The 144,179-nt window shown below is 39.6% G+C and overlaps 2 long non-coding RNA genes across 3 annotated transcripts; both read right to left on the bottom strand.

The window, feature by feature from the left end:
- Positions 1–21,559: 21,559 nt before the first annotated feature.
- On the bottom strand, positions 21,560–28,938 carry LOC137472622 (uncharacterized). The gene is made up of 2 exons (XR_010998313.1): positions 28,896–28,938; positions 21,560–21,853 (listed from the first exon to the last, which is right to left on the bottom strand). It is a non-coding gene; the product is annotated as an uncharacterized lncRNA (long non-coding RNA).
- Positions 28,939–78,379: 49,441 nt separating this feature from the next.
- LOC137473408 (uncharacterized) lies at positions 78,380–140,759 on the bottom strand. Of its 2 annotated transcripts, none has more exons than XR_010998775.1 (3): positions 140,540–140,759; positions 137,204–137,335; positions 78,380–78,499 (listed from the first exon to the last, which is right to left on the bottom strand). It is a non-coding gene; the product is annotated as an uncharacterized lncRNA (long non-coding RNA). The 2 variants fall into 2 exon arrangements; XR_010998774.1 differs by lacking the exon at positions 78,380–78,499 and adding an exon at positions 83,436–84,242.
- Between the last annotated feature and the right edge of the window lie 3,420 nt (positions 140,760–144,179).

The following is a 144,179-nucleotide window of genomic DNA, read 5'->3' as shown; positions in this document are numbered from 1 at the left end:
GGACAATATTCTGACACAAGTGTCCTTACTGTTTTTAACATAAGCACAGAGAAACAAAACAGTAACAATTGGTAATCATTAGGCCCATTTTTCCTTAATCCTGAGCAGAAAAAGAACATTCCCTCAAGTATTATTTGGGTGGGTACTGAACAAGTGCTAAAACCACCCACTCCCTTTTCTCCCTACAGGCTGTTTGGTGCTGCTCAGCATTAAATGGTAAAGCACTAGCATTTATAGAGTTTGATATCTTCAAGCATTGGTATGAATTGAAGGGATTTTTTTCAGCCTTTTGTAGGTGTGTGATAGATACACAATGCAGAAATACAGGCTGCTGAACACTAATTAAAAACAAACCCTTAAAATACGTATTCCATTTGCTTTAGAGCATCAATTATAAAACCAGATGTTAGAGCCAGATGTCAAAGAATTATTTTTCATAAGCCACAGCTTATAGCCATGTAGCCTCCATTTATCATCTCAGATGGGAACATTTAATTTGACAGCACACATTTTGGTTAATAGCCAGTTTCAACATTAGCACTTGTTTTTGCAATTTTATGTAAAGTGATGCGATAAAACTGTCTATAATGAAAATACTGTTATTTCAGTACCTCAGCATTTACAAATCATGTCTATCTGTGCACAAGCTGAAAATGTTTTACACACTTGTGAATGTCTGCAGTATGTCTCAGAGGCATAGTCCTTTCCACATGCCAGCTTATTTAATATATATCTACAGATAGTTTGCTCCTAGGAGCTGTGCTTCTCTTTCAAGACATTTATCTTAAGAGAACAGAAAACAAAACATCTTTGCCTCTGTGTTTCTTGAACATTACAAAACTTCACTGATTGCAGTGGATAATTTTGGTAAAAAAATATTACATTCTGTTACTTTTGGTAGATAGTCTTAACAGAAATTTGGGCCTTGAGCTCTCAGGGCAGCCTATATTTAGCAATACAAGTCCTGTCTTTTTGTGTATTTCTTGCATTTCTAGGTAAAATCTATGCCAGGTTTTCAGCTGCTGTCAGGCTGGCACAGATCCCGTGACTTCAGCACTGTATTTAAATTTTTTTTACATTTGACAGGAGAAAAAAAAAACTATCTGTTCTGAAGCCAGAAATAGTAAGGAAGGGATAACTGGCATACCTCAAAAATCTGCCAATAGATATCAGTCTGCTCTGATTTTAGCCCTAAAGGTGAACAGTCCCACTGCAAGTCTTCTACTGAGAAAAACTGGGTAATCATATCAAATTATGTGACAAATTTGTAAAAAGAGTAAATTAATTTTCATTCTGCCTAAAGCCAGGATTTGACTCTCCAGATAGTAAGGAGACAGAAGTACACTATTTCAACTGTGATATTTCAGGTTTGAATTATTTTGTCCAGACAGCAAAACAGATTTTTTGGCTGCCGATCACACGCTTTCAAACCCAGACGTTAATTTTAGAATAAAACCCTCAAGAAGTAAAATCAAGATGTTTAATGAAGCTCTATCAGAAAGACATATGATATGTGCTGCCTATACTTGTGAAAAATTAGGGAATGGGCATTTTGATTGCTCCTGTTCATAAACCAAAGAATGTAAGGAACTAATACATGAAGGGACTAAGGAGGAACATAGAGTATCATCTATCAAGAAACTCCTACGAAAGGGAAATGGAGTTGAGTCATAACATACCTTTAATTCTTCAGTGGGAGGCATGGCCAGATCACAGACTCCAACTGCTAATAAGAAAAACCCAGTCTCTTAACTGCAGATTAATCTAGAAATCACATCCAACATCTTTTCATGCTGACACAGAAGAAACCATACCAGCTAGCTTTATTTTTCTATTAAGAAGGATTTCAAAAAGTGCCCTAAACCAGGACACAGGGGTGCTGAACACCTGTGTTAACTCCTCCATACACTTGAGAGGCAGAACATACACTTGAGAGGCAGAAATGCAGAAGGCCTGGGTGTAACCATGCTCAAAGAGCCTCCCAGATTCTGAGCTGATGAGGATAGGAGGGTGAAGATTCCTCCTGTGAAATAATTTTTTTCATTGGGGATTTTTTGTTTGTCCTGATTTTATTTTTCCTGTCTCAGAGATTGGCAGTTCCACCTATTAGAATTGGTAGATCAGTATTACTCCTTCTGGTCAGTATGCAAGCACAACAAAAACATATTAATAAATTAGTAGATCAGAACATACTAATGACTTCTCTTTAAGTTTCTGAAAATAAAACAATATTAAAACATCAGAGTTATTCACACACTGAAAATTCTGATTTTTCAATACCCTGTAGCAGTAAAGTCAGTTCAAGGCTTTTGAGCAAATCACAGTTTCTTTCATGATTTTGGATATTTGTATATGAATACAACATAAAGAGACTGAATTAACTACTGATTCACACAAAATATCACTTCTGATACACACAAAATAATGTTCTGACACAGGAAAAGGCCTGTATACAGTGATTGTAACGATTGATTTCAGTTGTTATGGTCTGGCAAAAGGCTTTCAACTGCTCTCATATCTGCTACCATCACAGAAGAAGGGCATTGCAGCTTAATTAACTTTTCAACAATGCAGAGGCAATGAGAAATTAACATTCCACCTTTTCACATAGATCATGCATGTTGAACAGCTCTAGCCTTCAAATCATTACCACAAAAAAAGTTGTTTTTCCAGTCACTAACATCCATGTTTTTATTTCAGCAGCCATAACACTCTAATGGCTAAATGGGTTTGTTTTCCCAGAGTGTCTGGGAAATTATTTTGCTAATCTCGGTTCACAAACTCATTACCAAACTGAATTCCAGCATCTTTTCCAGTGCCTACCCTGAATATCAAGTTTCAGGCACCTTTCACTACTCCTTATTTATGTAATTCTTTATTAAGCCTGAATTTTACAGCCTTTTTTTACAACTTGGGTGCTTTAAGTAACAAGGTTCTGGATAACTGGAAAAAATTCAGCAGCAGCTCAGGAGGTATGGCAGATTTGGGATGGAGGTGTAAAATAATTTACAGAGCAGCAATGTACACAACGCTGATGCAATTCATGTGGCTGCTGCTGCATGCATTCCATCATACACAGGAAAGCGTGCTACCTTCCTTCCCATCTCACCTTAGCCCAGGAAGTCTTTTCTGAGGAATAACAGTTCAAGAGCAATATCAAATTTCCACAGCAAGGCAACTGGCACAGCAGATAAACAATCTGCACTCATGAAGCGCTGCAGATGTTCAAAACACTGTGCAGACAATTTAGGGACTTTTGGGAGACACAACTCCCTAAACCTTCAGCATCCTTTCAGCATCCTTTCCCAGGCAGGCAGAAGGGAATGCACTACAAGCACAGTCACATGGCAGCCAAAGGAGTGCACCAGGCACGATGAAACAGGGACAAACTCCCCTCAGAGGACAAGGGACAAAAGCACAATTAGCACAAGAGGTAAATGGAAAATTGCCATTAGGGACTGGGGGAATAAAACCAGCTCTTACAGAAAGGGTGGTCACACCCTGGAACAAGTTGCTTTGCTATGGGATCACCATCCTTGGAGTGATTCAAGAATTGCTTGGGAAAGGCCCTAGAAACCTCAACTGACTTCTAAGTTGCATTTACAGCAAAGAAAACTCTGCTGTGACTAGCTTGGACCAGCCAGCTTCCCCTCCCAGCCTAATTTGTTCCTTGATTTGATCTCACTTTGCATCCCACGTTCAGGATTCCACAATTTGGGAACAGAAAAGGGAAGCCTCCACTGTGGAAAGGGGAGGCACATTTTTCTGCCACAGAGGCTGAGCAAGGCAGAAGCAGCTTCAGCAGCACACCCAAAATTCTTTTTCCTTTTAAATGTTTGCTCTATCCTCTACCCCTTTAGAAAAAGTCAGCACATACTGAAATCATAAACTTTATCACTAATTTCATCTCCTCAAAGAGTATTTTTCTCAAAGGGGCTACGACATGCTCAGTTTTCCAAGGAATTTTGAAGGGCAATGACCTCCCTCCCTGCAAACTTGAAGAATGTCTACAGCTGGAGGTATGCTGGATCCAGGAAGCCTTTCATATTCTACCCTAAATCCATCACAGTGGATATAGCATTTTAGAAAATTGCTAACTTTTGAAAATAGACTTTTGCCAATTAAATGTCTGGTCTGTGCAACAGCTATTAGCTGAAGACTTCTGCATTTTCTCTTTGCTCCTTAAATATCTGAGTTTGATAAATTCTTTCTTAAAATTTCAAATTATCTACTGGAATAATAAAAATTTTCAAGTGTCCTAAAGAACTATCTAATTTCAATTTCACTGCTGCAGTAAAATTAACAATTCCAATCAAGCATTTTCCCTACAGTTCACAAGAAAGTTAGAATTGCATCTAAACTAAATGCAAAAATAGTTTTCATCTTAACTAATCTTATTAAACAAAGTAGCAAAGTTTTCTATCACATCAATGTCTATTTAAGTCGCACAAAGAAGGAGAACTCCTAAATATTTAAAAATTGAAAAAAAAATAGGACTTTGTTTCATCCTTTCTAGCTTCTAGAAGAAACTGCACAATGAACTCCAAGATACTTCAGGTTGTTTCATTTTGGTTCTAACAATATTTCATGAGTTGGTGGTGTGCTTGCTCAAGTGTAACTTCAAGAAAATTAAATCAAATACAGTAATGCAAACTGATAACCTGCAGAATGAAAATAAAAGTTCATAAATTCTCACTTGCACACAGACATGGTATTCAGAAAGTTATTGCCACTTCTAATTATCACAAGCAAACAGCTGGCATGGAAATTGTTAGTTAGTGACCAAAAGTATACACAGATCTGTTATTTAAATTTATTTCAGACTGGAAATGGGCTTTTGGAATGAAGAAAACCTATAACTAATCGATTTATACACTCCAATTTGTTTATTTCAGTTAGAAACATTTTGTACATTCCTGAAAGACCTGGCAAGGAAAGTAACTGAGAAATAATGATGTTTCTTGCTGGAGTATTTTATCACTGCTCATTTTATTACTGGTTTTTTTTTTTTCCTAGTGGATATATGAAATATGCAAAAGTTCCTGTTATTGTAATACAGATACATAAACAGAGGAATTTGGCTTTTCTCCGACTCCATTGCAAAGGAAAATAAAATAGAATTTTACCTATTGTCAGAGTTAGGCATGATTGTATTTTTTTCAAAACTACATTAACTGCAGACCATATATGTGGGAATTCAGGTCAAATCTAATTCTGCCCATCCACTTTTCTTTCTGTCACATAGGCTCCCTTTATTTCCTCCTGCCATTTCCCAGGCTTTCTTGACACTTGGAGTAGCACCACTGAGGGGCTGGGAGGGATTATCCCAACCTATAACAGTGCTCCATCACAAAAATGGGCATTGCTCTAAGAACCACTTAATGAGTAATTAACAGCATATAACATGCAACTTGAAATAATTATATCCCAACATTTTAAGTTGAATTAAAAAAATATTTAGGTTTCTTAATACCAAGAGGACTCATTTTGAATAAATACCACTCTCTTTACTCCCATTTTAGTTCATTTTTATTTAAGTTTTTTGCTTTCATTTTGCTGGTACTTGGAAAAAATCCCAACATTTTAAAGCTTATAAAGCAAAAGGTAATGGTATGTCAACATTATTCACAAATCAACCCTACTGCAAGGCTGGTCTCGCTGTCTAAGGGTTAGAGAGCAAATAAACATTTTAAACTGCAATCCAACTGTAAATACATCTTTCTCAGTGCAGCCTGACAGTAGGTTTTGCTCCTTATGTATATATGCATGAACATTCATATAAAACTCAGAGGAAAAAGCACTAAAAACAGCACTGAGAAGATTCAGCAAGCCTAGACAGAATCACAAAAATCTTTTTTTAATGTCTTCAAATTCAGAAGTCAGACAAAACTGGAAGCGGCCATGTTCGATTTTTGCATAATCCTTATTTCATGTTAAGAGTATAAATTAGAGTCTAATCATTAATATAGATCTCTCAAGAACACACCAAGGCTAAACACAGAAACAAAACCATGCTGAGGGAATGGCCTGAAGTTATGTCAGGGCAGGTTTAGGGTGGATTTCAAGGAAAGGTTCTTCCCCCAGAGGGTGGCTGGGTACTGAACAGGCTCCCCAGGGCAGTGTCACAGCACCAGCCTGATAGATCTTGAGGAATGTTTGGACAATGCTCTCAGGCATGTGGTGGGATTCTTGGGGTGTCCTGCACAGGGCCAGGAGCTGCACTCGATGATCCCTGTGGGTCTCTTCCGACTCTGGATATTCCATGATTCTGTGCAGCCCCTGGGATGCACGGCTTCAGCAAGTTCCCGCATCCCTCTGTGGGGCATTGTGACTGAACCCAAAATCTGAGGGCATTGCACCTATTCCACAGGCCAGAAGGGACAGTCCAACCCCCCTGGATTATAAGGAGTTCAGCCCTTGTGCCACCAGATCCTGACTTTCACCCTGGTACACAAACACTGAATCCTGCACCTTGATACCCACAACAGGGAAGGCTGGTGGTGGTGGTGTGTGTAATGCCAGATGCTGCCAGCAAAAGAATGATGCTGGTAAGTTCAATAGGGAGTGAAAATCTTTATCTTTCAGGAAAAACACAATCCTGAATACTTAAAATTGGTTTGGAAGTTTCATTTGAGACTGTAGGTAGTACTCTGATTTTCCTTTAAGGAGGCTGACCCAAGCAATATGCCCAATGTGTCACAGAACAACTCTTAATTATTTTAAAGAATAAATGAATCAATTACCTGGACTCTTAGAGCTGGCAAAAGAATGAATTAGGACTGGCTAGTATGACTTAATGCTCAGTTGTTTAATGATTTTAATAAAATATATTACAACTGTGCTTAAACCTTTAGATCTAGAGGTTTTTGATTTCCCAAAAGTAGAAAAAGAGAAATTAAAATTCTGCCTTAAAATAATATTTTTTTCAGGCAGGCAACAACCAAAGCAAACATCCAGACTCAGCCTCGAGTGCCCCCAGCTTTAAGAGATCAAAGGCACACCCTGAATCCTGGTGGTCCTATGACAATTCCAATTCAGACCTCCCCAAGGAGCAAAGTGAGGCACTTGAAGCCCCCAGTCTCCAGCAATCCCTTTCACACACTGCAGCTTCACTTTCTGATGATTCTGAGCAAACACGTCCCTAAACCACAACCTCTTCCACAACTTCAGAGCACTTCTAGAAAAACAGACCAATTTTCCTTCAGCACTGGGCTCGTATCATCTACCTGTGACCTGTTCCTGACTTGCACACAAAGTTTGGTTCTGTCTCCTTGCACGTGAAGAGACCCACCCTCATTCTGATGGGGATGCATTTCAAATGCTGGCATGAAGAGAATGTCGGGAGCTGCTGGCTGAGAGAAGCTTGGAAGCAAATATGGAGAGAGCTGGTGAAAGGGAGCTGAGCTCGTGCATGGCTTTTCCACACACTTTTGTAAGAATTTTAGGCTAGTCCAAACAGTTGGGAACTCCCAAATGACAGATGATCCATTTTTATTACCCTTACATTTCCATTGTGGATATAACTCATACTGGACTTGTTGCAAAAAAGCACCATGCTGAAAGCCAAAGAAGATGTAACACATTTCAAAACAGTCTTTTTCACATCTCTATGGTTATTCTAAGAGGAGTTAATGTAAAAAGTAGCCAGGATGACATCTGCATTAATATATACATGCAGCACCTATGGGTTTACTCGTTAATTAAAGCAAGAGCCTTTATGTCATTTGTACAGCGTGAGGTAAAGGACATTTTTCCTGTCTGTATAAGTTTTGGTACACCAGTTTCCTCCCTAAAGAGCACATAATAGCTACATTTAAGTAAATCAGGTCAACATGTCCTCCTTTATTTTATGTTAAGGTAAACTAGCCTTCCTGTCCCACTGCAGCCTAATTTTTCTTTATAGCTATTTAAAACCTATTATAGGTTAACATTAACATTCAGACTGCTTCCTGCACTGTCTGATTTTGCTAGATGATAAACTTAATAGCACTTAGTGACAGACAGCAACTGAGAAGCTGGGGGAAGGGGGGATTTCATCTCCAACAGCAGCCTACAACACTCGTAGCAGTTTAATAATGACACCAATAAAAAGGCAGATCTACCGTAAAATGCCTGCGGTGGCAATTACTCTGCTTTGTTTACTTTGGCTGCAGCCAGCAGAGAGCAGGATCCATTCTGCTCACCACACACCACCTCTACCCTTCCAGTCACTCCTATCCCACATCTGGACAGGAAGAAGCTGCAACTCGGGGTGGGGATGAGGAAAGTTTAGAGGGTGGATACCATAATGCACCTGGCACAGACCACGTTTCTCCAGCACACAGACGCTCACCCCGCTGCTGTGGCAGGACACGTTAGCGTTCAGTGGTCCGCACACAAGCCGTAACCTTGGAAAAGACATTACCTCACAAGAAAAAAATCCTGCTCTGTGTTCATTTTTCAAGATTGAATTGAGCCTGTTTTGGTTAAATGTGAATATCAGTAGTTTGGAAACCCAAATCTGATGCATATGTCTCTGTATACTGCCTCAGAGGTTCAATCAGGGGATGTTTAAAAGCTTTCTGCTGGTAGCAGGCAGCAAAAGTCACTCAAGAGGCAAGAGGAATGATTTGTCAAGAGGTTTCTGATTCCCAAAGCTGGTATTCAGGAGCGGTTCTATTTTCAGGATCGGGGTGGCTTCTAGAGACAGCAACTCTGCAGTTATGCTCTGAGGCTGCTTTGGAAATATCATCATCTGCCAAAAGCAATATTTATAGTATGAAAGACCATGTAAGTTACTTTGGCAACACTCAGTTTCTAAAGACATTCACACTTTGCTGATACCTGACTCTTATCTTTCAGGAAAAAAAAATACATAGAAAGGAAAACCTTTGTGTCAACAAGGACAACTGAAAAACTGGCTGTTCTCTTAAAACAATACTTTTGGTGCTAAAATGATGCTAAGCTGAGCCTTCCTGTCCTCAGACCTACTTGGTACAGAGTAAAATGCATGGAATAAAGAGAAGTTTCAACAGCATAAGAAGTTATGGACTCTGGGATTTTGCTCTGGTTGACAGTTTCCATATGGCCATGGAAAAGAAGGAGAATTTTTAAAAGATATCTATGTGCCTCCTTGCACAGATTTAGCTACTTTGGTAGTGCACATAAGGAGATGTCACAGAAGACATTGCTATCTCCTCGCCAAGGAAACCAGACAGGTATCCATCTGTACACTCTATAATGAGCAGCACAAAGCAACCAGTCCTCTAATCAACTTCCTCCTAGAATTGGACTCAATTATTCTTATGGGTCCCCTCCAACCTCAGATATTCTATTGCATGATAATGCAATCAGCTACAAGTATTGACTCTTCCCCGTGTGAAAACAAAATTTCTTGCATTTGTCCCAAAGTGTCCAAAAACATCTCTAGCAAAATAAATGCCCAGAACACCTCCGGATATCTGCTTATCTTTTCAGCATATCATGACTATTTTTTTTCATCCCAAAGTATGAGACCTCAAGATGGACCCATGAGATAGGGAAGGAGGAAGCTGGGCACCTCCCTTTAAAGAGAGAGATGCTAAACTGTACATCCAGGAGAGAGCACATTTGACCACAACATTTCTAGTTCACCTGTGTCCCATGACATGGGAAAAAAAATCAAACAGTGGCAGGAAAGGAGGCAGAAGTCAACGGTGAGACGTTAATTCTCAACACATGATACTCAAAAGTCAGAATAAAGGAGTTAGCAAGGAACATAGACAGCCATGAGAATTTATGTAAGCAGCAAAGACAGGTGCTACTTATGCCCCTTCTGCTTCCATCCTCAACGCACACTCAGTTGCAGGATACAGTGGCATCCCAGGAAGCTGCAAATGCTCAGGAGTGCAGTGGCTCCTGCCTGTCTGATAACCCCTTGGAAAAACATACTGCTTCATATAAATTAGAGGAAACCTAGGAATCACATCTAAATTAAGATCTAGGTAAGACCTCAGCCAACCTAAAACATGGAGAGGCACAAAAGTGCTGCAAAAGCACCTTTCCACTCCACCGCCCTTGATCTCAGCAAGAACGAAGCCCCACACCTCACAGCTGGAGGCAAATGCAGTTGCTTAGGAGAAGAAAACTAGTCTCATTGCAAGGCAGCTCTCCAAGGCTGAGCCCCAGGAGAGGCAGTTCCTGCAGGATGTGTGCAGGTGGCACCAAGAGAGCCTGCATGCCATGGCCAGCAGGACAGTGACAGCAAAGGGCTGCCTGAGGACAGCCACCAATGGTTTCACTGCCAGCCCTGGCTGAGGGGAAACCTGGACACAGGACAAGGCAGAGAGGGGGCAAATGTTCTACTCCTTCTCAAAACAAGTTGCTGTTTTCATTTCCAAGCTTCAGACTCTTTGGATCTAATTAAATTTGAAGAAGGAAATGAGGAGTAAGCAAAATTCTTGGACAGCAGGCTGGTTTGTTCAGCTAGCTGGGGCTGCAAGCAATGCTTGAAAGGCAGTGTCAGGTGCTAAAGCAAATCTGTGTCCTTTAACAGCAACAAGAAAAGTGTGAACAAGAGAGAGGATATACCTAGTTTAGGAATGTAATTGTTTTATAAGAAACACACCAACCCCAGTGTTCTTCTAATATTGTTTTTTTAATACTCAGCACTTGTAAATTCCTTCAATCCAGGAAGTCAAAGATTTCATCTGATAGCATAAATATTTGTTCCACACCAATTTGGGGTTTTTTTTTTAGTTCTTAATGTTTATATAAGTATCACTTCCTGAACACTGGACCAGTGAAGAATTAAGGAAATATGCCCTTAACTTACCCTGTGCAGGTCATCTGCAACAAATCTCACAGCAGAGCAGAGGAGCTTCTGCAAGCCCCTGATTTACCACCACCTCCAATACTTGGTAGTGATCTTCCAGAGACCCGCCATGGAGAGGCCAAACAACTGTTACTGGTCTTAAAATGAAAAGAACAATTGCTCCATGGAGCTTAAGAGACCATGCTGTCTTGGCATAAATTCCTACCAAGTCTGCTGACAGTACAGAGCAGTAAATAATGCAGATTTGTAATTTATACCTCTTAAAAGCACAGCCTAAAAATAGGAAAGCCTCCTATAACAAAGAATCCTCCACTGAGTGCTCAAGAAAGAAATTCTTACAACTTCTAGACCACACATAAACCAGGTGGAATCAACTCTGAAGTCAGATTTTAATAGCTTTGAGTAAGATTTTCTTTCACAGTTGCATTATTGAAGCCATGTAAACTCTTGGAATCCATATAATCTTCTACCTATAAGCTGCAGAATTTAAATTTCTTGCTGTGTGGAGAAATACCTGATTCACTTTGTTTTGAATCTGCTGCCGGTCAACTTTTTTTGATCTTGTCAAAGGCTGTCTGGGGAGAACACTGTCAATGGAATTTTTGTGAAACCTACATAAGAATCTGAGGAGATTACCACATAGCTTGGATGTTAGAGGAACTTCTGCAAAAAAAATGCAAATTTTTCAGGTTATTTAACTGACTCAGAACTTTGCTTCAGCTGACAATAGTTCAGGAATTTTATTTTCTAGTGTCCCACATGACATTTTATTTTCTAGTGGCCCACATGAAACAAAAAAAATCAGCTTGTGTCCTTTTCCAAGTTCAAACAGATTTTTTTTTCTGTAACCCTGCATTATGACAAAGTAAGTGACATTCAAAGTCAGCATTCAGAAAGAGCCCTGAGAAAAGGCTAGATGTTATATGTAAAATCCCTCATTTTATATACTAGCTTTCTGTGTCTCTAGCTGCTTATATGATCTCTGTTACTACAGCCACTTCCAAATCTTTGTAAAAGTTAGTCATGTCTCCACCTTCACTTCATGGGAAATTGTGGGGGCAAAAAAATAATGTTGCTTAGTCCAAGTTCAAGCAGAAACACAGAAATTAAAAAATAAATTCTGAACATTGGCCTGCTTAAATTTTTATTTAACACATTCCAGTGGTCTCCTCCCCTCTCCTGGTGTAAAAGAAGAGCAGATTATCAGATGACCACAGATGTGCACAGTGACTTACCCAGGGACAGGCCAGGAGACCTGAAAATGTTCTCCCAAATTCCACAACAGTCCACCTGCTGTAGAACTGTTTTCCCCAACAGCTCCAAGACATCTAGGACACTGCAGGTTGGTAAATTACTGCAGTTAAAGGAGAACAGAGTTGATTCCCAGAGCTGTAACATTTTCCTAGAAGGAGCAGATTTTTAAGAGCCACCCGCATCACAAGTGGGAAGCTTAGTTAAATGCCTTGCAGTGTTGAAAGACCACATCAGATTCTACCTCTTACCAGCAGATTTCTACTCACTCCCTTACTACTTAGGCTTCATTCCCTGCTAGATTTTGGGTAACTATATAAAGAACAGAAGAAAGTGTCCTCTTCTTTCAACAAGTTTTCTTAACCCCACAAAAAGGTGAGAGAACGTGCAATAAATGCCTAATGTTCTTTTTACACACCACCTTTCAAAGATGATTGAGTAGTACAGGTATGCTACTGCTGTACTGCATATCCATCTGTTACTTATCACCTGAAAACAAAGAGAAATTTAAATGTGAAGTATGTCTAGCTTTGGTGAAAATAAATTGGCTTTTATATGGTATGAGAGACACAGGTAAAAGCTAACAATCAATGTATTACAGTATTTAGTAGCTGAGCAGTTTATTAATAATTCCTTTAAAAGTTGCAGGAATCTTTGCTACAATTAACCTTAAGCAATTTTCTCAGGGCATAAATATTAACATATAATATTTGAAGGCAACAAAAAGCAATATGCAACATCACATATGAAAGGACATTTGGCGACCACTACTAAAAAAGTGAACTACTTCATTTTCTGACTAAAAAGTTTTAAAAATTTAAAAATGTTTTAAAAATTCTTCCACACCACTTCTGGTTTCTCCAAAAGTTGCCTAAGCAATTTCACCTTTCTCAAGCTGCAAACCCATCTAAGAAGGGACTCGCCAGGCAGCAGGAAAAGAGGAACTATGGCAATGGCTAGGTCAGCAACTACAGGAATGATGTCGCTTCTCAGACTTTCCATGGAAAGTAATGGTTTCTCTTTTGCAGCAAAAAAAGGACACTCTAATAGTTCCAAACAAAACAGGGCTCAGCTCAACTACAGCACTCAGGTTTTGCTTAGAGGATCTATTAAAAAAGCAGTGAAACATCATCCCAGCTGTAACTTGCTGTTGTTAAGAGATACTTAAAAAAACATGCAGAGTGCACTTCAAAGTGCTTCTTAGATGAAAAATCACCCCATTTTGGAGCAAGTTTTAGATACTACAATGATGAATTTAATAACCTATCATTTACTAGTCAAAACAAGAATTTGTTATCAAGATTCCTGCACAATTACCTTAGTTTACAAAATTCAAGATCCTTTATGCTTCTGAGCACCATCACTGACATTATCCAGATAATAAAAACCATGCTGAAAACTCTCCAGTGGCTGGGATTTATGTGAACTATAAATAAAGAATATTAAAAGGAAAAAAAAAAAAAACTGAAGATGATATAAATTTGGAGAAACCTGCAGGATAATAGGGGCAATATCTACTGTTTTGACTACAAAATTCACTAAATAATACACATTGTATACAAACCTGGAGAGAGACATTAAATAAAAAGAAAGAAATTTTTTTCTTAAAAAAAGCACAGCTTAGTGTTGGTTCTCTTTTTCCAAAGAAAGCTTCACTTCTTGAAAGCTGTGAGAGATGTGTGAATTCTCACCCATTTATAGGGCTAGCTTTGAATTTTTATGTGTTAGACAGTTTCTTTGCTTTCTGTAATTCTTCTGTAACTTTCACACACACAGAAAAGTTAGTTCCCCAAAACAATGACTTCAAAGAAGTTTGCAACCACTCAATACACTCCACACAAAGTACAGGCATGGTCAGACTTTCATTTTTCCACAGTTCAGGTTCAGATCAGAAAACACATACGCTGAAGTCTCTCAAAGTTTCATCTGAGTCAAAGCACAATTGCAACAGCCATCAAATATTTAAAGATATTTAAAAGTCACATGCAGTACACAGCTACTTAAAAAACTCTTAAATTAATTATTGTGTGGAAGATTGCTGATATATTCACTTGATCTTATTTAAGTTAATCAAAACCCCAATGCACAGATTGTATGCTATAATGTGTATCATTAAAAATATTTCTGAAAAACCTCTGAAATAATAACAGTTTCACCTGGTTTTAAAATGCTTTCACCAAAATGTACATCATGTCCTTGGCTAACCACAACAGTGAAAAGTCATAAAGCAACAGAGAACTTTATTATGACCCATGTGCCCATGAAACAAAAGTGCAGGGCATCTGGAACAAGCTGGATACTATCTGAACCTGGGGTTTGGACAAACCCCTTTCAGCAAGTGAAGGCACATGAAAACCATGGGCCTAAATACAGTCCATACTCTGAAACGTTCCAAACTTTTGACATTGAGAGCTGCATTCCAGCTACATACACTTCTTGAAATTCAGCAATCTGCAATAACAAGATGATTTTACACTAAGAAAATTTACTCTTCATCACAAAACCACAAGTGTTTCACTCCTTAAATCACAGACATGTATCACCATATTCTTTGGCTATGGGTGCCTGCCCTTTAGCTCTCCTAATGCTTTTCCCAGCCACCTTCCACATACTCTAGCCCATCATCCCCATCACACAGAGACAGCCCAGTTGCCCACTGGCAAATAGATATTTATACATACTTAGACATCATGAGGTGAAAGGCCAGTCCACATGCTGGGGCTCTTGTTTCCTATCTTCCCACTTCCATGTGAAGTTTAATATGATAATGGTTTCCATTTTTAGAAGGCAATTTTCTGAACTACTGTACAGCTCTGAATCGTCTGTAAATAACCATGTCTTTAGCTTGGCATCAGCTCTCTTCTCTGCAGCACTAAACTTCTTTATTGCCCTAATGATTTCTCAGCCATAGTTTTCCCCAGACTCTGATAATACTAAATTTAGATCATCACAGATTTTTTTTTTTTATTATATTCTCTGGTATCTTTGCACTACAACCATTGCCTTATATTAGCTGCACTCCATTATTCCCATAACCCTTTTTCCAAGAGAGCTCTGACATCTAATTATGTGAGTTAATAGATAAGAAAAAAACCTTTTTTTTTCAGATGCTCACACGAATATAGTCATATTGTTAAATAGATTTTATCTACTTTCATCCACATATGTTTTTTCAAAAAGTAACTGAAATGGGATAGTTTAGTCTTCATTATCGTTCAGGATTACAAACTTAAATACAACAGATCTTTATTTTAGACAGGAAAAGAAAAAAAAAAAATCAAAAATACTCCACAGGTAAATGCAGTGATCCTCAGGAGTTTTTGACACATATTAAATTGTTAAAAAATTAACAAAATCTTGACCAAAACATTGTTTCCTATTTGTGGAATTAAGTCAGATACAAAGAGCACTGAAGACAAAGCTTCTTTTTAACATATTTCAAAGGACTCTGAATTAGACTATAACTAACAACCTGCTTTGACTTTAGTTTCATATTCTTTTGCACATTTAAGCTATTCAACAACTACAATTCTTTGATAATGACAGAAATAATAATTAAAATAATAATAACCCTTTGTTAGGAATGACTGATTTTTAGTCTACATCTCTGTCCCTTTCTAAACGTACCACAGTAAAAACTACTTTTCGGCTTGGTCTAACTGGACAATTTTTCTAAGATTCAGACTTGAGAAAACTATGTAACAAAGGACCAACATCAAATTCTCTTAACATGAGAGGCTTAAAAAGAAGGAAATACTTCAGACTTGACAAGTGGCCCCAGGTCTTATGGGGAAAAATCATCACTGATGACCTGTAATAAGAACCTAAGCCTACTCAAAGCTCATCAACCTGCTGATGAACCTGTTCCCATTTCTGCTCTTCCCACTATAGCCGTGCCTGACATCGACAAAGTCCCTGTCAGCACCCACAAGGACACCCTCCCCAAATCCGGAGAACGGTTCACGCACAGATCAGTGATTGTGAGGTCACAGGGACTGGTGCAATATCATCACCCGGGCCTAAGGTGTTAAAGGTTGCTGTGCATCAACACACCTTGCAGAGTCAAGGAGAGGATCGCTGAGAAGGAGCGCGCCCAAGGCTACTGAGCGAGTTTTGGTGCCTCCGAGGCAGTTCATACCCATCTTCTTCACTCAAGGAAGGATTGGTACACTTTGTCAGGAGGAGAAAGGCCAACAGTACTGTGGCCCAGGCCCTCCAGGCATTCCTCCATACCCACAATGGTGCAGCAGAACACTGCTGAGAAGTGTCCTCCTGGGAAGGAGCAAGGTGAGAGCCAAGTCTCCCTCCCCACAGCTCCTCATGGGTGGCAGAGGGGGAGCAGGCAAGAGCAGCAGAAAGGGGAAGCAGGAGCTCCACAGAATGACCCCAGAGTAGGGTAGGGTCCCTCCTCTCACGGGCCAGTGGAGCCAGGCTGGGCTGTGTGCACTGGCGCTTCCCCTGCCCTTTAGCCAGCCCAGCAGGGACACAACAGGGCCTTGGGGACAGTCCCGCAGGGACATTTCCTGAGCCTGCAGAGGTGCTTACACCACCTGCCCTCTCTCTCTCTCCAATGGGCACACTGTGTCACCGGGCAGAGGCAGATGCAAAGAGCTGCAGCCGCCTCTCTGGACAGCCAAGGCCAGACCAGACTCGTCGCCGTTCATGGAGACAGCAAGCGCAAGGCTCGGGCAGCCAGACAGGAAAACCCATACGGCTCAACCGCGTGCCACTGCTGCGGGCCGAGACCAGCAGCTCCAGCACCGCCACTCAGGAGGTGTCAGGGCTGTCCCAGGGCGTGGTGTCGGTCAGCAGCAGCTGCAGCTTGCCCTGCCGAAAGCAGGGCTTGAAGCAAGGCCACCCACAGGGAGCCAGAGAGCCACAGACACCCGAGAGCCCGCTGGCAAAGCATGGCAGGATGGACGATGCGCCAGCCCAGAGCGCCGAGACCAGCAGCTCCAGCACCGCCACTCAGGAGGTGTCAGGGCTGTCCCAGGGCGTGGTGTCGGTCAGCAGCAGCTGCAGCTTGCCCTGCCGAAAGCAGGGCTTGAAGCGAAGCCACCCACAGGGAGCCAGAGAGCCACAGACACCCGAGAGCCCGCTGGCAAAGCGTCGCAGGATGGACGATGCGCCAGCCCAGAGCGCCGAGACCAGCAGCTCCAGCACCGCCACTCAGGAGGTGTCAGGGCTGTCCCAGGGCGTGGTGTCGGTCAGCAGCAGCTGCAGCTTGCCCTGCCGAAAGCGGGGCTTGAAGCGAAGCCACCCACAGGGAGCCAGAGAGCCACAGGCACCCGAGAGCCCGCTGGCAAAGCGTCGCAGGATGGACGATGTGCCAGCCCAGAGCGCCGAGACCAGCAGCTCCAGCACCGCCACTCAGGAGGTGTCAGGGCTGTCCCAGGGCGTGGTGTCGGTCAGCAGCAGCTGCAGCTTGCCCTGCCGAAAGCGGGGCTTGAAGCGAGGCCACCCACAGGGAGCCAGAGAGCCACAGACACCCGAGAGCCCGCTGGCAAAGCGTCGCAGGATGGACGATGTGCCAGCCCAGAGCGCCGAGACCAGCGGCTTCCGCACTGCCAGCCAGGCGTCATCAAGCCTGTCCCAGGATTCTCAGTCATCCAGGAAACAAACAGCCCCATACAGACCACCCTGGCTCCTCCCCCACTCCCAGCCTGGGCCAATTCGTATGAGGCACGTCTGGCGTCAGCAGCGAAAGAAAAAGCCCTACAGTCGGCCTCAAAACCAGAGCAGGACCAGATGAGCATCAGTCCCTTGTTGTCACCCCCCCCTCACCCCTCAAAATAAAGTTTTGTTTGTTTGTTTTGTTTGAACTGAAAAAAAAAAAGTTTGTTTGTTTGAACTGGGAGATGGCACATTCCTTTTTTCACTCATCTCGAAGCCTCCTGCGACTGATCTCTATATAGGGGCCCCAAGTTCAGTGAGACACTCCAGCACGTGTGTGCCCTCAAGGACTCAACCTGTCCCGTGGCAACATCCAGTGTCATGATGTCCTATGGCCTGGAGATACCAGCCCTGCTTCTCCCAGGGAAAAACCAGAATGGTGCAAAAGAGGAGTGGAGATTTTGCAAGCATTCCTGGCTCAGACAGCCTCAGTGGGAGGGCACTGCTCTGCCGGCTGCAGGTGCCCAGGAGGGAAAATCATGGATGCATACGGATTATTCCCCTCCCAACCCAGCCCAGGCACAGTTCAATCTATCATTGCTGCCACTGGGGTAGCACATACCAGCCTGGAGAGTAGCTGGGATAAGAGTAACTTCCCAGCATCAGTGCAGCTGATGCTAGGAAAACAAAACTAAACCCAGTTCCCCCCTCCCCCCCCCCCCCCCCCCCCAGTAAAAATACACCGCACTTCTGCACAAAAATAGCCAACATCCTCCTGTTCTCTGCAAATGGGACAAAAAAGTTGAAAAAGTATAAAAAAATGAAACAGGTTTTGGAGAAGATACAGACCAGACTACGTGAGGCTGGAAAAGACTGTACAAGTTCTCAGAGGAAAATTAGTAGGAAATCCCTTCTTTCTGCTATTAAAATCTCAGGCTGTTGCCATCAGACACTCAAGCCACAAGAAAAGTGCTTCAGCACCTGCATCCAACTGAGCACATGTTTGATCCACCTCAGAGGAAAATCATCACTTTGCAAGCACAATTCTTCCTCTGAGTTACACACAACATATTTTTTTCCAACTGGAAGTGCTACTGGGTTTTGTTACCCAGCATTTATATTAAATTGTGGAAGTATTTTAAATGAAAAGGGAATGAAAATTCACAGTATTTAAAGAAAATTGTCTGGAAAACTCTAAGATTTGCTCCATTCTGAAAGGAAACCAAGGTACCACAAGCCCTAAAAGACTCACTAGCTCTCTCAAACAAACAAGGAATAAAGTCTAAGAAGAAAATGAAAAGATAGACTTAATTTGACATTAATACAGATTTAAAGAGGATTAGGTTAAATTTGCAAGACACCTTTACTTTGATTCAAAGATTTGTTTGGGTTTTCCTTCAAACTCCAGAGAGTTGGCAGGAGATCTCTGTGTGGTGTGTACAGGCTGGGCCAGCAGTCAGGGCAGGGCAAGAGCCAACAGCTCACGGGAAGCAGCAGAAAAAAGTACCATGGGATGGGCTGAAGGTGGGATGGGAACAGGATGGGTGGGGCGGAGGGAGCTCTGCTCCCACCTGGGCTGGCTTGTGGGAGTAACTGGGATGAATAAACACATAGCTGAACCCAAAAGTAATTCTGCACCCAGATCTGGTGTCCCCAGCATAGGAACATGGACCTGCTGGAGTGACTCCAGAGGAAGGTCACAGCAATGATCCAAGGGCTGGATCTTCAGCTATGGAGACAGGCTGAGAGCTGGGGTTGTTCAGCCTGGAGAAGAGAAGGCTCCAGAGAGACTTCAGAGCCCCTCCCAGTGCCTAAAGTGCACCAATCTTTTCAAATTCCTACTGTGGTTGCCCACCCCAATCCTGAATTCTCCACTGCCTCAGAAACTAGACATGGTTGCTTGTCACAGCACACATCACAGTTGAGATGGCCACAACACACAGAGTGTCACCACAGAATTTCAGAAAGCTTTAAACATTCTCCCATAGAGAGTCACACCATACCTCATCAGAAGGCCTCATGCATGTACCCATACAGAGCAACATCCAGTCACTCCAGAAGGCTGCAAGCATCTGCCCTTCTTGTCCTTCAGCCCAGCCTTTTATACCCTGATGTTGATGGATTACACCTGTGTGCCCTCAGTTCCCTTTGGAGGTTGGTCAGTGCACCTGGGCACTCCATGGCTCATTGCTGTCAATGCTGCTCACCTGCTTCTCACAGCTGTGCCCACTGGGGATGAGGCTCAGCCGCAGCCCTACCCCAATTACCACACACTGTGTGCCTACAACTGCTATCCCGCCAAAATCCTGCCAAGTTCCCATATTACTTTGCTCCTCATGCTCTCAGTATTTTTTTTCCCTTTCAATACCCTTTTACTACATTGTTTTGGCCTTTAGGATGCCCTTCAGTCATAATAGAATTCAAGGGTTTTGTGACTTTTAACAAAGGGAAAATTTGGACCTGGAACATTTGCACACTAAAGGATGTGTTCTATAGCATTATGGATTAAGAGCTTTCTTATAACACCTGTCCACTGTCTAACTATGTTTCTGGAATCCAGTATTGTAACCATGAACACACATGGGGAAAAGCCTAAATTCCAGTGTTACCCCAATTACTTGTGGTTATTAATCACAGATCAGCTTTTGAGCTTCAGCTTCACCCAGAGCTACAAACAAGTTATCTTGGTTTGAAACAGTTTAAAGAGGTGGGAACTCTGAAATGAGTAACTTCTCCTTGATTCCTACTAATCCCTTTCTACCAATAAGGAACAAGTGAAGAGATATATAAGATATAAGTGAAAAAAATACCAGTTTAATAACAAACAGAATGCCAAAAGGCAAGGGGAAAAAAAGTAAATATGTGTTAGATACCAAACTGCTAAATCTCACAATGCCACAGGAACAAAGACAGACACAAAGTGCCAGAAATACCCATTCCCAGGGCTTAGCTCATCTCTCAGCCTGAGAAAGTGTCTCAGTCCTCTGATGCTTTTTGCCAAATGTCACATCAGACTGCTGAAAAACTCTACTTAAAAGTTTTATTTAGTGGTACTTTTACTACCTTAAAACTGGCACAACCTTTTATTAACCTGGTGTGATGTTTACAAGACTGTTCTGCCAATTAGTTAACTCTGTGGAGATACATTACAGCCATATTTTCCCAAATACATCTTATTTAAACCTTAGGCTATAATTCTAGCTTTATTATCAAGATATTCCACTTCAAAATAAAAATTATCAAAACTCTATATCAATCTTTAAGCTGTTCCAGTACTTAAACCACAGATTTGAACTGAAAGACAGATGTAATGATATTAAGGAGCTCAGTCCCTCAAAAAACAAAACACAGTCTACAGGATACTGTGAATTAGAAGCCATCCATTGCATGGGAATAGGAGTTGAAAATAAAATGCAGACTACCCGTGACTTTCTGCATCTTTTAAATAGTGTGAACAGGAGATTGTTATCTCCACCACCTTCAGAGACTGAGGGACCCAAATTTGCATCTATACAAGCCTCCAAACTGGGCTGTTGTGTCAGATTCAGGATTTGACTAGGAACTATACCGGGAGCCAAAAGAACTTTTCCAGCTATAAGAGTTGTTGAAACTGGTACACCTCCATCAAAATTTTAAGTTTTGACCAATTGGCAAAATTTGATATTAAAGTGACTTTCTCAGAAAAATTCCCAGTAAACTAAAACTCTAATCCCAAACAAACCAGCCAAACTTTCCAAAAGACCATGAGGATCAAAACCCCAATGCACAGATTGTATGCTATAATGTGTATCATTAAAAATATTTCTGAAAAACCTCTGAAATAATAACAGTTTCACCTGGTTTTAAAATGCTTTCACCAAAATGTACATCATGTCCTTGGCTAACCACAACAGTGAAAAGTCATAAAGCAACAGAGAACTTTATTATGACCCATGTGCCCATGAAACAAAAGTGCAGGGCATCTGGAACAAGCTGGATACTATCTGAACCTGGGGTTTGGACAAACCCCTTTCAGCAAGTGAAGGCACATGAAAACCATGGGCCTAAATACAGTCCATACTCTGAAACGTTCCAAACTTTTGACATTGAGAGCTGCATTCCAGCTACATACACTTCTTGAAATTCAGCAATCTGCAATAACAAGATGATTTTACACTAAGAAAATTTACTCTTCATCACAAAACCACAAGTGTTTCACTCCTTAAATCACAGACATGTATCACCATATTCTTTGGCTATGGGTGCCTGCCCTTTAGCTCTCCTAATGCTTTTCCCAGCCACCTTCCACATACTCTAGCCCATCATCCCCATCACACAGAGACAGCCCAGTTGCCCACTGGCAAATAGATATTTATACATACTTAGACATCATGAGGTGAAAGGCCAGTCCACATGCTGGGGCTCTTGTTTCCTATCTTCCCACTTCCATGTGAAGTTTAATATGATAATGGTTTCCATTTTTAGAAGGCAATTTTCTGAACTACTGTACAGATCTGAATCGTCTGTAAATAACCATGTCTTTAGCTTGGCATCAGCTCTCTTCTCTGCAGCACTAAACTTCTTTATTGCCCTAATGATTTCTCAGCCATAGTTTTCCCCAGACTCTGATAATACTAAATTTAGATCATCACAGATTTTTTTTTTTATTATATTCTCTGGTATCTTTGCACTACAACCATTGCCTTATATTAGCTGCACTCCATTATTCCCATAACCCTTTTTCCAAGAGAGCTCTGACATCTAATTATGTGAGTTAATAGATAAGAAAAAAACCTTTTTTTTTCAGATGCTCACACGAATATAGTCATATTGTTAAATAGATTTTATCTACTTTCATCCACATATGTTTTTTCAAAAAGTAACTGAAATGGGATAGTTTAGTCTTCATTATCGTTCAGGATTACAAACTTAAATACAACAGATCTTTATTTTAGACAGGAAAAGAAAAAAAAAAAATCAAAAATACTCCACAGGTAAATGCAGTGATCCTCAGGAGTTTTTGACACATATTAAATTGTTAAAAAATTAACAAAATCTTGACCAAAACATTGTTTCCTATTTGTGGAATTAAGTCAGATACAAAGAGCACTGAAGACAAAGCTTCTTTTTAACATATTTCAAAGGACTCTGAATTAGACTATAACTAACAACCTGCTTTGACTTTAGTTTCATATTCTTTTGCACATTTAAGCTATTCAACAACTACAATTCTTTGATAATGACAGAAATAATAATTAAAATAATAATAACCCTTTGTTAGGAATGACTGATTTTTAGTCTACATCTCTGTCCCTTTCTAAACGTACCACAGTAAAAACTACTTTTCGGCTTGGTCTAACTGGACAATTTTTCTAAGATTCAGACTTGAGAAAACTATGTAACAAAGGACCAACATCAAATTCTCTTAACATGAGAGGCTTAAAAAGAAGGAAATACTTCAGACTTGACAAGTGGCCCCAGGTCTTATGGGGAAAAATCATCACTGATGACCTGTAATAAGAACCTAAGCCTACTCAAAGCTCATCAACCTGCTGATGAACCTGTTCCCATTTCTGCTCTTCCCACTATAGCCGTGCCTGACATCGACAAAGTCCCTGTCAGCACCCACAAGGACACCCTCCCCAAATCCGGAGAACGGTTCACGCACAGATCAGTGATTGTGAGGTCACAGGGACTGGTGCAATATCATCACCCGGGCCTAAGGTGTTAAAGGTTGCTGTGCATCAACACACCTTGCAGAGTCAAGGAGAGGATCGCTGAGAAGGAGCGCGCCCAAGGCTACTGAGCGAGTTTTGGTGCCTCCGAGGCAGTTCATACCCATCTTCTTCACTCAAGGAAGGATTGGTACACTTTGTCAGGAGGAGAAAGGCCAACAGTACTGTGGCCCAGGCCCTCCAGGCATTCCTCCATACCCACAATGGTGCAGCAGAACACTGCTGAGAAGTGTCCTCCTGGGAAGGAGCAAGGTGAGAGCCAAGTCTCCCTCCCCACAGCTCCTCATGGGTGGCAGAGGGGGAGCAGGCAAGAGCAGCAGAAAGGGGAAGCAGGAGCTCCACAGAATGACCCCAGAGTAGGGTAGGGTCCCTCCTCTCACGGGCCAGTGGAGCCAGGCTGGGCTGTGTGCACTGGCGCTTCCCCTGCCCTTTAGCCAGCCCAGCAGGGACACAACAGGGCCTTGGGGACAGTCCCGCAGGGACATTTCCTGAGCCTGCAGAGGTGCTTACACCACCTGCCCTCTCTCTCTCTCCAATGGGCACACTGTGTCACCGGGCAGAGGCAGATGCAAAGAGCTGCAGCCGCCTCTCTGGACAGCCAAGGCCAGACCAGACTCGTCGCCGTTCATGGAGACAGCAAGCGCAAGGCTCGGGCAGCCAGACAGGAAAACCCATACGGCTCAACCGCGTGCCACTGCTGCGGGCCGAGACCAGCAGCTCCAGCACCGCCACTCAGGAGGTGTCAGGGCTGTCCCAGGGCGTGGTGTCGGTCAGCAGCAGCTGCAGCTTGCCCTGCCGAAAGCAGGGCTTGAAGCAAGGCCACCCACAGGGAGCCAGAGAGCCACAGACACCCGAGAGCCCGCTGGCAAAGCATGGCAGGATGGACGATGCGCCAGCCCAGAGCGCCGAGACCAGCAGCTCCAGCACCGCCACTCAGGAGGTGTCAGGGCTGTCCCAGGGCGTGGTGTCGGTCAGCAGCAGCTGCAGCTTGCCCTGCCGAAAGCGGGGCTTGAAGCGAAGCCACCCACAGGGAGCCAGAGAGCCACAGACACCCGAGAGCCCGCTGGCAAAGCGTCGCAGGATGGACGATGCGCCAGCCCAGAGCGCCGAGACCAGCAGCTCCAGCACCGCCACTCAGGAGGTGTCAGGGCTGTCCCAGGGCGTGGTGTCGGTCAGCAGCAGCTGCAGCTTGCCCTGCCGAAAGCGGGGCTTGAAGCGAAGCCACCCACAGGGAGCCAGAGAGCCACAGACACCCGAGAGCCCGCTGGCAAAGCGTCGCAGGATGGACGATGTGCCAGCCCAGAGCGCCGAGACCAGCGGCTTCCGCACTGCCAGCCAGGCGTCATCAAGCCTGTCCCAGGATTCTCAGTCATCCAGGAAACAAACAGCCCCATACAGACCACCCTGGCTCCTCCCCCACTCCCAGCCTGGGCCAATTCGTATGAGGCACGTCTGGCGTCAGCAGCGAAAGAAAAAGCCCTACAGTCGGCCTCAAAACCAGAGCAGGACCAGATGAGCATCAGTCCCTTGTTGTCACCCCCCCCTCACCCCTCAAAATAAAGTTTTGTTTGTTTGTTTTGTTTGAACTGAAAAAAAAAAGTTTGTTTGTTTGAACTGGGAGATGGCACATTCCTTTTTTCACTCATCTCGAAGCCTCCTGCGACTGATCTCTATATAGGGGCCCCAAGTTCAGTGAGACACTCCAGCACGTGTGTGCCCTCAAGGACTCAACCTGTCCCGTGGCAACATCCAGTGTCATGATGTCCTATGGCCTGGAGATACCAGCCCTGCTTCTCCCAGGGAAAAACCAGAATGGTGCAAAAGAGGAGTGGAGATTTTGCAAGCATTCCTGGCTCAGACAGCCTCAGTGGGAGGGCACTGCTCTGCCGGCTGCAGGTGCCCAGGAGGGAAAATCATGGATGCATACGGATTATTCCCCTCCCAACCCAGCCCAGGCACAGTTCAATCTATCATTGCTGCCACTGGGGTAGCACATACCAGCCTGGAGAGTAGCTGGGATAAGAGTAACTTCCCAGCATCAGTGCAGCTGATGCTAGGAAAACAAAACTAAACCCAGTTCCCCCCTCCCCCCCCCCCCCCCCCCAGTAAAAATACACCGCACTTCTGCACAAAAATAGCCAACATCCTCCTGTTCTCTGCAAATGGGACAAAAAAGTTGAAAAAGTATAAAAAAATGAAACAGGTTTTGGAGAAGATACAGACCAGACTACGTGAGGCTGGAAAAGACTGTACAAGTTCTCAGAGGAAAATTAGTAGGAAATCCCTTCTTTCTGCTATTAAAATCTCAGGCTGTTGCCATCAGACACTCAAGCCACAAGAAAAGTGCTTCAGCACCTGCATCCAACTGAGCACATGTTTGATCCACCTCAGAGGAAAATCATCACTTTGCAAGCACAATTCTTCCTCTGAGTTACACACAACATATTTTTTTCCAACTGGAAGTGCTACTGGGTTTTGTTACCCAGCATTTATATTAAATTGTGGAAGTATTTTAAATGAAAAGGGAATGAAAATTCACAGTATTTAAAGAAAATTGTCTGGAAAACTCTAAGATTTGCTCAATTCTGAAAGGAAACCAAGGTACCACAAGCCCTAAAAGACTCACTAGCTCTCTCAAACAAACAAGGAATAAAGTCTAAGAAGAAAATGAAAAGATAGACTTAATTTGACATTAATACAGATTTAAAGAGGATTAGGTTAAATTTGCAAGACACCTTTACTTTGATTCAAAGATTTGTTTGGGTTTTCCTTCAAACTCCAGAGAGTTGGCAGGAGATCTCTGTGTGGTGTGTACAGGCTGGGCCAGCAGTCAGGGCAGGGCAAGAGCCAACAGCTCACGGGAAGCAGCAGAAAAAAGTACCATGGGATGGGCTGAAGGTGGGATGGGAACAGGATGGGTGGGGCGGAGGGAGCTCTGCTCCCACCTGGGCTGGCTTGTGGGAGTAACTGGGATGAATAAACACATAGCTGAACCCAAAAGTAATTCTGCACCCAGATCTGGTGTCCCCAGCATAGGAACATGGACCTGCTGGAGTGACTCCAGAGGAAGGTCACAGCAATGATCCAAGGGCTGGATCTTCAGCTATGGAGACAGGCTGAGAGCTGGGGTTGTTCAGCCTGGAGAAGAGAAGGCTCCAGAGAGACTTCAGAGCCCCTCCCAGTGCCTAAAGTGCACCAATCTTTTCAAATTCCTACTGTGGTTGCCCACCCCAATCCTGAATTCTCCACTGCCTCAGAAACTAGACATGGTTGCTTGTCACAGCACACATCACAGTTGAGATGGCCACAACACACAGAGTGTCACCACAGAATTTCAGAAAGCTTTAAACATTCTCCCATAGAGAGTCACACCATACCTCATCAGAAGGCCTCATGCATGTACCCATACAGAGCAACATCCAGTCACTCCAGAAGGCTGCAAGCATCTGCCCTTCTTGTCCTTCAGCCCAGCCTTTTATACCCTGATGTTGATGGATTACACCTGTGTGCCCTCAGTTCCCTTTGGAGGTTGGTCAGTGCACCTGGGCACTCCATGGCTCATTGCTGTCAATGCTGCTCACCTGCTTCTCACAGCTGTGCCCACTGGGGATGAGGCTCAGCCGCAGCCCTACCCCAATTACCACACACTGTGTGCCTACAACTGCTATCCCGCCAAAATCCTGCCAAGTTCCCATATTACTTTGCTCCTCATGCTCTCAGTATTTTTTTTTCCTTTCAATACCCTTTTACTACATTGTTTTGGCCTTTAGGATGCCCTTCAGTCATAATAGAATTCAAGGGTTTTGTGACTTTTAACAAAGGGAAAATTTGGACCTGGAACATTTGCACACTAAAGGATGTGTTCTATAGCATTATGGATTAAGAGCTTTCTTATAACACCTGTCCACTGTCTAACTATGTTTCTGGAATCCAGTATTGTAACCATGAACACACATGGGGAAAAGCCTAAATTCCAGTGTTACCCCAATTACTTGTGGTTATTAATCACAGATCAGCTTTTGAGCTTCAGCTTCACCCAGAGCTACAAACAAGTTATCTTGGTTTGAAACAGTTTAAAGAGGTGGGAACTCTGAAATGAGTAACTTCTCCTTGATTCCTACTAATCCCTTTCTACCAATAAGGAACAAGTGAAGAGATATATAAGATATAAGTGAAAAAAATACCAGTTTAATAACAAACAGAATGCCAAAAGGCAAGGGGAAAAAAAGTAAATATGTGTTAGATACCAAACTGCTAAATCTCACAATGCCACAGGAACAAAGACAGACACAAAGTGCCAGAAATACCCATTCCCAGGGCTTAGCTCATCTCTCAGCCTGAGAAAGTGTCTCAGTCCTCTGATGCTTTTTGCCAAATGTCACATCAGACTGCTGAAAAATTCTACTTAAAAGTTTTATTTAGTGGTACTTTTACTACCTTAAAACTGGCACAACCTTTTATTAACCTGGTGTGATGTTTACAAGACTGTTCTGCCAATTAGTTAACTCTGTGGAGATACATTACAGCCATATTTTCCCAAATACATCTTATTTAAACCTTAGGCTATAATTCTAGCTTTATTATCAAGATATTCCACTTCAAAATAAAAATTATCAAAACTCTATATCAATCTTTAAGCTGTTCCAGTACTTAAACCACAGATTTGAACTGAAAGACAGATGTAATGATATTAAGGAGCTCAGTCCCTCAAAAAACAAAACACAGTCTACAGGATACTGTGAATTAGAAGCCATCCATTGCATGGGAATAGGAGTTGAAAATAAAATGCAGACTACCCGTGACTTTCTGCATCTTTTAAATAGTGTGAACAGGAGATTGTTATCTCCACCACCTTCAGAGACTGAGGGACCCAAATTTGCATCTATACAAGCCTCCAAACTGGGCTGTTGTGTCAGATTCAGGATTTGACTAGGAACTATACCGGGAGCCAAAAGAACTTTTCCAGCTATAAGAGTTGTTGAAACTGGTACACCTCCATCAAAATTTTAAGTTTTGACCAATTGGCAAAATTTGATATTAAAGTGACTTTCTCAGAAAAATTCCCAGTAAACTAAAACTCTAATCCCAAACAAACCAGCCAAACTTTCCAAAAGACCATGAGGATCAAAACCCCAATGCACAGATTGTATGCTATAATGTGTATCATTAAAAATATTTCTGAAAAACCTCTGAAATAATAACAGTTTCACCTGGTTTTAAAATGCTTTCACCAAAATGTACATCATGTCCTTGGCTAACCACAACAGTGAAAAGTCATAAAGCAACAGAGAACTTTATTATGACCCATGTGCCCATGAAACAAAAGTGCAGGGCATCTGGAACAAGCTGGATACTATCTGAACCTGGGGTTTGGACAAACCCCTTTCAGCAAGTGAAGGCACATGAAAACCATGGGCCTAAATACAGTCCATACTCTGAAACGTTCCAAACTTTTGACATTGAGAGCTGCATTCCAGCTACATACACTTCTTGAAATTCAGCAATCTGCAATAACATGATTTTACACTAAGAAAATTTACTCTTCATCACAAAACCACAAGTGTTTCACTCCTTAAATCACAGACATGTATCACCATATTCTTTGGCTATGGGTGCCTGCCCTTTAGCTCTCCTAATGCTTTTCCCAGCCACCTTCCACATACTCTAGCCCATCATCCCCATCACACAGAGACAGCCCAGTTGCCCACTGGCAAATAGATATTTATACATACTTAGACATCATGAGGTGAAAGGCCAGTCCACATGCTGGGGCTCTTGTTTCCTATCTTCCCACTTCCATGTGAAGTTTAATATGATAATGGTTTCCATTTTTAGAAGGCAATTTTCTGAACTACTGTACAGCTCTGAATCGTCTGTAAATAACCATGTCTTTAGCTTGGCATCAGCTCTCTTCTCTGCAGCACTAAACTTCTTTATTGCCCTAATGATTTCTCAGCCATAGTTTTCCCCAGACTCTGATAATACTAAATTTAGATCATCACAGATTTTTTTTTTTTATTATATTCTCTGGTATCTTTGCACTACAACCATTGCCTTATATTAGCTGCACTCCATTATTCCCATAACCCTTTTTCCAAGAGAGCTCTGACATCTAATTATGTGAGTTAATAGATAAGAAAAAAACCTTTTTTTTTCAGATGCTCACACGAATATAGTCATATTGTTAAATAGATTTTATCTACTTTCATCCACATATGTTTTTTCAAAAAGTAACTGAAATGGGATAGTTTAGTCTTCATTATCGTTCAGGATTACAAACTTAAATACAACAGATCTTTATTTCAGACAGGAAAAGAAAAAAAAAAAATCAAAAATACTCCACAGGTAAATGCAGTGATCCTCAGGAGTTTTTGACACATATTAAATTGTTAAAAAATTAACAAAATCTTGACCAAAACATTGTTTCCTATTTGTGGAATTAAGTCAGATACAAAGAGCACTGAAGACAAAGCTTCTTTTTAACATATTTCAAAGGACTCTGAATTAGACTATAACTAACAACCTGCTTTGACTTTAGTTTCATATTCTTTTGCACATTTAAGCTATTCAACAACTACAATTCTTTGATAATGACAGAAATAATAATTAAAATAATAATAACCCTTTGTTAGGAATGACTGATTTTTAGTCTACATCTCTGTCCCTTTCTAAACGTACCACAGTAAAAACTACTTTTCGGCTTGGTCTAACTGGACAATTTTTCTAAGATTCAGACTTGAGAAAACTATGTAACAAAGGACCAACATCAAATTCTCTTAACATGAGAGGCTTAAAAAGAAGGAAATACTTCAGACTTGACAAGTGGCCCCAGGTCTTATGGGGAAAAATCATCACTGATGACCTGTAATAAGAACCTAAGCCTACTCAAAGCTCATCAACCTGCTGATGAACCTGTTCCCATTTCTGCTCTTCCCACTATAGCCGTGCCTGACATCGACAAAGTCCCTGTCAGCACCCACAAGGACACCCTCCCCAAATCCGGAGAACGGTTCACGCACAGATCAGTGATTGTGAGGTCACAGGGACTGGTGCAATATCATCACCCGGGCCTAAGGTGTTAAAGGTTGCTGTGCATCAACACACCTTGCAGAGTCAAGGAGAGGATCGCTGAGAAGGAGCGCGCCCAAGGCTACTGAGCGAGTTTTGGTGCCTCCGAGGCAGTTCATACCCATCTTCTTCACTCAAGGAAGGATTGGTACACTTTGTCAGGAGGAGAAAGGCCAACAGTACTGTGGCCCAGGCCCTCCAGGCATTCCTCCATACCCACAATGGTGCAGCAGAACACTGCTGAGAAGTGTCCTCCTGGGAAGGAGCAAGGTGAGAGCCAAGTCTCCCTCCCCACAGCTCCTCATGGGTGGCAGAGGGGGAGCAGGCAAGAGCAGCAGAAAGGGGAAGCAGGAGCTCCACAGAATGACCCCAGAGTAGGGTAGGGTCCCTCCTCTCACGGGCCAGTGGAGCCAGGCTGGGCTGTGTGCACTGGCGCTTCCCCTGCCCTTTAGCCAGCCCAGCAGGGACACAACAGGGCCTTGGGGACAGTCCCGCAGGGACATTTCCTGAGCCTGCAGAGGTGCTTACACCACCTGCCCTCTCTCTCTCTCCAATGGGCACACTGTGTCACCGGGCAGAGGCAGATGCAAAGAGCTGCAGCCGCCTCTCTGGACAGCCAAGGCCAGACCAGACTCGTCGCCGTTCATGGAGACAGCAAGCGCAAGGCTCGGGCAGCCAGACAGGAAAACCCATACGGCTCAACCGCGTGCCACTGCTGCGGGCCGAGACCAGCAGCTCCAGCACCGCCACTCAGGAGGTGTCAGGGCTGTCCCAGGGCGTGGTGTCGGTCAGCAGCAGCTGCAGCTTGCCCTGCCGAAAGCAGGGCTTGAAGCAAGGCCACCCACAGGGAGCCAGAGAGCCACAGACACCCGAGAGCCCGCTGGCAAAGCATGGCAGGATGGACGATGCGCCAGCCCAGAGCGCCGAGACCAGCAGCTCCAGCACCGCCACTCAGGAGGTGTCAGGGCTGTCCCAGGGCGTGGTGTCGGTCAGCAGCAGCTGCAGCTTGCCCTGCCGAAAGCAGGGCTTGAAGCGAAGCCACCCACAGGGAGCCAGAGAGCCACAGACACCCGAGAGCCCGCTGGCAAAGCGTCGCAGGATGGACGATGCGCCAGCCCAGAGCGCCGAGACCAGCAGCTCCAGCACCGCCACTCAGGAGGTGTCAGGGCTGTCCCAGGGCGTGGTGTCGGTCAGCAGCAGCTGCAGCTTGCCCTGCCGAAAGCGGGGCTTGAAGCGAAGCCACCCACAGGGAGCCAGAGAGCCACAGGCACCCGAGAGCCCGCTGGCAAAGCGTCGCAGGATGGACGATGTGCCAGCCCAGAGCGCCGAGACCAGCAGCTCCAGCACCGCCACTCAGGAGGTGTCAGGGCTGTCCCAGGGCGTGGTGTCGGTCAGCAGCAGCTGCAGCTTGCCCTGCCGAAAGCGGGGCTTGAAGCGAGGCCACCCACAGGGAGCCAGAGAGCCACAGACACCCGAGAGCCCGCTGGCAAAGCGTCGCAGGATGGACGATGTGCCAGCCCAGAGCGCCGAGACCAGCGGCTTCCGCACTGCCAGCCAGGCGTCATCAAGCCTGTCCCAGGATTCTCAGTCATCCAGGAAACAAACAGCCCCATACAGACCACCCTGGCTCCTCCCCCACTCCCAGCCTGGGCCAATTCGTATGAGGCACGTCTGGCGTCAGCAGCGAAAGAAAAAGCCCTACAGTCGGCCTCAAAACCAGAGCAGGACCAGATGAGCATCAGTCCCTTGTTGTCACCCCCCCTCACCCCTCAAAATAAAGTTTTGTTTGTTTGTTTTGTTTGAACTGAAAAAAAATAGTTTGTTTGTTTGAACTGGGAGATGGCACATTCCTTTTTTCACTCATCTCGAAGCCTCCTGCGACTGATCTCTATATAGGGGCCCCAAGTTCAGTGAGACACTCCAGCACGTGTGTGCCCTCAAGGACTCAACCTGTCCCGTGGCAACATCCAGTGTCATGATGTCCTATGGCCTGGAGATACCAGCCCTGCTTCTCCCAGGGAAAAACCAGAATGGTGCAAAAGAGGAGTGGAGATTTTGCAAGCATTCCTGGCTCAGACAGCCTCAGTGGGAGGGCACTGCTCTGCCGGCTGCAGGTGCCCAGGAGGGAAAATCATGGATGCATACGGATTATTCCCCTCCCAACCCAGCCCAGGCACAGTTCAATCTATCATTGCTGCCACTGGGGTAGCACATACCAGCCTGGAGAGTAGCTGGGATAAGAGTAACTTCCCAGCATCAGTGCAGCTGATGCTAGGAAAACAAAACTAAACCCAGTTCCCCCCTCCCCCAGTAAAAATACACCGCACTTCTGCACAAAAATAGCCAACATCCTCCTGTTCTCTGCAAATGGGACAAAAAAGTTGAAAAAGTATAAAAAAATGAAACAGGTTTTGGAGAAGATACAGACCAGACTACGTGAGGCTGGAAAAGACTGTACAAGTTCTCAGAGGAAAATTAGTAGGAAATCCCTTCTTTCTGCTATTAAAATCTCAGGCTGTTGCCATCAGACACTCAAGCCACAAGAAAAGTGCTTCAGCACCTGCATCCAACTGAGCACATGTTTGATCCACCTCAGAGGAAAATCATCACTTTGCAAGCACAATTCTTCCTCTGAGTTACACACAACATATTTTTTTCCAACTGGAAGTGCTACTGGGTTTTGTTACCCAGCATTTATATTAAATTGTGGAAGTATTTTAAATGAAAAGGGAATGAAAATTCACAGTATTTAAAGAAAATTGTCTGGAAAACTCTAAGATTTGCTCCATTCTGAAAGGAAACCAAGGTACCACAAGCCCTAAAAGACTCACTAGCTCTCTCAAACAAACAAGGAATAAAGTCTAAGAAGAAAATGAAAAGATAGACTTAATTTGACATTAATACAGATTTAAAGAGGATTAGGTTAAATTTGCAAGACACCTTTACTTTGATTCAAAGATTTGTTTGGGTTTTCCTTCAAACTCCAGAGAGTTGGCAGGAGATCTCTGTGTGGTGTGTACAGGCTGGGCCAGCAGTCAGGGCAGGGCAAGAGCCAACAGCTCACGGGAAGCAGCAGAAAAAAGTACCATGGGATGGGCTGAAGGTGGGATGGGAACAGGATGGGTGGGGCGGAGGGAGCTCTGCTCCCACCTGGGCTGGCTTGTGGGAGTAACTGGGATGAATAAACACATAGCTGAACCCAAAAGTAATTCTGCACCCAGATCTGGTGTCCCCAGCATAGGAACATGGACCTGCTGGAGTGACTCCAGAGGAAGGTCACAGCAATGATCCAAGGGCTGGATCTTCAGCTATGGAGACAGGCTGAGAGCTGGGGTTGTTCAGCCTGGAGAAGAGAAGGCTCCAGAGAGACTTCAGAGCCCCTCCCAGTGCCTAAAGTGCACCAATCTTTTCAAATTCCTACTGTGGTTGCCCACCCCAATCCTGAATTCTCCACTGCCTCAGAAACTAGACATGGTTGCTTGTCACAGCACACATCACAGTTGAGATGGCCACAACACACAGAGTGTCACCACAGAATTTCAGAAAGCTTTAAACATTCTCCCATAGAGAGTCACACCATACCTCATCAGAAGGCCTCATGCATGTACCCATACAGAGCAACATCCAGTCACTCCAGAAGGCTGCAAGCATCTGCCCTTCTTGTCCTTCAGCCCAGCCTTTTATACCCTGATGTTGATGGATTACACCTGTGTGCCCTCAGTTCCCTTTGGAGGTTGGTCAGTGCACCTGGGCACTCCATGGCTCATTGCTGTCAATGCTGCTCACCTGCTTCTCACAGCTGTGCCCACTGGGGATGAGGCTCAGCCGCAGCCCTACCCCAATTACCACACACTGTGTGCCTACAACTGCTATCCCGCCAAAATCCTGCCAAGTTCCCATATTACTTTGCTCCTCATGCTCTCAGTATTTTTTTTCCCTTTCAATACCCTTTTACTACATTGTTTTGGCCTTTAGGATGCCCTTCAGTCATAATAGAATTCAAGGGTTTTGTGACTTTTAACAAAGGGAAAATTTGGACCTGGAACATTTGCACACTAAAGGATGTGTTCTATAGCATTATGGATTAAGAGCTTTCTTATAACACCTGTCCACTGTCTAACTATGTTTCTGGAATCCAGTATTGTAACCATGAACACACATGGGGAAAAGCCTAAATTCCAGTGTTACCCCAATTACTTGTGGTTATTAATCACAGATCAGCTTTTGAGCTTCAGCTTCACCCAGAGCTACAAACAAGTTATCTTGGTTTGAAACAGTTTAAAGAGGTGGGAACTCTGAAATGAGTAACTTCTCCTTGATTCCTACTAATCCCTTTCTACCAATAAGGAACAAGTGAAGAGATATATAAGATATAAGTGAAAAAAATACCAGTTTAATAACAAACAGAATGCCAAAAGGCAAGGGGAAAAAAAGTAAATATGTGTTAGATACCAAACTGCTAAATCTCACAATGCCACAGGAACAAAGACAGACACAAAGTGCCAGAAATACCCATTCCCAGGGCTTAGCTCATCTCTCAGCCTGAGAAAGTGTCTCAGTCCTCTGATGCTTTTTGCCAAATGTCACATCAGACTGCTGAAAAACTCTACTTAAAAGTTTTATTTAGTGGTACTTTTACTACCTTAAAACTGGCACAACCTTTTATTAACCTGGTGTGATGTTTACAAGACTGTTCTGCCAATTAGTTAACTCTGTGGAGATACATTACAGCCATATTTTCCCAAATACATCTTATTTAAACCTTAGGCTATAATTCTAGCTTTATTATCAAGATATTCCACTTCAAAATAAAAATTATCAAAACTCTATATCAATCTTTAAGCTGTTCCAGTACTTAAACCACAGATTTGAACTGAAAGACAGATGTAATGATATTAAGGAGCTCAGTCCCTCAAAAAACAAAACACAGTCTACAGGATACTGTGAATTAGAAGCCATCCATTGCATGGGAATAGGAGTTGAAAATAAAATGCAGACTACCCGTGACTTTCTGCATCTTTTAAATAGTGTGAACAGGAGATTGTTATCTCCACCACCTTCAGAGACTGAGGGACCCAAATTTGCATCTATACAAGCCTCCAAACTGGGCTGTTGTGTCAGATTCAGGATTTGACTAGGAACTATACCGGGAGCCAAAAGAACTTTTCCAGCTATAAGAGTTGTTGAAACTGGTACACCTCCATCAAAATTTTAAGTTTTGACCAATTGGCAAAATTTGATATTAAAGTGACTTTCTCAGAAAAATTCCCAGTAAACTAAAACTCTAATCCCAAACAAACCAGCCAAACTTTCCAAAAGACCATGAGGATTCTTCTGGTTAACAACTGCTAATTGCCATTTAAAAGGAAGATACACTCTTGAAATCAAGAACTTAACAAAAATATTGGAACAGTGTAGATGGAGCTGACATGCCTCAAAATTATGAGATCCTGACAATGCTCTCAGCACAGGAGTAAGTAAGACTGCACTAAAACACTAGAGAGTACACAGAATCACAGAATAGGCTGAGTTGGAAGAGACCCACAAGCATAATCAAGTCCTGCACAGCACCATCCCTAGGAGTCACACCTTGTGCCTGAGAGCATTGTCCAAACACTTCTTGAACTGTCAGGATTAGTGCTGTGACACTACCCTGGGGAGCCTGTTCCAGTGCCCAACCACTCTCTGGGTGAAAAACCTTTTGCCAATATCTGCCCTAAACATCCCCTGACACAACCTCAGGCATGAACATCTGAATATTCTTTTGCTATGCTGATTCTGTGTCCAAAAAAAAAAAGTCACAAACACATAATTATTATTTTTAACTCTTTTCAGATACCTCAAGAGGAGAGGAAATGGTAATGTGACAAACCTGCATCCTAAACTAAGTTTCCATGGCCTAGAGACAGACATATACGAGATAATATTTTGGTTAATTGAAAGAGCTCATTCTATTTTGTTTTCCTATCCATAAACTCCCTGATCTCTCCTAAATGATGAAGGATAGCAAGTGAAATGTCTGTTGTATACCATACACATCTAATGTCAGATTCTTAAGGCACCCCAACTGGACCAGAGTTTTATGGGTACTGCACACCTTGTATTAGTTGCCCTGTGAGGTGGGTGTAGGCTCCCCATTAGGGTAAACCCCTGCTCACCATTTTACCTACTGCATTTCTAGGATCAAAATCTCCAGACCTCCAGAGTCCCTCCCCAGAACGTCACCAAGAGTATGTTGTATTTTCCTGTGAAAAGCTTCAGGTGCCAAACACAACCTAAGGAGCAGTTTGAGCAAACTGTCTCGGAGGGAATGTTGAATGTGCACAAACACGTGCTCTGTTTTTGCAAGGGAACCAGCCAGATCCCTGCTGATGCATCAAGTGCAGGAAAATATTTGGCACCAGCCCTCAGCCCCAGAATTTATCCCCTTGTAGGCAGTGGAAAAACATTCCATTTTTAGTTGTTCAAGCATGTTTGGTCTATACATAAGCAAAGCTTTCTGTCTATCTTGTTATGCAAAGACAGTAACCCTGTCCACTTCTCTGGTGCTTCTAGGCATGGCAAGGCCCAGAGGACTGAACCTTTCCTTATCATATTTTAGCCCCTCTTTAACCTGAGCTGTATTTGCTGACAAGAAAGAATCTCAGGACAGATGGGGTCCCTGCACTCCAAGGGCAGGCCCTGATTGCCACTGAGCAGATCTGGGACTACGACTGGACCCAGCCATACCTGGACTCCATCAGGAATTTAGAAAGCCAAGGGGTCCTCTCATAACCTCGTGACTCAATGGAGGGATCTCTCATACCCTTTGCATGCCTGGCCTTCATGCAAATCATTCCAATCAAATTTTCCTCTGTGTGTTTCTTTTGTGTACTAAGCAACAGAGTGACCCTTACCAAACTCTGTTAGGTCTTGCTTTCAGAAATTTATATTTAAACCCAGTTTTGTTACTATCTTTGACGGTGGTTCTTTAAGTGGCCAAACCCACTCATTTGCAATGGGCTCCCACAATGGAAACTGAAATGAAGTGGGGAAAGGCTGGGAAATGCCTGAATTTTGTCTTGATGTAAAGTCATGGGAGCTGGGAAGCACTGCAAGTTCATTACCATAAAAGATGAATAGAAAATAGTTTGCTTTAATTAGTTGGGGAGGAGGTCCCCCAGAAATGTGTGAAACTGAAGGATGCGGGAAATAAAAAAAAAATTGAAATGCCAGCAAAACCAGCCAGGAACAAAGACAGCAAAGAGCACCATGAGAGAAATAATGAAGCCCTCAAGGCAGAAAAAGAATAGAAAATAGGGCCTGAAAACCTGAGCTTCTGATAAAAGAGAGAGGCAAGAGCACAGTTCAACCAAAGCTAACAGGAAAGACTAAGAGTGCTCAGACAGGAGGAAGAGCCAGCGAGGTTAAAGAAAGAAATGTGCCATGGCCAGACCTCAGTGCTCTATTCCAGCTTTAACACTCTCATTGGTATCTTTGGCAGCACTGGCAACTTTATTTTAGTCATGCTGCACAGCCCCAACCTTCTGTACTCATCCAATACACATCAGGAAAATCTTTCTATGTGTATTTGTACTTTATAACTTTAATCTAATTAGACTAAACATGCGTCATATAAGTAATTTCCAGTAAAAAATGAAATATATATGCCTCAACACACTGTGTTTTTGCCTATCATGAATCTCCTAGCATTCAAACATCCCTACAATGAACCTTTAACAAAAGATTCAAAGGGTACTTTGTAAATGCTTGGAACAAATATAAGCAGAAGGGAGACAATTTCCTTCTTCTATTAAACAACGCAGCAAAGTGTGAGACCTTCCAAATAATAAAACAAATGTTTATGGCCTCCCTTCTTCTTCCCATAACAATCTCAACGTTAAGTAAGAAAAACTTTAGTTTGTCACAGGCACATTTCTTTTCAACATCTCATGCAGTACAGCCAAAAAAGCACAGAAGTACTGGTTTGATGGGGGCCTTCTGACAGAAAGGTTGAAACAGCTGCTGTATTGGATAACACAGCGAATCAAGATTTAAGGTATTTGGAAATATACTGTAATGCAAATAACAAATGAGGGAAACAAAAATTTTACCTTGCTCAGCTCCCTTCAAGTCATGCTGAAGTTTTCACTCGCACAGAACAAGCTGCTTTAGCAGACACAACCAGGTTTCCATCAAAAGCTGGTTTAATAGAAGACCAAAAAAAATATGAAGTGGAAGCATGTCCCATCTTCACAAACAGCATCTACACTTACAGTGCACAGAGTGGCTGCCACATGTTCTTAGCATCAGAATAATACAAATCTTTCTATTTAAGATGAGAAGTCTAAAACCCACCCTTTCCTTCACCTAGCCACTATGGAGTGAAGACAATCACACACAAAATCTGGATTTTCCTGTCCCCACAACATAAGACAGGTCAGCTGTAGCCTTCAAACTAAAAACAATTAATTAAATTGCCTAAAATAGGGAAGATTACAAAGGAAAAAAATTCTGGAATTATGTATCTCCAGTCTCTTTCTACAGTTTGAGACACATTGGCAAGCAGATTGTTATTTTGGCAAATCTATTCTAAATTATCATCCCATGCTTACAAAAGATAACTCTGGACATGCCTGAGCTACAGATAATTATTTAAGCATTCATCTGCTACTTCAAGTTAAATTGCATCCAATGAAGTTTTAAAAGATCAGTTGCCAAACCACCTCTTTTCTCACTTTCGTCTGTTTTCAAGGTCTTCTAACTATGTTCAAATGAAATTAGTTGGTAGCAGTCTGAGGAACATCACAGTAGTATTTTTCCCTCTTTTCAGCTAGGGTAGGTAGGTTTTTTAAGCAGTTTCTATTTTATAGATTTAAAAAATAGTCAAAAATATATAATTGACGTCAGGGAATGAAAATATAATATGAATAACTTTTGGCCTCTGATATATTTCAGATTTAAAAACACTAAGCATATGTCATTTCAATGTAACTAGTATTCTTGAGGTTGGAAACAAGTTTCCCTAGGAATGGCCAATGGGAGAGGGGAAAAATGAATCCTAGCCAAAAAAAAAAAAAAAAAAAAAAAAAAAAAGGCTTTCTAAAGAACTATTAATAAGAAATCTTAAAGAAGGGCATTTTTCTGCCCAACTGAGTAAATATGAAGTATTTCCACCATTAATTTTCTCATACAGCAAATCACTAATACATAGACCAGTATCAAGAAAATACCCTGGAATCAACACATCTCTGGTCCAAAGTTAGTTGGTAAAAACAATTCAGTGATTATTCCTCTTACAAATAGGGTTATGTCTTAGTTCAGAACAAATTTTTAAATGTTCCAGAAAGGCAAACAGCCATACAAACAGCTTGTTGAATGACATGCCAACTGAAACAAGCTCGTAATAATGTTGTGAAATTACATTATCTGACACGTTTCAAAAGCTTATTCAGGTGCTTATTTAAGCCCATAAAACCTGTAGGGAAATACAGACAGGATGACATTTCAGTCAGCTTACCATAACATTTTTCTAGTGAAATTGCATAGCAACATATTAATGCTGAAAAAAAGTGTCAGCAGTAAAAACAAATGCCAATAACCTACACACTTCCGTGAAAAAAAAAAAAAGCTACCAGTAACATACATCAGCACATTACAAAGGCACTACAGTCTTAACAGCAGTTTAGAGCATCAAATATATGCTCTAAAAATATCATACAGCCTCTTAACTGCATTCTTAAATGAGAGAACAAGGCAGTTTATACCACACGCCGTGTGAAATCTGCATCTCACATCGTTCTGCCAATACGCACAATTTGGAGGAAACTATCAAACTTTTCATTCCTCTATGAACAAGTAGACAGCAAGAATGGCTGCCAGTGTAAGAGCTTTTCATAGGTCATGAAACTCAACACAACTCAGTCATCAATTCACACACTGCAATGAGAGACACCATTCTGCCCAGTACGTTTCTGGTCTGAAAACCAAGATAGAAAGTGACAATCAGTTGCTAAAAAAGGTCCTCCTTGTACCTAACAAATTATTTCAGTGACAGAAATATCATGACAAAGTATCCCTTTCCCCACAATTCAATTAATCTGCCAGTCAATTCAATACTTGGAAAGTGCTTAAGGTGAAATCGGACAGGTGATAAGCCTGTAAGAGAATTTAAATCAATGTCATGTGAATTGAAATGGAAAAAGGTGGTACAATTCTTAATAGCACAAGTGACACAAAAGACAATGCCATTCAAGATGCGTGAAGTACCAAATCATCAATCATTTTAGTCATCTGCTTCCCATAGCTTAGTAACAGTCATCCATATATTATTTTCACACCCAAAAATGCCACTGAAGTTGCACCAAAAGGACTGTCAGATCAAGATCTAGATGGTCAATGAATCACAACTGGGAAAATGCAGGCAGAATAAGTACTTAACCATCTGAAATTTTATTCTTCCAAGCTCTCTCAAACATGCAATGCACTTTTCCAAATCTACTTCCCAACCCATTCTTTACCCATTATACAACCTCCCAGGAGAGGAGTCTGTTGCCTTGACTAGGAAAAAGACATATGACTTCAAGAACCCAGCCAGAGATGAAAGTTAACCATATTTTATAGTTACATCCCTTGGACACTTACAAACAGCAATACGATCTCCTTGCTGCAGTTGTTCTCTCTGTGGTCTTTATAGTGCCTTTTGTTCATTTTTAGATCTCACTTGCATTATTTTCTAGCAGAGTCTGATCCTTACACTCAGCACAAACAGATTAACGCCACTTAGACAGCAGTACTGATATCTTGGGTTGCAAGCTGCCTAGCCCTGAAGGAAACTCTTTATGTGAAAAACATAGCACATTTCTGAATTCATAATAATTCCTTCAAGGGATACAACCAAACCAGTGGAAAACATTTTCCTATATTCTAATAAACACCTGTTTGTTTTTAGTCAAGAGTTTCAAATATCTTCCCTTTAGAGCAAAGGAGGACCTTACTTGATAACAGCAAAGGAAACACAGCATGATCACAACACCATCCAGCAACAAACTAAAACAGGTAAGGTTTGAAGGCCCACAAACCAGTTTGAATCCTGTCTGGATATAAACCTGTGCCCATAAAAGGCAGTGGGCAACAGACTGAACCCAGTGTGGGGATCAAAACACCAGAGTCTGTGAGTCCCCAGCCAACATAATTTTTTTGCCTTGGCCTTGATACAGCAGAGGTTACCAGAGACAGAAATGAGGAGAACAGAGGAAAGAGAATATCTGAACAAAGAACAACGGGGAAAAAAGAACTTCCAGCTCTAGAGGGATATAGAGAAGAATTTGCCTTTGGACATCAGTGGTAGCCATCAAATAGGTAATTGTGATAATTATATTCTTAGGCATAAACACAGATGCCTCGTACAGGTAGCAGAACTAAGCCCCAAATATTCTGCCTACAACATTTCTGAGGACCTGAAGATCTTAATTACAATGCACCTGAAAAGATATGCAGCCCCAGGAGAAAAAGTCACACCTCTTAATGGAAAAAAAACCCTTCACTTTCTGCCAGCATTCATGACATCAGTGCTAAAATGAACAAGCACCAGGCTGTGCCACCTCTGCTTGGCTGCCACTTGTGTTCTCACACTCCCTCAGATAGAAGTGATGACATGAAGACTAAATCTGAATTACGGGGCAATTCAGCAAGAATACCAGGTTCTTTGAAAAGAGCATGTAATGTGGCAAGTAGATCTGGATTTTCTTCAAGCCCCCATCTCAAGCTAACTAACTTAGGTTAATTTGGTTTAATTCCAATAAATAAGAACTCTGAAAATGGGGATATTTAGTAAAAGCTCCAAAGGTTTCTTATATAATATTAGTTTTCTAAAGTAGATATTCAACATTCCTTCAAAAGGAAAACAGAGGATTTAAATACTATATAAAAATCTTTGTGAACACAGTTAACACTCAACAGAGATCACTTATTCTTGTACCTTTCATAAGATATCAGTAGTGAACAAATGTCATGAATCTCAAAATATTCTCTGACTACTAATAAATCTCTAAATGGCCATGATCATTCCTTAGCCAAATGAACTTTAGCAAATAGATTGTAGAATTCTATAAAAACTGGAATAAAATATTAATTACAAATTTAGGAAGGTCTTTAGTTAAAGAAGAACAGATGTACAGCTAAATGGAATTACAGATCTAATACTGACAGAAATTCCCTAACTCTCATCCACTCCTCTACCCACATGAAAATGTATCAAGTTTATAAAGGAAAAGAAATTACAGATATTATCAGATTTCTTTTTAATTTTTTTTTTTTATGTGGAAGGAAGGATTCCAGCCTGCACCTATACTACTGATTTGGCTTGCAGCAGTATCATAGTTTGCAAGTGAATCCTCTCATTCTTCACACTCACATCCATTGGCTCATTTCTCAGAGCACTTTAATGCAGACATGGCTGGACTCACTCTTATCTGTAGAGAGCTAGCGAGGCTATGAAGCTTCTCAGCCTCTGGTGTTAGATCCCACAACCAGCAAAAGAGTTGTCAGAACTGCTGTCAGTTTATCTGGGCTTTTAGTGGAGGAGGAGAGGGAGTTTGCAAAGGAAAAGAAAGGAAAACAAAGCAACAAAACATCCAGAAAATGGTTGTACCAATTTAACTGGACACATGATTAGGTGTTGCAAGTTAATGTTCTAACGCTCTCTGAGAAAAGTGTCCAGTTAGGACACAGGAAGCACAAGAAAAAGTTTGATTTCTACCCCCTTATTGTTTCACACAACTTCTTTGGGAAACGATTTAGCATAGTTTAGAGATTGACTAAATCCCCACTGGAGCAGTAAGGCTGTTTCAAGGTGCAAGGAACATTTCTTTCCTAGCAAAGTGAAAATAAAATATGTACATATATATTTAACTTTCACGTACTTTGGCTGTCTTGAATCTTCATGACAGTTGCAGACCACTTGAACCATGTCAAGTCTTGGTCCTTTGCAGAATATATAGCAGTGAACGTGGAAACTTATTTTCTTTTCCTCTAATCATATAGCCAACATTTGTCTTCTTACAAAAGTAACCTGTTTTAATTGCTAAATTCTATTTTCAAGAGTTATTTCAGTATTTGAGAGTTTTGAGTTTTGTGCAATAGCACAAAGGACTTAATCTGGAATTTCCCACAAGTGATTCAAGCACAATTTACCCTTAGGAAACCAAAGTGGAGAAAGGAGAAACAGTAATTAAATGCCAAGCATCATAGATAAATATTTGCTAAAGACAAGGACAGGCAACTCCATGGCAACAAAATTTATTGCACAAAAAAAAAAAATCACTAAAGGCTTCAGTGATACCCTTGTTCAAAAAAAAATAATTCTCCCAACATAAAGCCACCAGATTAAGAAGAAATTTCTCAAAGTTATTCATTGCTCAAACTACAATGAGATCCAAATCTGATAAATGTAACATGGAGATTTACGTAAATGCTTAGTTCTGCACTGGAGAAACACAAATCAGACAGCTAGTCATATTCCTTTTCATCAGCAAAATCCAGGTTTTCATCTCTACTCTTTCCCCAGCAGGGTATAATAATTACAGAACCATAGAATGGTTTGGAATGGAAAGACCTTCCAGATCATCCTATTCCAACTCCCCTGCCACAGGCAGGGACACCTTTTGCTAGACCAGAATGCTCAGAGCTCCATCCAACCTGGCCTTGAACACTGCCAGGGATGGGGCAGCCACAGCTTCTCTGGCCAACCTGAGCCGGGGCCTCACTACCTTCACAGCAAAGTCAAGATTACTGGATTGTGGCTAAAAGTTGGAAATAGAAAATCATGGAAATAAACCTCAAAGGTTTTCTAAGAACACACCCCTAGTATTTTAATTATTAAAAAAAAAAAAGAAAGGCAAAAACTGACATCTCCATTACTCTCTTAAGCCCATAGATTTGTCAAAGTATCCAAGCAAAACATGCCCATGTAAAGCTTTAAGCAATGGTAAAACCCTTAGTAGAATTCCTATTAATTTCTAGAGCATATAAGCATCCCATTAATAAGCTCAATTTTCTCATTTAACAAATTCATTTCCTTTCTACAGATACCAAGACTATCTAAAATGAGCTTAGTTAAAGCATTCCAGTGGTAGACATATTAAAACCTTCAAAACTTCAGCCAAAAGCCAACTGGCAGGAAAACTTTAAATGAAAACATTTACCTCACATCATAATCTGAAGTGCGCTCTTTGAAGCAATATTTTTAGATCAAATCTATGGTAAAGTAGGACTTAAGGAGATTTGTTCATAGCATGCTAATGTATAATGTCCTAATCTTATTTATTCCAAAACTTGGAGCTTCCAGTAAAATTCCAGTTTTTCCCCAGCAGTACTTTCTTTGGTTGTCTTCTGAAGATTCCTTGTTGCTGCATATCTGTTTGCTATTACCTTTCAGACATGAACATATTTATCATGATTTAAGGGTGATTCTCCATCTCTGTTTCCCTCTCCTCCCACCTAAAATTTCAGGTTGAAGTTTTGGCTACTTCACCCTCTCGCCACCGAGTGCATATTTACTGAGACATGCATGCTTTAGAGACAACTGGATCATTTGTGCACTGGTATAAAAACATAGCAAAACCAAGGCCACCCTTCATGGTCTTTGAATTGTGTACTCTAAAAATCCTGTGTTTTTAACAACAGACTATATCATTCATATATGTATATATATATATATATATATATATATATATATATCACAGACCTTTAAATTCCAATACTGCTATGTAGAGGAAAAATTCAGTGTTTTCTTATTATATTTCCAGTCATAGAAAACCTACATTTTAATTCCAAGCTAAGAACCCAAAACAAACTCCTGACTGGCAATAAGCCTTTTTCTCTTAGCCAACAATATCTTAATCAAACTTTCCATTTCCTTTGTTTACAAAGTTTCTTCTAGCTCCCATGTTACATTCAGCACAGATCCTGAGAGCACCATTCACCTAAGAAATTGGTGCTAAATGGGGCAGAAAAATGTTATGTGCAAGAGCACTGTCACTGCCTATAGGTCCCCCAGGCTTTCTTCTACATCATTTGTATACAAGTGACAGAACTGAAGATATCAAACCCCACCTCATTTTGACCTTGTCTTTGTTGCTTTTCTCTGCAAACACCTACATTTTCTCCTCCTTGAGGCATGCTAGAAAGCAGTCTTTAAAAACAAAAAATTTAAAACTACATTTGTGGAAAATGCAACAACAGTGGAAAAAGCCAAAAGACAACAAGAGTATCTTTGGAGAAGGTTCTGCAGTGAACTGCCTCAACTGCTGATAAATCTCAGTCCTTATCTGAAGGAGTTGCCTTGAAGTCAATTGTGGATAGTTGTCTCCTTGCCCATTCATTCCTTGTTAAAGCTGCCAATTTTGCCTCTTTACACAAAAGACCACAAATCCAGTATTTGCTTTTTCTTTTGAAATTCAGCTATGCAAAGCAGCAGAAAAAGTCAATGTGCATTCCAGATTAAGAACGTAAAACCAGAAGTTAAATCCAAACCAGTTTCTTTCTGTGGAGTACAGGACAGGTATGGTGTGTGTTCATTCTCTCCAATCCAAACAATACATGCTGGAAGGCATCTAGTGGTGTTCACTGCCTGCTCTGGGGAGGCTCCTGCTCTCTCCCAGCCTGCTACCAGGGAACACCATAATCACCCCTATTAAAGCTGTCCTTATCAAGTGTTAGGACAAGCACAGAGGCAAATCATGCAGCCTGGATCTGCTAGCACAGCTTTTACATAAATGTCAAATCTGCCCAGTTGTAACAGGCACAAGACATTAAGTGAAATAAATGCCACAGAGCGATTTGGCTTCTCATGCGCTGCAACAGACACGACAGATTTCAAATATAGAACTTGCTGATTGGAAGACTTTTTTAATTGCCAAAATGCTACCATCTGTTCTTTTAGGTTTACTGAGAAATACGGGAAGGGTTGCTGCAGCCAGTGTTTGATAAATTGGTGCTAAATGACAGGTAATGGCTTTAAACTGACAGAAGCCAAGTTTAGATTAAATATTAGGAAGAAATTCTTCAATACGAGGCTGATGAGACACTGGCACAGGTTGCCCAGAGAAGCTATGGTTGCCCCATCCCTGGAAGTGTTTCAGGCGAGATTAGATGGGGCCCTGAGCATTCTGGTCTGTTAGGTGGCATCCCTGCCCAGAGCAGGGAAGTTGGAACAAAATGGCCTTTAAAGCCCCTTCCAACTCAAACCATTCTTTGAAACCTTTAATTGTACATCTGAGGCCTTTCCCACCTGCCTTAGATTTGTCCCCCTGCTCTGCATGTCCGATCATTTATGCCAGACCTGTGCATGAGACTCTTTGTGGAACTTTGATCACAAGTTTCTTCTCAGTGCAAGGAAGCTCCACTTCTCACATGGTCTACAGGGCTTCTTGCAGGTTTAAAGCCTGCTGCAAAAATCTGAGGGTTGTTAGAAATCATTAGAAATTGAAAGCTGTAAGGAAAAAAAAACCAAAAACAATAGCTCCAAATCCCTGACCTGGTCACACAGCTAGAAGTCCTAAAATCTTGAAGGAAAATCAAGGTCATGACAGCAATCCTTTTAGGAGAGGCTTGCAGCAAAACCAGCCTGTACTTAAAACACTCCAGCCAGCCCTACTAAAGACAGAACTGAAGTTAATCCACTTCACATAAAAAGAGAAACAGGAAAAGCCATAGGTGTCCTGGGAGGCAATGCCTCTTCAAGCTCAGAAACACTTCTTTGACACAATTTGACCTGCTGTATCCTATTTTGGAGCTGTGGCACAAGGTACAATCTAGCTCTCCGTGGGAGAAGTATAAATGTGGTTATAAAAATCAGACAGATCTAGAGACCTAAGCAAGGAGACAGCTGAATAAAACTGAATTCTTGCAGTTTGAATAGTTGAGGCTGGTAGTTGTCAAGAATGGGATACCGAACTAGGTGGAATTAGCCTGCCATCATGGCAGTCCTAACTTTCTTATATTTCTAAAAGGAAAGGCATGCTGTATTTCTTTCCATAAATCCTAAACACAATTCAAATGCTAGACTGTAGATAAGAGAATAAGTGTTAAAAAGCATAGCTGTCTCCTAAACAAAAAGCTAAATTTGAAGGAAATATCTTTGCCAAAATATAATAGCAACCTCTCTTTAATTCCATATCTGGCTTCTGTTTAATCAAAGCAATCCCCTCCTCCCATTAAAAGCCACTTTGGCTTAGATCTCCAGAAAACCCAAAGTGCAAGGTCGGCGCTGGAGCTGTTACTTGAAAGAAGTGCCATTTCACCAACACAGGGGCCATGCTGTCACCACAGCGTGGCATTCATCATACCCCATTCCATTAATCTGTGAAGCAATAAAACTCTGCATGCTGCCTTTTGCTCAGGAATTAAGAGTCCCCATGCCAAACCATGGAGCCTTTTCCATCTTTCAAAAAGTAGTAACCCAGCAGCACAATTGTCTCTTTGCTATGAGCAACAAACTAATAGCAGTAATGGTTCTAACCACAGCCTATTTTCAAAGGTTTTTTACAGGTATCACTTAATGATGCTTCAGAGTGAGATTATCAAGTAATCCCTCAAAAAAAGCAAAACATTTTAATTCCTTCCACATGGGCAATACACTCCAAAATTACAGATCTGATTAGTACTGCTTGGTGTTCCTATAGTTTCAGGGCTACATTACGATAATGTAAAATTTTACCCTCAGAGAAATGCCAGATTTTCATTCCTTTTTCATAACAGATTATCACACTTTGTTTAAGGTTAGGGTGAATTAACATTTCTGACTTTGGAGATGAACAAAGTTCCCATATTTTTAAAGGATATAATTAAGAAACATCCTGGGGTCTCCACTGTGCAAGCAAGAAGCTTCAATTTAGCTTCTCTAAAATTCAGACGTTTTAATGAAGCTCTCTAAAGCAGCTGAAGTCTGATCCTGCTTTGTATGTTAAAGGACCTATCATTCATACTTGAAAAAAAACCACTCCTTATGGGTGTATACACTGTAGAACATCAAAATACTTTTTTTTTTAAGAGAACTCCACAAGCAGAGCACTGAGCTGAGTTACACAGCAGCTTAAGGCTACAATAATCTTTTGCTTTAATAGGATCAGTAACCAAAACCAAGTATTAAACACTGTGCTTGAAAAATAAGTGTCCATTTCAGGAGTCATTTTTACGGCCCAAGGCAATATTTCAACATATTTGTATTCTGCTATAGAATTTCTGTTTCAGCTTTCCTTTCTCTTGTTTCATTCACGGAGCAAAATTACATGTGGATGAACTCTGCTCTTTCTTGAGAGAAGGAAATACATTTTTAATTAATTTAACAAATTAGTCCCACTGCAGAGGCATAAATAACCTCTGTACTAATACCAAGTTCAGTAGCCCTTTCACAGCAGCTGTTAGCACCTCTTCTCACTGCCAGAAACTTCCGGATGGCAACTTGGAACAGTCTTTCCATTTCACAGCAAGATAAGCCATTTTAATTCTTTCTCTGTTGGAGCAGGACAACAGTATTTTAGCACTTTAGTATTTAGAAGAAAAAAAAAAAGAAAAAATACAAAGATCAAAATTATGAAGTGAAAAATGTGTAACTGAAAACCAATACATTCCTTTTCTAAAACCAAATAAGAGAGTTAAGTTGAATGAGAGCCCAAAAAGTAAAAGGAAACAGGCAAAACCATGGAAGAAAGTCAGAGTGGAGAAGTAGCAAGAGTGTGTGAGTAAGCACCAGGAGCTGAGGGAATCAATAAGAAGGTTATGAGGGAGAGATACAAATCTACACAAATCATATGCCATAATTCAACTCCAGCTCCAGATGAGCAGAAATGAAAGACAGGAAAATATCAAAGTAGAAAGAGGAGGAGGAGAGAGAGAAACAGAGAACCACAGAGATTATTTTACTTTAAATAATGTATGGTTTATTAGAAAAGCTCAGTGATAGTCTGCAGTCAGCTGCAAATTTCATCTGCAACGGCTCAGCTTTGCCCTTGTGTATTTAGAAATTTTAATTAAAATCTCACATATTTCTAAGCAATTTTTGCTAATATGTTTCTGTTCCAATTTCAGGCAATGAAATGGGGTCTTACTCAGACCTCTAAAACAATCAGTAAGTTCCATAGAGTGTGTGCTGTCAAAAGGCCAAAGCCATAAAACTCATGATTCTCTTACACAATATGAACCAAGCATTAGAAAATATCCTGCAGGGAATGATCCTATGCTGGCAAGCAGACAGACAGAATGGCTTAACAAGCCTTTTCCATCAATTTATATGATGTTATCAGTGCTTTATCATTATAACTATATATATTTTATATATATATATATATATATATATATATATATATATATAATTATATATTATATATATATATATATATATATATATATAATTATATATTTTATATATATATATATAATATATATATGATAACTACCTTATCATTAGGGTAGTTTAAATAAATTGCCATATTTTAAAACATCCAAGGAGGTTAAAGCTTGGTGATCATTAGACCATCTGACCCTATCACTTGCTGCTGGACATAAAGCATCTCCTCCCATTCCTTCCATGTTTCTGAAATTAAAATTAAGAATTATACCTAGACCACCTAAATCTCCCTGCTCAAGTATGCCTCCCCTTCTACAAAGCAGGAAGAAACTGGGGCAAAAATCATTCCCCTATCCCAGCCAGCACTGCCAACCACAAAGTGAACACCTGAACTGATTTGCTCCTGATGGAATTTTCTCAGGTGGAAACATTTCACTGTTGAGATTATGTTTACCTGTCTGTAGTAGCACCCATCTGGAATAAATCAATGGGAATGAAACTTGTGTCTCTTCACTGGGGTCATACAAATGCAGCAAAGAAGAAAATTTGTCAAATTATCATCTTTGATAGCTCACCTAAAGCCATAACCACTCGCTTCTCCATTCAGCTTGGAACTGTTTCCTTTCATTAAGATAAATTTTCCCAAACAGCCTCTATCATGGAATTATTTTGCCCTCACACTCAATGATTCAACTCCTCCACATCCTGAAAGGAAAACAGCTGTCTAAGCCCAAACTGCTTTACTGATCCAGCAGAACTACTGTAAGCAAGTCAGAAATTCTTGTTGTTCTTTTATTTGGAGACTTAGGGAAGATTATGGAGTAAAGCATCCTCAGCTTGAGCCTCCTGGGGCACAATATTGATTCCTTCCAACCACAGCCAGTTGCAAAATATCTGACTTGTGCAGTTCTTGGTGGATAGGCTGCCTTGCCAAGCAAGCAAGAAGATTAAATTAAATAATAAAACTCAAAATATGAAATATATTCCACTGTTCCAGGGTCTTTTTCCTCACTGGTTGCAAGTGAAGGCAGAAAGATGATCCTGCCACAGACTGCTCTGAGGACTGGGTGTGCAGCTGGCAGGTACTCAAGCCTATATTTAAAAGTATAGTGGGGATGAGGGAGAACTGAGATGAGGGGGAAAGGGAGGGTTGCTGAGAAGGGTGGGCTATTTTGGGCTTAAAAAAAAAAACAAAAACCTTTGTAATCAAATCAAGTTTGTTTTTGTTTTTTTTCCTGGGGAAATGGGAGGTGGGGGAAGAGAGAAGGAGAAGGAGAAATGTTTTACAGTTCCTTCCAAATAGTTGAACAAAACAAAATCCTTCCAAACTTAAAATATGTGAAATCTAAATGCAAGTGTGTTTAAAAAACAAAGTACTGATAATTTCTCCATCAGAGTGCATAGAGAAGCTCTGTCACTGAGAAGATAAACACTAAGTGTACAGAAAGAACATGAGTAAAAAAATCTTTCACCCTTAGAAACTGTATCTGCTCTATATGCATTTTAAGCACATTCATAACAGATTTACTGAGGGTCTTCTAGTGGTCTGACAGGTAATTAATTAGAACAAAAACTACTCTACCTAAAAGAGCACTGCATCAGACTTCTATGACCTGATAAATCCGTAGAAAATATGTTAATTTAAAAGGACCAAGCCAACTGAAACTGAAGATGGTATTTCACTTTTCAATATATTGCTAGGGTAGGAATATTTTCTTTGTAACTGAAGTTCCTCAGAGATACCTTCTCATTTTTTTAATATATTTTAAAAATACACTTTATTTCCTGACCAGCAGACCATACTGCTTTTATTAAAGATTATTCCTCTGACAATACCTTTTTTTTTCCACTTTTTTAACCTCTTTTTTGGGAAGTTACTTAAAACACATAAAGATTACTTAAGATATGGGTCAACAGATATTGCTCTTATAGCAGTTACTGTATTGCCCCAAGAGACAAGCATGAGGAATAGTTACATAGTATAAACTGCATGGCAAAATGAACAGTATAATCAAAAAAGCCTTTACATTGTGAGAGAATCTTAAAATGGTTCTAAAAGGACTGGAAGAATGCCAGGAAACCTTGTAGTGAATAAGGTTGCCTTGAATAAAATGTTGCCTAAAATTAGTAATAGGCCCATCCTGCTTCTTTTAAACCAAATGAGAATTAAAAACTGGGAAATAGACATTACATTTAGGAGCAGAAAGGATGAGAATAACTTTTGAGCATGAGAAATACGCTACAATTACCTATGTGCAGTAGTGCACATAGCAGTGGTTTCCATTTCCAACTGTGCTGTCTTTCTAACCCATTTCTTCACTCTCCTTCCCCTGATTTCTCATCCATAAATAATATCATGGAATTCTTTTACCTCCTCGACATGGAGGAGGTAAATGGTGTCTTAGAAAATAGTGAAAAGTATTAAAAAAATAAAAAGCATCATAAAAGCAGCAGCTAGCATCTGAGAGCTACAGACAGGTAGGAGACCCTTGCTATCATCAAACTAAGAGTCAGAGCAGTAATGCCGTAAAAAACATGTTGGAGTTTCAAGGAGAAGAATGATCAAGAACAGAGAAGGGAGACCCTGCAAAAGATTGATACTTAGTTTAAAGAGACTCTGGGCATTGGCTTATGTTCTCATTAAATCTAGAAGAATCAGAAGGTCTGCCAGATACATAATGTAATAGAGAAAGTATTTTAAAATAGAAGCCTTCCTTCCCACAAAATGCATTTTCCAAGCCTCCTATTGTGCTCTTCTCATGTCATGATTACAGCTCTCTGTCCTACTTGTTTATAAAAATATACTCTCACTGGCTTTCTTTTTACGTTGCTTCTCAGTCTGTCCCTCATGATTCATTCTTATCTCTTGTAATACTGCGTCCTGTATCAAGATTAAATCCAGATAAGAGTTCCTGACAAAACAGAAATTAATTCATTCATTGAATCCATCTGCCAACAGATGTAATGGGATTGAAAATAAGAATCCTTTAATTTCACTATTGCTCTGTAAAATATATACTTTTCTTTCAGGAAGTTTTGTTTTTTTTATCATCTTCAAACTGGAGTCCAAAGAATAGGAAATTCACACTTCAACTTTATTCACCACAACCACATCATTTGAAGGGGAGATAATCTCAAAGATGAAGACTGAGGGCGGGCCTCAGGTTACAAGTTAAGTGTGAGACCAGGTACCAGTTGCAGGACTGTACCACCACCATAACAGGGGCTGATGCTCCAGGGGCTCTGCCTTTCAATGATCTGATGGCAGATGTACCAGCACAGTCACACAGCATTGCAAATTTCGCAAGATCATTGCCAGTCTTGCAGCTTTTTGGGGGTTTCCTTACTTTTCCAATAGGTTTATTGCACTCTCAGACACATGTACCTGTGCTCAAACCTGTGCTCAAATCAGCATTCAGGTAAAGGAGACTTCCTTTTGTTTCCCAAGTACTTCTGTATGAAATAACAGAACAGTCAAGAAACATCATCTACTTTTTCACTGCAGCCTCGGTCTAGTATAATGGAACAGAAATGTTGGATACTCCCAGATTGCACATCCTTTTAGTAATTAGTAGGCAGAAAAATGCATTTCAGGGAAATGAAGGAAAAGAGAGATAGAAATCAATCCCATAACAATCAGCCAGTGCATCTGGATGTTTTGCCACCTCATCAAAGAAGAAGGGTTGTGGATGTTTTATGTAAAGAAATGAAAAAGCAATAGGAAAGTTCTGGGAAATTTGTCCCAGAAATATTCAATCATATTGGTTTGGTTTTTTTGTTTTGTTTTTTTTTTTTTTCCTAATGCCTTAAGGAGAAAACAGCTGGCCTTTTGTGGCTATAGACTCAAATTTCCAACAGTAAAAAGGCACTGGTAAATGAAAAGCATCTTTTGCACAACTTGACTGTTTAACACTTTCAAGGGGTATCCTTTGATTTTTCCCACTAGTTAAGGGTACCAGCAGAAATATGCCTGTCTGCACTTTATATATAAGAATTTTTCTCAAGGACACTTTAAATGCACTTACAATACACATAATTTACTGTATACTGGTGATAAATGAAACAAAAATTTGTGTATTGATAATTCCAGACTTTATCAACAAGTATTATAACAACACATATTTTGTTGCCAGCAAAATATACTATCTGACCAAAAGTGGAGTTCTTTAAAAACCTTTCATTTCCTTGAGCTTGTTGGCACCTGCAAGCCAATGCAGAATACATTTCTGACTATATTTCAGAATATAGTTCTTCTCATTCAGAAAAGATGAGTTATTCCACCTCTGAGCAAACCAACAATGTTCTGTTTTTTTCCCACCAAGGTATCTATGGTAGAAGTAAAGAAAAAGCTGTGCTCTTCAAGGAGAATGCAACAAATATGACTAAGGGGCAGCCTCCCAGCACTAGCTCCAGGAGCAAACTTAACCCAAAGGAGAAAAATCTGGAATTCATAAAAGACATTAGCTACCAAATATATGACTACAGAAATTGCCAACACCAACTAAACGACCACAGAGTCCGAGTATTTTAATCACAGCCTTTCTCAATTTAAAGCCAGAAGCACTAATGTAATATATCTAAACCAGTCCAATATATCACACGGCAAATCCCAGCAAGGAAAGGAGCACTTTGCTTGCCTTCCCCCACCTGGCAGTGGTGGGGGCTGGGCAAGGTTGCTGCCTGCCAGCACGTTCAGGAGGACTGGCAACATGGGCTGTCTCGCTGGGGCTGAGCTCTGGCCAGCTGGCATGAGCTGGGGCCACTTTCTGCTTCCCTCTCTCTGATGAGCTCCTTCAGCTTTTTAGGAAATTATTCTACATTTCTTCCCCCTGCCCCAATTAGTCTTTGGCAGCCAGGAAAATAAATACAGCAGGAGGAATATAGAAGGGCTGCTTTTATGACATGGCATTTTTAGACATTTATAGCAACAGATTGAGAAATCTGCTTTCACAGAACAAACAAACATCAGATGACAACATCTATCGCTTCTTAGGCAGTGGTTGAGGTAATGGGACAAAACTATCTCCTTTTAAATTCCACAGAGCAGCATATTTTGGTCACCCATCTCGCTGTTCTTAAACATGCATGTATTTTTTAATAAAATCAAAAAGAACCTGTGTGGCGCCAGCCACCTCCAGCTACAGGCAACCATGTGAGAGCCTAGAGAAGACTGATCACCTCCTCCCCTCACCACACACTAGGAGCCGGAGACAGGAGCTCACAGCAAGCCAACACAAACATGGGAATTACCAACATCAAGCGTCATGGCAGGATCAAAAAAAACAAGGAACAGGAAAGCCCTCTGGGGGTGGGCTAGTCTGGGTGCAAAATTCAGCTGTGTCTGGCTTTCAAAGGGTACGTGCCAGAGCTGCTGATCCATCTTATTAATCAGGGAACAACCCAAGCCAAGGAATTGCCACAAGGCTGTCAGGACAGTCCCAGCACTCCTGTTCCCCCAAGGCCTTTATGTCACCAAACTGGGCACAGCACTCCCAAACTTTTTTCTGATCTCCAACGTTAGCATCTCCAACATTAGTTGAAGCAAATAAAACACACAGTGAGTACTATCAGCATGGCCCAATTTTAATCCTAGGTTAAAATTAATTAATTCTGGAATATCCATTTTGTACTTTAGTACAGACAAAAAAGATTTATCGCTTTTTCAGTAAAGCAAGTCTCCCTGCACAGCAGCTGATGATAAATTACTCCAGCTGAGAAAGTCTAAGAGGTGAGGCCAGCTTTACTGATCGCCATTCAATACCTGTGCATAATGCCAGCCTTGTCTTCACCACCTTGTGGCAGTTTAATTTTCTAAAAGTATCTATCTGCCCATACAGCCTAGCTGCTTATGTAAGAACATCTGCAAAAGTAACACTCACTGGCTCCCAATGCATTTGATGTTCTGCTCTTTTCCAGCTATGCAGTGAATTAGTTGCTGTTATATTCCTGTCTTGGCAGGCAAAACATTCCTTTTTAAGATGTGTTAGTTCAATTAAGTTAATATAAATTACCTGAAAAACACTATTAAGATGCTGACACATGAGAACTCCCCTTTACTGGCTGTTGCCATTAAAATGAATGAACAAGCAACTTTTTTTAATGCAGTCCCATTGAAAACTGAAAATACAGAATGACTTTTCATGGTGGTTTTTTATGAGTGAGTGGAGGGATGAGATAGATACTTATTGTTAAGCCCCATATCAGTAGTGAAAGAATAGTTTCTCTTTTCTCTCTCCAGCAGCCACCTCTGAAAGCAGCATCACAGGAGTCTATCAGAAGATGCCTGACACGAACATTTATTGAAGCACTTGAAAATCAGGGGAGGTTTCAGCTCATTCAGACAGAGGGAGCTGACTATGAAATGGCAAAACAGGAATCTGAGGGGAAATGCACTTCATGCAAGAAAAATGAGAGGCAAAAAGATATAGACTTCTCAGAATCCAGTAAGGCAATAACACAGAAGTGTGTGCTGCTAGTGTAAGCCTGCAGAGACAAGCACAGAAAAACTGACGCTGGTGACAGACCAGGCATTACAACTGGGATCAAAGCATTCTAGTACACACTATTAAATGACCCAGAGCTAGCCTTTGACAAGGCACACAGAACTTGCCATGCATAATGAGCTGCATAATGAGGTTTTTGAAAGAGGGATGTCCTCAGCCATTACAGACATTATCAAAAATCAAAAATTGTCTACTGAAGTCAAATGGGGTAAAAAAGAGCTACAGATTTCAAAGTAAGAATTACAAAATAAATACACTGTAGTCACCATCATCAATTGAAAAATGATCGGAGTTTGGGGAAAAAGATGCAATAACTATGAAGAGTTCCACCCCTTGGCTACAAAGTTACTGAGGGCCAGCTTAATACTTGGAGTTTACAAGCATGCCGATATCTGTTATCTCAAAATAATTATTCAGAGAAGAGAGTATCTCAGAGAAAGATTAATGACCAATCAGCTAGAAAACAATGCAGGCCATCTTTCCTTTTCATTTTGGCAACAAGCATAGAAGCTAACATGATAGTGTATAAAAAATGCTCTTACCTCTCTAAGAATATTCACAATCAGTAGATGAATGGGTAAAGACTTGCCAATCCTCTAAAAGAAGGAGTATGTGTATCAGTCAAAAAGAAATTGAAAAGATCCACTTCTGAACCATTTCAAATACTGAAGGAGCAACTGCTGTGACCCAAATTTGCTCTTATTGACAGGAAGAACTGCTAGAAAAGGACAGCAAAGAAATTCAGGAAAAAGCTAGTTACTTTTGCAGGCACTGAGGAAATCATTGAAATTAAAAATATAGAACAGAAAATCTTCCCTGTTCATATAACAGTGATCCCAATCTTAAGATATCATTCTGAGAATCACATAGTGAGCAGAAGCTTCAACAAAATGGGTAATATATAAGCAGGTCAGTGCCACAGAAAACCAGGCTTTTTTTCCTCAAAATATACAGAGGAGTCAAATAAGAAGGTGAAGGAATTTATGTTTTCTCATAGAGAAGAATCCCCAAGATAAGGGTGATGCAGAATTATTCCACAAAACTAGCATATCTGTATCTACTGCAAAAATCAAAACTCATTACCAGTGTTTTAGGAACACCTCTTTCCCACTCTGCCACTTGGGATCCATGCAGCTTCATCAAGAAATACAAGTTGCACAGGGAAATAATTGCTACACACAAAACACAATTATAATTTGAGAGAAAATTATGCAAAGGTACAAGTAAAAGTTGTATCAACACTGAGTTTCTGATTCTTCTTCCAGGACTACCTTTCTTCAAGCTCCCCTACTAATTTCTTACCACTACAACGTGATGGTAAGGAACCTTTATGGTACAAATAAGTTTACCCAAAATTACAAAAACACCCATCCCCAGGATTACTCAAAAGTTATGAAAGTGAATGCAGCAAAGGGATACAGGATGGTGATAGCAAACCTGAGGAGAAGATGAGTACACCTGCTCCTGATGGTCAAGGAAAAGACAAGACATGTCCCTAGAAGCACTTCTAGGGACTGCATAGGGACTTCTTTTTTCTCTTAATCCAGATCCAAATCTAGCAAGACTATCAGATTTGCAGTTGGAGGAAAGGCTGTGTTCTGGTAGATTGTATTTGCAGTAGTCACACAGTAAAATTTTCTACAATGCAAATAAAGGTAACACAGCTTGTCTTTAAAGTCTGCTCTCTGCTAAATGCTTGCAGCCAGAGCAGAGAATGCTTTTGTTTACATACTAAAAAAAAAAAAAAAAAAAAAAAAACCACGTAGCTCAGCCATTATAATAGAGGAGTTGGAGGAGGTGAAATTCCCTGCTACCTCTGAAACATAGCAGTCGTTCTAACTAAGGTTAATAAAAGCAAAATGCTTTTAAATATAAAACTTTAGGTTTACTGTCTTTGTGATATGTGCCAGCTAATTTTATTACATAGCCGTGTAAGTATAAAATAACAATTTGCAGTTGCACTTTCTCAGGTGATGAGGTAATGGACCATGACAAGGAACACAGGCAACTTTTGGTGAAAGCAGAAACTCTACCTGATTGGCAGAGGATGAGCTAAACCTCTATAATGGATTCATCCAAACAAAAGCTCTCACCATGAAAACAATAATGCAATGCATTAGTCTTTCTTCTGACAGCATTCCTATAAAATATAATATTAAAAAATCCACCTCAATTACTGAATAATAATTGATCCCAGAACCCATCAGACAAGAGTGCCAAAACTGCCTGAATTTTTCCTATCCAAAAATTATTTGCAGAACAAGCAGTGCTGAAGTCCGGTTGTCCAGAATTGTTTTTTTAATACTATATTGTTTAGTTCTTTTACTTTTTGAATAGCTGGCTGAGACAATGGAAATCCCCTATCATGTTTATCTATTCCTGGACCCCTGTTATTAGTCCTTGTAAATGCACACCAGCATTATCACATTCTAAACACACTGTCAGTGTTCCAGGGAATCAACACGATATACTACAGTCCACTGTGAAAATCAAAAAGACAGGAGTGTCTGGGTTTTCACTGTTTATTTCCAGATAGTCACTTTTAACAAAGAATCCTATGAAAAAGCCATTTTTGGATATAAATTAGCAAAAAAAAAAAAAAAAAAAGTAACACTGCTGAGTGGACATTTGGTTTCTCCATAGCTGGACAGAGGAAAACATTCACCAGTGCACAATCAAAAAATAAAAAGCATATGTGTTTTGGTATTTTTATGTTTGTAAAGGGAGTTCAAGGAGAAGAGCGTTTAGAAAGAGTACGTCTAAGAAAGAAAGCAAGAAGAGCAGTGGGTTTGGAATAGGAAAAAATTCTTTTTTCCTAGAAAAGAGAGACAACTCCCTATGAGTGCATATTGCACATATTCAGGCTGAGTTTATTCTGGAAGGTGTTAAGTGTTCTGGATTGGTTCCAGTGAAGCACTTAATCACGTACTTAACTTTAACTACACTCACAGTCCTGTAGGACATCAATTAGGCTGATTTTTAAAAGACTACTTGAAAACATTTGAAGTCACATATTTGTAAGTCCTGTTGGATTGGAGTGAATCGAAGCTTTTAAAGCCTCCTGTTCTTTGACAGGTAAAGGCAAAAGCTGTTAAAGCCAGAGCTGAGGGAAACTTGATTTGAAAATGGTCTGCCTTCAAAACCAGGTTTCATGGAAGTTGTGTATTTCTCATCAAGATTAAAAATTCCAAAAACGTTCATCCTTTTTGTTCTGTTACTAAGTACAACAGGAAGAAATAATAACCCTCTCTCTCCTCCCCCTCTCCTTGTACTCCAACTCTCCATTTTCCTTTTTTTCTTTTTTGATTCAGTAATTTTGGGGTTTATTACTTAATTTGGAGAAATTACAAAGTATTTTTCCCAGAAGGAAAAAGAGAAAATGAGCAAGGCATTAAAATGTCTACACTTTTTATTTAAAGGTCTGAAGTGTAACCTGACGAAAAGAAATATTTTTGTTTCAGGTGTGAGCATGTGTAGGATTGTAATTTTCTGATTTTTGAATTAGAAAGTTTTAAAGCCTTTGTAATCAAAACTGGCACTAGTTTACAATAAAATAGCATTCTGAAAGACTAGATGTCCAGGATAAATATCAGTAGCACAAGAACTGCAAACATAAGTGCAACAAGGGAGCCAAGTTTATCTGACTCTCAGCCCAGGGAATCCTGCTTCCCGCTAACCAGTGCCACTTTCTCCTCCAACTGTGTGCTTTACATTGCTGCAAGACAGCTGGCAAAGAAAGTAATCAGTAAAAGTCAACATGCTGCTTTGCCAGCTTCTGCTGCTACACATGGGTTAAGCAGGGGGGCTGCAGAGCTGTGATCCCACCTTCCACCCACAACACCTTGTGTGTTGGTGCACACACCCCTGTACCAGCCAAGGCCCCAGGGCCAACTGAGTCCTCAGAGCCCTCTAAATCTGTTCTCCATGCCTGAAAAAAAAAAAAAGCAACAAAAAAAACAAGCAAACAAAAAAAACCCATTGAGTAGGGCTAGAGAAGAGTTGAAGCTTTGAAGCTTAATCATTTAAGGGGTTTACCTAGGGGAAGTAGAACAGGAGAAGAAAAATTTCTTTCACTCGGTTCTACATCTCAGTTTCCACTTCCAGGTATTTCTCCTCTTCAGGAGTTGTGTGCATGATTAACATAAGCTAAAACAATTTGAGCACAGTGTTAAACACTGCAGCTCTCTATATATTTGAATCTTCTTCACCCAGACCTGGTTTCCTGGTATATACAAACAATTGTTGTGTAAACTTCCCTATAAAACCAGAAAAACTTAGTTTTTCTAAGCTCTATCTCTGAACCACTTACTCCCAGAAGAAATTCTGTGTCAGATGCAAAGAAACAATTTTCAGGGACCCAGGTAAGGCAAAAGAATTTTATACCTACTATCAACATATTGGCTGCAAATGTGTTCCAGCTGACACATTCTGTCAAGAAAGGTTTTGAGCAGACCAACTAAACCATCTTACACAACACAAAATGTTTGAGAAGTTCAGATACTTATATTAGTTATATTTACTTTCCATTATTTTGAAACCTATAGTTAGTTATAGCCACACTGTTTCCTCATATAAGTATCTATTTTAAAGACAACCTCAACTTACTACAACCCTGGGCTTCATTTTTTTTTCCTTCTCTTTCTAGTATTAATCCCTGATGTAAAATTTTACCTCTTCTTACTATTAAAAAAGCAACTAAAAATCCAATCATCTTAATGGCCGATGAAACCTTAAAAAAATATAATGTGATTGACACAAAACTTCTAATTCCAGTGGTAAAAGTCAACAGTTGTATCTCATTTATGACTATATAAACCTCAGCCATTCCATAATACAACAGCTAAATATTGGTGTGAAGACTTAGGTCATCACATTGCTTTTTTTAACCAAATGTCATTCCTTCTCTCACTGCTTGGTTGTTAATCCATATTAAGAAAGACAAGGCTAGAAAAGAATCCATGTTGAGAAATACAAGGCTAGAAAATACAAGGCTAGAAAAATATTGGTGGGAAGACCCAGTTCATAATTTTGCTTTTTTTAACCAAATGTCATTCCTTCTCTCACTGCTTGGTTGTTAATCCATGTTAAGAAATACAAGGCTAGAAAAGAAAAGCAAGGCTAGGATGTCTTCTGGAATATTGCCCTTTTTTCAAATTGGGTTACATCATTTACATGCCTAATCTCTTCCAGGCTGGAAGAAAGAGTTTACAGCTCGCTCTCAAGCTATTAAATATGCTACAGAACTGCACCGCTACTGCTCGTTAGCTCCCAAAACCAAAATCCTTGACCTGGGGGACATTGTGAGCAACAGACCAGGGGGCTGGAAGGAACAGTCCCCCTCATGCCCCAGCCTGTGGGCTGATCCCCACGCAGCACCACAGTCCCTGCCACTTCCCACTGCACTGGGGGGCAGCCAGAAAACACACATTGGCCTACTGCACAGGCCTGGCTCCTCCTCACCAACACCTCCTCTGGCCCCCCAGCTGTCTTAAATGATTTAATATAGGTAAACCCTGCAGAGAGAGAGATTGGTGCAGGCAGAGGATTGTTGAACCTGTGCACCGAGCAGCAAGTGTCTCCTGCATAACACACAGGCTGTAGTCAAAATCTTTCCAGCCTGAGTACATCTGTACCAACCCACACATGAAAAATAAAAGTTTAAATGGATGTATGCAGCAGCAAAACAAAAGCAACTACTGGACTTTCCCCTCTACCTTCCTGTCCTATCTAGATTACAGACACGTGCTGAAACTGCTCACTGTCTTCTTTCAAAGACTTGCATCTCCACAAGAAAAGTGAAGGTCATGCCCTTCCACAGAGCTCCTGCCTTATCTTTCTTGAATTATGCAGTTATGACAAGCCTACCACTTCTATGACTCCTTGTATTCACTGTCAGATACTTTCATCAGCTGACTGACTTGGTTAAGTGATTCCTGCTTATTTAAGATGCAAAACCTGCTTCTTTACCACCAATTAAAATGGCTGCCAAAGTTATTTCTTAAGCTACCAGTTCTCCATCAGAACCTACAAATGGGCCCTATTTAATTTCTTCCAGCGTGACAGAAGGCTGGCTTTGCTAATGGCGTGTTGAGCAGTCAGACCCCCAGCACCAAACCCAGACCCATGCACCTCCCCAGGCACAGGGAGTTCAGGCACAGCACTTCCAAAAGGCTCATTACCTAGGCTCAGGAGGCAAATGCCAGCTCCAAGTCCCAGAGCTAACGCACTAATAAAACATGACCTATACTCCAGCAGTTTTCCAAGGGCTCTTAAATCCACCCCCCTCCCCACAGTATTGTGAGAAAGGCTAGTGCACAGGACAAATAAACATCAGCCAGCCCAGGAATCAGTGTGGGATGGCTGACATATTTTCTATGTTGCTTGCAAAGCAGCAGGCATCTCCCTTTGTTGCTGATGCAGATTGTTTCCAAGCTCGCAGCACGTCTTTTTCAGCCACTTGCTCCTGAAACTTAAAAGGAAAACTGTGCAAAATTAATTTGAAAAATGCCTTGCAGATTCCATAGCAGAAGGGGTTGAGTAGGTTGGAGGGGGTAAAAGAAACTGTTTTACAGTGTTATTGAGGCCATGTGTGACAGGCTAAACAAAACCTTCAGGCAATTCTGTCACAAGTTATTTTCACTTCTTACAATTTGCACAACCAAGTGGGTGGCCATATGCCTATCCCTTCTCCTTCTTTTTCAACAAATGAAATGAGGAGGATTTTAATTTTTTTTAATAGTTTAGTTGGTAACAGTTCTGCCTTTATTGTTTTCAGTTTGAACATGTGCAACTGAACAAGTTTCCTCGTTAAATGCAAAAGCAGATGATGATCATGCTGATGAGGCTCCTTGCACTACGGGATTCCTTCTACATATCAGGCTATATTTATCTTTCATTCCTCTAAGAAAAAGGTCATGTAGTGTCTTACACACATCATGGAACTAGAGTGCAAATGCAGAGTCAAAACACTAGCCTAGTCCATGGTATTCAAGAAAAAATGATCAGAATCTGAAAAAAGTTTACAGTAAAATAATAAACCAGGCTCATTCCTCCTTCCTTTTCATACTCAAGCAAAGGTCCAGATTACAATAAACATAAATAGGGTTCTTTTCTCCCCATACTTGATGCCTTATAAAGGACAAGGCTACAGCTGTCCTCACAGTCTATGCAGAGTAAAGAGAAAAGCTATCCAGCAGAAGTCTTGGTCTTGAGCTTCATGTCTCCAGTCTGAGACATGATTGAGCTCTCTCAGAGCTCAATCTGTCAAAATGGGTTTTCCCTTTTGCCTGCTGATTAACATTACTAATTTTTTTCTTTTCCAAGCACACTGAAGGTGGACAAGCATGGATTTAACTCAACAATCAACTCTCCCTGAGAAACAGGAGTGGACCTTCATGATCATCTTACCTGATTTAAGCTACTCAGCATTTCTGATTGAGCAGTGGACACCACCTTCTCCACATTCCAGACCAGCTAGCCTGCACTGAAAAGCAGTTGTTTGGGAATAAAGCAATAAATTAATGTACATTTTTAATACCTGCTATAATGAATTTCCAACAATGTAAAGTGAAAAGATATTTCATTCAAAGTGTTCAGCTTATCTACAAGATATTAAACTGAAGTTCTGGTAAAACAATCATTTATCCTATTCCCCTTTTAACTAAAAGCCAGTCAATCTGTGCTTTGGGATAAGGATTGAGAATACCATTCTCCAGGAAGGGGTCATTTCATACAACACAGAGTTCAGTCCCAGCATATTAGAAAGGTTTTGGATTTAGTGTTGCTCACAGGGACTCTGCCTCCTGGAAATTGATATTCCAGCATGGCAATTGTCTTTACTGAATGAGCAATAAATATATACACATATGTAAGGAAAGAAAGAAGGAAGTCGGGCTATTTGCTTCTCTTCTCTACCCTGGTTCTACATTTTCCATCCATTCATGGAAACTTAAGCTTCTTTTTGTGCTTCTCAGTCCCCATCTCTTTTTAAGTTCTCTGCCAAGCCAACGCCACTCTTACTTTCCCTCCAGAACATAACTGCCACTCCAAGCCCCCATCCTCTACAGTATTCCTTTGGTGTGTCTTTTTCTTGTTCCTTACCTTAACACAATGTCTTCAACGCCCCATGTGTCCTCCACTTAAGCTTCATTTCCTAAATGCTAACCCATCCCATCAGCATCTCCACCTGTAACAGAATTTCCCAAGCCATTCCAAGCCCTTTATACTTCTTAAAATACTGTGACCAACCTCTAACAGTGATTATTTTCCCCCTCCCCAGTGGAGACTTTGTTTTCTCCCAACACCAGGATAGTTCCTGTTGCCCCAGGTCCGCACTTAGTGAAGCCAACCGTACTTCTACCGCTGCTTTCAGCAAGACCCAAACTGAGTCTTAACATTTCAACATAACCAGATGATGTCTACTTAGCATGAAATGTAGTTATTGTCCAAGATTTGTATGTGCCAAGCAACTTCTTAGCATAATAAATTTAAATCCGTTGGGTTTAAGTGTTTGGAAATCATCTGCTAGGGTATATAGCAAGTTCACCACATTCTTATTTTCATTATCTATGCAGAGCTAAGGAATTCCAATTATGAAAGGCTCTATTCTGTAAGCTCATTAAAAGTTAATATCCACCACGACACTGTCTCTATTTCACTGGTTCTTTGCAATCACTTAGCAAAGAAAATAAGCACCAGGCTTTTTAAGAGAGAGACATACTTTCTTACATAAGACAACTCAATGTTGTTCTCTCCAAAGGACTCTCACACTGGTGAAAGTCACAATTTTCCTGACTCTTCCTTTTTTTCCAAACCAATGCAGTGTGAGAGAAAGTAACTATTTCCCAAGGCAGATGGATCACAGACAGGTAATATGACATTAAGGCTTATTCCTCAGAGGCAGTCAGCAGGAAGCAGAGGATCATCTTAAGGATCTAAGTAACACCATCACCTTCTCAAGAGAAGAATCCTTTAAGCAAGCACATTGCTCATCACTTCCATCCTGCTTTGATTGAATGAACCAACTATTCCTGGCAATGAGCAGCAAGAGGATACAATTTGACTGTTACTATCCTTTTACATTTTATTCATTCATTACATCAGAACAGGCATTTTACTTTTGTTTCACATTACTCCAGAGGACCTTGGCACAAAGGAAAATGAAGCCAATTGAGAAATAACTAGTTTAAACTTATATACACCAACAAATCATGCATTTCAACAAGTGTAAGAGAGAGATGGGACTTTGCTTCCCTCTGAGCAGCTACAAGCATAAAAAAAGCAATGATGCAACATTCATAAATACAACTGTTTCTTAGAAATTTCTTCTTGTGGGCAGATTCAACATCTGCAAGAGATACCCAAAACATACTCTTTGTGTTGCACTTCCCTTTTTCTATTCACATGCTGTACATACTGAAAATGTTTTATGGAGTAGGTAGGAACACACCATGCTCCCAAATTTTCTTCTAACACATAGCTATGTATGTTATAAACAATCAAATACAAGGTAAAAGTATGGCACAGATACTGCAGCAAAGGAAATTCATCACATTACATATCTCCTCTGGAGAACTCCACCTAAAAGTAACTTGGGAAACAACAAATAATTGGCCAGGACTTCAGTCAGTTATGTGAAGGAATTTCTCATTGCCCCATTTACAGCATCTGAAGCAAGAAATAGCAGAGGGTCCTCTTTAAGGACCCAACACCTTGAGCAGTATCCAACATAGCACAGAAATTTAAACAGAGCAATTCACAACGGGCAGCAATTCATCTGGCCAGCTCACACCTCAGATAACTATCTGCAAAATCCAGACCAACATAGTACTCCAAGGGGCAGGGAGACAGCCAAAAGATTCTCAGCTAAAGAAAACCAGGAAAGAGCACGATGTTCCTTAGCCTGGCCAACCTAGACAACATGCCTCAGACATTAGCATGAAATTAAACAGTGTGAGAGGCTGAATTACTTCCAGTGTACAGATACTGCCCAAGTGAAATGTGACAGGTGACCCACAACACAAAAAAAAAAAATGCACTTAACTGTAAAAACTAGAAAGTGAAGCTAAAAATGTGAAAAAATAAAAGCTGTTCTTGGATATGCAGTAAAAGGCAGACTGACATAATAAATAGGAGAAGGAACACAACAGCACCCAGCTGTTCAAAAGCTGCACTGTTAAGGTACAAAGAAATCAACTTTTTTTTTAAAGAAAAAAATCCCTCACAACATGAATTAGCTCAGTAACACTCAAAACAATATTATTTATTAGAAAAATCATCTGCTCCAGTGCCTGAAGCAAAAGGTTTGCAGTTTATTTCATCATTCCTCCAAATCCAGGGATTAGTGAGAACTTCTTACAAAATACCTTCCTTGCCCTATGGTCCTTCAGCTTCACCAGGGCCAAAGCTTGCTGCTTACAGTCAGTACATGAATCCCTGCAGTGTAACCATCCACTCAGAGAGAAAAGGCCTCACAATGGTGAACCAAGGGTTGGGGCAGTTGTCTGATGTCTGAGCAGGATGTTTCCAACTCAGTGGCACCGACTCTGCTTTTGTTCAAGCAGGAATTAAGAGAAAAAATGGCAGAAATTAATAATAGGAGTGATGAGGAGAACTGTTGGGCTGTGCACACATTTGATCCAGGCAACATCAGCTCTAGGTGTGGTTTAAAATTCACATTTACTCTATATTAAAGCCATGCACTATATTTATGGCTTTCAATGAAATCTGTATCCAAAAGGGACACACTAGATGATTAAGAATTAGTTGGATTTCCTTTCTTCTCCTGTAGCAGTGCCAGTAGGAGAGGAAACAGAGGCAGTTCCCTGGCCTTCAGGCATTGCTCAGAAGTGGGATACACAGATACATACTCATGCAGTCAAACTGCAGTTATTTAATTCATAGCCTAAGACATGAAGCTAGGCTGCTTTCAATAAATCATGGACAGGGATGAGCTCGTAACATTAATAATCCACTCCTCCCTCCTTCTTCTGAGACAGACTGGACAACATGGATATCCCTAATACAGATTCAGGACTCAGGTACAACAGCCACCCCAAGAAGCCATTGTTCCAACTACCTTTCCTTTTCTGCATCACACCAGGAGGAATAAAAATAAGTAAAACATATTTCATTTATTATTATAGATGAAAACCACTCTGAGTCCGTAGAAGAAAAGTTGTATTTTATAACTTTGTTCTCCAGCTAGAGTAAAAGCAAGGTCTGGTGTGAGGCAGCAAGAGGAACAGAGAAAAAGCTGAAAAGAAACCAAGGAATGTGAAGCCAAATTTTCAAGCATTCCAGGCAATCATACCACTCAGGGACATTCTACAGCTCAGCAAATCACATGCTGGAATGCAATGGAGTAGGGAAATAGGGAACTGCTCAACAAAATAGGTGCTACAGCCTCCTATGCTCAGACTCTTAGCCCAAACTTCCAACTCCAACTGAATGGCACTGTAAACCAGAAGAGCACTGAGCTTTTTGACCTTCTCAGACATCAGTACTTATGCAGCTCCTCCCATTATTATTTTTGCCATAAAGTTTAGTGTAATAGCCACCCAAGAACCCAGGATCCCTACTATATTAGGAATACAGAAGGTAGCTCTCAGAGTACATTAATAAGGTACCAACAGAAAACTAAAATTATGATCTTCCTCACAGAAAAAGTAACAGACAAAAAATAGTGTGAAAAGACTGTTTTTAAGATGGCTGAAATTAATTTAATTCTTAAAATTAAGTAAATTTCTGAAATTAAATATAAGCAAATTGAACTGCTGGAAAGTATTCAGAATACACATACAATACAATAAATTAGAGTCCAAAATTTAAAAACTTGGTCATGGAAATATGGGGCACAGGATATGTTTATTTAGGAAAATCAGTTCAGTAGATATCTCTTTGCTACAAATATCTTGAATTTAATTCTTCTGCCTTGATACAACCTCCTGAGAAAATAAAAGAAATTAAATAAAAATCATACAGGAAAAACTAGAGTTGGATGCAATCTACTTACTCAGACCTGATACTAAAGTCTGATTTATTGTCTTAAGGAGAATGAATTAATTATTCTTCCACTCAGAGGTCTACAGCATTAATCCTTGAGCTGAATCAGAGAAAATTCATTCTCTCATGAGTTCCAACTCCATTTACTTTTCTTGTAGTATTGTCTTTCAGGGACAAGTTAATGAGAAAGTGATATACAAGCTCCTTCACTGTTTTTCACTTGGTACAAAACAGTGTATTTCAGCAAGAGAAAATTCCACTTCTACCTGCATGAATTTAATACTCTTCCTTCACTGCACTGAAATCAAAGTCAGTGATTCTAACCATTGCTAATTGTGCTGGAATAGAGTCCTAGAGACTTGTGAAGCAATCTCATAAAATGTAGTGATTGCCTCCATTTCAAACGCTAGAATCCCTTTGGAAGAAGCCCTAGAGAAGCTCATATCCTGAGGTTTATTTATTTAAACAAGATGCTGAATCACCTTTTAACTTGTATTAAATTTGTCTCTAAGTTTTAAGAGGAACTGTAAAATACATAAGAAAGAGTCGGGTCTGATGAAAAGAAATGCAAAAGAAAGACAACCCAGACAGAGGGACTTGAAGCTGAAGCTACTTCTCACATGCTTTAGAGCCCAGATAGGAACTCCTACCTTTTTGTCCTAGCAGATGACTCTTTTTCCTGACTGTGAGCAAAAGGAATCACCCTCAGTGGCACAGCCAGTGAAAACGAGTGCCTGTACAGTGCAGCTTTGACAAGGGTACCTCCTGAAGTCAGAGACCATCCACATCACACCCCCACAAACAGAAGCTTTGGCAAATCTTATATATCTGAGCTATAGGAGTCTCTTCCAGATCTAGGAAGATGCAATTTCTCTAGTCCTTACTCCATGAGCAAAGTCCACACTCACTCCCATCTTCTTGTGTTTAAGAACCATGAAGATGACAAAGACAATTTTTTTGGTCTTTAAATGAGAATTCCTTTTCTCTGTTGCTTCATGTCAATACAAAGAAGGTTTTTTCTCTCCTTCAATAAGCATTCAATATTCCATAACGTTGAAAGCTTTTGCACAGGATGAGCCAGACTTGAAAATGCATAGTTCTGAGAGCTTGCCTCAATATATTTTGGGACACACAAAAAAAACCCTGATTTTCAGTGGTGAGTATTGCTATTGATGAAGAAGCAATTTAGAAAAAGAACACTTAAAATGGAGGATAAGCAACTGTGTGCAAAACCACTTTGTCTCCTGTACCCTTTCTGAAAAGCAGTAGTGATCTACACATGGGAAAAATATTTGCATTGTTTTTAAAAATATTGTTTGAAGGTATCCCGTTCACATCTGTTAGTGACTGCAGAACTGATACACAGAAAGTGCTCTTAGACAGATCTTTTGCAGAAGTAGCACTCTGGAGAACATCTGGGGAAGACATATAGGGATGATATAAAAGTATATTTCATTTACTTTATTTTTTCCAGATGACCCAGTAGCAGAACCTCAGCATGTACCAGTCTGAGAATTTTGGAACAGTTTAGATGGTAACAGATCAGTGAATATTGCTGACAGTAAATGCTGATGGGGTGAACTGCCTTTGGTGCTATGTCTGAAAGAGGGAGGGCTTCACACTGCAATAAAAAAATAGGAAACTTAAACAATTAAAGGTACAGAAGAAGCTGACTTGGCTGTATGCTCTGTGGCAGCCCATTCCTGAACTGTTTGAACAGGCAGATCTAAGGCTATTTTACTGCCATTCTTGAGACCTTATTATGGCATTCAAACAGCTGCTATCTCTTAGCACAGCTCTATTAATATTAGTTCGATGACCATGGGTTTACTATTATGGTTATGTCAGCGAAACAGGCTTGGGTAAAGTCCTCTGACTTTACCATACAATTACCTTGCTTTGCTGTTTTGCCTCCAAGCTCCACTTTGCACATTTCTGTGTCCCCCTCACCCACATGGAACCATTTACTCATGGCAGAGTCAGGAGTGTCAATCTGTACACTAACCTTACACTGTGTTACACAATTGTACAACCATCAAGGCTGTGAAGTAATTTACCAAGTTATTCCTAAATTACACAAATAAAAGTGAAAATAGGATTGTGCCAAAGAGGACAGTAAATTCTTTTATTGAAGAGTAACATGAGAAGTTAAATAAAACCATCAAATTAAAAAGTTGCCTCATTTAAATTGTTATGGACACAAACACATCTAGACAAATGGGAAAAACATCCACCTTTACTATATCTAAATTAATCCCAGAATGCTTACAAATAAACTGGTGAGCAGTATTCCAGTAGCCCAATATCTGTTCTATTCTTACTCCTCCTTGCAGAGAAATCAAAATAATCCAAATTTAAGAATAAACATTTTTGCTAAAAATGTTAACATTATTCCAGTTGGCAAGTTCCAAAAAGGAGGATTAAGTACATAAATGAAAATCTAGCACTGCACATTCACACTTGAATGCTTGAGGGAAGACATATAATATCTAACAGATACAAGTGGTAATATCTGAGTTAGTTAAACTGAAGAATTTGGGTCCAAATTTTTCACACAAGATAGTGAAATATTTATACATATACTTGTGTCACTGACAACAAATATAAAAGAAAATCAGAAATATAGTGGAGCTAGAGCAAGGAATATCTGGAGAAATTCAGAACATCCTGAAGTCAAGATTATTCATTCTCCCAGAATTGCCCCAATGTCAATGACCTCCTGCTGATTTAGTAATAAGGATTCCCACAAACATACTCCCTGCATCTCAGCAGCCCGTGGGTATATCTGGGTCCTGCAGAAAGAAACCTATTCATTTCTTTCATTTTAGGAGAATCTATTAATTTCTTTCCCACCTGAACATATTTTCTTAGAAGGGTCAACAAAAATTAAACATTAAATGTTACCTGAAATTTGCAGCAGCTCATTCATACAAAGAAAACACATTGCTTTTAACTGGAGCTATAAAAGCACAAATGCTTCTTTTGCTCTTACATCAGCTATGCTTCAATTTGGCACAGGTTTTAGCTCAATCAGATCAAGGACATGAGGAACAAATATGTACTTCAGGTTCTGGCTTTATAAATTCTTTACCTCCAGCTCCTCATTACCACCCTCAGCAGACTCCTCCCTGGGATGGGAACAGACCCTCTGAGCTCCAGTGAAAAGTGAGACAGAGTACCTTAAACTGACAGGTGATTAGGCTGATAAATTAACACCTTTTACTCTGCACTGGACAAAAAAAGAATGTTTACACACACAATTCCAACATCTCAAGTGAGAAAGCCACAAGTCCCAGATGAGGAGCAATAACAAACAGCTGGATAGCATTTTAGATTATCTTCATTCCACATCTTTATGGTATTCACAGAAAGGCTTTCATTTGATAAACTAATTAAACATTAAGCTTCAATATATGTTACCTCAGTGGGTTTAGGATTTAGGGTGGGGTTTTTTTTCCCTTTCAGAACCTATATTAATTATAATGGCTGATTGTGACAGTGATCTTGTGTGGAAGAAAGAGCAATTAAAAAAAGGGTTTGGGATTTTTAAAAAAATATTTGAGCAGGTTTTTTTATAAGGCTAGTCTCCTGAAAGTCTTTATTTTATTTGTGTTAGATATTAGAAAGTATCATAATAAAATAATAAATGCTCTTTAATAAAAAGAGTATCCATCCAAAACTTAATGACAAGGTACCTTCAGCAGAAAGAACAAACTAATTCTCTACAGAGAAATTACTCACTTCAAAGGCAAAAAAATGACCCCAAATGTTTTGTGCAACTAGGAGGAAAGGGGCTTTCAGGAGTCCCCTGCAGCACACTAAGTAAAAATAATGGTGGGAGCCACTGCCTGTAAGACATCCCGAGAGCAGAAATCAATCATCTACAGAGCACACACTTAGATGTTCTCTGCCTTTATTTCTCTGACTTTGGCTGGAAGACTGATAAAGGCTCTGGAAACTCCAGACCCAAATCTATTTTTTATTAAAAGTTTTGGCAGCAGGGCTGGTGCGTGCTTTACAATAAGCAAAGGGTGGGGTGAGCGGAGTGCTGAAAAACCTCCAGTCACAGCACAGAGTTCCAGCACATCTGCTGGAGCAGCAAGGGCTGCGATTTCTGAGAGGCTTGTGGTTAACCTCATGGCAAGGAATGAATTATTATCCCCAGCCCTGGCCTTCATTAAACCACCCATCCTCTGAAATGCGTCGATGAAGCCGACACATGGCCGGCCACTCATCAGCACCATGACGGTCTGTCCCCAGGATGATTTCTTTTTTGTCCAGGACTGAACAGAGCTGTTCATCCTGTATAATTCTGAGCTGTTTACATTGTGTGCTGCCCAGAGGGATGAACAACTGTCATGATTTAATTCAAACAGCCTGAACATTCACACATTCATGTTGGATGTCGTGCAACACGCCTCGCGAGCGCAAACAGTTCTCAAACCCTTGTGACTTCATTTGCAAATATAAATCAGATACAAGGACTAAAGATGTGCTGTCTGAGATAGCCTAAAAAGGGTAAGGGCAAGGGCAGCTTACAATGAAATTCACAAAACAAAAAATTTCCACGAGAAAGTCTTAGGACACAAGTGACTGGAAAGTTGAAATCTTTAGATATAAAAGCTTTCATGCCTCCTGTGTGGTTTATCCCTCTTGTGAGGATCACTCAGTATATGAATGATCATTAAGTAATTGTTGCTATATGACACTTCAAATGGTAGAAAAGCAGAGAGAGAGAGAAAATAAAAAATCAAATTTTGTTGGGCTATATTTGACCCAAAAAAATTGTATGTGATTTTGGGCCACCATTTAAATTAAGGTTTTCCCAGATAAGATTATTTTAAAGTGTTCTTTTGGTGATATCTGATTTGCTGGAGCATTTTGTTATTATTTGTAACAGGTATGAAGAGGACCTAGGCTGAGGTGCTATAAAACACTAAGTTCTGGGAGATATCAGTGTACAGGTGACTAATCAGACTCCTTCAGTCAGACACTTCAGGCACCAGAATGATCACATCTCCTTTCTCCAGGTTTTCTCCATGTTTTCTCACAGGGAGAAAAGAACAGGAAAAAAAACACCATGGCAATGAGTGAGCTGGAAAACCTCACAAGGAAACTGCTTAAACTGTTCTCAGAGCAACACTTGGATGGTATTGAATAAATAAGGCATGTGAGCTACAAGAAATAAAAATAAGGCACTAGCTTACTTAGCAGCACATTCAGTGAGCACAGAGTCTCCTTGCAGTCTATTTGGAAACTGAGATAACACTTTAAAATCAAACCAGATAGCCCTATCACCAAATGGCGAGCTGGACAATCCAAGCAATCACCAGATCCAGATCTCCATTCTGGTTTAACATTTTGTGAAGTCTCAGCACTCTCTCTTTTCTCATATGGCATAATTTTACTCTTGATTCTGTCATGCTGTGTTCCTGCTGACTCTAAGGAAAATAATTACAATTGTCTGGCTGTTGGAGGAACCTTTTTTAGAGTCACAAAAACAACAAATATTTGGTAGGGGAGACAAAATTTTAAAAGAGAAAAAAATAATTATCTGTGGTAGAAGTTCAACAAGGATCAACAATTTCAGCATAGAGAGGAATATTTTTGCAAAATGCATTAAAGGCATTTGGTCAATACCTTTGTACAAGAGGTTGTTTCCCTCATCTTGCTGGCAGAGGAGAACTGAACACATTTGCAGAACTTGAAGATTTATGGTTTGTACAACGAGCGGGTGAGATGGAATACAAAAGATACAGTTGCTTAAAAAAACTTAGGTGCCTACTTCACATTTTTTTAAACAGAGCAATAGAAGTTTCAGTCCTTTCACAAGCCAACTATAAACTATCTTAATTTTTGGCAAGACCAATAAGCTCTTTACCCCCTGAGTTTGGAGTGGTGGATGGTGGTAGGTTTTTTTAAGCATAATTTACATTGTTGGTGGTAGGTTTTTTAAGCAGTATTTACATTGTCTTCCTTTGCTCTTCCCCTGACTCTTATCAAAACACCCCAAGGCTAAGAGAACAGTCCTTTAAATGTTGCATGCAAGGAATGTGTGTCACTAGAAGGAGCTGCTACAAGCTGACAAAATTTAAATATTAAATCAATTTATTAAAAAAGGAAGTTCCAAGCAACTTTAAATTCTGTCTACAACACTCAGGTCATCTGTCAGAAGGAGGAGATGCAGTCCTAGAGTTCAGCTTGGCTGAGCTCTCATTGGAGCTTTTGTCCAGCCTTCTCCTTTATGTGTCTTACCCACTTTTTATCAACCTGGGCTTAAATTACTGTACTATAACTAATGGGCTCAGTTTCCCCACTTTTTTTCAGTGTTAAACCTAATGCATTATAGATGGGTTGAAAAGGTGTTTCAAAGGGGCTGAACTTGACACCATTCTGAAACTCAAGCCTGGTCATATTTCCTTTAGATTTGCAAAGAAAAAAAAAACCCAAAACCACAAACATACATACATATATAGGTATATGTGTGTGTATATAAATATATATATATATTAAAAAAAAAAAATATATATATATGTATCTATTTCAGTCTCCACCAGTCTTGCATTGCCTCCCAGCTGCCTCAAATTTCAAGTTGCCAAAAAGAAGCTGTTTCTCCCTCCAGCTTCACAGATGCTAATCCTCAGGAATCACATCTCCTCTTCACTTGCTCCACATTTATTATAGAAGTCACTGGGGTAAAGGAGAGGCTGGTCAGGAAAAAACTGGGGCGGTATTATATTTAAATAAAGCAGTAATGAACTGAAGAAGTGCACCCAAATGATCCTGAACATCATTATTATTGTAAACCTGACCCTTCCTCTCCCTGCTCTTTCCTGCCCCCACACATATCCACATACACTTCCCCGCTTATTCACTGACTTCTGTCTGAAATAAGATCTTTTGCTTCTATGGGGTGGAGCACTTCTTTGACATAATCTGTAAAATCCTCAGTTCAAGTGCCTTTATACAAGTAAAGAATAAATCTGACAATCAGGCAGATACCTGGATAAAATTAGTCTAATTCCCAGTAGGAAAGGATTCGCCTTATCTAATACTTCAGTGAACATGGAATAAAGGCTTTTCTTGCTTATTTTGAGATGATCTTTCAAATAGAGGTAGAGGAAACAGACTGATAAAGTGGGAATAAAACTGTAATATTGCTTCTGCTTATTACATATCCAATTTATAATGTATCTATAAGACATTAAAATTAAAATTCATAATCTACAATGTGCTAAAGCTCTCAGCTTTCATAAGCACTATCAATCACATGAACAAAAACTTTCTTGATTGACTTCTCTAAGACATATCAAAATCATCCACTCATTTTCAAGAAAATAAAATATACAAATAAACATGTTATTGTTGGCAGCTGTTTCACAAAAAAATATAAGAAATTTGGTTCTTCCAATCCAACTGGTTCAAGGTAGTTATAAACTCAGTGAACTAACAAGTCCAATAAATAAAATTAAACCCAAAAGTGACAAATTAAAATTTCTTTTGCGTGTTATGAAATACATCATCCTTATTCTCATGTTTTTACTCAGAACACAACTCAGGACCATGCAGGGATGACTTTGCTACTGATAAACAAGCTACTGAATGAAAACAGACACAAATTGATAGCTCCCCTAGGAAAAAGAAAAAGACACATTTTTGCATAATTTTTCACTGGGTATTATTCAGTTGGAGCAGAGCTCTGTGTTGATGTACCTGGATCTGGTTCTCTGAGACCAAATAAAGGGAAGTGGAAATCATCTTCAAAATGAAGACTTCAGCTTCACTGTGTTTCTTAGGTACAGCCTTCTCAAACATTTTCAAAACTAAAGTATTCTTACACATTTTGCTTTATAACAGAATTACCTCAAAAGCTGAGGCTTTTTTGTATTCAGGTGGTATCACTGAGTTTCCTTCAGCAGGTTTAAAGTGAGTGGGCTGAGAGGGTGAAAGAATGAGACATAAAACAGTGGCCACAAAAGGATGATCTGGAATTGTCATATTTGTATTTTTGCATTCAGTAACTGTGAGAGACCCCACTCACCAGAAACAGTGCTAAAAGGGAAAGAGAACATGTGGAAAGAAATGTATTACATAAGACTCTCCACTGCACACAGAAATAGATGCTTTGGGCACAAACTATAAAACATTTCTCTCATGGAGTGAGAATTTCTTCAGGGAGATCTCACAATACCTCATCACACCAAAGGCTGAAAGAGCAACTTATTCCTTTCTGTAGTCTCCATCTCTCACATTTATAGGCACTGATGAGGCATCTGCCAATCTGTGAAGGGTACATCAAATCTGGTTGTGTATTATTTGGCATTATTTTTCCTGCATGCTAAATGGATACATCATGGACAAAAATGTGACAAGGGAGCACCAGCAGAAGAAAGAGGCAATAGCCTACGGCATATGGGTGATGACTGGAGCACTTCTTCATGGACCAGGGAACAAAATCCAGGCCCCAGGGAAGAGAGGAATTCAAGATTTTTATTTAACATCTTAGAAGGGATTGATTAGAGTTTATTATAACAGAGATAGCCATGAAAAATTGGTGGACAGAGAGCAAAGAGTGAACAATCCTCCTGCAAGGACAAGTGGGTAGAGAGGATATCTGTTCTCAGCCTTGTTTTACCTTTATTTTGCCCTACCCTATTGTCATGGTTTGACACTGGCGCAATGCCAGCATCCCCCATGAAAATGCACTTTCCCAACTGATTGCTGTGAGATGTGATCAGGAACAGAGCAGAGCAGGCCCAAGCTTAGTAATAAAGAAAAAAACTTTATTAAACTACTACTACCATAAAACACAGGCACTAAATCCTGGATGAAGACCTTCCAAAACACTCCTCCTCCCACCTAATTTCCAAACAAACCCACAGTGAGACACCACCCAGGATCCTGATCAAGTTGCCACCCTTCAGATAATCAATACTTAGTCCATCAAGGGAGAAAGGAGTCTCTCCTGTGCCACAGACTCCCCAGGAAACACAATTGCCACCCTTGTGTTTCCATGTCACACATGGCAACCGCCCAGAGAAAATCTGCCATGGTGACACTCTCCTTTCCATGTCACAGTGCTCTCACCACTGTGCATGGACAGACTGCTCATAGGGCTCCTTTAAGGACGCTTTGCCAAGGACCAAAAGAGACAACAGTTCAGTTTCTCATCTCGGGACTACAGTCCCCCCCATTTCCCCCTGAGGCCGAGGGTCCAACATCTTCTCCTTTTTGGGACTACAGTCCCCCCCATTTCCCCCTGGGGCTGAGGGTCCAAGAACAGAGATCTTCCCTTCTTCTTCTCTGAAGACAGAGGGCCTCTCCACACCCTCTTCATCTCTCCTCTGTTCTCTCCACTCCTCTGTTGGTAGTCACTGAAACAGGTCTCTTGGCCCACCACCACATCCCCCTAAATGCAGTCTCTGTTGCAGGAGAATTTGGTTCAGTTTATGGCTAACAAGAAAAGTCCAGCCACAAGCCACTCCATCATCTCCTCCCAACTCAAAAATTTCCTCTTCCAACATCTCGGATCCCAGACTGTCTCTCTTCTACTTCAAATCAAGGAGGAGTAATATTTTACAAAGCCCTCATTTCTCAGGAAAGGGTTGAAAGTTCAGACTCCCTGGACAGCTGAAATCTCTGCCCAGAAGCCAATTCCCAAGGCCAAGGCTGGGCACCTCCCCCCCACTTCTCCTTCTCCTCCACGCCAGCAAAGTTACAGGTGCCGTCCGGACTCTCTGTCTCTTCCCTCTGTGCGGGGGGACGACAAAGGCATCTCCACTTCTCTCCACCCTTCCGTCCACAGGAGCTGGCTCGGTTCCAGTCCTTCTACCCCTCGGCTCACCTCGACCAGGCCTCATGGCTTCCCCTCCCCCACCCAGCCCCATGGCTGGGCAGGGGAGGTCTGCACAGCACCCTGACCAGAACCAAAGAGAGCGAGCTCCTGGGAGTTCCTGCTTTTAACCCCCTGTGTTCTCAGAGTCGTATCCATACCTTCAGTGGTCACTCCAGGTGCCAATATCCAAACCTGACCACTGATTGGTTTGACCCAACTTCCTGAAAAAAATTCACTTCCATGTCAAACCACGACACCTATAGACCTAAAGTTTTCAATTTCTGAAGTTAGTTGTTCTGGCCATCTAGAATTGAGGGATTCCAAATCCAGCTGGTAGACATGTCGTCTCTGGGAAGAGGCACAAGGACCTTCACCCCATATCTGCATGGCAACCTGCAGGAGCCAGGATAGTGCTTCACTGTTACATCCAACCCCATCAGACATCTTAAAGCAAAGAGTGTTGAGTAATTGCTGCTGTTGATAAAATCAGTAACCATAAATGATCCCAAATTGTTACCATTTCTTTTGTATCTAAACTACAGTACTACAGTAAGTCAATCAATCAATCAATCAATCCCTGGTAATGACTTACTCATACTATGTCAGGCATCCAGACAAATAATTGATGACACTGCTTTGAAAAAAAAATACAGGCCTTACAAAAAGGACAGCAACACAGGGGATGACTCTTCGTTGATTTAAAAATCAGAGTAGAGATTACCTTCACCTTCAGTCCTCAATTTTGACTTTCAGATATATGTTACCATAAGGATCCATACATTTTCCAAATTATTTAACCATGTTTAAAACACCTAACAGTATTTTATGAGACCTCATACATAGCAGTGGGCCAAGTTATGTCTGACTAATGCACATATTGTCCATTTAATAAGAAAAAATCTTTATCATTTACACGTGCATTAAAGTATTCAAAAGTTTTGTCTTTCCAGGTGATAAAAGCTCCTTTTCAGCACTGACATGAAACGTTCTCATTTGTGAGAGGCCAGGACATATATCAGAAGGAGAGCTGTGCTGCAACAGCAAAATGAATGTTAAGTACAAATACAGGTGCCTGCAGCCCAGGTGCACTCGTGGCCTGTAGCTCGCTCATGCAGCAGCACTGCACAGTACCACAAAAGCTGGGTGGTGTCAGCATTGATATCACATCAGAGCACAGAGGTGGAATATGGCTACTCTTCCAACACAAGATTTCAGGAATCCAGCATCCTGGCACAGACCTTTAGAGTAGACAAGAGCTGGAGAAACTCCAGTCTGAGAGGAGCTATTTCAACTCCTTTTCTATTTAAAGCACAGTGTGCTAAGCATTGCTAAACCCTAGAAATGAAGAGTATCCAAATAGCCTGCATTTCCAATTACTTATATTCAGTCAGTCCAAACACATGCCACAGCATTAAATTCCACCCAAGAGTCTGGCTCATCATGCTTCATTCCCTGGAATACGAACTTTGGAACAAGATAATTCTAGGTAAAATGGTAGAAGCCCAAGTGCCCTTAAAATGAAACAAAACTAACCAAAAAAAAAAAAAAAAAAAAAAGGTGAGGGGGAAAGCAACATTCATTTTCTTATGTAAACACTTTTGTATGTGTCTTTAATACATAAATCTGGCAATGCATCCATCTAACAGTCTCTTCTACTATGAAATAAAATACTGACAGGTAATAGATATATCAACAATAGAAGTGAATTTTTTTCACCAAGATGCAATGGTCCTGGATAGGATTGTAAAAGTCTTTTACAGAGTCCTAGAGGTGTGGATTAAGTGGATTAAAAAAAAAAAAAAAAAAAAAAAAAAAAAACAGAAAAGTGAAAGAAAACATCACTTAAAGCAGGAGCTTCCAAACATGATGGGGGTACCACGGCTTTGCCTTTTCTGCCCAAGTGACACTCAGGTGTTTTGCATTTAAAGACAATAAGACAAACCAAAGCAGGCTGCAGTCACCTGGTAAAGGCCTTGAGTATTCTGCTAGATAAATTCTGCATTGCCATGTCCAAGGTAATAACTAATCAGTCCCAGAGCACATCTCTTTCTTCAGGTAAGATCAGGCCTATTATCACATTCAAGTATTCCCAGCCCAGCCCAAACCCAGCTCCTTCTCTTTACAAAATCCTCTCTTCCTCCTTTTAGGCACTGCCCTTTTTTTGCCCCTGTAGTTGTAGTAGAAGAACAAGTGTCAGTGAGATTGCTGGAACTGTATCAAAGTGCAAGTAAAATAAAACAATTACAGGAGTATTTTTACAAGGGAGCAGTTCTTTTATGCAGATCACAAAACAGTTCCACAGTTTTGCTACCATAACTGAGGAAACTGGGTGTTGCAAAGCAAAGGCAGAGCAAAAATGCACTGAGCTAATCATACCATTGAATTTTGTACACAAATCCATAGTCAATTGCAAAGATCACTGAAAAAATAACACCAACAGCCAGCCAGTAAACTGTGGAATTCACCATGCAGGGTGAGGAGGAGACAGTGACTTTGGAACTCCAGAGTCTTTCATAAGATATTGTTTTCCTAATGATTTTTGACATCTCCCTGTTCAGCGCTACCAGACGTTCCAACAATGAGCAAAGAATTAAATTTTATCACCCCAAACATATCCATGGGTGGGCTAATTTTCAACTGATAGCAATAAATAATTTTCATTGCACAGAGTCTTTGTGGGTTCTTTTTCACTGCTGGAGTAGTCATTTGACAAATTAGGAAGTGGAATTGCATACTGATAGGATAAAGGGTCTTGTGGCAGTAGCAGGCAGTCACAAGATGAGTGACAAAAATAATTTAAATTAAGCAGTTCTTGTCTAGCTTGCCCATATATATTTATATTACAGCTGGACTTGAGGTAGAATTCATAAAACTGTCCCTAAAACATGCTGGACAGGGACCCCAGGAGACATATAGGCTGTGTTTGTTGTGAGGCCACAATTGATTTCAACTGCCCTTGGAGATTCATTACTCATCTCTGTTCTCTCACAGTTACTATTCTTCCCAAGAAAGGACAGCAACAAGGAATGATGCTTCATATAGTGCAACAAGTCAGATGCTACTTCAAGAATCTGCTTGCAATTCCAGAATCTATTTTCAACAGATTTCAACTTAAAAAAAAAAAAAAAAAAACAAGTATCGTTCCACTGTGACTAGATTCCACTCCAAGTTACAACAGGCTACAAGGACACAACACCAGCCAGCCAAGAGCTTTGTGCAGTAGAACCCTCCTTCCTAAAGGGAGAAGCTGAAATAAACATGGAATAGCTTCCCAGTGACTTGCTGGGTTTCAAATGCTGCAGAGCTATCTCCTTCTCTATGGCACTAATTGCTGCACATTTAGAAAGAAAAAATCCAAACAAACCTTTATTCTTCAGCTCCCAGAAGGGCACCAAAATATGTAAAGTGCAAATCTACTCCACACACTCAACTTTACTTTATCTTCAAGAAAGATGAAGAGTTAATTGCTTGTGGAAGTTACTGAAACCTACCTACATATTCAGTACCTGAACACATGGGCAGATCTTGAATTCCCTTTGAGGAGAATGAGCTGGAGTGAGAGGTTTTTTGTAATGCAAACTTGAACTGACTTCTTGGCTAGCTTGCAATTCACAACCACATCTAGCTGCTGGTAGGTAATATATATGAGGACACTATTATTACTTCTAGCTAAAGATGACCAAAACATTAAATCAATACTTGCACTTCCCCCTAGAGATCATATCCATATTCCATCCACTTCTTCCATTTCAGCTCTGCAACAAAATTTAACTAAACATAGAAGACGCCAGCCAACAATGGGGAAAATATTTCAACAAGGAAGAGAGATAAATGCAGAACAGTCATCCCTTCTGAAATAAAATATATTTCATGTTTGCATTGATGTTTACATTGAATGCCTTTGCCTTTTACATGCTGTCAGGCACAGTAAAACTGAACAGATGTATATGCAAGAATATAAAGTCATACTGCCTCAGTCCAGGCCAACTTGAACTCTTATGATTTTTTTTCCCTTGGTGTTTTAGTTTTTATCCTATTTATACACATTCTTAGAGTGGGGAGGTGGGGGGGAAGGAGAGGATAAAAGAATTATTTGTCCCTTTGGCTGTCTGGAGGAGATGGATTTTGTTTTTTGTTTGAATCTTCATGCCCTGTGAAAACTTCCCTGTTTCAGAAATACAGCTCCTGCTGAGCTACTAAACCAAGGTGCCTCAAAGGTCACCATCTCCTTACTATTATTTCTTTCTGAATTAAGATGTTTCCTGAAGGATACCAACAAAAGCAATAGAAACAACACCCTGGAAACCATAAGTGAAGCTATTAAGTCAATAAGAGGAGAAGAAAAATGAATTCAACTTATCTGAATTAATTAACATCTGATTTAATTCCAAATTCAAATGCTCTTTAGCCTGAACTCAAATTGAACCTATAGCAAAATTCTTTGAAAAGAATATGTAGGTATTTTACAAAATACTCAACACTGTTCATAGAAATCTACTCTGCTTATATCAATACATATAGCTACATATTAGACTGACAAGAAATCTCAGATTAAAAAAAAAAAAGAAAACAACAACAAAAACTAACCAAGCAAAAAACCAAAACACTGATAGCCAGGACTGACTTTGTATTTCCAAGTTTTTGTTTTCCTCTTTATGCGTCATTGAGATTTCTTTCCAATGATGAGTAACTGGAATTACAATAGTTCACATTCGTTTCCTGTGCAAGCAGAATTCTTAGCAAATATTTAAAAAAACACCAAAAAGAATTCATGGAAGGCCCAAGCCTGGCATAAAATCAATCTGCAACATACCATCTGGTAAATAGGATTTTTTCTTTTCTTTACCTTTGCTACAAAAGATGAGTGAGGTGTAGGAATTTGCTGGGTTTTTTCTACCTTTGGTTTGTGTTTCTGGTATTTGGTTTGTTGTTTTTTCCCAAAATGTGTGCAAACAGAGAGTCCCTTTAGTTGCAGTAGATTACTCTGTTGTTTCTTTACGTCTTCCAGATTTCCCAATGGTTTTTCTCTTTTATTCTGTGGTGTGGACATGACAGCATTACCTATTTGTCATGGAGGGTATCCAACCCAGCCCTGTGACTCTTCCCTTTCATCGGGGACCCTTTGCTGTTCTCTACATCCCTCCATCCTTTGGAAGCACAAAAGAGCCAGGGCAATGTAAGGCCTGTAAGGGTCACTATCAGCCACTCAACCACCTTTTTATGGAATGATGGGGAAACAACATTGGGTATGTGTCAGCTTTAATTTGTATTTGTCATGATATTATACTATAATACAATTCATCATAGGCTACGAGTTTCTGCTTTACGTGATAATTTTTGGAATAACTTTCTTAGTTGCTGTTTTTCCTCACCTATAATTAATGAGCAGAAACAAGCTGCAATTTCCTCCCCTCATGTCTGTTCTAAGTCATTCCCTCGGTGGATGTTTTACTTGCAGAAGATTGGGACTCAACTTTCCACATAATTTTTTGTGGACGAAAAACAAATTCCGAGGAAACAAGGACAAGTTTCTCTATAATGGGTTACTAGAGGCCAGCTACGAGTTTACATTTTTTTTTTCCAAATATTTCTAAAAGCTGTGTAAAAAATAAAGAGGCATCCTCTTGTATATTGTGACTTCTAGCACAACCAGCAGTATTTTACCGTAAGGGCCAAAAAATATAACTCATAGGTATTAAATTTCCAAAGAGACATTTTTTAAAAATTAGGATATTGCCCTCTGTCATTCTGTTCTAATGTAGGTCACCATTCCAATTCCCTCACCAACTTTAATTCCACATGGAATGCACTCCCATCCTTAAATTATTGCACGTACAGATATAGCAACTGATCTTAGGTCAAAAAAACCCACAACACTTCCTTACGCAATGCAATCCTCCTCTTTACCAAACAAAATCTGCATAGAGTTTTTCCAGGGAAGCATGCACTTATGTGCATATATTTCTTTTAAATACATAATAAAAGACAAATATGAATATTTTTGGAAAGGCCACTGTGTTATCATGTATGTCCATTTCAAGTTAAGTCTCTCCGCGCGTTTTCAGTGCCTCACGCTGCACACTTTTTCCATTCTGTTCCCTTCAATGCTCTTGGAAACAATTGAAGTCAAAACATCCTGGAAGAAGAGTTCAGGTTTTTACACCCCTGGTTTCAATTATTTTTAAATCTGACACACAAACACAGCTTTTTAAGATATGTAAGCAGAGTGCCAAATAAGGATCTTTTGATTTTTTTGAAATACATGTGGTTGAAATCTGAGACATGCCTGCTGCCAAGCCACAGTATTTGGAATCAAGTACTGGCACAAGAAAATAAGCCATTGTTCAGAGTATAATTTTAAGAGGAACTATCCTGCAAAAAGGAAAACTTAAATTCCCATAGTTTAGCTCATAGTTATGAGACAATCCCATAATTCTTTGTTAAACACTTGAAAGTCGAAATATAGGTCCTCGCAATGTTTATCCAGGCTCTCAGAAATAATCTTTTGATATAAACTACACTAAAGCCATTAATTATTTCTCCATTATAAAAAGAATCAAAATTACAGGATGGAATAGTCTATCTCATCAATGATTTTCTCATGGCGTGCAGACATTGTCACTTTTATCTAAAGCTGCTTCCATATTTTTGACTGTAGCAGCAAAAATAGTAACAGCTTCTAACTGAGATAAAAGTACTTTGAGACCAATACTGTATCGTCAGGTAAGGCTGAGCAACCTCACATCCCTGATTTTAGAGGCCAAAAGAGCGCATTTTTTAGATGTATAAACATTTTAGCACTTATTTGCAGGTACACTGAGGGAGCTAGAGCTTCAGCCACTCTCAGCTTTGACCAAGCAAAAAAAAAAATTTAAAGAAAAAAAATGTTTCCTATATTAACAAGGGCTCAGAAATTCATTTTATTACAACTCTTCCTAGAATCATAGATGAGCACGATGAGAGGCATGGACAAATCAAGTATAGAGAGAGAAGCTGGTATTTAGCTTTTGTGAGGGCTAAGGAGGCATAGAAAGCACACAGCTATGTACCATGGATATTCACATACAAAATGAATGAGGTTGACAATTAAACTGAGAAGAGAAGACTGACCTCCTGAAGATAAAACTGAGTCATTGATTATAATCTCAGGTAGTGAAACAAAGGAAAAAAATTTAAAATATTATTTTTTCAGTTAATTGAACAAAAATGTACAGTAGATTTCTTTATTCTAACAAAAGAACTAAAATAGTACATGGAAAAAAGCATTAAACAACCAACCTAGTAACATCTCCACTAGCCCAGGATTTTAACTATGAATGTCCTCCTTCCAGTGCTTGATGCCAGAGTAACACACCAAGTCACAATGTTTAAATTGGATTTAGAGGGAAAAAAAATATTAGCCTATCTCAATGCTCACCATCTCAGTGCTTTGTGAGCACACTTACTAGCTCAATATTTCCCACCAGTTTGCCACTCAGCTTTCACTACAAAGTCAGAGCCAAGTTAGACCCAAAATCTACCTTTGACAAGAGCATCATTTTTAGGAATCCTTCCTATTTTATTTTTCTTAGAGAAGAGTAACAGCATCACTGATTTTTAAGGTGTGTACATTAACATGTCTGCTCAAACCAAAGAAATCCTCAAGTATCTTAAGTCGCCTCCTGGAAGTTTGCCACAGTTTGGGTACCTACTCTAGAAACTTTAGGATACTGATCACTTAATGAATCACGGGAGAGTTAATGAGTCATGGAATTAGGATGAAGTGTGTGAAGTGTCTGTGTGCCAGCCTGCACAAGCAGAGCAGCCCCTCTGCTCAGGCTGTAAAGCACGTGCAAGTACAGAAAAACATCGCTCAGTATGAGAGTACTCAGTATCAGGCCACACCTGCACCATTGACTTTTCAGTCCAAGCTTGTTGTCTGCTTTGAAGACCTAACTTTAACCAAGTCTGGGAGGAAGATAAAAGAGGTTTATAAAAGAAAGATAAAACATATTTTGAGTTTGCCTTACAGTCAGGGCACTGGTTTTAGTGTACACACAGCACATCCTAACTCAAGTGTGATGTCTCCCATGGCTGAGCCTTTGCTGGAGCAGGCTCTCTGTTTCTGACCATACTCTGCTTTTGTATGCACAGAAGGAAACTTTATCTTGTATATGAAAACTGCAATATGTATTTCTTTTCCTCTTAAGCCTGCTTGTTGTTAGTTTGGGTTTTTTCCCAGAGAAACACCAACTTACTCCTCCCTGTCCATGGCACAGATTGATTTTACTTTGCTTCACAATCTGTCTTAAGTCATTCACATAACTGGAAACTGTTCCCATGTTTATGCTGACCTTGAGAGGTTTTCCTCAGATTGCTTTGTTTCATAAATAATTGACTCTTCCTTTTTGTGTTCATCTTTTGTTTGGGTTAGCTCTCAGTATGCAATATGTCATATTCAGAGTGATGCAGTGTCAGTATGTACTGACAGGGTGTGGAAAGAGCCCACCTCAGATCATCACTAGCAAAGTGGAGGGGGATGTTATGCCCATGCATGCATGTCTGCGTCTGCCTGCACCAAAAATGAGTTAATCTTAGGGTGATGCCTATCATCTGGCTTCTAGGCTTTGTTGTGCCAATACTCTGAAATAAGCTCAACCAAAATATTTTCTTTTGAAATAGAAGCATTAATGAATGATAGCAGAAGAAGCATTAATGCATGATAGATATATTTGGAAATTATTTATCACTCATTAAACATTCTCTAAATAGAAATTATGCAAAACAGACTACATGAACTGCCTACAAACTGACTTCCTCTGAAGTACCAAGAAATCTCATGACAGTTTCAGAGCAAGCAACACTTAAGAAGCAGTAAATAAAAAGGTACAAGGCTTCTGCTGTGTTCAAGCAGAACCTTCAGACATGTATCTGTTCCGAATTTCCTTCATCCAGGCACTCTGCTTATCTTCACCCATTGCCCCTGCTCAGTCTTTTAACTAGAAGGTTTTCTTTCAACACATGGTAGATGGAGCAACCAAATAAAGTACATCTGGGAAAGCCAACAGGGACACCAACATGAGCCTTGGGCAGCTGGGCCAGGAGAGTTTGGGAATGAATAGAAAGGTACCAATACAAATAGCTGATGACTGCTTCCACCATTCTTCAAGCACAGTACTGAAAACCCTAAGGCCGACCCTGCATCATTTGGAGGCCTTCAATTACCATCCTTTAATTAGCAGCCTCATTACATTCTCTTCAATGTGTAACATAACATTTCTGGGCAGTCAATATGCCAGCAGTATGAAGCTGCTATGCAGGCATCTGACACTGCTCAAAATGAAAAGTGATCTCTTCAACAGGTGCACTTTCCATAAATGTAGCTTTTGTTTATTGACTCCATTTTATTATTAGAAACATGCAGGCTTAGGTCAATTTGGGTTGTCTTCTTCAATTAAAGAAAATGTCAATCATGCTGCAAAAGAAGCAGGTGGATCTGAGCTTAATTTGCCCTCACAGAGTCCATCTTGACACAGCACTTCTACGGCCTGGAGCAAATATCCCACTTCTCAGTGTATTGTTATTGGAAAAGATAGAAATTTTATTGAAGACTTCTAAAAGAATTGAATTCTCATAACAGCTGAGCTCCACTGTATAAGCAAGGAGAAATGATGTTCCTAGCAAGATTCCCATGAAAAATCTGGAAATCTGTTTCCATTTCAGGTATAATCACGATGGTGTTCACAAACTGGATTTCTGGAGTTAAATTTATTAGCATCAGTATGATTAAACACAAAACTGAACTAGGTTCTGGCTACAAACTCTATGACCACTGGCCAAATAGAGTAATATTTAACATCTTAATAATAGAAAATTAAATTTTAAAAGTCAGCTGGCAAAAAAAAAAAAATTCAAGACATAGTAGTATGTAATCAGAAACCAAGGTATTCCTTGAGGTACGGTTCTTTTTACTGAAACTGTTGTACTTTTTTAGCAACACTTAAACCATCACCCACAGACTCACGGGACACAGTGCAATCAAACCGAGACCTGACGTGCTCAATTTTTCCAGTTTGTGCTGCTAATAAATGCATTTACAGAATAATGCTTTCCATCTCTTCACTGAAATGTTTTCCATGTGGTAAGAACGTTCAGGTCTGCATCTGATCCTTGCATGCCATAATACAAGGCAAGTTTAAAATTAATAAGGCCATTCTGTGGATTAAAAATTCAAGGATGACTTGTCAGTTCTGTTGACAAAGGATTTGTGGTTTCCTACAGAAATACATATCCATTCCTTGCTTGACATGCAGCTAGATTCCAGTGATATGTACCTCTCCTAGTACTTATTCTGTTCTTTTCCTTTACCCGAGGCCATCTTCCTCACATAATTTTGTTAGATTTAATCATCATTACTAGAATCAGATCAAATATATGTCAGCTCAATAAGGGCTGGCTACGTAGCTCTGTCTAGTAATACTACATGCTTCCTAATAGCACACAGGGAATACCATCATTCCCACATTATGGATCAGGAAACAGGGACCACGGGTCCTACATGAAGCCTCCAGCGTCACCAAGTGTGTTGGTGGCAAAGCTGGAAAGAGAACTTGTCTCTCAAACATTCAAGGGAGTGAATGAGGGAAACAGTTTGCCAAGCCTCCCACACACACATAAATGGAAGTTTGCTGTTGATCTGTTCAGTTCTTTGGCACTGCAAATACTTGCAAATTTACAGCTACAGCCATAACTTCATTAAGCAAAACATCTTACAAGTATGACAATTTCTTTATAAGGAAACCTACTCTCCCAGTAATCTGACCCGCTGTCCTGACACCAGTGATGTAATCCAGGGCAGAGGCTCCAAGGAGCATCTGGTAAAACGTGATGATTCAGTGGAATTTTGTAAAACAAGAGCTGGAAGGGCGAAACATCCTTGAAGGAATTCCACTGAAGCTTGAAAGGGAAGACAGTACAATGATGCCAACAAGATTACTTTAGGGATTAATCTGGCCTGAGATCAGCTTCACCTGCCCCTCTAGCTACTCCACTTAAATCCATGAACTGGCTAGAGAGAACCATTCCTCTTGAATTAGACCAGGCTCCCTGACTTCAAGGTTTCACTCATCCCTGCTCCTGACAACTTCATTTCAATTCCCATGACTGTCTGGCTGAGCATCACCTTGGCTCCCCTCCCTTTTGTTGCTGTCTCGTGCAGCTACAGCTTTGTAGTCACAGGCCAGAAGCCACCTGCACAAACCTAAGGGGACAGCTGCTCCCTCTTGGTGCACAGCCTTCTCTTCCCATGCAGAGGTTGCATGAATGAGCTTAGTGGTGACCCATCACACCACCTCAGCCCTCCTCAGGGAAGCCTCTACACGAAACTACACAAGATCCTCCCAGTGCTTTTCACTCACATCTCTTCTGGACTTTACTGCAGGGAGAAATACCAAAATTATCTGAAATTCTTTCCACTGAAACATCTCTGTAGTTAAAAAAAAAAAAATAAGTACAACATGGAATTTACTGAGCATTTTCACAGTCTTTGCATGTCTTGGTCAAAAAAAAAAAAACACTCAAAGTTTTGCAGTGAGCTTCACTCTTGGGGCACAGCTGGGGGGGGATGTTGGATTGATTTTTTTAGTTCCTAAAAAATCATGTTTATGCAACCATAATTAGGTTCCTTTGTCTGTGGTTTTGTTTGGGAGTGTTTTGCTTTTTGGTTTTTGTCTTTTTTAAGGGAAAACACAAACTTTATAGGAATTAAGGAGAAGATTCCAACCTAGCTCTAATAAAAGACACTGATTCCTTCTTCAGCCCCCGACTGTAGCCCTCCCCTGCCAGCACTGGGTAGACTGCTTGCTTGGAAGCCAGAAAATAATAAAAAAGCCATAAAAATAGTGAGCTAAAATTTTCCCAATAAAATCTCCAGATAAAAGAGTACAAAAGTCATTCAATGAAACAGTACAAATTTAGAATAACTGGTACCCCAGACACTTGACAGAGCATGAGAAATGATGTCCTGTTGTTGTTATTGTTTGGGGTTAAGACCATTTTTATTTCTTCACTGCGTGACCCAAAAGAGACTGAACAGATATTTTGGAGGGATAATGAGATTAAAAAAAGATCATGTAAAATTGATATTTTGAGCTCCCAGTTCTAAAATACGCTGCACTTATGGCTTCAGACAAAACCCTCAGAATTCCTTGCAATGAATCTACAGACAACCTGAAAATATTAATCCAACAAGAGTTACCTTCCCTTTTCCCTAGATGACTTGAAACAATTATCAGGCTTGGTAAAAGGCTGTGCCAATGAAAATTCACAGAACTCTAGTGCTGTTGTATGGGAACCAAATTATGTTCAAAACCTGGACTATCTCGTTATTCAAGCATATTACTGACCTGCCAGTCAACATTATCCAATCTCACATCCATGAAGCATCAAGGGAAATTAAAAGGAAGACTCCTCCCATTCCTGGGTAGCGCTCCTTAAAACTCTTAATTCATTAAGAGATAATAAAAATGGATCTTCTTCTGGAGACCTTGTTTCGCCAGAGTTCCCTGTCAGGCACAGACACTTGTGCATTTGCACACATATATTCCACAAGACAAGCAGCAATTACAGCAATTCCCAGCTTGGAAACTAAATGGAGAAACATTCAGACTATTTTTAGAAATGTTTAGTGCAAATTTAACAGCTGCAAACAAACAGAGAGGCAGCAACTTACAAGCAGCCTTCTGGAGACCACAGTTGGGAACCCCTGCACCATGAGATCCTATCCAGTGCACACATCCCCCAGCTGGGCTCATCCTCAGAGACCACACTCTCACTGTAGGAGCAGCACAGACAGGTGAATAAAAATAATACAACATACTGCAATGGAAGAGACAGACCTCGAGCTGGGCAGAAACACACCAAGATGACTGAAGAAACTCCATGCAAAGAGCAGGCACATAGACTGGTGTGCTCTGTGCCTACCTGCTGCAGTAACTCCTCTTTTCCCCTTTCCCACCCCAGTGTGCCCCCTGAAACACAGCCAGTGACTTCTCCAAGCTCCCATCTGGATGCTGGGCCAGGAAACAACAAATGTCTGGCTGCTACCAAGGTGCACTGCAATCCCAGCAAGTATTTGTGTTTCAATAGACCAGAAGAAGTACACAGAGAAAAGACAGCTACAGAGCTCCACAGCAGCTTTTGTGCCAGGACAAAAAGGACGCTCTCTCAGATGGATTTTTTCACCTTTGCCCAGATGTTGGCTTCTGCAACACCAGTAAGAGCTTTTTGTCTCTGACCTCCATCCTTAATTTTTAACATGTCTTGATAAAATTATTTTGGGAAAATTACTACATGAGCAGACACAGCATAACCACACCAAAATCATTTCCTAGGAAACATGGCTAAGCCCAAGGAAATTTCAAAGGAAAAGAGGGAAGCATAAAACCTCAAAACAGGTAGAAGTAAAACACTATGAAGAAAGAGAGAGAATATTTATCTGCAATCAGCAATCTCTCAAGAGGCTGCCAAAGGAAGTGGCTTATCCTGTGCACTACACTGTTTTTATAAGGAAAACAATTAAAATGCTTTTTACCCAAGAAGTAAGTTCATGAGCAAGACCCGCAAGAAGATGGATCCTAAAGTAAAGCATCAATTTGGAAAACCACAATTCACATAAATTTAAAGTTCAAGAATCACAAGGAAGTATCCAACTGATCAATATTTACCCCCATGGAAGGAGAAAATGTACATGCATGGGGACTAAGAGCCATTCCTGGCATTACTCTCCTGGCTTTTCTCAGAGAGCCACTACAGAGAATAGGAAAAAAAAAATTTTCTTTAAAAGTCTTTTTTAAAAATCAGAGAAAAAAACCTCTGTGATCAAGAAGAACTAAACTCTCCTGGTACAAACTAGGAAACTTCCAGTGAAAGGAACTGCTTTCTTTTTTGCTGGCAGAAACATGTGCCAGTTGAACTGGCAGAAGCTGAAGCAGCCCATCACAGCAAACAACAGAAAGAATACTACAATAAGAGAAAAATAATTTACTTTTAAAAATATTAAAAGAAAATTCAGTATTACTCTGGGGTTATGCATGTTTAGTTTTAAAAATAAATGCAAACATTTGCTTTTTTTCCACTAAAAATATGTATTTTTCCTTTAGTATCTGAGCGACAATGTGTTCTGCTATTGTACGACACATAAAATTCCACTCATTCAGTGTCCTGCACTGAAAACCTTAGGTCCACTGCTTATTTTCATAGCTCTATTTCCATTTATGAGGAGGGTCAGAAAGGCTTTTTGCAGTAAAGCACTGTGCTAGTGATGTGGCCAAGCTTCAAGTTCTGAGCAAAATTGCAAATTTAGGCGTTATCAGTGCAAGCTTAAGTCCCTCTACTTGCTATCACAAATCAAACCATGAGCTGTATGAAGCAGTTAATGAAGGGAGACATCACACCTACACCACGTTATTTGTTGGTTTTATTCCAGGGAAGACATGTTTCCTAAAATTGTAGCAGATACTGATAAATACAGAAGTAGCTCCTAGAGCACCACTCAAAAGCATTTTTTTTGTGTTACACAATTTTCATTCTCTTCTCTCAGCAACCCAGGCCCAAACTGGTTACCTAGAGGCAAGAAAATAGACATCTGTGAAATGGGTTCAAGATTTTTATTTCCTGGGCCAGAAACACCACAACTGATGTTGCAGATACCACCAGTACCAAAATGAATGACTTCTTGAGCACCACTGCTCTTCCAGAGCTCTTACTAGAGCATTACTTGTGTTCCAAAAAACCCAGTGGTTTGCCATTCCTCCAAATTGCCTGATTGCCTGTTTCGTTCCTAATTATTTTAAAGTACTTTGCACTTTCTTTAACATGACATTTTCTGAATTAGGAATGTTTCAAACCAGATGCTTGGGTTAAGAACATCTGATATTAAAAACATAGCTATATTTTTTTCCTTCAGCACTAGACTGCTCTCTTATGGGAAGCAAGTTTGTATGTATCATCTGGTTGCAGAATGTAGCTTCAGGGCTAGAGCACTGGAAGCATTTAAAAATTATTTTTTGGTCTCTGTGCAAGAAAACCTCAAGAGAATTCCAGGCCTTCGGAACTTGCTGGATGTCAGCAAGAGTTATCAGAATTATGTAAAACAAAAGCCTATTAAAAAAAATCAAATATGTCTGCCTGAATGAAAACACTTTTATAAAAAATCAGTTCTGTAATGTATATTGGTCATCTGTACTGCCCATAAATGCTGCTTCTTTTAGGACAGACACTGAGTAGACTACCTTATTGTCCTACAATATCAAAAAGTGCTTTTTTGGTATTAAATGCAAAATGGTTTTCCCACTATAACATATTTCAATTATTGGCAGTTACACAGGTTTGTGTTTTTTTCCACAGAGTAAACAAAGCAGTTGTGATTCATGTTTGTAAATAGTTGCACATTTAAAAAGTTGTACTTTTAGAGGGCAGCTCAAAGTTCAGAATCACACCCCTTAAATTTATAAGCAATGTAAGCAACAAAACTAATTTTACTAATTAGCCATTAAATCTATCTGCATTCTTGAAGAACAGGGAGATGGAAAAAAGAGACTTCTACATCCCAGAAAATGTTATGTAGCTGGAAATGTCAAGATTATTAGGGAACTAATGGAAGTACCAATAAAAACATTCATAGGCCCCTGTACCATTATGCTAAACTTTAAAATTCAATGTCAAAAGGTCAGTAATTCCTATCTTTTTTGCAGTATTATTGCATTTAACTTAAACCACATTTTCTCACCCGACTGGAAGTAGGGCCAGAGTCCATTCCTATGAGCTGATCACTACAAATCCAGTTTGGAGCTCATGCAGAGCACCTAGGTCTGCTGTTTGCAAAAAGTGTCAGGTCACTCCATAAAAAGAAACAGACTGAAGAGTTCTGGTAACTGCCTGATGCATTAATTTATAAGATTTATGACTTTTATATAAAGGTAGGATTAGCACAATGTATAAAAATTCCAACTGCTGACAGAACTCCTACAAAAGAAAAAAAACCCTAATGTTTTCAATAAATTGGGAAAAAAAACCTTTAACATTCCCCTCACCCTGTGGTGAGTTTTTCTTCCTCCTTGAAAATGCTCCATTATCTTTCGTCACAGCACCTTTACAAGCAAAGGCTGCTCTCTTGTCTATTACATACCTCTACTCTCCTGGGGAAAACCATTCCAGAACTAGGACTTGTAACTAACGTGGTGAGAGTTCAAATGAGAAATGAAAATCATGTTCTGACTTCCCAGCCTTCCACTTACCTGCTGGTCCTCAGTTAGACCCCCATTCTCAGCTGTTTGCACCAAGTACAAAGCAGTTTTTGAAGAAAACCTCAGTAGGAATTCAACCTGGTTTAGTGGAAGGTGTCCCTGTCCATGGAAGGGATTGGAACTAGGTGGTCTTTAAGGTCCCTTCCAACCCAAACCATTCTGTGATTCTGTACTAATGTGGTCTGATTATATAAACACATTACAGATTTAAGTATAAGAAATCACAGAATTTAAGTGTAAGAAATGACAGATTCCAAATATAGTATGTCTCGTTCTCCTACCTACTACTTTTCCGATTATTTTAAGCAGAACTAGGTTCACATTTTCAGACAAAGCCTCAAGGCAGCCACATGCTTAAAGACAAGAACATGGTTGCAGGCTTAAGTGAATGCAGATTTCATAATTCTATGTTTCTCATTAATAAGAGATCTCCCAAAGGTTGTATGACTACACTTTCACTCCAGAAAGAACACTAAGATCCACAGCAACTTCCAATGGCCGTTCAAAGGTCATTCAAATGAATTTACAATGGGCCTGTAACTCTCATTTTGAAATTTATACCATAAAATAATAAAACAGATAATGTTATGAACACTGGGTAAAGTATACATTGAAAACAGTTGAGAGTGAAACAGACTTCCATTGGAATGGCCATTTGTTAAAATTTATTCTCTACAAAGAGACTTATTACCTTGCTGCTATTGCAAAGTCACATTTAATTACACATAGCTTTGACTATCAAATTGCATGTGTAATTGCAATGACACTACTCCAATCTGCAGCACAGCTTATCCAGTCAAGAAAAAAAAAAAACTGCAGTGAACAAAGAACGATTTTCCCTTGCTCCCTACTGCTGTAGCTCAGTCTTCAGATAGAAAAAGCATTGACTTTTTAAGCACTTCTTCAGTTAGGTCTGCCCTGAGCTGACATGGTGGCAAGAAGGGTAGTAGCCCTCAATAGTCTGTCAATGCCACGGCATGCTATTAAAAAAAAAAAAAAAAAAAAAACTCAAAAAAAACCCACAACCCACACAGCATAAAATGGGGTTAACAGAAATGCAAAAGAAATGCAAAAATTCCCTACCTGCAGAAGAGTGCATATACATAACAGAATTTGTTTGCTGAAGGAATTTCACAGATATTTGCAAAATATGAAGGCATGCAAGAGACTTTGGCATTTGTACAAAAGCCACAAAATACAGAGAATTGGTTGAACGTTCATTACAAATTATCTTTGTTCTACTTCACACAGCATAACCAGCACTTTGAATTATGCTAGCAAGAAAACAGATGGCTGCAATGTCCTGGAAAGTTCAATGTGCTCGTGATCACCTTCCGCGATAGTTCAAATTTTGATTTCCATCTCAAGGCTGCTCCTTGCAGACAAGGGCTGAAACCAATGAAATCCTCATGGCCTGAGTAAGCACAGACTCTTTGCCAACAGCTCAGATGAAGAACACCTTGTAGCAGGTCATAACCTCTCAGCACTCTGACCAAATCCCAGTGAAGCTAATTCCCTCCATTCCCAACTCTTTTCCAGACACTTTAAAGCATACATGGCTTACATAACCACATATGAAAATCAAGCAAGGATTCTGGAAAACAGCACTGTCTTTAAGCATAGGCAACTGCCTGTGGATCCAGATTGTTCAAGAAAACCAACTCCTACACCAGCTCATCAGTGTTACTTGGGATCCAAGACTGACAGACTATTTGCCTTCACTAACAAAACTCATTGGAGAACACAAATAAAACTACTTTCATACTAAAGTATCACATTTCTTTCTAAAAACATCTAGAAAGCAGTCTTAGAAGAATAATGGCCTCTAGTCATTCATCACAACCTCAGAAGTTCAACCTCTAAAAATTTTTATACTAGAATTCTCTATTTTTCCCCACTAAAAAAAAAAATTAAAGTCACTGTCAAAAGAGCTCTCATTTATGAAGGACAACGTGGTAATGTTAACTTGGAGAGTGCTGCCTTGCAGAAGTTGGTGAATTACTGCATGACAGACTAATGAATTAGCAGGTTTTTACAGATTTTGAGATACTGTAAAATCAGAGTCCTGAAATCATCACCTCTGTTTAAAACCAGCAAAACTGTCATGCATGAATAAATTTCTCTGTGGAACAGCCAATATGGTGGTGAAAGCAGCTAGCTTTACATTCTCAGTGAGAAATCTTTGCTACCTCACTTAGAATCAGCCTTTTCCACTCCATAAGATTACAGGTCACCAATGTCATTCCAAGTGTTCTTACTCTGCTGCCCTAAAAGCAGTGACACAGTCTGGTTAAAAACATCACAAACCATGACAAAGGGGCCAAGGAAGCAGATAGAGCAAATTCCCTTCTCTTGGCATTCCTATTCTTATAGCAGGGGAATTGGGTTTTTCTAATTATTATTTACAGCAAATTGAAATATGTATTGAACAGCAATCATAGCAAAAGCTGAGCACACTAATGCAAGCAGATGAAAATACAAAAATCTCATCTGCCATCCAGACAGCCAGGATGAGAAAGATCCTTACATGTATTAATCTAGGTTCTAAGGCAATGATGTGCCTAAACTGTGCAAATGTTAGAATACTTGAGCATGAGACACATTTAGAAAAATCTGGCTGGGCAAGTTATCTGAGGCCCTTGTAAGATCTCAAAAATTCCTTTTTTTGATTAGGAAATTTTGCAGGAAATGAAATAAAAATGTATTTTTCTAATAAAGAAAAGAAAAACAAAATATATAATTCAACAGTAATATATACATGCTGTCCTTATATCCTACCAGGACATGAAAATAAGAGCTGTTCTGCTTTCAAAACTTGCTAGCCAGCAATCCATAAATGTATAATATTGAGATGAAAGACAGACTTAAAACCTCAGTGCCACTCATATCAGCCACCCACTCTATTCAAATATTCTGGCAAAGATGTTGCTGCTGCAGGCCTGTTTCTCAGTTTCTCCCTCACTTCTCAAGAGGTCCAAGATCCCTTTCCCAAACCCCTACTTGAAGCATTGTGATCCATCATGAGATGTCAGGTAGCCCTCTCCAAACTGAAGGGCAACCCCTTGGGACAGACCCTAGACTCCCTGGATAAATATCATGGCTACTCTGGAAATCTCATGTCATCACTTCAGCAGTCCTGCTTAATCTAAACACTTGGCCAGGTCCCAAGACTTGTGTCACTGGAGCATAAGACAGGGTTTGCAGACCTGGAAGAGCAGCAATGTGATGGACAAGGTGCTGAAGAACAGGAGCTTAAATCCCCTGTTACAAAATGCAAGGTTCAACAGAAGAGGGTGTTTGTGAGTAGAATATTGAAGGACAGAGTGGAATTCTACTCACAATAAAGGTGATGGACGGGATTTCCTAAGGGTTATATAAACACACACAAAAATCATCAATCTCTACTGCTGCAGCCACTCCCTTAGAGTAACAGCTCTTCCCTCACTTTAGCTGTGCACTAAAATATTGAGAGTTTAGACCAAAGTGGGCATATAGGCAAAAAACAAGTGCCAGGACTCAAATGTGTTCAGTGGACTTCAGCAGGAAAGAAGTAGACACCATGGCACCAAAAATGTTCATACACTAAGACAGAAAACAGGACAGCAAGTTTAAGCCTAGCTAAATTATGGAAGAGTTTCAGTTTGGAAACCACCAACTACCAGATTTTATATTCTAACTTCAGATTAACTTAATAGCATACTGTGTAATTATTATTGGAACTTGGCAAATTCCAGCCAAATCATATTAAACCCTGTACTTACACTTTGGTAACTGACATGCAGTAACAATCCTGTGTTTAAGTATTAGAAAGTTTCGATCCAGTTACTCTACTCCTGTGTTGTTTCAATGACAAACTTATAGCATCACAGACTATTCTGAGTTGAAAGGATCATGAGAATGATCAGAGATCAGCTCCTGGCCCAAGCATTCAGGTGGTAATTCATTTCTCTCATTTATACTTTGCACAACCCACAACACAGAAAGTGATGTAGCTTAAGGTGTTACATGAACTCATCAAACAGTGGAAAGAAAAACCAAATTAATATACACATTTCTTTCAAACACCATTGACAAGATTAATTGGAACGATGGGTCTGAGATTCTTAAAAAAAAAAAAAATCTGATTATTCCAAAACAGAATCCTTAAAACAGGCCACATGAAAAATGACTTATCGAGCACATTTTGCAGGAAGCGGAGAGAAGTCCTTCCTCCAAAGATGCTTTCATTTAGGAACTTGCTTTGTAAGGCACTCAGAGGTAGTTTCAGCAAGTGCATAAGACTTTGCCTGACTGGGACCTTAAGGAGCAAAATCAGAATGACAAAAATCTACAAATGTACATAAATAAAGCACACTTGGACTTTAGCAATCAAAGTAGCATAAATGTAACAAAGTTGCTTTCTTCATGACAGTCCCCTGATTGCCAGGAAACAACTGGAACTGTCTTTTCTAGAAAATCATTCTTGAACAAATCAATTTACTTAGTAGTTTGGTTTCTGTCATGTTTAATTTAAAAGTGACAAAATTTCCCTTTAAAAATAAAATTTATCCCATACTATCCACACACAGTTTGAGAATTTATTTGCCAACTAGCGAAGTAAATACCCCTCATTACCTTCAATTTCATATATACTTGAGATAACATGGCTTATTAAGAGTATGTGCTATGTATGCAAAAATAAAAACATTGAAAGAGTATAGAATGGAAAACAAGATGAAAATGTTATTCTGTTTTCCTTTGGATGAAAGGAAATTTGATTTTTGAAATGAAAATAACTATTTTACTTCAACATTTTAATTGTTAAGGTCTCTAATCCATTATTAGTGTATTCTTTTCACACCAAAAAACCCCACAGATTTGGGCCTCAGATGATGAAAGCACTGTTTGAATACAAATGATATCCTGGGAATTTTCATTTAACAAACTAACCAGAAAATAGATTGTTACATTTTTCAGCCTTTGAGTAAGAGCAATGTAAATATTCCATGACATTGCTGACAAGGATTTCAAGAAGCTTTCAAGCAACAACTTCTGAAAGAAATCTAAGAAGTCAATGTAATTTAGTCAGAACACATCAGTTTGATGCAATTCTGCATCAAATACACAAAATGATAATGATTAATTGGAAAACTTATACTGTACCAAGTTTTTTTCTCTAAAGGAAGCCAACACCCATAATTATGGTTTTGTTGTTTGTTTTAAATCTATGCCAATTTATTCCTTAAAAAAAAAAAAAAAAAAAAAAAAAAAGATAACAAAGTTCATGAGCTGAGCCCCCAAGGAAATGGGGCTACCTCTGGAACACAGACATATATGTGTACTGAAAACAGAGTTATATCAGAAGGTGCTGAAAAAAATAATAGAAAAATATTCTTCTGTGTCTTTTCTCCAGAGACTTGTCACAAGCACTTTTATGGAGGCAAAGGACAATTAGTCAAGCAGTATCAGGGACTGCTGGTAGTTGGCTGTTCTCAAGAGCCTCTCAGAAAGGATGCACAACATTTCACTTGTGTTTGCACTGTGTTTGTTCATTCATGCAAATGAAATAGTCAATAATTCCATCCTCCTGTACTGCCATAAAGAAATTTTCACAGTTTGCCTTACTGTAGGTTATAATGCCTTACCAGTTTCCACCAAGAAACAGTTGGATCCCTTTGCCAATATGAAACCAGAAAGTTCACAGACCATCACTAGAAGTTTCTCAAGCAGCTTTTTTCAAAAAATGCAAATAATTACCCTGTGACACAACTTTTAATCAGATGGTTGCTATTTGTAAAGACCTTGTGCTTGTCACATTTCAAATATATAACCACATAAAGTTTATTATGCTTATCCTAAAATTCTCCTATGACTTAAACATAGAAAAGAATGAAAAAGGAGACACCAAGTAAAACAGGAATGTAGGCTATAAAATTGTAACAGGAGGTTGGATGTATAGACCCATCAATCTATACTAAATGGTGAAAATGTCAGAGAAGATGACTTCATATCAAAGGTCATGCTTTATTTCTGTTCTTAGCTTTTTCCCCCCTCAAGCTTTCAATAAAATGCTTCACTTTAGCAAAAAAAAACCAAAAAAAAAACAAAAAAAAAAAAAAAAAAAAAAAAACACCAAAAAAAAACCAGGGTGGCTGTTAATGTAGCAGCCATATGTTCTGCTGTTAAAGAGGTTAGCCCAGCTTTTGGAGATTCTTGAGTTCAGCTACAGCTTGCTTGCATCTGGTCTTTGTCTAGATTTATTAATAGCATGGCAAGAATTCTAAATTATGCAGCGGTGTCCAGAGATCACGCAGCATACATTCACTCCAAGCTAAAGTACAATATTCAGCTTAAACTTTTTAATGGGCTTCTTTAAAACAAAACTGGACAACATACCAGAAAATACATTTGAGAACAATCCTGCTTTGAAAGGCTGATTAATTAGGTGATCTAGTCAGTATTTTCTAGCTATATTTTCCATGGTCCATTTAATTCTGTTATCTCATTGTTCCAGTTCAGCATCCAGGCACTACTCAGAGGCTATATCTGATAGACTCAACAGCCCAGACATTTGATGTGCTGTTCCTTGTGGATCAAAAAGCCACTTTGGGAATGTCTAGAGAAGGATTCTCTGTCCTCCCCAACCCTGCATCTGCAAGGCTTAGGCAGTGCTGAGCTGCAGAGTGTGCAGGAACACAACACAGGTGCTGCTGCAGGGTGTGCAGCCCACACACAGGTGCTGCTGAGACAGAAAGATTTCCAACCCCCTTTTCCTTTTCTCTCCAGAGCTTATGAATATGGGAGGTGGTATTTAACTTCCCATGCCTTAGGACATTTTTCTGCAGTGACAGAAGACTGAGGGCTGGCAGCTCTGTCCACGATGTATAGCCTGGCTCAGGGATGTCTCAGCCACAGATGGTTTTCACACTCGCTCCATACACAGACTCCTACCCCAGGAAGAGAGTCTTCTTTTCCTCCAAAGATCCCATGTCATGTTCTAAGCTCTGTTCCACACACAGGAAGACTTAATGGCTATGTCCTCTCAGCCTGCTGAAAAGCAGCCCCTTTCCAAGACTGAGAGAAGCAGAGGTGGCTTATATGTAAAGGCTCATTATGTTCTTTTCATCACGTTTGGCGCTTCAGCCAAGATGGAAAGTATTTAAACCACAAGTAAAAGGGAAGGAGGCAAGGTTTGTCAGGTTCAGAAACATAGATGCTGCACAGCTACAGAAATGCCAGCAGAACAACAGGCAGACACAGCCAGGCAGGTAAACCTCCAGCAGGTAACTGGATTGCATACTGGAGGGATCCAGGAGCCACCAGGTAAATCTTCTAGACCTAGTAGTATTATTAATATTATTATGACAGCTTGTGTGGGAGCACCTACCTCTGACATATTTTCTGTAGCTGGATAAGAACCGTATTAAAAATGTTGCCCCAGTAATTTCCACAACTACATTCACAAGCCCCTCGTATGAAAAAAAATAAACATAGAACTTTTTAAGGTCTCCAAGTTATTTGTTACAGTGCCATTATGGAAAATACATGAAAAAGCAAATCAGACATTTTGCCAGATATCATATATCTGTTTTCCTCCATGTGCATTATACATAGCTCTCTCATATAGGTAAAAATAAAGATTAAACAGTCTGGATTTTACATTGTTTGAATTCAAGATGAGAGAAAAAGCCATCATCTTCTAAAGTTCTGGGGGGAATGCTTTTATGGGAGAAGGAAGTAGTACAGCCTTCCTTCCAGCTGCAGGGCAGGAATGTGCAAAGTGTGGGATGGAGGAAGAATGGTGCAGGGCCAAATAGCATAGAAAATTATGTACCAGAAAACCAGGTGAATTGGCAGGCAATCTAGTTCTCTTCAGTGAAACACCTAGAAGAGTTTTGTGCCAATATCCTGTGTTCATCCTGATAGATTTATTCTTTACATCGTTCTCAAAGAAGTTTGTTGGAAAATACTATGGAAACCATCAAAAGTCAGCCAAATGCTCTTTTTGCTTTTCCCCTCTCATTCCCAGTGGTAACAGTTACCCTATTTTCATTCTTGGTTATTGCTTCAGACTTGACAGAACCGTGGTAGGTACAAACGCAATCCTGTAAATGTGTTTATATCAACTTTCAAAGTAAAACATGAAAGAAAAATGTTCATGCTTCAACAACTTGAGAATTTAAACAAAAACCAAGGATGGTATCTTGATGCAAAGCTAATGTAGGAAAAAAAAATAAAGACTGATTTCTTAATCTCACATTGCTTGGTCAGAAAAGAGACAATAGAAAGCTGAAGATATGCAGAAGGATGGGAGTCATGGAAAAGCCATCTCCAAACAGAAACCCTTTCCCCTACTCCTTTGTTTTATAAGTAGGAGAAAGACAGGTCTCCATCCCAAGTGCCGTAATTTCCTAAAAGAGGAAAAAGCTTGGCATCACAGATAAACCAGCCCTGGGATTCTTCCAGTGGGAAGGTCTTAGTACTCAAGCAAAGGGCACTACCTCTGGAGACAGATACAGGTCAGCTAAAGAAGAGGACACATATTCAGCATTCACCAAAACCTTTAGTGTGCCTTTGTCTGATAGGTGATGTGGGACAGCAGCACAGAAATTTTGTAAATGAACCCTGAAGTTATTTTTCAATAACAGTATTCTCACAAGTTTTCAATAAAAAGAGTGCAAATCTAAATAAAACAAATATATGCATAATTAAATCCACCCGCATTGACAGCAAATTCCTTCTGCATATAGCTAATGAAAGCTGCTGTAAGGAAACCTTAAAAAACAAAGTAGGGATTGTCCACAGATGGACAGTCCTCCAATGGAATTCTCTCACTCAGACATCATACATTTAACTACTGAAATTTAAATTTGGCATTCTCCATGTGAGCACAGGAATACATTCACAGCCCCAATTCCTAGAAACCATTAAATCCACAGAATTCAGGAATGCATTTTAAATTATATAACCCCCATTATTACTGAGAAATAGCCTTGAACTACCACAGATCCACTCTCCAGCACAACCAAAAAGTCAGGAATAAAGAAGAGAACACCGCATAGGAGTTTTATATCTTCTCACTGACTGATCTTTTGTATTTCTTTGACAATTTTTTCCTCCCTCTCTCTCAGTCTTCTTTCCTACAGACAACTTTCTCTGTCTTGGACCTTTCCAATGGTGCTTTTCAGGATGATTTCCCACCATTATTCCCAGATGCCATGTCAATGGCAAACCAATTCACACAGACCAGGGTACTTCCCTGCAGCACATTCACAGTAATCCTTCGGGAGCTTTGTCTGTTCTGGTTCCCTCTGATGTTTAACAACATCCTGTCTTTCCCAAGGCTTAGAGAGGTAAGAAATAGCAACAATCCTTTTCTATCATCCTTGACTCAGAGTGGTTTTGGCATGCTAGTTCCTTGCCTCTAACCAAACATAAAACTTTGCTACACCTATTTTAAGGGTCTTGACTGAAAAAGAAAATGAGACCTGCTTTGTGAAATTCAGACAGCAGGGCCTAAGCCCTCTGGAGAAGGCTTAGCTGCTAACTGGGCAGGGACTGAAATCACCCCCCTCTGCTGGGATATTGTACCCCTCGGCCCTACCCTCAAAACCATCAATAGCTGAACAGCTTTCTGCCTCGTGTAAAAAAGGGCAGCCCAATCCCAACATGGCTTTGTAGCTTAAATAGCTGTGCAGCCAGAAAGTAATTGCCCAGGTCTATCTTCCTCTTGCACAAAGCTGGTATTTTTCTTTTCATCTTTCTGATGACTTGAAAACCCCTCTCTGCTAAGCTGTGGCAGGAGGGAGGTGGGCAGTGAGTCCCAGGGGTTTGAACCACTGCCTCTTAGTCACAGTATAATGCCTTTCCTCTTTTGATATTGCCCCCTGGCTTCAGGTGCTTTCTCCTTGCCTCATTTCATGCCCAAATCTTGTGTGTGCCTATATATGCATAGCGTTATATTCACGTAGCAACATTTTCTTCCTTGGCTCTTTTCCACGTGGAGCCTAGTGAAAGCTGGGCTTTCTGGCAGCATTTTTCAGAGGCAAGCAGCACCACTGCCATTTCAGTGTCTCAGGGCTTCATTCACACTGCAGTCAATTATACTGTGAGCATACTTGTGTGTCTCCATCACAGGTGAAAAAAAAAGGGCACCAAAGACACAGGATAAGAATTTTAAGAGGGAATTAGATGCCAAAACTACCCAAAATTTCAATGCATGCTGCTCCTTTAATAAATTTACATCAACAATGTAGAGAGCAAAGTGGAAATTTAACCATAAGCCTGGTTTTTCCCTGGTGGGACAACACTCCTTTCCTTGCCTGGAGAGTAATATAAATCCAAAAAATACACAAAACCATCAGTCACTTTAGAAGACAGTGACTTTCAGAACAAGATGTGCATTAAACCACATTTCAGCACTTAACTGAGATGCTTTCTTCTCAGAGACGTCAGTGACAGAAAGGTCTTTGAACCACTCATTTTCTACACTTGAAAACGCCAGACAGAATTCTGCCCTTTCAGCTAAAACATACTACAAATGTATGGTAAAAATACACCAGTGTGACCAAATGCAGGTAAGTGTCAACAGCTCTAACACACCAAAAGACTATTTCAGAAGACTTCTGCTGGGAGTTAACAGCTAAACATGGCATTTATCTCCAATTCCTACTCTTTACTAAATTGATATATCTAGGCTGCTTGATTAAGCTAACTCATGATACTCAAAATCATTCCCAAGCACAAAACTGCAAACATAATCAAGAATCATAACTAAGTGGTTTTATTTGCTTTAGGTGCCATAGTACTAATCTAACTTTTTTCACCCTAAGACTTTGAGCCCTCGCATCTGGTGTTTAAATCTGAATCTCTAAAGCTGACTTATATATAGGTGGTTGGGCACTGGAACAGGCAGTGGTCACAGAAACAAGACTGACAGAGCTCAAGAAGGATTTGGACAATGCTCTCAAGGATAAGCTGTGACTCTTGGGGTGTCCTCTGCAGGGCCAGAAGCTGGACGCAATGATGATGGGTCCCTTCCACCTGAGCATATTCTGTGATTCTGTGATTCTATATAGTTTTGATGCCAAACAAATCCAAAAGAGCCTACTCATTTAAGGGTTATTTGAGCAAAACTATGCACATTTTTACAGTGTGAAGCTACTGTATAATTTAGTTTAGTGCAATGGCTGGTTCTAAGCACTGGGGGAAAAGAGTCTTTTTAAGAAAAAGCAGATGGCAAATACCACCAATTGATGAATTTCACTTTACAAAACAGAACATCTCCAATTTACTGTATGTGGATTTGCTTTACAAAGCTACCTAGAAAAGGCAAAATAAGTACTATCACCACTTTCACAAACAAGAGGAATATGAAACACATACACAAAAGGAAGAAAAAAACAAGCAAAAATAACTGCCAGATGAGGGCACTTCACAGCAAAGACTAAAGACATACATGGAGACAACTTAGCAGACCAAAGTTGATGGAGACAATGATTAAAATAGCCTAGATCAAAATAAATTGGAGTCACACTACAAAAACAGGGACAAAGAAAGTTTTAGTTTTATTCTCTTTGCTCAAAATACCTCAAGCAAATATCCAGACAAAATTTTCAGTCCTGCTCTCCCTCTTTCCCCATGGAAAAGTTGATGAAAATAAGTGATTCCTTTTAGAACCAATGCTTATGAGCAACATACTTTAAACATCCATAAGAATACCTATGTTCTGAAATACCTTTTTTTTTCTCTATCACCCATATTTTAAAAACCTGCCGTACTGTTTTTTCATATGGGTATAGAATGCAAGATGTCAGGGCACCCATCTGGCAGAATGTCTGAAACTGGAGCAGAGTAAGACAGGGTTAAAATTAAGTAGGTGTGCCCAAGGCAAAGTAACTCATGCTTATGTTCCTCTTCCTATATTATTGCTGTTCTACAAATCCCACTGGGGAAGTACAAATTTAGCAGGCAGCTCAGGAGACATTTTTTAGGTTGATTTTGATCTGTTTAGACAGTTTATATAAAGGTTTTTCTTGTTCAATTGGTTTATTTTCTCTGCCTCAAAAGCTTTATTTGAAAACATTATTCGAGTCCTATAGCAATTCCCAGGTTTCTGAATCAGAGAAGACAACATATATTGTTTGAAATATTCAGACCTAACAGGTATCATATTTTCTACCTGTAAACAATCATTTACCCATCTCTCTTCTATCAAACACCCACTGAGATCAGCATAATTATTCTCACCTTGCATCAGTACAGCTTCATAGATAAAATACAGCAAGTATGCCCCACTTGAGGCAAAAAAAAAAAAAAAAAAAAAAAAAAAAAAAAAAAAAAACCACCTTAGATTTCTACTAAAAAAAATCCTCTCCATCTCAGCAAGCATCTATGCTGGCAGTCTTGAGCCACAAGTACTAAACAGAAGAACACTATTAAGTTAAGAATATGAGACATTTACTAGTATTAAAATATTTTGCTGGTGGGAAATTCAGAAGCCTGATGTCAATATACCTTACATGTTTATGCTACTATTTCATCTCTGGGAGAGTTTATTATTGAGGATAAATGTTTGTAGGACAGAGCTTTTTCCAAAATAACAAATTACAGTTCTTCTGGCTGTTTACACTGCAAGGTCAGGACCGAACTGTCTGTTTGGGAAAACAGACATTCTAACCACCACTATGTTCCTGAAGTACCTACATTTTTGGCAGTCCATTCATATCTTGGGCGGTAATCCCCAACAATTCAGTAATTCAGATACCTCCTACACCCAGGACACTGAAAAATATCCTGTTGAAAAGCAACAACAACAAAAAAATTCTAACCCAAATGAGTCAGTGGTGTAAACACAGCAAAAGACAGAAATGAATCACGAGAAAGGGCAGACATGCCAATAACATCAGACTACAGATACATTAAAAATCCCCAAACACTGAAGACCTTAACTTGTCCTATGACTCGGGTCATAGAGTTCAGTCTATACAATCTCACGCGACTCAAACTAAGCACAAAAAGCCCAGACTAAACCTAAGAGTTTGTACAGAAAAATAGCTCTGTGATGACTATAATATTCTCATTTCTTGTTTGAATTTATTGATGGACAAAATAATTTCTTTTCTTATAGGAAAAAAATATTTTAAGCTTCAATACCAAGAATTCATTATTGCTTGCAGCCATTACTTGCCACAGCAAACAAGTCAAGCTCCAGTCAAAAAAATCTAACTTAGCATTCCCCTGTTTTGTTTTTCCTTCATATTTTAAGTCCCACCAAGCTTTTATTTTAACTCCTTAAATGTCCAAAACTGACTACAGGAAAAGCTCTAACAACCAATTTCCCTCTAATCTTGCTCTTCCTTTCCCAAAGCCCAACATTTCCTGGTTTATTATATGTCACTACAAATTAACCTGTTTTATAGACATTATTCTAGATCTTGTGTTTCTCACAAAAAAACAGACAAAAATCTGAGTTTTCCACAGCTATCCAGAAGAAGTTAGAAAGGCTTCCTTTCAGCTCAAAATCAACATTTAAAAGGAGGTGGAAGAGAAAGCAGTGCTTACGGCTGAGGGTAGAGTAATACTTCAGTATTCATTGTGATTTTCTACAGGGCGAACACTGAAGTTCTAACTGTTGAGTTACAAGAATCTGTGAGATTTGTGAAAAATTCTTGCAATCTGGACCTGAGACTTTATTTCCCTGTTATTTCCTTCACCATCCTGCATAGCCCTCACCTCTCTAAGCTCAGCATTTTGCCACCATCTCCATCACGACAGCAACCTTCTAATAAAGATTTGTTGTTTTTCTTCTCATTAAACTATATTAAACTACTCATTAAACTACCATTAAGTTCCTTAATAGAAAGGGAAACAATATTTCCATGTATTAATTTTTAATCATACTTCAGCCAGTCTCTGTTCCATGGGCTCTTCATACTTATTCTATTGGTCTTCTTGATACTGCTGTACTTACATGGCTGAACAGTAGTTTATAACGGATTCCATTTTCCTTCTCGAGGCATGGAACAATCTCTAGCTTCTGTAATTCCTTCCCTTTCAGAAGGTCATAGAATTTGAAAGACTTTTCTGGGTCTTTAATATATGAGCCAACAGTTTTATACCACATCATTAGTAAGTGTACCCAGGACCCAAGATTTTACTTTTCTAAGCTCATTAATGCCTTTGATAACTTCATTAACTTTTTGTACAGTCTTGAGTTTTTCTAATACCTTTATTGAAACATTTAGTTATTAATGCTAATATTAGTGCTCTTCCCCAAAAGTTTGTGTCCCTAAGTTCTTCAACCAGTTGAGAAGACTTTAAGGAAGTCTCTTTTAATTACTCCAATCACTCATCTGTTTCAGCAAATCCTTACACAGAAATCAAACTGAATCACCCTGAAATGACCTAGACACAAGGTACCATCCATTATCAGCTTTTCATGCTATCCTCTACTCAAATCAATCAACTCTTGACTCAGGGATTACCTGTAGAAGGAATGTCTTAAAATTTGGCCTTGAAATCATTATTGTATCATTTTGTGGAGATGCAGAAACCTGGTGGACAGCAATGTCTCTTGATTAAATTCAAATATGAAACATGCTTTTTTCTCCTCAAAATTCTTTCTTACTGCTCACTAGGCATCCAGAGGTCAGGATGGAAATGCTGATGCTTTGAGGCCAGCATACTTTTGATTTCATCCATAGAAGAGCAGAAACTGGAAAGCTATATGAAATGTATACTTTTCATGTTTAAATGCTGCAGTGTGATTCTCAAAATATTTAAACAAGTAGGGAAATAAATCTCTGAAGTGGAAAACTAATAAACATTCACATATGCATTTTGCTCATCTCTGAATGTAGTGGTAATTTAGTTATTCCCTTATTTATGCAGTGGGACAAAGATCAGGAAAGATCATCAGTGAAAACTATTTGGCTGTTAATTTTCTTTACTCCTGGTTGTTTAACATTTATTTTTAAATTTATAACAAATGGATCTTTTCTGTTTGGTAGGAAAGTAGGATGACAGATTGTGGGAAGGAAAATGTGAGCTGTATGGAAAGAGCAAGAACAAGAAAAGGAGAGAGGCTAATTCAACAAACTTGCAAATAGCAAGTGGAGAGTAGAAAATGAAAAAGGACCTCTCCTAGCCCACCCCACCATGTCACAACAGTGATGTCCTGCATAGAACTTATTCCCAACAAAATATTACAACAGCAGCAATTCTCCCCCCAACAGGAGAGAAAGTCAATTTAGAACAAAAAGAACACTATACAACATTCACAGAACATGAATGAAACATTAAATATGAATCTAAAAGAAAATAAGCTACCTCTTTCCAGAACAAAAGGTATTCTACCCACCCTTTGTCATCATTGACACTCAAAGAGAAGGCATTCAACCCCTGTTGAAAAGTAACTACAACAGACCATCTCAGAAAACAATTACAAGGAAAGTACAAAAAATATGGGGTGATCCAATGGGAAAATCATTTAAGCAGTTTTAGCCAGTACATGCCTGACCATCACCCTTTTTTTCTTCATTTCTTGCAAGGGAAGATGTGAAATTTCAAGGTTTTGAAGCAACATTTCTTCTCAGATTCAAAAAACAATGCAGCATCTCTTTATCCCTTTCCTTTTTACTCAATCCTCTAAATTACCTGCTGCCTTTAATTCCCTCAAAGACTAGAGAAGTGGAAATCTTACAGCCAGCATGCCAGTAAAATTACATGGAATCAGTGAAATCACACCTGTAAACAATAATCACACCTGTGATTATAGCTAAAAAGGAAGGAAAAAACCTATAGATACACAAGCCTGGCTCTATTTAAATAGAGAAAAAAAAAACTATGACAGTATATTCAAAATAGACAAGTAATTGAAAGATGTCATCAAATACAATGTGGGTCTACTAGAAACAGATAGTATGAGACAGATTTTCTGTAGAAATCTAGTCAATCTGCCAAATAATGAGATCACAACACAGGACAAGTTCAAGCTGAAAAACAGGGAAGATCGCGGAAATATAGAAGTACATGAAGAAATGGTTAAAATGGAGATGTCACTTATATGTACTGCTAAATAATCTTGAGCAAAATTTGGAAATCAAGTTTCTCAAGGTTAGAGATATTGATTTTCTATTTATCATCAATTATAGCTGTTTGAAACAAAAAATTTGCTAATGACTGAAAACTAGAAAGAATTCTCATTTGGTGGGTGAGTACGAAAGATAAAAACCAGGTCAGTCCAAGAACCTCACACTATAATGTTAGAAATGGATTGAAAGTAACTGGTACAACATTCATTTAGGGAAAATAGTTTTAAAGAAATTCAGTAGGCTGGAATTCAGCCTTCTGGAGACAGAGGAGGAAACAACCTTGATGTAATTAGGACATGACGCAGACAAGGTGGGAGGACTGCTTGAGATCCTGCAGGCCTGTTGAACTTTGGTTTCCACAGAGGCAGCCTACAGTTTCTTACCAGCCTTTAAAATTTAATAAAGCCAGACATTCAATAGCTTGAAGGCCAGGATAGGAAGCTGGTGCTGCATGATACCCAACTATTTCTGGAAAGCTGCTGAGTTCACCTCATGCAAGGATGGGTGCCTGCACCACTTCCATCTTCACTCAAAACACTTTTCTCCCTGTAAGTCCTAATACAGTGAAGTAAGAATATGCTCACCAAGCAAACAAACTGCAGTGCTATCTTTCCCTGCAACTGAAATTAAATGGACTTCTAAATTCTAAATGCATTTTTCCTCACTTTAAGCTCCTGACTTCTTCCCTGCATTTTACTATTCCAAGCTTAAAAATGACTAGCTTGCTTTTTAGATTAGATACCCAGTACCTATCCATGCTAAGCCAAATCCTGGCCTGATTTAAACCCCAGGCAACTCTAAGCAAAAAAATATGGAAACCCTGAAAAATTCCTCCAAGGCATACCTTGCTACATGGTAAAAGGCCCTTGCACTAAAACCCAAAGCATACTATACCATAACTCTGAAAATGTTTGCCTGGCACATTCCCAGAATTCATGACACCAGTTTTTATTCTTCTCCCATTAGCTTACTTCCTTCAGAGAATATTTGGTTCCACCCATTCAACACCACATTTTTCTATTTCACTGTCCCACAACTTTCATCTGAACTGAAAAGAGATGAAGAGAAATGCTTGCTAACAAAAAAATTTCACCTTGAGTAAAATCATATATTTCCCCTTGTTGCTCAGATTCATACATGGTATATTAAAATGGAGTCCCATAAGTTTTCATTATTCAGGCATTTAATCATATGGAAAATGTGGTAATTTAATTAAAACAAGCAACATAGGTTAGATATCCCAAGGGATAAAGAGCAAGGAAAAACTTGCTTGATGAACTCTAATTCATCAAGTTTCCATTTCAAAAATGTCTTAATGTTAGAGCAGGAGACCACAGTAAGAAAAAGAAATTTAAAAAAAAAAATGGAGAAAAAAAAAAGAAAAAGAGAAAAAAACATGGTGTTCATTTGCCAAGCAGTAATCCAACACTAAAGGCAATTTCAACTTAGGAAGCCAAAACTTGAACTGCTCTGTCTCATGTCTGCAGCGGGTGTTTGTCAGAACATAAGACAAGCAGCAATTACTTGCTGTACCACAGCAAAGCCTGGATTTATTGGATTTATTTTTTCACATGCAAAAGGGAAGACATAAAGTGTTATTAGGTTAGACATCACTACTAAAGATGGCACTTGTCAGACGTTCATGAAAGGTTTTCAGTCTTCCTTGCTATAAAGCACAAGTGTTTAATTCTTCCCAAAACTTATGTCATGTACCTGGCACTCAACTTCAAAATGATTTATCAACCCACTGCTGGGAGGGGAGAGTACAGGGGGGAGGCAGATTCATACACACAGATGTTTGCCATTCTCTCTAAAGTCCAGGATACACTCACTAAGCCAACCTTTTGTTTTCACATATTATTAAATAGTTGCTTTTCTCTGAATAGTCTTTCACTTCCCCTCCCTCTCACAAATCCCTCAAGCCACAACCCTAATTCCAAAGCCTTTAAAGAATTTGTCCAAAATACTCCTCAGGCAGACTTCCATCAGTTATCAGCATCCTAGAATGGCTCAGAGGTGCCTATGAAGAGGGACTGCAATGTTAAATTTATTCTATGTAATAAAATTAGTTACTACATGCAGTGTTGTCACATACTTACAGCATGTATGTAGCCATTTGCTCTCCTGTAATTCTGACTTTTTTACTTAAATGGACTCAATCCTACATGTCCTCACTTTCCAAAACTCCAACAGAAATTAGTAAAAGATACAACCCTGCATTTTTCTATATGTGATAGAAAAAAAAATCACAAAAGCACAGGCACATTACTCATCTGGCCTATGTCTGCATAATTTCAGTGACATTCCCATAGTTTATATGTGCTGTTGTAAAATACATCAACATATTATATACAAAAACACTCAACTTCCCACACATTTTCAATAAACATTAAGCAATATTTTACCCTAGTTTTAAATGTCCTTTCAATATTTTGCATCCCTTCCTTTCCAACGTGTTCACATTTTCCAATTTCTTTGGCTCACGCAGAGCAAGCGAAGAAAATAGCAAATATTTTAAAAAAAGATTTTACAACAAATTCTGCATTTTTTTAAAGCATTGCATTATATTCTTTTCCATGATGCTGCTCTTCTTTTATTTTCATAGCTTAAGCTCATTTGCTAGCATACATACGCATATCTCAATTTCATGAGAAAACACAAATAACCCAACCCCACCTTGGAGCAAAGATGGGCCAGAAGCCCAGCCAGAGTCCTGTAACAGCCCCCACAGGAGCTCAAAATATCTGAGCAGCCACAGGTTCAAAGAGTTTGATCTGGTGATCAAAGTGTACATACCTGAAGTTTGTCAGGTAATTGAGTTCTAAGGGATTCCTTCAGCTTCAATTTCACCAAAATAAGGAAGAGTGGGAAATTTTCTAAAACACATTTTAAATTTCATACTTTCCTTTTAACAATCTGTGTATCCTTTGCATGAGCTATTTCATGCTGTGGGTTTAGGATCTTTCACAAAAAACCAAACCGAATAATGAAAAATGAACATAGGCAATATAAAACTTATGGATACATAATACTGAAAGAATCTAAAAGCGTTTTTCTCCCTTATTCCTTAGGGGGGAAAAAAGCAGTTTAGCAGTTTTTATTATTCATTATTGTGGGAAAAGCTAAACCCAAACATCACATTTTATTCAGTTTAAGTGAGAGAGCTTTGTAGAAATAAGTCACTTGCAGAAGAAACCCCAACTCCAGCCCTCACACACTGGCCTCTGCATTCAGCACTGGGAGAATCCAGCTGGGGCAGTGGGATGACAAGCTGCAGGCAGCCTACAATTACACAAGTTTGTTTTTTCAGAGCATTTATGTGTTTTGCCTACCAGTAGTCTTTAACACAGTATTAATTATTTTAGCAAGTTTTATCCAATCCAAGCTTTATCCAATCTTTTATCAAGATATCAAACTTCCATCAGCTGGTCACAAGAGTGGAGCTCACCCAACCTGGCAGTCATGGCTTGGAGGAGCATGATGTGGCATAAATGACCATGTAACCCAGGCTGTCACTTATTTACACAGAGGGACTGGTGCAGAGTTTTTATTATTTCAGTTAAAAGCAAGTTTAAATTATTTCAGATATCCCTCTGACTATTTTAACTTGTTATTACTTCTGGTTTAGAGTAATTTTCCCCTTCCAGGTCTTCAGAATTTGCATAATGGGAAATGCTGCTGCTTTTATATGCTCATGATATTGCAAAGTTCCCAACCAACTCATCATCAGAGAGCTGTTAATTGTCACAAACAACTTGTACAATCAGTCGGGCATGATTTGCTTTAAAGGATGCAAAGCCTGTTGTGCATTCATCTGGAATGATTTTTCAGATAAAAAGCACTGATAAATTCTCACTTTTTTCCTTTGAGAACACAACATGTTTTGCCCCAGGCAAACTGCTACTCAGTAGCCAGCCAGAGGAATGCCACACACTATAAAAGTTTGAAGTGCTAAGTCCTAACAACTGGTTATGCTCCAGAGTGTTGAAGATGCAGTGAAGGAGGTAAATAATACCACAAACACCACCTCATTGGAAGCATCCCATTGCCCAAACACCATTAAGCTTTTCTACTAACAGGTTTGGTGTTTCAGCTGCTAAACTGTAGCTATTACAATTGCTGTATCAAAATAAAACCATTTTATAGTCTGGCCCACAGTGTTTTGCAGGCCAAGTTCAAAATATTTTAACTGCAGCAAGTAATGAAATTTAAAAATTTTCCCAGGAACATGAAAAAGTATTTTATTAGCACTTGAGAGGACTTAAGATGTCGGCTGCTCAGAATTGTAATTGTTAAGTTACTAAATAAACAACAAGCAGATGGCCCTCTCTTGTACCTTTCAGACAACATTACAGTCTGTCTTCTCCAAGCACTGGGGATGTAGAAGAAGAATTTTTCATTCTCCAGTGCTGGCAGATTCAAAGCTGCCAGGAATATGCTCCTCCTTTCCCAGATGATTAAAAAAAAAAAAAAAAAAAAAAAAAAAGAGAGAGAAAATAAGGCAGAAGAGTGACATAATGCAGGGGCAGAGACTGGACACAAGGTGGTGAAAACATGAAAGCTGCGATACAGAAGTCAACCACCAAATGCTTCAGAAATGCAGAATATTGATGGAAGAAGTGTATTTTCATGGACATACATCTAGGGTACAGTAAACAAGATTTTTATGGAAAAAATATCATTGTTTCATAAAATGACAGAAAAAAAGTTTAGTCAAAAGCTCTCTCCTTCCTTCTCTCTCTTCCACACACATGTCTTTAAAGTTATGATTCTCTTGCTGTATCAAAAAACTTCATCTATGTCTTCCAGTCCCAAGAGTGTCTTGATCATTTTTATTAGAACTTTTAAAAAATTATGTCAGCTGTATGGAAATTTTCTTCCTAGAAGGGCTGTGATTTTTGTTTTGTTTAGCATCATGCTGTTTTGCAAGAGAACTCATGGATTTAAAAAGCACTGCTAAGTTACAGGTTGTAACAGAATTACTGTGTGCATTCATGTAACTGATGGAGCCTTAAGATGCAATTCAAATTATTCTTAAGACAACATTTAATATAAAATCTGCAAAAAACTTGGTCTCAGAATCTTAGTCTTAAATGAAAATTTTGATTTTTCAAATTGAAATATTTTCAAAATTCTGAGGAAATCACTGAAAAATTTTAGATTAATTCCAGCAGGCTGCTTGGGATGTGAAGTGCTTTAACTTTAGACTATGCATCCACCTTCAGCTGACTTTGCCTTTTTACTTTCCCTTTTTCACTGCAATGAAAAGTATTCAGCCCTTTGCAAAGCTCCTCCTCACTGAAAGCTTTCTTAGAAAAGAGAATCCAGAGGAAAGCTGAAATTCTGAAAAACACAGGCATGATACTCTTCAGAGGGGTGGGAAGGGAGTTATCTTCAGATGCTCTAAAAAGAGCACCTCCAAGGTGAATGGTGGAATCAGTAAGGGGCCACTGGGTGCCAAACGGTACCTGTAACTTTGAAAATCAGTCCAGAAGGGATCAGTTTGAAGGGAAAAACAAGAACACATTGTGTGCATCACTACCTCTTGTTTATACTCACATTTTCCAATCATTTTAGACTCCCACAGAGGTTTCCTCCTACTGATTTATGTCCAGAGGTGGATCATGTGGACAAACTCTACTATTACTGAGCTCTGACATGAAATGAAGAGTATTCTCATCATTAAACCCACAATATGTATCTTTTAATATAAAATATCCTACCCTCAGCTGTTTACACATAGCTCTAACACAGGGGAAAGAATGTGAAGGTTAAATATAGCACTAAGTGAATTTCCAATGAAATGCACTTTCTTTGCTGGAACTGCAGAAATCTGAGAGAACTAAAGATAAAATCATCATGACCTGAAAGGTCCATTCTAAGTAGCAACAAAATTTTCCTCTCAGTGTTGTTTCAGATAAGAATCCCACACCATCTTGTTGGGGACAGGTAGGAATCAACCCCAAAGAAGAAATAACAGTATTTGCTAGCCTCCAAGGAGGTTTTAGCCCTGCTGTGACATCCTCAGGGTGGTTTGCTCTGCCCTCATTGTCAGGCAAAGAAGCTCAGGTTCTTCAAAAGGCGCACAACATGCGTGCTTCAGAGACTCAAGAACTACAAGAGTTCCTGGAATAACTTCCCTGAACAGAGCAGAACACCATGGTCTACATAAAGGCAACCTTTAAAATGCAATCAGACTTAGCAAAATGAGAAACAATAAAGATAATAAACTACCAGCATAATTCATCATACTGTATTACCAAAGGCTGCTGAGAGAAAATGCAACCCAACTGCACAGAAGAGGAAAAATTGTCATCCAAAGCCTGTGCTGATCTACATCTTCAACTGGCCTGTCAGCCACAGGGGATTGTGTGGGGTGGGGATCATCATAAAACCTGGCTGTCTCTGCCCACATGTTTTTTCACGAGTTGGCTTCATCTCATCTGGAACACTTGGGATGCTGTCTGGAAAGCAAAGGCAGCTACATTTCACTTGTCAAGGCAGGAGCCATAAAGAGGAATGAATAGCAGTCAAGCACGCAAAGGCCCTAGGTACAAAGTCCCTCATCACCTTTATTTTAGCCCAATCCAGTGCACAGATCTATCATCTGGACAAAAACTGTGAGAATTCAGCAGTGCAAACTATGTCTTTTTTTTTTAATGTCTTTATGATCGCAAATTATTTCCACAAAACTTAACTCTCCCTGCAGAAAGCAACAGACTTCAGAAAGGGCCTTGGAGACTGGAAAGGGTACGTCATTTTCCTGCCTGTGAATCTCACAATTTTATAAAGACATTATACGGACTGACTGATACATTCAGCTCTTCATAAGCACCTGGAATTTAACAAATCAGATTTAAACAGACAGGCTCCCAGTCTTCTTCCTCTATTCAGTCACAGTACCCCAAATCTGCAAAATTATCTCCACATACCGATAAAATTTTTCAAATAGTATCATAATAAAGTCAAATGGTTCAGGTAAAAAATAATAAATTAGTTTTGCAAAATAAATTTTAGTTGCCTAAAAGATTTTGTGATTACAGTTTGCTTTGCTTCTCCCAAAGTACAGCAAAGTAAATACTCTTGTTTCCAAGTCCACTGGATTATTTAGCAATAATCATGTGACTCAAATACCAATTCAGCAATGACCACTACACTTGATAAGAAATCAATTTAAAAATACTAGGCTTCAGGTTTTTTCTGAGATTCAAGGAGTAATCTTTTTTTACTGCAAAAATTACACTGAACAGGTTATCTGTTGAGCAGATAAGAAAAGGAAACCCAGCACAAATACAGATGCAAAAGGTACTCTCTTCATTTATCCTTTTTTCCTTGCCCCAAGTACAGTATCATTGTACAAATACCTCATGATCAATAGATAATTATTTTTTAAATTATATTTTAATTTTTTTTAAAGAATGTTTGCAGAAATATAGGTAGGGACTTTCCCAGCAAGGTCTGCTACAAGTTAAATCACATCTGGTGTTTTGGTCACTCATTTCCAGCTGGCATTTACTGCAACACAGCTTAGACAAACAGATAAGAAAGAAAAAAATTATCTTTTATAACAAAGTGGAAGAAAAGATGGTAAACGTGTCTATCTTGGCTTCATTTCCCTATGATGATTCACATTCCATCTGCTGCCCTACTCTAATACTGACTTAAAAGGGGCACGACTTCTTTAACTGAACAGTACAGATTTTATATTTTATGCTAGCCGCAACAACTGCCTCTGCCAGTTCTTGTGAACCACACACCTGATAGCATCAAACTGCCTTCCTAGGTTCTTGGTGCTTTTAATACCAATTGTGACACCACTTTCTGCTCCAAAGCCATTTATTGAAGCTAACTAACATCATCATGCAGATGATTTTATGCCTTTAGTTCATCTCAAGTCTATGAAGCAACACAAAGAAAGGGTAGGTGAACAATTCCCAAAAGCAACAAAAAAAAACCACAGACCTTTAACATGATTTGCTTAAAACATATCCAAGGGACTTCAAAATTTTAGTGGCCATTTTTTGGATACTCTTGAAAAACACTCAAAGATGCTCCTGAAGTCCAGGAGGAAGAAGGAAACATTCTGGAAAACCAGACTGTTAGTGCATGGAGAGGTATCAAGACAAGATGAGATTTGCCAAAACAGGAACATTTTTTAAAATGCTGTCACTGTAGGTGAGTCATTAAAGACAGATAGCAAGGTGAGAACATTACTTGGAGACACATACCAGATGCCCTATGCACTCACAGTACTAAAGACCTAGAAAAAAATAAATAACTTTTGCAGCAATGGAAAAAAATTAAATGTTTTTGTAATGCAATTTTGCATGATTTTTTTAGTGATGCATTAATTCTAGTTATTAGCAACCTATTTAGGTTTTTTTTTTTTAAAAAAAAGAAAAAAAGAAGGAGTGGCCAGGTGGATTAGGTAGATCTGCATACTGTGATGATTTAGAACCTGCACATACAGCAAGTGGTCTTCCAGGAGAAAAATTTTCCATTTAGCCCTCAAATGCTGCATTCCTCCTACTGTTCATTATCTTTCTATGAGGAGTTGTACAATTTCTGACTCCAGATTTCTGCAAAATAGATTTGTGTGCCTCTCTAGAATATGGTACAAAGCCCAAAGCACCTTCGTTTCTCAGCAGAGGAGTTAAAAAAAATGACAATTGCTTGCAAGTAGTTTAACACTTCATTTTCTCTTGCACATCTGAAACAGATCACACTTTTGTTTCAGATGCAAAAACACACTTGTGCTGGTGCTCTACTATTAGGCAAGGCTGAACCTGGAAAATGTTTGATGACCTCTTGTGCTGTGAATACTGTCTTGTTCATTTATGGAAGAATCAAAAAGGTCAGTATTAAATTATAACCTGCATATGCACACAGCCCTGTGCATGACCCACACAACAGATGAGATCTAGTTTAAATAGTAATTTCTGTAATAAATTCAATATGCATTTGTAGTAATGAAGATACTTAACATGAAATCAAACTTTTGAGGGCTGAAGAAAAGGGTTTATGGCTACTAGAACTTTCTTTTCAGGTTATAAGTTGCAAAATTTAATACTTTGTGTTATCTGATTATTCCAAAGACAGAAAGCTGGACTAAACCATACAGCAAATCCAACAGGCCTCCTGAGTCATTATTTTATGGATGATACATAAAGAGTTTCATATTTATTGTTTGTAGGTCTTGCATCTTTTTCTCCTTCCTTGCTTCCTGAATCTGACCTGTTTCCAAAATAATTTGCACATAAAAAAATCATTGCGGATGTCAGGTTACAAAAAACCAGCAGTAAAAAAAGACATTTGTTTGCATATATCATTCAAAAACAGACACTTTAAGGAGGTTTCATTCTATCAAGCCTGTCCAAAACAGACTCTGAAGAAAACAGCTCAGAATAATTCCCTACTACACAGTGCTTACTCTCCTGTGAATGAAGAGTCATTATATCTATTCTGCTCAGGGTTGCAGCAATTGCCCATGTAAGGATACTCTAATGAAGCCTGTAATTAGCATGCTGAGCCACTTCAGTAGCTTAGCACTTTTTTGTTTTCATTTTGTAATTTGGCATGTAATTTGCATTTCTATGAACTTCCAGGAGCTAAGCCTGCTGGGCTAGCAAACCTCTGCTCCTGGGGAAACTCCAGGGTATGCTTCAGCTCACATTGTCACCTGTCAAATATTTAAAACGTTTCAGTCATTCACATTTATAAGAAGGGATGCAAGCAAGATGTTTATCTTTGAATTTTAGTAGTTAACTGCTTTCCAAGACCAGTTTAGCAGTCTGTGATAAAACACAGTACTGGCTGACCAAAGCCCTTCAATTCTGAAATCCTATCGAACATTCACTTATCTCTCAATTCAGCCCACGGACATGATGTTCTCATTCAGGCCAAACAGATGCCAACATTGAGATCACTTCTGGAACTCACCTAAAGGAGTTGCACCTCCAGCCTACGGCCTGTGCATGGCCAAATTTGTCCTCTCCCAGCTAAACAGAGCATTGTGTTCCAATGGTTTTATATTTTATTCCTAGGCATTATTGTGTGCACCCTAAACTTAAGTACCTCTCCCTCCAAAAAGATAAAGTCAAGCAATTTAATTTTAAAAGTACCGTTTTCCCATGGAAGAACACAAAGTCACAGGTCAGAGTTTTTTGCTGACTTGAAAGAGAAGCGTCTCCTTTAAACAGAATTAGTCAATCAATCAGATCAGAACAGAAACTAAAAATTATAATTTATTGCATGGCTTACTGCAGAATACTACCTAATATTTAACCTGTCATCCAGCCAGCATGGCTGTGGATGAGGAGAAAATTTTAAGGAAAATCAAGACCAGAAAATGCCACTGATACATTGAGATGCAACAATTTTTCTTCTGAAACCATCTGAAGGACAGCTTCAAGTTTATGTGGATTTGGAGAATTACAACTGCACCTAAGAGTCAAGTCCAGTTAGTCTAAGTAGAAAGAATGTCCAAACATATCCTGTGAATTGCCAGCTGGGCTTGTTTAATTTGTATTTTAATAAAAGATGTTGAATGCACTGAAATTACACTCAAAGGACACTGTGCCTTTGATTCTGGATTTAAAACTCAATAAGTGTGATCTAATATGTTAAAGCAAATATGTTTATGAACTAGTTGAAAATACAAGCTAAAGATGTGCCTATGAGACAATGTATGAAATCCTGCACATGTTGACAAAGGATTAGCACAGATGATGGAGAGAAGATCTCATATGGGGAAATTAAAGCAATTTAATTTAAAACATATGTCTGGAAGATCTCTATGTCTTTATTTAAAAAAAAAAATGTATCATGAGATACCAGAACAACACTCAGGTAAAAACAATGGGGCCATTCAAAACAAACAGTAATAAAAGATGGAAAAAAGTATGAAAACTAATGGGTTTTATAGGGGACACATCTGATTTTTGGTGAGGGCACATATATAAGTACAAACACCACAACTATATATACATATTTATACACAGAAATCTTGTGTGTTATTCTGAAAGCTGTTCAAAACAGCCACAAAAAGAAATCATTGCCAGTATCAAAGGGCTGGCATACCACAAATAAAAAACAACTTAGAAAGTTCCATCTTCACTCTTTCCATATATTCTGAAACAGACAGAAATTTTCATGTTGTTTGGAATGTCATTTTCTCTGCACTAGGACAAATTACCAGGACAGACTCTGAAAGTGCTCAGTCATGACATTCAAATCAGTTCTTGGGCACAATACTTTGTTTTTCAAAGATATTGTAAAATTAAGAACTCTTACACTTAGATAGTTTACACACCATAGCCCTGAAAACTCCATTGATCAAAACTGCTTTTGCTTCTCTGTTGGAAAGGTACAATATTGAAAAGCTAAAGGACGTGCACATGGCATGCACAAAAACAAATCATATCCACAAAATTCATGCAAGTTCCCATGGAAAACTGTGTAACTCTCTAACATTCATTTTTTATTATCCACCTTTGACCAGCATTTTGTTTGCCCACTAATTCAGCTTTTGGGATTACTTTTCACTTTCCAACACTTGAAGTAACACTGAACTGCAGCCATTTGGTTCTTACATCAGATTCTGAAATGATTCTTCAGTCTCCCCTCTGCTTTGGAGTTTCCATTAGGATAGCACCTGTCTATGATCCAGAGAGGAAAAGTTGTCCTAGCCAGCATTTATTACTTGTCAAGGTTATGTTTTATAGTTCATAAAGCCAGATTAGTGTCTCATCCTGCTGGATACTACATCAGTATCTTTTTTAAAAGTTTTTGCAGGAGAAATAATTGCAGGTAAAGGAAAAATTCTAGAGGCAATGCAGGAAGGGCAGCCACTGCCAGCACTTACCTATCCATACCCATGTTAATCACATGTGCCTCATGTTCTGCTGTGAACTGGAAGTTATTTGAAGGCTGCTTTCAAGGTGGGAAATGTAAACACTGCAACACCACCTGAGATATTTCATAACACCCATGAGTGTGTACTCATCCAAACAGAGAAAGAATATTTCCCCAGAATCCCAAGTGAAAGGAATAAGTAGTTTTGTTTTTCTGGAGTAGCTGGGATAGGAGCAATCTAGTTTAACTACCCCCAACAAACTGCTTGAGCACTGCTTACCAGATACATAAATGATAACATGAGCAGTGAAGAGCCTTGGCGTTCACAGGAACAAGATGTCGCTGGGCTGCTGAAGGTCAGAAGAGACACAGGATCTGCCCCAGGCAGTTTTATCCTAGCTTGCTACTTTAGGTACCAATCAGACTACTACCCTCATTATGAGGAAAACCAGAGTCACACCATCTCGTGTGAATCAAATAATTATATATTCCATTATATTAAAGCTTTCTGTGAACACAGGTCTTTATTTTAAGTTCAGTTAGAAACCCAACCATAGTTCAGTTAGAAACCCAACCATAGTACAGGGAGCTCTGGATCTTCCCAGATGATGGCCTTTCGACTGCAAGAACACATCTGAATGGCTACAGCAATGAGAGCATGCCATGCTGTCCAAGCACCATTTTCTTTATGTTAAACTAGTTTTTCAGCAAATATCTGTTCAGGAAACTTAAAATCCTCAAGAGTATCCTCACAATTGCAAGTAACTGCCATGCTAAATGTAAAGCAGAACTTATTTTAGTCCACAGAATAAAGTACAGGAGGCAAAACCCCACCATTAATAATCTCCTTTAGGAGCAAATACGCACCAGAAGGGAAGCTGAATCGATATTTCACCACTTCCAGACAAAAAGTGATCAACAAGAAGAAAAAGTAACATGGAAAAGCAACTCAGAAGCTCAAAACTGCATGACTTTATCCTACTCAAAACTTCCTAGAACAGAATAATCTGGGGAATCATTCAAGTTCAAATCTGACTAAATTTTCAGAATCCAGTTTGATTCTATTTGATATATATCACCTTTACTTCACCCAAAATTCTGGTCAAAAACTATACAAGCAACTTTACCATCTAAATGAAATACAACATAGTTACATTGAAATAAAGCAAGGGCAAGAAAAGGACAGGAAAAGCTGACAATTAAAGCAGTGTAAGGAAAGCTTCCTATTCCGGAAAAATACAGACAACACAGGCTCACAGCTCTTTTGATCTTGAAACTACTATTTAAAAGGAAATGCTGAATTACAAGTGTATTAAATGTCCGGGTCTCTAATTTCACACAGAAAGAAGAAGTCTGTACAGAAAGTCAATATATTAATCAAAGTAGCTTAGAAGTTTTTGAGGGAAGAACTACAGACTGAAATGGAACTATGGATTGTTATCATTTACTGACCCTAAACATTAGAAAACCATTTGTTCTAACTGGGTATTGATTTGTACCAGAACTGTCATAAATGCCAGATTGTTCTCTGTGTACACAATAGGCATAAATTGGGGTTTACTAGTGAGAACAACACACCAAAAAAAGCTAGCATCTAGCTTTCCAGTTCCATGCTTAGCTTGTACGTCTGGTTTGGCAAAACCCAATTTTTCCTTGCAAATGAACCAGGTTTTATCTAGACATTTTTAAATGCAACTCTACCCTGAAAATTACCCTGCATCACTGCTAGCAGTGGAACAAAAAATGTGTTTTGGGACAGCGCAAAGCACTGCATGTATTTTGTTATGTCAGAACTGACAGAAGCAAGCATTTTGACTATTCCAATGTTTGATGCTGGCAAAAGGAGAGATCATAGCTTGCCGTAAGTCTGGTCCAAAAAAAAGTATAAAGCACAGTACACGAGGACTCCCACCTCCTCCCCCATCCCTTGTGACAAATCAATATACGTTGCAGGGAAAAAGAGAGAAGGGAAAAAGCAAAGCATCACAGGGTTGTTACTTTCCTTCTTAGGTAGCGAAAGGCTTGGATGGATCCTCAATTTCACCCATCCCAATCACAACCAACAATATGCCATGACATACTAAACCATGGTAGCTTATTCCTCGGCCTGAGGTGTTTCTGTGACATCTGAAATTGTAGGCCCCCTCCCAGGAGGCTTGAGAACAATTTGAATCCCACCTGACAGGGCTGCAAACTGACAATTAACTCCACAATAGATCTTCCGAAAACATCTGTGAATTAGTGGATAAACCCTTCCATAATTTCCCTGAAATTTGAAGCACACAGGCAAACTTATGGTCACTACTACAGGCTAGACGTTTCCATTCATGTTTAAATAGGTTTTAGCATTGAAATCAAGCAGGAGTCCAAGCAATTCCAGTGAATAGCTCCGGAGCAGAGCCAAGGTGGCCCAGAAGGTTGCATGGTAGGACACCTCTGTTATGGAGAGCCATCAGCCAGGACACCATCTGCCTCTTCAATACAAGTGAGAGCTCTGTGAGTGGCAAAAGCTGCCAGCACATCTCACACCTTGTTTACCTGACAGCCATGAGATGGAACTGAACAGCTACAAAACCTATGGTAAGCAGCCACTACAGCTGGGCAGGCACAAAATTTCCACTGGGCAGGATCTCCAAAACTGGCAGGAAGAAACACCAGTGCAAGCTTCAAACCGAACCTGATTGTCATGCAGTAGTTAGAGGGAGCAGAAAACCTGCACACAAAGACCACTCGCTCTATTTCTGTAACAGAGACATAAACAAAACGTCAAACAGTAAGAGAGGAAACTGGATATTTGTGGCTCAGCTGCCAGAACAAAGCATGAAATCTTAACTTTCAGCTCCATCTCCTCAGAGGAAGTTCCCCAAAGGATGAAAGGATAAAAGTGAGATGCTGAAGCCAGCAGCCCCACTTTCTCACTCTGGTCCTCACAGTCACAGAAAAGCAGACACCCAGGCCAGCCCTTGGCATGGAGACCAAGAACAGAGCGCAAGGGAGTTGAGTGGGCTGAGACCAGAAGCAGGAGCCTCCAAAGGCAGCGGCAGCTCTGCAGAAACAAAGCAGCTGGCAGAAACCAGTGCCATGGAGGAAGTCGCTGTCTGTCTGCTGAGTCAAATGACAACAGCCTCATCATAAACCCCGAAAGATCAGGATTGGGATAGCTGCGCATGAAGGCAGAGAAAACACCCTTATTACTGCTTTCATCAGCCCTATTCTCAGAAGCACTCCCAACAAGGCATCTATTCAGTTTTCACTCCATGTGTTCCATCTAATGGGAGCTGTATTATGTTTCACACTGAAGGTAATTACCTCTTGAAATTTTTGTGTACAGGGGGAGTAAATGCTTTAATTTTCTGCAGGTGCCTTGGACACATTCCTCCCAAATGCTTTGACCTAAAATGAGGTGTGCATTCCTGTTTTACAGGGCTGCTCTCAAATAAGGATGGCTAACATTTGCGGGCCAAGCTGAAGTCATTTATCCCATCCTTTAAACAGAGAGGTATATAATACATTCTAACATCACCACAACATAAACAAGAACTGCTCCAGTGAAACTGATTTAATACCAAAACCTTTCTATTGCTAGTTACCAGAATGCTGAGGATATTAATGGCTCAGGATTTTACAGCACAAGACCAGAAGGCCGCTTCCTCATCACTTCATACGAGGCATCCTTGCAAAATTTCCTGGAAAGGCCAGCAGAAAACACTATAAGCTCTACCAGCTCCCTAACTTAGCAAGTTTTACATGAATTGGAACAGCAAAACCTTAATTCTCTTCTCCTGTTTTTAAAAACAATATTTTTTTTAAATCTTATTAAAAAATTATCAGAATACTGGCCTAATGAAAATACTTTTTTCCAGCTGCATCATTTTGCTAACAAAGTCCTATTATCGGGCCATAAGTTACTAACCAAAGTTCCAGTATTTCATCTAGCTGAGTTTTACTGGGCAGAAGAATCCAATGTACTTTGTATGACAGCTAATGTTTTCATTATTTTTTGAAACTAGGATGGTTGCTAAGCTATTCAACAAACTAACTGTTACATTCATAGTTCTTGTATTATATCAGCCAAACAACCACAATAAAACACAAATAAAAGCGTAGTCTGGAAAAAAACAAAATCACCTTCTCATCACCAACACTTTTTTTAGATATAAAGTGAAGAAAGAGCAGTACCACAGCCTAGCAGTACTTCTGAACTACTCAGAAAACCAGCTTCAAAAAACGTGTATTTCCTGAGGATGGAATGAACAGACCTTTCCAGTCTTATTGGAGGCTGTTACTGAGGCTACTCCCTGAAAAGGCTTCTGATGCAGACCACCACTGCTCTTGGACAGGCAAGCTGAGCGTCTTCAAGAAATTCACTATGCTGACACCAAAATTTGGTTGCTTCTGTTGGAGCTTCTCCACTTGTTATAACAACAATGACATATTCTTTAGAAAAAGGATTGGAATTGGAGCTTTTGTACAGTATAAATCCATGCCCAGAATGAGGCAGGAGGGAGAAGGATCTCATCTGTTTTCCTCCATATGCAATTCTTCCTTTGATTGAAACATTTCCAGTTGGACTCTGCTTTGACTCAGAAACATTTGAAAAGCTTTGGCTTTGACAATTCTTCATGTTTTGACCAAGAGGAAAGCTACCCTATGTTTATTGCTCCCTGCACCTTTCTTAAGTAATGGATTACTTTGCTGAAGGATGTAACATGAGGAGTACCTCCTTCACCAAGTCATAGCTTTATTAAAGATTAGGAAAATATCCAGAAAGAATTGGAGCTTTTCTGCTAACTCTTACTCCACAGGTGCATTTTCCAGGTTTGCCTGGATTTGGCTTATAATTTAACCAGAAATAACCCCCCTAAAACATATTCAGGCACTTATTTTAGAGTATAAAATACTTCCTTGTAAAAGTTATTTTCCAACCTTGCTGGACTTGGGTTTTCCTCCCCATTCTCACACAAGTGATTGAACCAATTTTGCTCAAGTCTTCCAAAAAAATTCATATGTGGCCACAGTCCAAGACATAGAACAATTCATCTGCAAAGCTTAATGTTTCACAAGCCATCTGCAAATAGGGCTTTATAAGAGGAACCATTTTGTTACCTTAGCCATACAGCAAGAGCGGCAGCCATAACCATAACATTCAGAAGGAAGGATTACAGCTGTAAAAAATGTTCACAATGAAGTCATAAACTACACAATGTGCCCCTTTTGAATTTCTTTACAAACACAAAACTTTTCATAAAAGGTTAACTAAGATTCACACATCTTTAGAGAGAATATGGGCCAGTTTATGGGACCTACATAAATGCCTGTGAAACAGTGCTTTTTCTATTTTTTTCTTTTCCCATGAACCTGAAACTCAAAATAAAAATCATGGGGTGCAGACCCACGTGGACTGAAAGAAAAATTGCTGCACATGAAGTCCCCAGAACAAAACACCCCATGTTCTGCACAGCTCATTAGGATGACATTATTATAAGAACTGGGGACCACTTAGGAGAGCTCATGCAGAAGCCAAGAATATTCTTGAGTGGGGGGTGGGGATACACGCTCCAGTTTTCCTGCAAGCCTAAAACAAGCTTAATTAAAAGTTTCAGAAATGTTAAATAATGTTAATTTGCTACCCTGGCAAACTGCCTGCTACAGCTCTGCAGACTCCATAAATGAAAGTCTGTGGCACCATTACTGAAACCCCTTCCTGAGCTAGTTAGGCTATTCAAGCCCTTTGTGGTTGTGGATTTCTGACTTTCAAAAAGCCACTTAAGTAAAGCTGTGGACAGACTCAGAGCTATCTCAGGTTTGAAAGGAAGAAAGGCCCATAGATTCCTTCCTGACAGTGTTTCTGATAGAAAACTTTGTCAAGAAACAAAGCATCCTGCCTCTCTACAGCAGGATCAAATCCAGATGGCACTTATAAAAAGTACACCAAATCCTACATGATATGGATGTCTATTCAAGAATTATTTTCAGTTTAGTACACATGACAGGACAAGGGGGCATATATGATTATAAGAAAATAAATTATTTGAAGCAGATGTCAGGAAGCTCTTTTGCATGCAAAATTAAAAAAAAAATAATAGTTGTAATAGCCAAAGAAGCAGATTTCTACAGGTACAATCACTGAACCCATTCACAAGCAATTGGATATCACATTGGGTGGACTATGGCCAAAGGGTCAAAAACTGACTGACAAGTACTATAAATGCATTCAGTGCAGCAGTATAAAATGTATTTAAGGCTATGTTACACTGAATGTCACACCTAGGACGAGCTAGGGATAACAACATTTCCAAAGATTTCCTTTCTTAATGACTGTGGATACATTTTTGAGTGGAGGATGATATTCCCAATTTAGAGAGCCTCAGACTGCTAATTAACTGAAATTTATATATAACCCTCTTCTCTCTTTTCCAGTTTATCTTCTAATATATACACACACACTGCAAAAGCGCATGGAGAGAAGCCCAAACAGCATTAAAAGAATGTTCTACAAGAAAAGAAAAATGAGGAAAAAATAAAGGGGGGGGGCAGGGAGGCAAAGTTACTGCAAATTCAGAATATGGACGATCCAAAACCCCAAAAGCTTTCACACAAAGCCTGAGCCCTCTCTACAGAAAAATGATATTTTAATTTTTATTCTACAGACAAATAGCTTTAATTCAGATCAGATTTATTCTGTTTCAGATCAAAGGGATAAAGAAAGGATTTAGAAAGTTTAACAGAACTTAGAAGCAACAGGGAATACAGTGAATTCTTTTCAAATCTAGAGACTCATATACATCAACATTCACAATCACAATTTGCAAATGTAAGGATTTTTATTTCCCCTGCTCTGGCTCAGATGCCTTTTAAATCATATTGGTAGCACACTGCCCCATATGGCAACACTCCTTAGCAAACCTGCACAAGAGCTCGGGGCCATATTCCTCATTAATGGCCTCAGTAACTTTTCCAGGGGGGATGAATGTGGCCCAAACCATCGCTTCAAAGCAATGCTGCATATGGTTGAACTGAGCAGCAACAGTTTTTCACAGAGCTGCCATGTGTAAGGTTAGCTTCAAAGTTTCTCAGAAAGTTTATTTTTGTACACAATGCACAAAATTAACAAGGACTCCTCAAGCCCTCTATAAAAGTTAACCTTTCTTATGTGTATAACTCAAATAATTTCCAACAATTAATCTATAACTGAAAATCAACCACGATGACATGCTTTGCATTTTGTTTTAACAAATAACCTGCCATTTACACCACAAACTAATTTCTGACTTTTTGGAATCCAAAATATTTTATTATTTAGAAATTTTGAGTAATGAATGAAAATTTTAGAGCCTGCAAAGATTAACAATTGAATGTTTAAAGCCTCTTGAAATTACTACAGCAGATTACTGACATTTAACCAGGTTTCACCTGCAGTAGTTCATTTATAGTTTGGAAGAAAATCAGATTGTTCCCTAAATGTTCTTTTTTCACCCCAGGAAAGGGCAAATAATAGGCAGGTCAGAGGCAGACATGCCAGAAATGCTTTTGAAGAAGACTTTAAAGAAAGTGTTTGATAGCACGTTCAGTTTTTTTCTGGGAAAAAGGTTTTCAATTTACTGATTTGCAGGGAAAGGTTTGGTGTTTGCTAGACTCAGACCTCTGCATTTAATGTGCCCATATATCTTTCAAATTGAGATACAAAGTTCATCACATTTTATCCACCAATAATTTCCTTGAACTTTAACTGATGTGCCCTCTTTTCTCAGACCTGTCCTATTCCACTCATCCTAGGGCAGCTCCGAATGAGCTGGTATTTGGGAAGACCAAGCCATGTCACAGTCATCCATGTTCCATACAAGTCCAAGCTCTCCACACTGCCTTGGGCAGTGATCTCTCAAGGAATTCCATCTTAGGAGAAGCTGCAAGGCAAGTCTGGCACTACACAACTGCTTAGCATCAAAGCCCAGCACAGGTGTAGCCCACACTACAGCAATGTACATCGCGTCCAAAAGCTGAATCACAACCATAAACAGACAAAAGTAAAGCAGCACAAACGAACAAATGTTTTCCTGAGAATGGTATCAGGCACCAAATTGTGTTTGACACTTGGTACATGGGAAAAGAAAGGCACTACTCTCATGGGGAATCTTCACCATTGCAGTGAACAGGACAGTGCAGTCAATGTGCACCCCAGCTAAAGCATTTCCCGGTTTGAGCGTGGGGGTCCTGCAACCCACACTTTGGGGAGGGCATCTTTCACTAAGCACTAAACTTCCATTTCCATTTCTTGTCCATGGTTTTCACCCTCAGATATCAGGGTGGTTGTGTGTCAGAAAGAAGGGACTTGCCCAAGAAACCTAAATGGATCTACAAACTTCAAAACCACTTCCAGATTCTCTAATGCAGACATAGGCTTTGGCTACCCAGCTCTAAGAATGTTGGGCAGTGGATCTGTTTGTTTAGGGTTTTATCTTTTTCCTTCATTGATAACACAACTTCTTAGCACCACTTAAACTGACCCAGCCCCTGCTTTAGGGATCAAGAACTTCTACTGGAACAATAAAAAAAATAAAATAAAAAAAAAAAATTAAAATATTGCAAACGCTTTCTTATGTAATCAGTTAAACACTGATGGGGGGGGGGGTCACAGATGTACAGACTTAGAAATATGGTGATAGTTTACTAATTGTTCATGCCATAATCTAAATTTATCTATTTTAACTATCTTTTTTTTTTTTTTATTCTGACATCAGCCAGCATCTCATAGGATTAAAAAAAAATAAACAAAATAAAATCCCAGAAATCTCTCAGAAGAAGGAGATAGAATACTTTCCTGGGTGACATTGAGACTAGAGAAGAAACAGTTAAGGGTCTGCAAAGCTTGAGTTTCACTCTTTCCTAACTTTTGTCATATAAATCTGGAAGGACCCCTAAAGACTGAACCTGAAGATCTATCATTCATATTTTAAAACACTCTCCAAAACAATGAGTTCTGACTCTAAAGAGCCGGCGTACAATATTTAAGAATGCCCAAGAACCTATAGGATTTACAATGCAAACATTTGGTTTATTATCTGCTTCACTAATGAACAGCCACTAAAACAAATCCAAAGGTCAGCAAGTGTCTTTGAGATGGCAAAAAGGAGACTTGAGAGAACACAGTTCATGGAAGACCCTGATCTCTCTCCTAGTTAGCCACCTTATATTGTTAATAAAGCACTGGAATCCCTGAGTCACATTCTTAATCAACAGTTCACAAATATTTTGCCTAAGTAGCCTATCACTACTTAAGCATAACATACTTTATTATTCAGTCATATGAGCTTCTTTCAGCTAGTATCAGATTTTGCTTCAAGCACATCCATATAGAGGTGAAATAAAAACACCATTACCTGAGATTTCCTCATTTGTTACTCTGCTTTTCCACTACATGCACTTTCCACTGTGTCTGCAGTTTAAGGCATAACTTTAGTAAAACTTTGGTCAAGCAAAAAAATTATGTTTTGTGCTATTTTAGGCCATATTCTTTACGTTACAGTTGCAAGCTAAATCCTGTGGGTAAACCAAAGAACAGTGATCCTGAGTTATGAGTTATGTGGTAAGAATCCTGTAACACCATGTTGGACTTATCGGAAATATTCCTGGTCTATTAATCTAATAAAACTGTGCCTAAAACCATCCTTTTGTCTGTCTTCAATTACCTGCATGTCCAGACCAGTACTCTCTTGTCAAAGGCCTGCTGCTCTAATTCTCACTCTAACACCATGTGGTTTTAGTTTCATCCTGGATTTGTCTCCATAGAGTTTTTTTTCCTTCTTTTATACACATCCCTGCCTCTCCCTTAAGCTGTGCCTTCAGAAGCAAAACTGTTTCTCAAGAACACTGTGGTGCTGCTGCATGAGGCTTTAGATGTCAGTGTGATGACAGGAATTGTAGTTCTGTGTGCCAGAGTTTTCCCAGATAGAAAAATGTAAACTAAATGAACACAACGGTGCATTTTGTATAACGAGGAAGCTCAGCCAAACTTTGAAGGCAGTGACCAGTGTACATTCAAGTAAGGAAGAGGCTTCACTGAGTTACTCTAATATGCACAATCACTGGCTATACTAGAATAGAGAAGATTAATAGCTTTGACCAGATCTAAGTGCCATTTACATGATTCAGCAGCGTTTCCCAATCAGGTGGTTCACAGGCTGGACCCCTAATTAAGAATTTGCCCTCTGTAGCAATGTTTGAAAGCTTCCATCAACTTTATATCCTGAATTCCGCTGATCTCTAATATCAGGTTAAAGTCCAGTAAGGTCCAACTTCAGATACCAGAATATCACCCTCACATCATACTTAAAACCATCTTGACCTTTTGTTTTGTGGAAAAGAAAGTTTATGAGGGGTTACTTTTGAAGCCCCTGAGCCAAACTGTGTCCCTGGTCTCCTGCGCTTTCATGTCTTGTAAGCCACTCTCACCATGAAGATCACAGCCAGGTAATTTACACTCTTCATACAAAGTCAGGCTATTTGCAAATTGGATTCTGTTATACAGCACATATGAAGGTTATTGCTGGTCACACCTTCCTGGAGAGGGAATTCTGACTAGCCAGTTTGCCACATCCAGCATGGGTAACAGAGCCATCAGCACAAAGTGGAATTTAGGCTAGAACAATGAGCCTGAGACCTGGTTTTAACTTCTGAAGTGCAAATAAAATACAGTTTAAATTTGTTGGGTGTTTTGTGGCTTGGCTTTGGGAGTAATCTTTAAAAAAACCCAAAGTCCTACTGTGCTCTTGAACACTTAAAAATAACAGTAAATTAATGAAAGATCACTAAGTTCCCACACACGTAAAACTAAGGTAAATGTCTCAGCAAGATGCAAGCACTCAAAAAAATTATAGATACACAAACAAGCCTTTCTTTACAAGCACCGTAACAGACATGCAGGCTCTCCCATCCACTTAGCAAAGAACTTGCTGCTGAACTAATTTCATTAGGACTTTGAAAATAACTGGATATTTCCAAATGCCAAGCAGCAGCTTTAGACTGCAGCCAGTGACACACTCTTTGCATCTTAATGCAACAGACAACGCGTCTGCAGCTCCTGGTGAACCGGCAGGGCATCCTGGCATCCTAGGGAGATTCCTACGGAAGGAAAGGAGTTGAAGGAATACAGTTGTTGTCACAGGGGGAAATGTCACTGATTAAGGCTTCAGTGCTCTTTTGTTTTCTGCTACACTTCGGAATGGAAATTGCAGAGCAAAGCATTCACTCAAAAACCACTATCAGTGCCACTTCCAAAAGCCACATGCCCTCGGAAATTCAAAGAGGTAAAATAATACTGGGTTGCACCTTTGTTCTTATCAAAAGCATCAAATCTTTCAGAGCTACAGCAGCTTATGAATGAGAGAAATCTGATTTCTATGCCAAGAGCATTTTTTAAAGATCAAAAAACCCTGTTTATTTGAATTTGAAAATACAGTGTGATTAATTTTTTCTCTCTCTGTATGATGTGCTAGAGCTCTGTACTCCTGTATAATGCTCAAGCCTATTGATGAATGGAAAGAATAAGTAAACTGGAAAATAGATCAAAATTCTTATTCAGATAATACTTATATTTGGAATCATGATGATCTAAAATATTCAAGGAACAGAGGGGAAAAACACACACAAAAATGTTAAGTCAGAAAAAATAACGATATTGTTATTACTGTTCACTTGAAACAGAAAATCCATGTGCATTTCCATGGCTCAGTTTTTCCCACAAAATGGAAAAATAATTCCCTTTTAGTCAAAATAAGACTTACCTTTGTATTCTATTTGTATTTCTTACAGAATAGTCAGACTTTCAAGAAAAGAAGTTGCAAGAGATAGACTAGCAAGAAGAAATGCATGCATCACCCTGACAAAAGAAACAGGGAGCACTTAGTCTCATTTCCAGGTAAACTTCGCAGAACATAACACAGCCTTTTCAGAGGCAAAATTCCCCACCTACCTATTCCTTCTGTCAAGCAGAACCTATATAACCTATATATTTGTATCTCAAGCAAAAGTTGCAGCCATTGATCTTGTGGACAGCAAATCTGCCAGCAATGTTCTCTGCCATCAGCTTCTGCTCTGAAAGGCAGAACTCAACTTCCCAGATACAAAAGTCTTCATAACCTCTAAAAGTAAGGCAGTAGCAAGAAAAAATATGTTTAGAAGGCCATAGCTTTAAGACAGTTAAGCAGCTTTCCAGCAGATAGACATGTTTTATGGAATCATATTCTCCCTCTTTCACAAAGAGTTCACAAGAAGAATTTGCTTGCTTTGTATTTACAAGCTTTAGTTTTGTTGTGGTCATGAAGGATTTGTCTCCATGAAAAGCTTAAAGTCACTGCCTTCATCTCTGACAAAACCTGGGAAAGCCTAAAGCCTTGACTGAATTTCAAACAGAGAAATTGTGATGAACACAAACCATGACAAAGATCTCAATGGGTCATCTAGAGGGAGACTTCACACTTTTGTGCAAAAGAAGAAAAAGATCATGCAACGTAACATTGGATGTGTCACAAGCAAGAAATAAAATCAAGCATAGCATGTACTGGCTTCACAAGACACTGAAGGTGCACCAACCACACTTCAGGACATTTTCTGGGCTTGGTAAGTCTCAAGCCTGAGGAGAAACACCCAGTGATGATTTTGCAGTCAATTACAAAAGCCATTCCACTTTTGTGGAATTTAACCACTGTGACCAAGGCAAATTTATTTGTAGCAACTTTCTGTAGTAAAAAGTCTTTCCAAATGATGTACATGTACTTCTCGCAAAAATGCCAGATTTTTTTCAATTTTAAATATGTTCATGGGTTTTAGGGAAAAAGGTTGATAGTTTGATTTGTTTTTTAGATCAATGACCCTAAAATAAAAAGAATAATAAAAATAAGTGTAATAATAATAATTATAGAAATTGTCAGAACACCCCTTCCTAGCACAACAACAAGAAATGAGAAAGCAAAAATCCAGGAAGGTTTTCCATTACCTTCTTGAATGGAATGGCACCATTTTTTACAATGTAAGTAAAACAATGTATGATGTATATCCATTCCATTCCTAACAGCACCTACAAAGTAGAAAAATTTAATTTCCATTTAGTAAGGTTTTCCTTGCCAAGAATAAATCAAGAACCATCCCAGACTCCACCAATCTCACTATGACTGAACAAGTAACCTTTACCAAGATTTTGGGACAGAGGCTGTGGCACAAAACTGGAGAAAACTCAGAGCTGATGGAAGATAGAGGGATGCTAGGAGTGGGCCCCTGGAGACCCTGCTCTCTGGAATACAGCTTTGCAGCTACTGCAATCTATTCAGCACTGCTTTCAGGAAAGATGAACCTAAGCCATAAAAGTTCTAACATGATGCCTTAAAAAAAGTAACCAAAACAAAATTTTATTCTTAAGAAAATACCTTTCTGCCAAACTTTGGTGTCAGTTCTCCAAGTTCAAGGGTTTGAATGAATGATTTCAAAATCCCATGTAAACCTACATTGAACTGAGTTTTCTATAAGTTGTTCCAAGATTTGAAAGTCATTGCAAGTCTGAGTGACAACTATCAAAAAAAAAAAAAAAAAAGAAACCTATTTGACACTAGTTTTCTTCCTTTGTCTTCATCACCACCTAGTCTCTTTAATGAAATGACCTCACAGTGAATTCACAGGTCTCAGGCTGCCTTATTTTGAGAGCAAAAGGAGTAAGAGAAATACTCCCTGCAAAAGGACAGACAGCGAGACAGCCTGACTACAGAAGATCTGTCTCACTTGGACTAAACCATAACATGATCAGGTCTGCTGAATTTCCCACACTTATCTTCACAAGGCAAAGACAAACAATAAAATCTCGTTTCATTCCAGAAGTAAAAGAATTACACTAATGGATGTTAATTTTCTGTTTTCTTCCTGTATCCAACAAAAAAAAAAAAAAAAAAAAAAAAAAAACACAATTTTAAAATGGTAGAAACTGATCTACCCCTCAGCCCATACCAAGGGCTGGGGAGGGACAAGGGGTTCTTTGGGCCCCCATTTTTTGTCCCTGTCATGAGCAGGCTCAGCCTGGCTGATCAGCTCCAGGTCCCACACACTAATCCCAGCTCCTTTTATCACAAGGGAGTTGTGCATCACAGGGTGTTGGCTCTGACTGTGGTTTGAGGCTTCCCAGCTGCTCACAAAGGCCACAGCCAGGGCAGCTTTAATGGCAGGGACACAACTGAGACTATTCCCAATCTACCAGACATCAAGCTCCTGGTGAACACTGAGGGTGACCACTCTGTCACTTAGTTTTAGAGCCTGTCCTTCCAAGTTCATTCATTGCAAACAGAAGTAAAGGGGAAGCTCAATCATAAGCACAAGCTTTTGCAAGAAAGTGTTAACCAATGTTAATTAAATTTTGTTTTCAGCATACCATCCATTTTGAGGAAATCTGGTCATAACACAAGTCAAAACAAGAACAGAACAAAGTTCTCCAGTTGCATTGCCCACAGTGATCACACTGAATTGCTCACCTGAAATAAAAATCTGGGATGAGACTTCACATTTGAGACTTTGGCTGCTGACACAGGATGTAACACCAGGCGCTTGTAAACTCAGTACCAGAATATGAGACAGGCAAAAATCATTTCTGAAAAGGTTCTTTAATGAAAACAGCAAACATTTGCTCTAGGGGCATCACTGCAAAGGCATGACAAGCATGTCCAAGGCAGGTCCCTGAAAGAGAGTGGCAAGCCAGCTCCTTCAGGAAGGTAGAAGTCTGAGTAAAGTGTGTTCTAGAACTCCCTAGAAGCCCCTCTTTCAGCCTCAATGGAACTGAACAGGAAGCTTTATCGAAATCAAACAAACACTCAACTGAAATTTAGTTGCAATTAGATTTGAAATAGAAGCCATACCTAAACTTCAGATCCCTATCTCTCAGGAGTGGCTCACTCAGAACAACTGCTCACACTTGTGTGGTGGTACAAAGTGTCAATCTTGTACATCCCAGCGGTAAAATTATGACCAAGGCTTCACTGTTAGAGTAACTGAAACAACAACATTCCACAAAAAAAACAAACACCCACTTCAGAAATAAGTTTTCTTGTTTTCTAGGGGGAAAAAAAATGAAAACAATTTATGAGCAACAGTAAGGTTAATTGCAACTACCACAAAGGTAGTGTAACAGCCAAAGGCTTGAGTGTAGTCCACAGAGTCCTTAGTGGCTCACGCCTGACTGCCAGATGTATGGCAGCAAGAAAATGGAAGAGATCATAAAAGCAATTCCACCACAACTTCTGGAAGCACAGCCCTGACAGCTATTTTCTTTGTAAGAAATTAGGGGCAAAAATGCAAGCTGGCTGCTGCAGAAGCAAGAAAACATAACACAGTATTATCTGTACTCATTTTTATGGTTCATCCGGTTGTGGCAGCAAGTTAATATTGTTTTCCAAGAGTCATTCACAGCTATAATATCTCTTGGGAGGAGAGCAGCTTTGTATATGCCTATAATATACTAGCTACTACTTCAGTCGAGAACACAGAGATCTGGTTGAAATTAGTGTATTTTTCTTTGTGGCCACAGAGGCCTCTAAACATAGAAATATTTGAATATTTCCAAACTCTGTGGCTAAGTGTTGAAAAGTCTGCTTGATTTCTCTCAAAATACTAATGAACTATATTAGCAGTATTTAAAAAATGTATTAGAATCAAGGGGTTTGAGATTTGATAAATTTTAAGTTGATTTTAATGAATCTACAGACATCCCAAAGCACACTACAGAGATGTTATTACTTGGTAGTGAAGAGTATTTAACATGTGTTTCAGCCTGTCCTTCTTATCTGCCAAAACACTTTCTGCATCACAAGATACTTCGTGGTGTCATTTTTGAGCGCACAGATCCTGCACTGCACAGGATTACTATCACTGTACCTAGATTGACTCAAAATTCTGCTTCAACTACTCCAATACATTAAAGGAGGATTGGAAAGTGTAAGCTTAAAAAAATATTTAAAATTGGTGTACTGGAGAGGAACTGAGTGTGTAAAGTACTTTTAAAACAGGTATGAACTTTTTTGTCTTGTTCCTAATAAAATGTCTTCGAAGAGGAAGCCACAAAAAAGAATCAATCAACTTACAAACAATATCACAAAGCAGAAAACAGGCAGCTTCCTTTCAAGATAAGTGTTAGTCCTGAAGAATCTCAAGAATTTTTTTTATCCAAATTACACACTAACCTGTCTAATTCAATCTTCTCCCTTGATTAATATTTGTCAAAAGACAGTAGAAGAAGTCTTTCTGTGAGAAGGTTTTGTTTCTTTTTTAAGTAAAGAAAGAACATTTGCTCTTTGATGAAATACAACCAAGAAGTTTTTAATTGGAAAATACTAAACACTTCTCTCTTCTGATACAACTTTTTTTAATATTCCACATTTTTTTCTTTTCTTTAAATTCCATCTATCTGTTTCACTAACATGCTGCTGTAGAAATATTCCTTCTGCAAACATATTCTGGATGGATTTTAGAACCTGAAAAATGTCTGGCCAAGTTTCAAATTACAGGTAGTTTCATAAGCATATATTTGGGTATGTAAACCAGTGCACTGAAAAGTTAAAACTGATTGATGAGTTTTAAATAAGGGCTGAGACCTGACTTAAGTGCTCTAAATCTCCAGCCTGTTCCATAGAAACCAGGATATGGACAAGTGGAAAACCAGAAAAGAGGAGACTGGTACATGCAACCTTCCCTTTCCCCCCTGGGAAACTGAGGCATGACCAGCATTTAATCCAGGTCCCACACTGACTGCCAGGACAGTAGATACAGCCTAATGTGCACCCAAGAGAAAGAAAATGATGAATATTTTCAGTCTAAAGCAATATTCTTGCATGCCTTCTGGTTTGTACACTTGGTGTTAGAATCCTCCCTTTTACACCAGAGCTGCCTTTTCAAGGCACACCAGGAAGTGATTGTCACCAGCCCCATCTCCTCTGCCAGTACTGTCACAACAAGGATTGAAACCAGTGTCACAAGTCCCTCTTCATTATAAAACACACCAAAACTTAATAACTTAAGGTAATAACTTAATCTGAGGCAGGTTGCTGTACAATAGACAGGCTTCATGAGGCTGTAACAGAGCAAATGGTCTACAGATGGAGAGAAACATCATGCTAGCAATTTACGTGTAAAATGTGAGTTTTAATTAATTAATTTGATGTTCTACATTTCTTTGATTGGCACTTTTTTATAATTCATTTTCTATTTCAATATAATATATACATATAAAACTAATTTTCTGTTTCAAAGACTATCTAGGGGTAGTTCCAGATTTTTAACTGTTATGATGTGGCCATCAGGTTTATGTTGCCTGTTCAGGAGTTACAGGCACCATGTGTATACCTCACTTTCTATAACCCCACACAAGTCATATCCTCATGCAGTTTGAGCTTTGTCTGCTTGCATTTGCATTAAAAAAACAGCATAGTGAAAGCCTTAGAAAAGCAGATACAAAATACTGGTTGAAGAGGATCTCAAAAAATTCAGGCTGGGTCATCTTTGAGGTTGCCCTTTCCTTCTTCTACATGTGATATGCTCCCTTTTCCTCCACCCTATTTCTTATAAGGACACCTTGCTCTTTCCTGATTTTAACAGGTATGTGGGGGCAGATGATCACTGCTCTAGTACCTCTTTGTAGCCTCAGAGGCCTTTGCAGATTGATCTTATACCTTAAATCATTAAGCATTTTCATTTGTAAAAGGTATTCCTAAAATGCAGTATGTTACTGACAGGAATGAAAGGCTTGAATGTTTGCAGTGCTCACTGATGTCTTCATTGTCTACTTGCAGAGATGCAAAACTACACAGAAGTGCCCCACAGAGCCCAGAAGGCAAAAAAAGAAAAAAAAAAAAAAAAAAAAAAAAAGTGAGATCCCCTTGGACAGGAAAACTGAAGATAGACAAGATAAAAGAAGAAACTTCTGGAATGACAGGAGCTAACCTGGCCCAGTGCCTTTTGTTCTTAACTCCTAGGGACAGAGGGTTGCAGGTGAAGAAGTCAGATGAGAAATTCAGACACAGTAAATATCTCACACAGACAATATTCTGCCAGAAGTTTGTTCTACTGCAGACGTCTATTAAATTCCCTATCAAAATCCCCTATTAAAACTGGAATGCAAAGATTTTTTAATTCCAAAATAACATTTAAAAAGAAAAAAAATTCAAACCCCGTAGTTAATCTACACTTGGGAATTAACCTACCTTAAAAGGCATACTACTTCAATGACTTAAATAACTGCCTTTTGCAATTTTTATTACTTTGATCTCCAAAAAGTCTGGTTTATATTTAATGGGGTAGAGTAGAAGACAAGTCTGTGGTACATTGCATCATGTGCGTATGAGGGTAAACACAATCTGAAATGGAAAAATGAACTGGTAGGAACTAAATCATAGTTTTAAAAGTCTTCTTCTGTCTCTTAAGCAGTCTGTTTATTTAGGAGAATTTTTCATCCAAAGCACAACATGGTTTTCTAAGGATGTTTACAGCTGAGGGCAACTGAGACAGCACAGTGGATCTCTTTGCTATGTATCAGTATTTCTGGACAGTGAGAGGAGACAGTTCTATTGTCATGGGAAACATGTAAAAGTACACAGAAGGGGGAATGTAACACCACGTGATAAACCCTCCTCAGCCTCATCTGCTCTAGTCTGCCCACATGGCTGCTAAGCAAGCCACAGTTACAATAACAAAGCTAGGGAGCCTCCAAAAGGGTGCTCCCCATTTATGCCTCAGCTCTCTACAGCAGGAAGACTGCAAAGTCACTGACTTTTAGATAATTAGCCACATTCAATGCATAACCACATGAAATTCAACTGTAACACCCTCCATCACTAGAGACTATCTGCTCAAATTTCTTCTGTTCATTCTGAAATGCCAGCATTTTGGGCTTGATGACCAAACTTCTGATCATCATGTGTCAAAAAAAAAAGAGCCTATCATGAGAACTATTCGTGCTGTTGGCTTGATGCTTTATCCAGAATACACTCAGCAATACTACTTTGATCAAGCGAAAAAGCTTCATACAATGGGATACATAACATTCCCCTTGAGATTCTATGATTCTCTGAAAAGTTACCATAACTTTATTAATGTGCATTTAAATACACATTAAATGTCTTGAATGTCTTTACAAAGGCACACATGCCTTTAAATGTCTTCATGAGGTCCAGACCAGATTCAGACCCTGAAAGTTCACTTCCCATAAGATTTTGAAATGCTTTGTACATACTGTTCAACCCAGAAAGAGGGCAGGAGAAGTGTTGTGGAAGTACTTATTTACAGAGTAGTCACAGCAAGAAAAACACACTCTAGTGCACAGTTACTGGTGGTGAAAGCCCTTGATTACATCAGTGAAGCCATTAAGAGTCACTGTACCTTACCCTACCTAAGATGATCTTCCTCATTACCTCTCAAATAGGAATTATTTTGATCTAAATGAAGATTAGGTTTGAATTAAACTAAATTGAGAGCTCTAGTAAAGGTTAAGCATGCTATAATAGGATCATGCATTAATTCTATGTTAATTGTGGCTGAGCTCTCTGCTCATTTTGCTTTGGTAAAAGAGAATGGATTGAGCAGAACCTTGTGAGGACAGATGGAGCAGCATCAGCTCTCTCCCAAGCTGTTTAGGCTGAGGCCACGGATCCTCCAAGGCAGTCTCAGGAGTCAGTGGTGCAGCTATGCTGTATTACCTCTTCCAGGGCAATAATGAAATGTCTGGGTTAGGCTTTGGGGTTTTGAGATGGTATTTGTCTTGGGGTTTGGGTTATTTTTCTCAAAACTCCATAAATCCTCAAAAATCTTTAAATAGGGGTTTAAGTGGGAAATCAAGCAGTTAGTGGAGATAAGATTGATCTTACTTGTATAATCCTGGTTTAGGTTAACAAAAAAAAAAAAAGCTGCAGGTGAATTTCTTTTCCCTGAGCATGTCATAACAGACTTTGACATTCTTATGCCTTGTTACCCAAACTTATACCAGGCAGAGCTATATTTATTAAATTTTTGCCTTGCTCTTTTTCTTTTTTTTTTTTAGTTAGTTCTGGGGTTGGCTAAATATTTTTTATACTATATACTTACATCCTAAGTACCAGACAAAGGAGTGCTCATTTTGTCATGAGGTCTGAGCAATAGCAGCCAGTCAAAAAAATAATTTCCCACCCAGAGCCCCACACACATCATTGCAAACGCACCATGTATTCCTTTTGGGCTACATTTCGTGACACTCTGGGTAAATACTGCTACATCTGATAAACAAATAAAAACTCTTAATCAGAAATGCAGTTTTACTAAAATTTCTTTCTCCTCAGACTATGACTACATACTTCAGTCACATGTTGACCAATACCTTCAGATAACTGTTTCATGCTATTATAAGGCCGGATCCTTTATGAAAATTGCTGTTAATTATATAGGAAGCCAACACAATTACAGCAGTTTAACTGGAATTTCACCAGAATTTCACAGGTTGTTTACTGTTAATGACGTAATCTATACAAAAATAACGAAACCCAAGAGATCAACTCATTTTTAAAATGCTTTTTAAAGCATAACTTTGTTTTAAAGTGTAAATTTTAATTAATTTATTTATTCCTTACATACCAGATACTGTTAGGTGCCTGAATGTAATGGATACAGACTTGAACAAACTGGCTCAAGCTGAGTACTGTGGGGTCCTTTCCTCTACTCACCTCCTTCAGCAGTTCTGTCAGTCTCAGGAGTTATTGTGAACCAAGCCAAGAAAAATAAAAAATCTAAACAACAACAGCTAAACAAACACACCCCAAAATATAAACAAAGAGGGAAAAAAAGCCACTTTAGTCAGCTTCAAGATATAACCTCTGCACCATCTAGTGCTGGCTGCAGCAAGCAGTATTAATACCGTGACAAGAATTCCTCCCAATCACAGTAAATCTGTTCAATATAGAACACATGGATGGGCAGCAGAGCCTTTCAAAATGTCTCTTTGAGAAAAGAAGAGGAAAACTATTTTCTAAGGTGATAATGAATAGCATCTTCCCCTGCTTCATTAAAAGTTATAGTCAGCAGAAACAAAACTATGTAATACATAACTGAATAAAACAAATGAGGTTCTGTTTAAATTAATTCCCCTAGATCTCTTGATGGCAAGCAAGAAACATTTGTGAAAGCAGAGGTTACATTTGACAGGTTTGTGCTGCAATACCATATTGCAACAGGAACTCAAAGAATGGGTTTTCTAATACAATAATGTGATGAGCTGCTGATTCCCTCAGAAACAAATGAATGTGCAGCTTCTCTCTGGGAGAAGAACCGTGGGCTTAGATCTTGATTACAGTATAAGAGTAATGTTTCTACATCTCCATCTCAGGAGAGACCTGGAATCTTGAGATTAGGGATTGTGGTTTTTTCCTGAGGTAATATATTTAAAATCTAAAACATTAAAAGCCATAATCTTCAACCATAACCCATATCCTTCAGAACTGATTCCTTGGTGGTTTTTTTTTCCCGGGGAAAGCACATTTTAAAATAAGATGCTTCCAGCTTTGAGTCACTGTAGTCACTGTTTCTAGGGCATCTTTGGCATTTTGTATGACTTTGGAATTTCTAATTATCTGTCATTGAGATTATTACTCATGAAGGATGTGAGAGCAAAAGCAGCAACTCTAATTCCTGTTTCCCCACACAACAGGCAGTGGGTGATTAACAGTAATGCTTTACTCGGGTATGTGAAGCCTAGACTTGGAAGGATCCCACTTCATTTTACAGGAACTTTCAATCCTTGGAAGTATCTGTGTTAAAGACAAATATCAACTGTCAAGATTAACACAAAGAAAAGGCAGGCAAAAAATATCTATAAATTCC

The sequence above is a fragment of the Anomalospiza imberbis genome, chromosome 4 (assembly GCF_031753505.1).
Source record: "Anomalospiza imberbis isolate Cuckoo-Finch-1a 21T00152 chromosome 4, ASM3175350v1, whole genome shotgun sequence".
In the NCBI taxonomy this organism is placed as follows: Eukaryota; Metazoa; Chordata; class Aves; order Passeriformes; family Viduidae; genus Anomalospiza; species Anomalospiza imberbis.
This window is presented reverse-complemented; position numbering and strand designations above follow the sequence as displayed.